The 144179-nt window shown below is 43.8% G+C and overlaps 1 protein-coding gene and 1 pseudogene across 1 annotated transcript; both read right to left on the bottom strand.

Annotated features, from left to right (window-relative positions):
- Positions 1 to 29528: 29528 nt before the first annotated feature.
- LOC137375958 (non-selective voltage-gated ion channel VDAC1-like) lies at positions 29529 to 92956 on the bottom strand. Its single transcript, XM_068043745.1, is given in 9 exon segments — positions 29529 to 33430; positions 36690 to 36747; positions 36922 to 37072; positions 42710 to 42937; positions 43493 to 43545; positions 43627 to 43779; positions 62286 to 62335; positions 62866 to 62937; positions 92853 to 92956. Coding segments are annotated over 8 exon segments (852 nt in total). The 5' UTR covers positions 62933 to 62937; positions 92853 to 92956; the 3' UTR covers positions 29529 to 33338.
- Positions 88871 to 88979, bottom strand: LOC137376095 (U2 spliceosomal RNA; annotated as a pseudogene).
- Positions 92957 to 144179: the final 51223 nt, after the last annotated feature.

Here is a 144179-nt window from a genome sequence, read left to right as displayed (position 1 = left end):
AAAGTGCTTCCATTATTTTTATTTTTTGAGAACTTGAGTTAAAACTGAAAAGATTTCTTGGATTTGCATTTTTTACCAAGTTCACCAACAGGACAAGATGTTGGCCAGAATTTTAACTGTCCCGGCGGGTCCGTGGTTCAGGAGGCGGAAGCAGGTGCCGAAGTCGCTCCTGCTCCACGCTCAGCTGCTATCTTGATCGAGTGCTAATGGCAGCGGATTTCTGGTTGCAAAAGGCGTGCACGGGTGGGGGGGGTAGGCTTCGGCAGGGGTGGGGCTAGAGCTGGAAGAAGGGCTGCTTTCATCACTAAGGATGGTGGGAGCAGCAAGAGCTTAACACTAGGCATATACCTGGCTGAGGGGGAAAGGAATTGTCATTTCAATTAAAGGGGCAACCCATCAATATCCATAAATCTACCAGAGACCTTGGAGGACCAGAACCCGTTTGCAGCAATGTCAGAGAGAGGTAACCGAATAGCCTCAAGGTTCACAGAAGACTCCCTGCATGTCCTCCTCCAGGTGGCTGAGGCAAAGGGGGAGGTCCTCTTCCCAGCAGACAGAAGGACGAGGCCTCCGCAGTTCACCATGAAGGCGTGGTTGGAGGTTGCGGAGAAGGTCAGCAGCTGCGGGGTTGTGAGGAGGACATGGCTCCAGTGCCGCAAGTGAGTCAACGACCTTCTCCCCTCTGCCTGGGTAAGGGCATGTATCAGTCATCGTTGCTTTGTACTTATACAGGAGGATTACCAGGTGTTGATGCTGCAAAGTCAAAGCCATCCATCTGGAGTCAATGCCTGCAGCCCTGTCATGGACTATATGCTGGGCACATCCGAGATGCACAATGGTCCAGAGGTGTGCCAATTATACGTTTGAATGGCAATGGTCCCAGAGGCAGCATGCAGGACAAGGGATGAGCAGGTGCTTCTTCAAGTCAAGTAACTGAACTGATTGCCATGTGTTTTCACCGGAGAAGAGGACCCAGAATGCCAGAGAGAGGGCAAGGATCGGTGGCGGTGTTGCCAATATTGCAATTCTCACAAGTGTGGAGGAGGAGGCATTGATGCTTGCTGGGGAGGACAGAGGACACTCAGTTGCCAATGGTGAGGCCGGAGAACCTGGTCAGGAGGGAGTGTTCCCCAACGAGTGGGAGGGGAGGGTGGGGGGGTTGCTGCTGGCTCAAGCAATGAAGGTTGCTCGCGAGTTCAAAGTCACACACATGTGGCCACACTGCAGTCTATGACATGTCCTTCAGTCCAGAGTGTTTCTCACACCTGCTCATTCTGTTTTCCCCCACAGGTGAAACACAGCAGTGGCCAGGCAACGTCTCCGGGGTACATCCGTCCACCTCTGAGGAGGCTGAGTGGACCTCAGATGGTGTAGAGTCACATCTTTTCCACACACCCAAGTACCAGCTCAGATACAGTCACCTCGGTTGGGCTGGTTGCGTCTCCGGATTCATGGTCACAATCTGGTATCAGCACCACACAAGTGCCGGACCAGCTGCCAGAGGCAGTATCGGCCGATACCTCTGACACTCGCAGGACTGTGGGAGGCCAGGCCAGTGCTGAGCCCTATGCTGATGATAAGCCTCTGAGGACATCTATTCAACAGGAGTTGCTGCAGGTGCAGCGTGAGGTGCGTGGAAATCTGGCGGAGTTACCAGAGATGATGCGTGCTATGACTTGGACTTTGGAGGTTTCAATCCAGGTTATGAGTTCCACACAGTCCCTGTCGTCTGCGCAACCGGCTTCCTCCATTGGCAGATTGGCGCTGCAGAGGAGGGCCCGATCCAGCAGATGCACAGCACTCATTATTCCCTCTGGCAGTGACATTAGCACCTCGGAATCCCAGGGTGACAGAGGGTGGTCCTGAAACTGCTCAGGGTCAGCTCAACATGTCGGGGCCCTCACAGCCTCAGGCAGTCAGAGGACACCCACCAAGGTCATCCCAAGCCATGGGGCATCCTAAACAGCCACCTGCCTCTGCCATGGCTGGCGATGAGGGGTCATCAACAAGCGTGAGCACTCGCAAATGTTTTAAGAAATCACATTAACTGCACTTAAGGTCACTTGTGCAATTTTGAATTATTTATTTGTTATTCGACTGCACACAAAACCTATTAAATTTCTCACTTGGCTTTTTTATCTCTTAAGTCAATGATGATGTGCCAAGCGAGCCTATTGTTCTGCATGAGATGGAGACTTGGGGGAGGTGCCACATTGGGCCATGTTGTGTTTGAGGGAAAGGTGGACCATTGCAGCTGAGATTAGAGGCTGCAGGTGAGTGCTTTTGCACTTCCAGCAGATGTGAAAGCCTGAACTCAGATTGGCATGTCCATCGCTGGCATACTACATGGGTAACGAGCCTTCGATTAGGAGAAACGCCCGAGTATTGGAGCCTCCGTTGCACTCAACTCCTTCAAACCTCCAACACTGTCCCCTCCTCCTCCTCAACCCTTTCACCCTTCTCGTCAGAGGATGCCTCATGCTGAATAATGTCCTCATCATCCAGGGCCTCCCCCCTCTGCAGTGCCAGGTTATGTAAGGCGCAGCAGCCGACAACAATGTGAGATACCCTTGCTGGCGAATACTGAAGGGCGCCACCTGAGCGATCCAGGCACGTAAATCCCATCTTCAGAAGACCCATCGTCTACTCAGTGGTGTCTCTGGTGGTCGCATGGCTCACATTGTACTGTTCCCCTGCTTCATTCCTTGGGTTCCTCACCACGTCTTCAGCAGGTAACCCCTGTCGCTAAGTATCCATCCTCCCAGGCTCTCGGGGGCGGCTGAGTTATGCTGGCACCTGGAAGTTCCGGAGAATGAATGCGTCGTGACTGCTTCCTGGTTAGCTGGAAAAAATCCTGCAATTCAAGTGCGTGCTGGCGAAAAGACCTTGATGCCACATTTCTCCTAGAAAGCCGACTATCATAATTCTCAATATCTCCTGAAGGGACTGCTTCTGAAACAAATCCAGTGACCCGTCTCTGTATACGCAGATACCAGACCAAAAAAAGGGGCAACTGATTTCCTTCCATATCTCTTTCTTTTTCATCAAGAATTAGCAAGTATTTGGCCAAAGTAGTTTTTTTTTGGTCTTTTTCTTTTTAAACAGGCCTCTGCAGATTGAATTTCTGTATTTTTTCCAGTGTGAAAGTCTAGTTGGGGAATTTTTCTAAAGGGAACTTTCATATTTTAATCAGTGTGTTAATGCTTTGCTTTGCTACTGGTCAAATCTTGTTTTATAATAAACTGATAATTTTGTAGTTTATTAAACAAGCCTGGTTGGTGTGTTTTTTACCCAGAATAAAATAAAAGTATATGATTGGCTGCATCAGTAACTGAGTAAATATTTAAATAGATGTGACCTGTGAAAAAGACAGTGCACTCCTCCCTCCTCAGGCGTAACACATTATTATGGAAAAGGAGAAAGATAAAACAGGAATAAAAGTTCTAAATTGGGGGAAGGCAAATTTAACGAAGCTGAGAGGTGATCTGGCAGAAGTGGACTGACTACAGCTACTTGAAAGAAAATCATTGGCAAACCAGTGGGAGGTATTGAAAAGCGAGATTCTACAGGCACAGTGTAGGCATGTCCTCACAAAGAAAAAGGGTGGTATGGCCAAATCTAGAGCCCCCTGGTTGTCTAGAAGCATACAAGGTAAGATAAAGCAGAAAAAGAAAGCATATGACAGTCACAAAAACGTAATACTTTAGAAAGCCTTGAGGAGTATAGAAAGTGCAGGGGTAAAGTAAAAAAGAAAATTAGTAAAGCAAAGAAAGGACATGAAAAAATATTGGCATAAAATCAAGGAAAACCCGAAGATGTTTTATCAGTTCATTAAGAGCAAGAGGATAACTAAGGAAAGGGTAGAGCCCGTCAGAGATGTACAAGGGAACATATGTGTGGATGCAGAAGATGTGGGCAGGGTTCTTAATTAGTACTTCACAAAGGAGAGGGATGATGCAGACATTGTAATTAAAGAGGAGGAGTGTGAAATATTAAATACGATAAGCATAATGAGAGAGGAAGTACTAGAGGGTCTGACATCCATGAAAGTGGATAAATCACCAGGGCTGAATGTATTGTAACCCAGGCTGTTAATGGAAGCCAGGGAGGAAATAGTGGATGCTCTGAGGATCATTTTCAAATCCTCACTAGATACAGGCGAGGTACTAGAGGATTAGAAGTCTATGAACATTGTACCATTGTTTAAAAAGGATGCGAGGGATAGGCCAAATAATTACAGGCTGGTCAGTCTGACCTCGGTAGTGGGCAAATTAGTAGAATCAATTCTGAGAGAAAAGCTTAAACTGTCACTTGGAAAGGCATGGATTAATCAGGGTTAGTCAGGATGGATTTGATAAGGAAAAGTCATGTCTTACTACCTTGATTTTTGAGGAAGTAACAAGGAGGATTGATGAGGGTAGTGCAGTGGATGTTGTCTACATGGATTTCAGTAAGGCATTTGACAAGGTCCCACAGGGAAGACTGGTCAGAAAAGTAAAAGCCCATGGGATTCAGGGGAATGTAGAGAGTTGGATCGAAAATTGGCTCAGTGACAAGAAGCAAAGGGTAATGGTCGATGGATGTTTTTGCGAATGGAAAGTGGTTTCCAGTCACGTTCCACAGGGCTCAGTGTTGGGTCCTTGCTGTTTGTGGCATATATTAATGATTTGGACTTAAATGTGGGAAGCTTGATTGGGAAATTTGCAGGTGACACAAAAATTGGCCGTGTAGTTGACAGTGAAGAGGATAGTTGTAGACTCCAGAATGATATAAATGGTTTAGTTGAGTGGGCGGAAAAGTGGCAAATGGCGTTCAATCTGGAGAACAGTGAGGTAATGCATTTCAGGAGGGCAAACAAAGCAGGGGAATACACAATAAACAGGAGGATATTGAGAGGAGTAGAAGAAATGAGAGACCTTCAACTGTATGTCCACAGATCCCTGAAGGTGGCAGGACAGGCAGATAAAGTGGTGAAGAAGGCATATGGAATACTTTCCTTTATTGGCTGAGGTATAGAATGCAAGAGCAGGGATGTAATGCTGGAACGGTATAAAATGCTGGTTAGGCCACAGCTGGAATATTATGTACAGTTCTGGTCACCACATTAAAGGAAGGACATAATTGCTCTGGAGAGACGACAGAGGAGATTTACAAGAATGTTGCCTGGGCTTGAACATTGCAGCTATGAGGAAAGATTGGATAGGCTAGGGTTGTTTTCCTTAGAACAGAGAACGCTGAGGAGTGACTTAATTGAGGTGTACAAAATTATGAGGAGCCTAGTTAAAGGACCTGTTTCCCCTAGAGGAGAGATCAATTACCAGGGGGCACAGATTTAAGATGATTGGTAGAAGGATTAGAGAGGACATGAGGAAAAACTTTTTCTTGGTGTCTAGAATTCACTGTCCAGATTGGTGGTGGAGGCTCATTTAAAAGGTACCTGGACCTGCACCTGAAGTGCTGTAACCTGCAAGGCTGTGGACCAGGTGCTGGAAGGTAGGATTGGAATGGGCAGCTAGTTTTCCTAGCCAGTGCAGACGTGATGGGCTGAATGGCTTCTTTCTGTGCTGTAACTTTTCTATGGTACTGTGGTGACTAACACGACTCTAACTGAACTATTACATAAGAACAAGAACAAAGAACAATACAGCACAGGAACAGGCCATTCGGCCCTCCAAGCCTGCGCCGATCTTGATGCCTGCTGAAACTAACACCTTCTGCACTTCCGGGGCCCATATCCCTCTATTCCCTTCCTATTCATATATTTGTCAAGATGTCTCTTAAACGTCGCTATCGTATCTGTTTCCACCACCTCCCCTGGCAGCAAGTTCCAGGCACTCACCACCCTAAAAAACTTGCCTCGCACATCGCCTCTAAACTTTGCCCCTCGCACCTTAAACCTATGTCCCCTAGTAACTGACTCTTCCACCCTGGGAAAAAGCTTCTGATTATCCACTCTGTCCATGCCGCTCATAACTTTGTAAACCTCTATCATGTCGCCCCTCCAGCTCCGTCGTTCCAGTGAAAACAATCCGAGTTTTTCCAACCTCTCCTCATAGCTAATGCCCTCCAGACCAGGCAACATCCTGGTAAACCTGGAATCACTCAGCAGGTCTGGCAGCATCTGTGGAAAGAGAAGCAGAGTTAACGTTTCGGGTCAGTGACCCTTCTTCGGAACTGACAAATATTAGAAAAGTCACAGATTATAAACAAGTGAGGTGGGGGTGGGGCAAGAGATAACAAAGGAGAAGGTGCAGATTGGACCAGGCCACATAGCTGACCAAAAGGTCACGGAGCAAAGGCAAACAATATGTTAATGGTGTGTTGAAAGACAAAGCATTAGTACAGATTAGGTGTGAATACACTGAATATTGAACAGCAGCAAGTGCAAGCCTGAAGAAAAACAACCTGAAAAAAACAGTGGGTAAGCAAACTGAACAAACTAAGATGAAATGAAATAAATGCAAAAAAAGATTGTAAAAAATGTAAAAAGGAATGTAAAAAAAAAAGGAAGAAAAAATAACTAAAAATGAAAGTAAAATGGGGGGCTGTCATGCTCTGAAATTATTGAACTCAATGTTCAGTCCGGCAGGCTGTAGTGTGCCTAATCGGTAGATGAGATGCTGTTCCTCGAGCTTGCGTTGATGTTCACTGGAACACTGCAGCAATCCCAGGACAGAGATGTGAGCATGAGAGCAGGGGGGAGTGTTGAAATGGCAAGCAACCGGAAGCTCAGGGTCCTGCTTGCGGACTGAGCGGAGATGTTCCGCAAAGCGGTCACCCAGTCTGTGTTTGGTCTCCCCAATGTAAAGGAGATCACATTGTGAGCAGTGAATACAGTATACTAAATTGAAAGAAGTACAAGTAAATCGCTGCTTCACCTGAAAGGAGTGTTTGGGGCCTGGGATAGTGAGGAGAGAGGAGGTAAATGGGCAGGTATTACACCTCCTGCAATTGCAGGGGAAGGTGCCCTGGGACGGGGACGAGGTGGTGGGAGTAATGGAGGAGTGGACCAGGGTGTCGCGGAGGGAACGATCCCTTCGGAATGCTGACAGGGGAAGGGAGGGGAAGATGCGACTGGTAGTGGCATCACGCTGGAGCTGGCGAAAATGGCGGAGGATGATCCTTTGGATATGGAGGCTGGTGGGATGAAAAGTGAGGACAAGGGGAACCCTGTCACGGTTCTGGGAAGGAGGGGAAGGGGTGAGGGTAGAGGTGCGGGGAATGGGTCGGACACGGTTGAGGGCCCTGTCAACCACAGTGGGGGGGAAATCCTCGGTTGAGGAAATAGGAGGTCATATCAGAAGCACCGTCATGGAAGGTAGCATCATCAGAGCAGATGCATCGGAGACGGAGAAACTGGGAGAATGGAATGGAGTCCTTACAGGAGGTAGGGTGTGAAGGAGTGTACTTGAGGTAGCTGTGGGAGTCAGTGGGCTTATAATGGATAATGGTAGACAACCTATCCCCAGAGATGGAGACAGAGAAGTCGAGGAAGGGAAGGGACACTCTGACATCTCTGACACTTCCCTTCCCTTCCTCGACTTCTCTGTCTCCATCTCTGGGGATAGGTTGTCTACCAATATCCATTATAAGCCCACCGACTCCCACAGCTACCTCAACTACACTTCTTCACACCCTACCTCCTGTAAGGACTCCATTCCATTCTCCCAGTTTCTCCGTCTCCGACGCATCTGCTCTGATGATGCTACCTTCCATGACGGTGCTTCTGATATGACCTCCTATTTCCTCAACCGAGGATTTCCCCCCACTGTGGTTGACAGGGCCCTCAACCGTGTCCGGCCCATTCCCCGCACCTCTACCCTCACCCCTTCCCCTCCCTCCCAGAACCGTGACAGGGTTCCCCTTGTCCTCACTTTTCATCCCACCAGCCTCCATATCCAAAGGATGATCCTCCGCCATTTTCGCCAGCTCCAGCGTGATGCCACTACCAGTCGCATCTTCCCCGCCCTTCCCCTGTCAGCATTCCGAAGGGATCGTTCCCTCCGCGACACCCTGGTCCACTCCTCCATTACCCCCACCACCTCGTCCCCGTCCCAGGGCACCTTCCCCTGCAATTGCAGGAGGTGTAATACCTGCCCATTTACCTCCTCTCTCCTCACTATCCCAGGCCCCAAACACTCCTTTCAGGTGAAGCAGCGATTTACTTGTACTTCTTTCAATTTAGTATACTGTATTCACTGCTCACAATGTGATCTCCTTTACATTGGGGAGACCAAACACAGACTGGGTGACCACTTTGCGGAACACCTCCACTCAGTCCGCAAGCAGGACCCTGAGCTTCCGGTTGCTTGCCATTTCAACACTCCCCCCTGCTCTCATGCTCACATCTCTGTCCTGGGATTGCTGCAGTGTTCCAGTGAACATCAACGCAAGCTCGAGGAACAGCATCTCATCTACCGATTAGGCACACTACAGCCTGCCGGACTGAACATTGAGTTCAATAATTTCAGAGCATGACAGCCCCCCATTTTACTTTCATTTTTAGTTATTTTTTCTTCCTTTTTTTTACATTCCTTTTTACATTTTTTACAATCTTTTTTTGCATTTATTTCATTTCATCTTAGTTTGTTCAGTTTGCTTACCCACTGTTTTTTTCAGGTTGTTTTTCTTCAGGCTTGCACTTGCTGCTGTTCAATATTCAGTGTATTCACACCTAATCTGTACTAATGCTTTGTCTTTCAACACACCATTAACATATTGTTTGCCTTTGCTCCGTGACCTTTTGGTCAGCTATGTGGCCTGGTCCAATCTGCACCTTCTCCTTTGTTATCTCTTGCCCCACCCCCACCTCACTTGTTTATAATCTGTGACTTTTCTAATATTTGTCAGTTCCGAAGAAGGGTCACTGACCCGAAACGTTAACTCTGCTTCTCTTTCCACAGATGCTGCCAAACCTGCTGAGTGATTCCAGCATTTCTTGTTTCTGTTTCAGATTTCCAGCATCCGCAGTATTTTGCTTTTATTATTATCCTGGTAAACCTCCTCTGTACCCTCTCCAAAGCCTCCACGTCCTTCTGGTAGTGTGGCGACCAGAATTGCACGCAATATTCTAAGTGTGGCCTAACTAAGGTTCTGTACAGCTGCAACATGACTTGCCAATTTTTATACTCTATGCCCCGACCGATGAAGGCAAGCATGCCGTATGCCTTCTTGACTACCTTATCCACCTGCGTTGCCACTTTCAGTGACCAGTGGACCTGTACGCCCAGATCTCTCTGCCTGTCAATACTCCCAAGGGTTCTGCCATTTACTGTATACCTCCCACCTGCAATAGACCTTCCAAAATGCATTACCTCACATTTGTCCGGATTAAACTCCACCTGCCATTTCTCCTCCCAAGTCTCCAACCGATCTATATCCTGCTGTATCCTCTGACAATCCTCATCATTATCCGCAACTCCACCAACCTTTATGACGTCCGCAAACTTACTAATCAGACCAGCTACATTTTCCTCCAAATCATTTATATACACTACAAACAGCAAAGGTCCCAGCACTGATCCCTGCGGAACACCACTACTCACATTCCTCCATTCAGAAAAACACCCATCCACTGTTACCCTCTGTCTTCTGTGACTGAGCCAGTTCTGTATCCATCTTGCCAGCTCACCTCTGATCTCGTGTGACTTCACCTTTTGCACCAGTCTGCCATGCAGGACCTTGTCAAAGGCTTTACTCAAGTCCATATCGACAACATCCACCGCCCTTCCCTCATCATTCATCTTCGTCACTTCCTCAAAAAATTCAATCAAATTAGTAAGACATGACCTCCCCTTCACAAAACCATGCTGTCTCTCGCTAATAAGTTCGTTTGTTTCCAAATGGGAGTAAACTCTGTCCCAAAGAATCCTCTCTAATAGTTTCCCTACCACTGACATGTTGGATGATGTCACTTCCTGTGATAATGTGTGAAGTACCCAAACTGTTAAAGTGATATCACAACATCTCCATTTCCTAAAATGTAAATACACAACAGATAAACTATGTACATAACGAAACACAAGAGTTTTCAACAATACGTCCACATGCACTGACTCTCATGTCCTTTAGTCAAGTGTCTCTAAAACATACAGGTGGTCTACTGACTTGACCTGATCTTGTCACTGTGTAGCTTGGTTAAGAACGAGACTTGTCAACATTTTTCTCTTAACCTGTATGTGTGTTCTGACAGTCATCCTGTGCTTGAGCATTACACTCGTCACTTTTCTTCATTACATTCTGTGGATTGGAATATGAACATGTTCTCATAGCCATAGGGTTGTCAGGCACAATGTTGTTAGCTAGTTCCCTCAGCTGATATCTGTTTCTTCTTAGTACTGCGCCATTAGTGGTGGCAACTTCATACGACCTTAGTTCGTTGCAGATTTTGGACACTTCCATGGGAAGCCTTGTTCTCTCCTGCAGATGGATTACTCTGGCCTTCTGTCCAATCTATAGCAATGGTAGTTCCATGCCTGAGTGTTTGTTGTGCACAGCATTCATCTTTTCTTGTTTCACCAACAATTGGTCCTATATTGACAAAGATTTCATGAAATTATGACTTGGAAGAGTTGTCTTGCTTTGCCTTCCAAATATAATTTCTGCAGGTGATCGTAATACTGTGCTGTCTTTATTGATTACAGCCATTATCTAGCTGCACTAATTCATATGCTGCTGCACACGCCAAATAATTCCTTGCCTCTCCAGAGAATCCAGCTCGGCTTTCAGTTTGTCCTTGATGTGGACGCTACATTTTCTTGGTGGATCTATAGAAGGAATAGCATCATCCCTCACGTGTAGAGTAGCATCTTCTTTTAAACTTCCCACGGTATCAAAATGATCTGGGTACATTCATTGCAAATCCTGAATGGACTCAATGGGATCACATCTGTTCTGGTTGTGTGTCCTTGACAATCCTTAAGATCAGCAGTGTGCCATGATTCTAAGCACACTGCATGCCAGTAGTCCTGCAACTGCTGGACCATTAGTATCGGTGAGGTAGAAGTTTGCTGTGACCATTAAGAGTTTCCATACTTGTACTTCGTCATTGCTCCCATGCAGTTGAGCGGTGAACCGTTGTACGCTGTAAGCCTTGCCTTTGTAGGTTGTATCATGACTTCCCATCTTGCCAGGAACATATTCTTTAATATTGTCAGTTGCAAAATATTTGCACTTGCCCCTGTATCGACCTTGAGTTGCAATTTGCGCTGGCCATTCTTCTCTGGGCATATGATGTCAATGGTGGCGAGTGCTTCCTGCTGTGTAACTGCATCCATCTGGTGTGCAACTGTTACGGTGTGAAAAGCTTCTTCACCATCAATGTCCTTCTCTATCTCAGGGACAATGTATGTGTTTCGATTGACCTCTTACAAATGCATTCCTGTTTCACCCACAAGGTGGTGTTTGATTTTTGTCAGGTCATGGCCTGCTGTGACATCTGGCCAATTTTCCATAACCAGACCTCCTGCCCAGCCTTTCCCAGCGCCCTTTCTTACCACACACCTTGCAGTTCTCCATGCAAGTTGGACAATTTCTTGGTTGGTGCATCAGACTGCACTTGCCACGTCTTGCCTCGCTGAGGTGACCTAGTTACCTTGCCTATGGTTGTTGTTCCAAGTGCCTGTGTGCACTGCCTGCTTGCAGCTATGGCCTCAATCTTCCTGCCTTCTTTCAGGAGACATCTGATGTCATATCCTTTTTCTTTGGCGAACAGCTTTCTGAAAAGCTTCTCATGGGGTGGACACAATGACTAATTCCATTATCTGTTCGGATAACTCCACTTCCGAGAAATCACAGACTTCTCCTTTCTCGTGGCATCTGCTGACAAATTAGTTGATGGTCTCTGTGGGCTGCAGTTTGCATGCCATCAGTTCCAGATGATAGATTCTAAAGTTAACTTTGACCTTCAGCTGGTCCTCTAATGTAGTCCAGAGTCTTGCTGGGCTCCTCGGGTCCACTTCAGATAGTCCTGAGATGTTAATCCGATGCAGCCCTTTGTTGCCGATCACAATTTTTATGTTGATGACTTGTTTTTCAAATTCTGTGACAGCAAGATCCAAAAATCACAACTTCATGCGCTGTTTTAAGAGTTAAAATTCTTGGAGATCTTGATCTTTTCAATTCATTTAAGGGTATTTGGTAGTCATGGTACAAAATTTCTTATCTGCAAGAATTCTTAGCTGGAAATTTCCTCTTTAAATGACTCCCTCTTTTTCTTTATTTGAGGTTTTCCCTGAAGGAGAAAGAAAATTGCAGGTCTGCTGTGTTCACAGTGCCTGCAGTACAGGCTTTCAGCCTGCAATTGGGGAGACTTTGCCCACAAAGCAATTCTGGCGGGAAAACACACAGCATGCAACAACACTGCTGTTCCACAGCCCCAACGTGAAGTGACTCTGCTCACTTTTCCCGAGCCTGAATCAGCTACAATCCTGCCTTTTCTTGCTGGCTACCTTCAAAATAACATTCCATTTTCATGTACTCACACACTCCTGAGCACCGAATTCAGCAGATGGTTGTCAAACCTAACAGTGTTGTGGTGTCATCACTACCTCCAACGATGTGTCACATTGTTCTGTCTTCAACGGACCCCGCTGGGAGAAATCGCTGATCCTGATGTCTTGCTCAAGATTGCCGACCCTTTTGAATACTTTGCTGAGCCTCTCCGCGGTACTGCTATTTCAATGCATTCTGCTGCCTCCATGATGTGGTTTTCAAATACACATTTCTGCCACTGCTGCCACTTTGTGTTATTTATTCTTTAGCAATAAGGTACCAAACAATCTTGAACTGAATGGAGGTTAAAGAGTGGGTTCTTTGTGAAGTAACAAGTTTACAAGAGAGCTCCATAATAAACGTGTGACTAGGTGGCTAATACGACTCCAACTGAACTATTGTGTTGGTTGACATCACTTCCTGTGATGATGTGTGAAGTACTCAAATTTTAAAGTGATATCACATCAAGTCCCATTCAGTGGTCACCCCTGTGCTGACTACATTGGCTCCGGTTAAGAAATACAGCGATTTTATAATTCTCAAAATTGTTTTCAAATGCCCTTTACTATCGCTAATCTTCTTCAGCCCCACAACACTGAGATATCTGCGCTCCTTTAATTCTGGCCTCTTGAGCATCCCCGATTTTAATTTCTGCACCATTGGTGGGCATGCCTTCGACTGCCAAGGCCCTAAGTTCTGGAATTCACCCCCCCCCCACCTAAACCTTTTTGTCTCCCTCACTCGCTTTCCTCTTTCCTTTAAGACACTCCTTAAAACTTACCTCTTCCACCAAGCTTCGGCCATCTGACCTCATATCTCATGTTGCTCTGTGTCAAATTTTAATTTATAATGTTCCTGTGACATTGCCACTTTTTTTATGTTAAAGGCCCTATATAAATACAAGCGTTTGTTGTTGTTAAGCACTTCTCCAAACACTTAAGCACATAATTAGAACATTACAGCGCAGTACAGGCCCTTCGGCCCTCGATGTTGCGCCGACCTGTGAAACCATCTGACCTACACTATTCCATTTTCATCCATATGTCTATCCAATGACCACTTAAATGCCCTTAAAGTTGGCGAGTCTACTACTGTTGCAGGCAGGGCGTTCCACGCCCCTACTACACTCTGAGTAAAGAAACTACCTCTAACATCTGTCCTATATCTATCACCCCTCAACTTAAAGCTATGTCCCCTCGTGTTTGCCATCCCATTCGAGGAAAAAGACTCTCACTATCCACCCTATCTAACCCTCTGATTATCTTATATGTCTCTATTAAGTCACCTCTCCTCCTCCTTCTGTCCAACGAAAACAACCTCAAGTCCCTCAGCCTTTCCTCGTAAGACCTTCCCTCCATATCAGGCAACATCCTAGTAAATCTCCTCTGCACCCTTTCCAAAGCTTCCACATCCTTCCTATAATGCAGTGACCAGAACTGCACGCAATACTCCAGGTGCGGTCTCACCAGAGTTTTGTACAGCTGCAGCATGACCTCGTGGCTCCGAAACTCGATCCCCCTACTAATAAAAGCTAACACGCCATATGCCTTCTTAACAGCCCTATTAACCTGGGTAGCAACTTTCAGGGATTTATGTACCTGGACACCAAGATCTCTCTGTTCATCTACACTACCAAGAATCTTCCCATTAGCCCAGTACTCTGCATTCCTGTTACTCCTTCCAAAGTGAATCACCTCACACTTTTCCGCATTAAACTCCATTTGCCATCTCTCAGCCCAGCTCTGCAGCCTATCTATGTCCCTCTGTACCCTACAACATCCTTCGGCACTATCCACAACTCCACCGACCTTCGTGTCATCCACAAATTTACTAACCCACCCTTCTACACCCTCTTCCAGGTCATTTATAAAAATGACAAACAGCAGTGGCCCCAAAACAGATCCTTGCGGTACACCACTAGTAACTAAACTCCAGGATGAACATTTACCATCAACCACCACCCTCTGTCTTCTTTCAGCTAGCCAATTTCTGATCCAAAGCTCTAAATCACCTTCAACCCCATACTTCCATATTTTCTGCAATAGCCTACCGTGGGGAACCTTATCAAACGCCTTACTGAAATCCATATACACCACATCCACTGCTTTACCCTCATCCACCTGTTTGGTCACCTTCTCGAAAAACTCAATAAGGTTTGTGAGGCACGACCTACCCTTCACAAAACCGTGCTGACTATCGCTAATGAACTTATTCTTTTCAAGATGATTATAAATCCTGTCTCTTATAACCTTTTCCAACATTTTACCCACAACCGAAGTAAGGCTCACAGGTCTATAATTACCAGGGCTGTCTCTACTCCCCTTCTTGAACAAGGGTACAACATTTGCTATCCTCCAGTCTTCCGGCACTATTCCTGTCGACAATGACGACATAAAGATCAAGGACAAAGGCTCTGCAATCTCCTCCCTGGCTTCCCAGAGAATCCTAGGATAAATCCCATCTGGCCCAGGGGACTTATCTATTTTCACACTTTCCAAAATTGCTAACACCTCCTCCTTGTGAACCTCAATCCCATCTAGCCTAGTAGTCTGAATCTCAGTATTCTGCTCGACAACATTTTCTTTCTCTACTGTAAATACTGACGAAAAATATTCATTTAACGCTTCCCCTATCTCCTCTGATTCCACACACAACTACCCACTACTATCCTTGATTGGCCCTAATCGAACTCTAGTCATTCTTTTATTCCTGATATACCTATAGAAAGCCTTAGGGTTTTCCTTGATCCTATCCGCCAATGACTTCTCGTGTCCTCTCCTTGCTCTTCTTAGCTCTCCTTTTAGATCCTTCCTGGCTAGCTTGTAACTCTCAAGCGCCCTAACTGAGCCTTCACGTCTCATCCTAACATAAGCCTTCTTCTTCCTTTTGACAAGCGCTTCAACTTCTTTTGTAAACCACGGTTCCCTCGCTCGACAACTTCCTCCCTGCCTGACAGCTGCATACTTATTAAGGACACGCAGTAGCTGCTCCTTGAATAAGCTCCACATTTCGATTGTGCCCATCCTACGCATCCTAAATCTTGCCTAATCGCATCATAATTTCCTTTCCCCCAGCTATAATTCTTGCCCTGCGGTATATACATGTCCCTGCCCATCGCTAAGGTAAACCTAACCGAATTGTGATCACTATCACCAAAGTGCTCACTTACATCCAAATCCAACACCTGGCCGGGTTCATTACCCAGTACCAAATCCAATGTGGCATCGCCCCTGGTTGGCCTGTCTACATACTGTGTCAGAAAACCCTCCTGCACACACTGGACAAAAACTGACCCATCTAAAGTACTCGAACTATAGTATTTCCAGTCAATATTTGGAAAGTTAAAGTCCCCCATAACAACTACCCTGTTACTCTCGCCCCTGTCGAGAATCATCTTCGCTATCCTTTCCTCTACATCTCTGGAACTATTCGGAGGTCTATAGAAGACTCCCAACAGGGTGACCTCTCCTCTCCTGTTTCTAACCTCGGCCCATACTACCTCAGCAGACGAGTCCTCAAACGTCCTTTCTGCCGCTGTAATACTCTCCTTGATTAACAATGCCACACCCCCTCCTCTTTTACCATCTTCTCTGTTCTTACTGAAACATCTAAATTCCGGAACCTGCAACATCCATTCCTGCCCCTGCTCTACCCATGTCTCCAAAATGGCTACTACATCGAGATCCCAGGTACCAACCTATGCTGCAAGCTCACCCACCTTATTCCGGATGCTCCTGGCGTTGAAGTAGACACACTTTAAACCAAGTTCTTGCTTGCCAGTGCCCTCTTGCGTCCTTGTAACCTTATCCCTGACCTCACTACTCTCAACATCACGGCTGACATTTCAATGCAATACGAGGGAGTGCTAACTTATCAGAGGTGCTGTCTTGCCAATTCCCTGCCTGCCTTCTCAGATGGATATACAGGATTACATGACACTATCTGAAGAGCAGGAGTTCCCCCGATGCTTTGACCAATATTTATCCTTTAATCTCACTAAATCATATTATCTGATCATTATTTCAGTACTGTTAGTGGGTCTTTGCTGTGAGCAAATTGGCTACTGTTCCTTACCTTCCAAAGTGACTTCTCTTCAAAAGTACTTTATTGGCTGTAAAGTGCTTTGGGACAGCCCAAGGTTGTGTAAGGCACTATATAAGTGCCTTTCTAGAATACCATGTAATGATCAGAACAAGATAACCACTGTTGTTCCATGAATTACAAAAAAAAAGGTTTCTCACTCTCAGCTCATATTTTATTGTTAGAGATCAGTTTTTGTGCTCAGCATACAAAAAGAAAATCAGAATTTTTTTTCCATTTTCAGCACCTAGTGGCAGCATTGCGCAAATCCAAATCGTCCATGTATAGTGTACCAAGCAAAACCTGCTATTTGAAATATTGCCATTCTTTGTTTATTTTGCAATGCATTCTGACTGGGTGAGGTGACTGCATTTTATATATCTAACTATGATAGCTAAGAAAGAACATAAAATAAGACAAAGAAATTAACTTAAAGGAAGAAAAACCTGGAACGACTAATTATTTCAAGCTGGGAGAGGAAGTTCTGAATATGATTCCTGCATTTAAATATTATGTACGCAGCATTATATAGTAAATTTGAAGGTGACAATGTTAAGAGATAATGATAAGTTTTGCAGATGGAAGCAGAAAGTTACAAAGGGACATAGTTTACAAGAGTATGCAAAACTATGGCAAGTGGAGTTGAATGTGGGGAAATGTGAGTTCATCGAATCTGGATCCATGAGACAAATCTGAATATTTTCTTAATGGTGAAATACTAGGAATTGTGGAGGAGCAAAGAGATTTGGGTGTCCACGTACATAAATCACTAAAAGCTAGAGGGCATCTACAAAAAGAGTAATGGAATGTTTGTCTTTATCTCATGGGGGCTGAAATACAGAGGGGAGGAAGTTATGCTTCAGTTATACAGAGCCTTGGTCAGATCCCATTTGGAATCATAGAATGGTTACAGCACAGGAGGCAGTTTGGCCCGTCGTGTCTGTGCTGGCTCTCCGCAAGAACAACTCACCTAGTCCGACTGCTCCCCCTTTCCCCTGCAAATTTTTTCACTTCAGATAATTATCCAATTCTCTTTGGAATGCCTCAATTGAATTGGCTTTCACTGCACTCAGCAGTGCATTCCCAATCCTAACCACACACTGCATAAAAAAAGGTTTTCCACCTGTCACCGTTGCTTCTTTTGCCAATCACCTTAAATCGGTGTCTTCTGATTCTAGACCTTTCCGCCGATGGGAAGAAGCTTCTCCCTCACTACTCTGTGCAGACCCTTCATGATTTTGAACACCTCTATTAAATATCCTCTTAATCGTCACTTCTCCAAGGAGAACAGCCCTAGCGTCTCCAACCTATCCATACAACTGAAATTCTTCATCCCTGGAACCATTCTCGTGAATCTTCTCTGCACCCTCTCTAATGCTTTCACATCCTTCCTAAATTGTGGTGCCCAGGACTCGGCACAATACTACAGTTGAGGCCGAACCAGTATTTCATACAGGCTTAACATAACTTCCTTGTTTTTGTACTCTGTGCCCCTATTTATAAAGCCCTGTTCCTGTATGGCTTAACTACCTTCTCAACCTGCCCTGCCACCTTCAATGATTTGTGCACATATACCCCCAGGTCCCTCTGCTCCTGCACCCCCTTTAGTATTGTACCCTTTAATTGATATTGCCTCCCCATTCTTCCTACCAAAATTAATCACTTCACAATTCTGTGAATTAAATTTCATCTGCCACATGTCTGCACATTCCACCAGTCTATGTCCTGTTATGAATACTGGACCTTATAACATGATTATGTTTTAAAAATTATAAATTTAAAAATTCAAGATGGAGTCTGAAATGTCAGGTGGCCTCACCTCCGCTCTGCAAAAGGTTACCAGGACAACCAAGAACAGATATTAAAGACTATCTTCTGAAAAATATAGGAATTTACCTAATTCTCCACATCATACCTCAATACTACTTTCGACCCCTTTCGAAGCTTTATAGTACTGTACTGATTAGTAAAACATTTAATATTTGAATATACATTAAGTTATTACAAAATCTTTATCTCACTAACTGTGGAGAAAAAATAAATACAGTTGAATCTTTCTTAGAAAGGCAATCCAGCTAACAAATTTAAAACTTCAGGTATACTACAGGAGTCACATTTTAAACAGAGGATTTCAAACTGCTATGTTTGGACCTCAGCATTTTGAGCATATCAAGGTAAAATATGCAGGTAGTATTTCTTAAATGTTCTTTGTAAAGAAATAAAACAATGCATTCAACTAATAAAACATCCACACAAATCTCAATGAAAAAGTATTTTTAAACAAAAAAGTGAGGCAACATATGAGACAACGGTACAAACTGCATATTCATATCACTCGAGCGTGAGTAAACTGATGGATGGCTTTCCTTCCCCCAGCCCCTTCAATTTTTGCCAAATATTTTCAGGTAGGCTCCCAGTACTTCTACCTTCAAAACAGGCTCCCAAACACACCCAACAGAATAATTAGACTCCCTGTTTTAAAGTGAGAGATCATCAACAATGCCAAATTGTAGTAATTTTGTGCTGCGTATCCATGCCCAGTAGAGCAAATAGTTAGCACAAACACAAAGGCAAAATACTGCGGCTGCTGGTAATCTCAAAATAAACAGAAAATGCTGGAAATACTTAGCAGATCTGGCAGCATCTGTGAAGAGAGAAAAGTGTTAATGTTTCCAGTCAATGAAGTTCCATCAGAACTGGAAAATGTTAGGGATGTAACAGATTTTAAGCAGATAATAGTGCAAGACAAAAGGGACTGGTAATGGTACAAGGGGAAAAAAATGTGTCTAGAGGTGTAAATGGGAAGAAAAAAATCATTGCCAACAGCTGCCATCCAAAAACAAGAAAAGTTCAAAAAATGGGAGCAACGATTTTGATGTAAAATTGTTGAACGCTGTGTTGAGGTCAGAGGCTAAGTGTGCAATCAAAAGATGAGGTGCTGTTCCTCAAGCTTACCTTGAGGCAGAGAACAGAGAGGTCAGTGTGGGAGTGGAGTGAAGAATTAAAATGATAGGCGACCGGAAGCTCGGGGTTATGCTCACAGATAGAACGGAGGTGTCCCAGAGCATGCTCACCCAAACTTCATTTTGTCTCCCTAAAGTAGAAAAGACCACATTGTGAGCAACAAATGCAGTATACTAAATTGAAAGTAAATCACTGTTTCACCTGGAAGGAATGTTTGGGGCCTTGGATAGTGAAAAGGGAGGAAGTAAAAGGGCAGGTGTTGCATCTCCTGCACTTGCAAGGGATGGTGCCATGGGAGGGAGGGATGCTTCAGGGTGATTGAAGAGTGGACTAGGGTGTTATGAAGGGAATGGTCCCTTCGAAATGCTGAAAGGGGAGGGAAGATGTGTTTGGTGGTAGCATCATGCTGTATGTGGCAAAAATGGTTTTGGGTGATAATTTAATGTGGAGGCTGATGGGGCTGAAGGCAAGAACAAGGGGAACCCTATCATGGTTCTGGGAGGGCAGTGAGGGAAGTTCAGAAATGCAGGAAATGGACCATTCATGCTCAAGTGCCCTGTCAATCATGCTGGGGGGAGACCTCAGATGAGGAAAAAGAAAGAAATATTGGAAGCACTCATATGGAAGGTTGCCTCATTCGAGCAGATGCGATGGAGACTGAGAAACTGGGAGAATGGAACAGAGTCCTTAGGAAGCAGGATGTGAGAAAGTGTAGCTGTGAGAATCAGTGGGCATCCAGTGGATATTGGGTGATAGCCTATCCCCAGAAATGAAGACAGAGAAGTTGAGGAGGGAAGGAAAAGTCTATAAGAACAAGTTCACCCAGGCACAGGAGGATGGTGGTGGATGGGAACTATTTGGGCCTCCTATCCAAGGAAGAAACGGACAACCCTCAGACCATCCTGGAGTGGTATGGAGGCATAGAAGGATTGAACGCCCATGGTGAAAAGATGGCGGTTAGGCCCAGGAAACTGGAAGCTGTTAAAGTGCCGCAGGATATCAGAAGAGCCGCAGTTGTAGGTTGGAAGAGACTGGACAAGGGGAGAAAAAATAGATTTGAGATAGGAAGAAGTCAGTTCTGTGGGACAAGAGCAGGCTGACAAAATGGATTGATTTTCAGGCCCCGCCAAGGGCAGGAACAGAGGTGGACAAGGCCCAAACGTACCAGCCAGTTTCCCAACACTGGCCATTTTGGCAGAGGTAGGTTCAGGGCTGGCACAGCTACCCGCCCCAAGAGGCAAGTAGCCAATTAGGCTCATTAAGAGTCTTGTCAAGCCCACTTAAAAGAAGCCAATTTCTGAAATGATGAGGGGCACTTTAACTGCCTGGAGGCAGGCACCCAGGGGCAGGCCGGGTTGGGGAGGGAGGGTGCGTCCTGCTTTCCAGGTAGCCCTAGAGGCCTTCCCTGCCTGCCTGGGTGTGGCTTTCCCCCACCTCGCCCCCAACAGTGGTGGCCTGTTTGCTGTATGTGTTTTTTTAAATTAAAGATTGAGGTTCCCTCAGTTATTTACCATCCAATGCAGGCTACTGCTGCACTGAAGCTGGAATGCCTCTGATTGGCCCTCCGTCTTCGAGAGCCTGCCTGCCACCCTTAATTAGACAGGGAACTTGTCTTCATACCAATTAATGGGGCACCTCCGTGAAAATTCCAAAGAGTGACTGTTTCCCCCCAGGGATGGGGTTCTGACTCTTGTTTCCTGCCACTGGAGGGAAAATCCAACCCGATGAGTCGACCAGGCTTGTACTCTGTGGATTTTGAGAAGGCGGTAGAAGTGGGTTGTTTGGGTTTGCGGTTGGGGTCTGAGTTTGGAGGCTGTGAAGGAGGAGTTAATGTAAATGACAGTCTTGGAAACAATGGTTTAATATTCAGGAATGGTGTCATCATCCAGTGGGAGGTATGAGGAGGCGTCAGAGAGTTGGTATTCACCTGCCGCAGGTAGAGGTCAGTTTGCCAAACAACCACCCGTGGCAGCAGGTTTGATGACCATGTTAGGGTTGGACCTGAGAGAATGGAGTGCTGCAAGTTCAGAGAGAAATAGGTTAGTGAGGGAAACGGAGGAATTGAGACAATAAAAGCAAAATACTGCTGGAAATCTGAAATAAAAACAAAAAGTGCTGGAAATAGTCAGCAGGTCTGGCAGCATCTGTGGAGAGAGAAGCAGAGTTAACGTTTCAGGTCAGTGACCTTTCATCAGAACTAATTAAGGAATTGAGACAGCTGATGTCAAGCTAGCAGTTCTCAATGAAAAGATTGAGAGCAGGTAAGAGGTCAGAGGGAAGGCCCACATGGAATGAGAATTCTTAAGACCAAAGGGCTCGCTGGGGGGGGGGGAAGAAAGAGACTCCTGGCCAAAGAAAATGGGTGCAGAGGCAAAGGAAGAACAGCTCAGCATCGTGACAGGTTTGAAATTCATTTTGGTGGGGGCATAGTAGTCAGGTAAAGACTACTCGGAACACATTTCATATAGCATTCTTACAACTAGAAGTGCCAAAACCTTTCATCCCACCAGTCTGGAACAGATCTGAACTTGGTCACAGAGATGCCAGAACATGCTAACACTGCACCAAGGTCCTTCAATGGCTAATACAAGAGCAAAATACTACCAGTTAATGCCAGTTATTTTTTCAAGGAAATGGCCAATGAACTGATGTTCAGTTTGAGTTCTTATGGTCAGAAAATGTTAACTGTTTCTCTCTCCACAGATGCTGCCTGACTTGCTGAGTATTTCTAGCACTTTCTGTTTTTATTCCTTCAAATGACCCTGTAAGGTAATCAAGTGAGCCACACCAACCAGGAAGACCCAAGGTATGAACCTGCTCTACACTAAATTAGCTTATCCAGCTGCAACAGTAGTAAGTGTGCAGCAGTTTGAAATAGAAATTTGAAATTTCCACTGCTGGCTGCTATCCAGTGTCTCCTGTACACTTGGACTGCTTCTTGCATTAAAATGGCTTGCTGACATTTACTATGTAGGCTCTCACATACATAACAGCACTAGTGCAACACAATTGAGAACAACCATCACAGAACTATAACTGAACAAGGAATTAATACATTTTAGAGGGGAGAGGAAAAATTGCATAACTTCTGTGCATTTCTTTTCAAATCCTTCACACAATGCTATGCCCCACCACCCAAATAGAAAATCTCTAACCCACAATTTTCTCAAAATAATTGAATTTCATTGTAGTTGCTAGTTTCAGATCCATATTTCTTGACTAGGCCTGTTCTCAGGTTTCTTTCATGATAAACAAAATATTCACAATCTCATTTGTCCATTACTGTATTGATGTTTTGGATTAATTTCTATTATGGTTTGAACCAGTGTTTCTGAAATTTTGAAGAGATGGCATAAGAAATTGTCCAGCAAACCTCTATTTGCATCAATATTAAGTAATGTATGACAATTGGCACCATGGTACATTACCTGAAGACCAGAGAGTCAGCAGACCTGGGAGGAACCGAGACTTGAGCAGGGGCTATAAATAAAGAACAGGGCTCGAGGCCCTTACTTACCTGAAGACCAGAGAGTCAGCAGACCTGGGAGGAACCGGGACCGGAATGGGATCTTTAAATAAAGAGTGGGCTCGAGGCTCTCACCTACCTGAAGACTGGAAAGGCAATTGGCAGCTCTGGTTGTGTCTGTGTCAGCGCTACTGGGATTGAAAAGTGGAAAAAGTGACATCACTGGAAATCCAGAAGCTGATTGGTTGATAAGTAACAGCTGTTAGTGCCTGTAAATAGCTTAAAAATCAGAGAATTTTTTTTTAAACCTTCAAATAACTACCTTGTAAGTGGTAAGGTTTGTACTACTAAGGTTTTAGTTAGTGTAATTTATTAATAATTACTAATTAGAAAGTGCTGTTTGGACAGAGTAAGGCTGTGAGTTGTGTGTGAGGGACCTCACTGACTAGGGGAAGGAGGTGCCCTTTGGTCTCTTTTCTTTTCTGCCTTTTCAGCCTCTACAGTACAGGGGAAGAAGCTGATAAGTAGAATAACTTACCAGTTACTTGCCAATTACATTAGCAATAATTAGTTTTTAAAGCTAAGTAATGGCAGGGCAGCTCGGCCAAGTGGAATGTGCCTCCTGTGGTATGTGGGAAGTCGTGGACGCACCGTGTGTCCTTGACAATCACATCTGCAGGAAGAGTCACCACCTGCAGAAGCTTGAGCTCTGGGTTTCGGAACTCAAGCAGCAGCTGGAGTCACTGTGGTGCATCTGCAAGGCACATGGAGAGCACGTTTCAGGAGGTAGTCACCCCAGAGCTTGAGAGCACATGCAGAGAGGGACTGGGTGGCTGCCAGACAAGGTGGTCAAGACAGGTAGTGCAGGAGTCCCCAGAGGGCATCCCACTTTCTAACCGGTATTCAGTTCGGAGTACCGATGGGAGAGGGGGTTCCTCTAGAGAGTGTAGGGAGAGTCATGATCAGAGCACCATGGGTGACTCAGCTGTGCAGGGAGGGAGGAGAAACGACAAGAGTAATAATGGTAGGAGATTCTATAGTTAGGGGAACAGATATGCGTTTCTGTGGTCACAGACATGATTCCAGGATGGTATGTTGCCTCCCTGGTGCAAGGGTCATGGATATCACCAAGAGGCTACAGGGCATTCTGGAGGGCGAGGGTGCACAGCTAGAGGTCATGGTCCACATTGGTATAGGAATGATATGATATAGGAAGAAAGAGAGGAGGTCCTGCAAGCTGAGTTTAGGGAGTTAGGAAACAGATTAGTAAGCAGGACTTCAAAGGAAGTAATCTCCTGATTACTCCCAAGGCCACATGCTACCGAGTACAGAAATAGGAGAATACACCAGATGAATGTGTGGCTGGAGAGATGGTGCAGGAGGGAGGGCTTCAGATTTCTGGGGCATTGGGACCAGTTCTGGAGAAGGTTGGACCTGTACAAGCCAGATGGTCTACACCTGAACAGGACTGGGATGAATATCCTTGCAAGAAGGTTTGCTAGTGCTGTTGGGGATGGTTTAAACTAGTTTCGCCGGGCGGTGGAAACCTGAGGGTAGTTTCAGATAGGAGAATTTCAGGGTAGAGAACAGGAGGCAGAAAATTAGCAAGCGACTCAAAGACAGAAGAAGCAAAAGGTTAAAAAGTATGCAGCACATTAATTTGGCAGTGTTAAAAGGTATTTATTGAAATGCAAGGAGTATAGCAAATAAAGCCGAGGGCACAGATCGACACTTGGCAACTTATTATTGCTATAATGGAAACTTGGCTTAAAGAGGGGCAAGAATGGCAGCTCAACATCCCTGATATTGAGTTTTCAGGCGAGATAGAGAGGGGGTAGAAAAGGAGGGGGTGTAGCATTATTGGTTAAGGAATCAATAACAGCTGTGAGGAGGAATGATATAGAACATAGAACAGTACAGCACAGTACAGGCCCTTCGGCCCACGATGTACCTATCCAAGAGTCGCTTAAATGTCCCTAATGTATCTGCTTCTACTACCACCGCTGGCAGTGCATTCCACGCACCCACCACTCTCTGTGTAAAGAACCTACCTCTGACATTTCCCCGAAACCTTCCTCCAATCACCTTAAAATTATGTCCCCTGGTGATAGCCCTTTCCACCCTGGGAAAAAGTCTCTGGCTATCCACTCTATCTATGCCTCTCATCATCTTGTACCCCTCTATGAAGTCACCTCTCATCCTTCTTCGCTCCAATGAGAAAAGCCCTAGCTCCCTCAACCTTTCTTCATAAGACATGCCCTCCAGTCCAGGCAGCATCCTGGTAAATCTCCTCTGCACCCTCTCTAAAGCTTCCACATCCTTCCTATAATGAGGCGACCAGAACTGAACACAATATTCCAAAGTGTGGTTGAACCAGGGCTTTATAGAGCTGCAGCATAACCTCGTGGCTCTTAAACTCAATCCCCCTGTTAATGAAAGCCAACACACCATACACTTTCTTAACAACCCTATCATCTTGGGTGGCAACTTTGAGCAATCTATGGACATGGACCCCAAGATCCCTCTGTTCCTCCACACTACCAAGAATCCTGTCTTTAAGCCTGTATTCTGCATCCAAATTCGACCTTCCAAAATGAATCACTTCACACTTTTCCAGGTTGAACCCCATCTGCCACTCCTCAGCCCAGCTCTGCAACCTACAACAGCCTTCCACACTATCCATAACTCCAGCAACCTTCGTGTCATCGGCAAACTTGCTAACCCAGCCTTCCACTTCCTCATCCAAGTCATTTATAAAAATCACAAAGAGCAGAGGTCCCAGAACAGATCCCTGCGGAACACCACTAGTCACTGAGCTCCAGGCTGAATACTTTCCATCTACTACCACCCTCTGTCTTCTATGGGCCAGCCAATTCTGTATCCAGACAGCCAACTTTCCCTGTATTCCATGCCTCCTTACTTTCTGAATGAGCCTACCATGGGGAACCTTATCAAACGCTTTGCTAAAAATCCATATACACCACATCCACTGCTCCTCCATCAACGTGTTTTGTCACATCTTCAAAGAATTCAGTAAGGCTTGTGAGGCATGACCTGCCCCTCACAAAGCTATGCTGACTGTTTCTAATCAAACTATGCTTTTCCAAATAATCATAAATCCTGTCTCTCAGAATCATCCTCTCCAATAATGCTAAATGAATCATCAAATAAGGCCATATGGGTTGAGCTCAGAAATAAGGGGGCAGCCACACTACTAGGAATGTGCTATAGACCCCCAAATAGTGAGAGGGAGATAGAAGAATATATAGGCAAATTTCTGAGTGCAAAAATTATAGGGCGATAATCGTTGGGGATTTCAACTATCCGAATATCAACTAGGATACAGAGAGTGTGAAGGGCTCAGAGGGGACAAAATTCTTGAACTGCATTCAAGAGAACATTTTTTAGCCAGCACATAACAAGTCCAACGAGAGGGGGCGCAATTCTAGATTTAGTCTTCGGTAATGAAGTTGGGCAAGTGGATGAAGTAGCAGTGGGTGACCATTTTGGAGATAGTGACCATAATAGTTAGTTTTAGAGTAATCGTGGAACAGGAAAAAGATAAAACAGGAATAAAAAGTCTAAATTGGGGGGAGAAGGCAAATTTTATGAAACCGAGAGGTGATCTGGTGAAAGTGGACTGGATATAGCTACTTGAAGGAAAATCAGTGGTAAATCAGCGAGAGGTGTTCAAAAGCTAGATTCTGCAGGCAGTGTAGGCATGTCCCGACAAAGATAAAGCGTGTTACGGCCAAATCTAGATCCCCCAGTTATCTAGAAGCATATAAGGCAAGTCAAAGTAGAAAAAGAAAGCTCATGACGATCACAAAAATCTTAATATTTTAGAAAGCCTAGAGGAGTATAGAAAGTGAAGGGGTGAAGTAAAAAAGGAAATTAGAAAAGCAAAGAGAGGACATGAAAAACTATTGGCAGGTAAAATCAAGGATAATTCAAAGATGTTTTATCAGTACATTAAGAGCAAGAGGATAACTAAGGAAAGGGTAGTGACCATCAGAGATGTACAGGGGAACTTATGCGTAGATGCAGAAGATATGGGCAGGGTTTTTAAATAAGTTTTTTGTCTCTGCCTTCACAAAGGAGGGGGATGATAGACATTGTAGTTAAAAGAGTGTGAAATATTAGATACGATAAGTATAATGAGAGAGGAAGTACTAGAGGGTCTGACATCCTTGAAAGTGGATAAATCGCCAGGGCTGGATTGATTGCATCCCACGTTGTTAAAGGAAGCCAAGGAGGAAATAGCTGATGCACTGAGGATCATCTTCAAATCCTCACTGGATAGTGATGGGGGGCCAGAGGATTGGAGGTCTGTGAACGTCATACCATTGTTTAAAAACAGTGTGAGGGATAGGCCAAAAATAATCATAGGCCGGTCAGCCTGACCTCAGTGGTGGGCAAATTAGAATCAATTCTGAGACACAGGATAAACTGCCACTTCGAAAGGCATGGATTAATCAGGGATAGTGAGCATGGATTTAACGGAAGGTCATGTCTTACTAACTTGATTGAGTTTTTTGAGGAAGTAACAAGGGGAATTGATGAGGGCAGTGTAGTGCATGTGGTCAACAAGGTCCCACATGGCAGACTGATCAGAAAAATGAAAGCCTATGGGATACAGGGGAATGTGGCAGGTGGGATCCAAAATTGACTCAGTGACAGGAAACAAAGGGTAGCAGTTGACAGATGTTTTTGAGAATGGAAAGCAGTTTCCAGTGGCATTCCACAGGACTCAGTGTTGGGTCCCTTGCTGTTTGTGGTAAATATTAATGATTTGGACTTAAATGTGGGAGGCATGATTGGGATATTTGCAGATGACACAAAAATTGGACCTGTAGTTGATAGTGAAGAGGATAGCTGTAGACTCCAGTAAGATATCAATGGTTTGGTTGAGTGGACGGAAAAGTGGCAAATGGAGTTCAATCCGGAGCAGAAGTGTGAGGTAATGCAATTGGGGAGGGCAAACAAAGCAAGGAAATACACAATAAATAGGAGGATATTGAGATGGGTAGAAGAAGTGAGACACCTTGGAGTGCATGTCCATAGGTCCTTGAAGCTGGCAGTACAAGGTAAAAAAGGCATATGGAATGCTTTCCTTTATTGGCTGAGGTATAGAACACAAAAGCAGGGATGTAATGCTGGAACTGTTTAAAACACTGGTTAGGCCACAGCTGGAGTATTGAGTACAGTTCTGGTCACCACATTACAGAAAGGACATAATTGCTCTGGAGAGAGAGTACAGAGGAGATTTACAAGAATGTTGCCAGGGCTTGAAAGTTGCAGCTATGAGGAAAGATTGGATCGGCTATGGTGTTTTCCTTAGGAGAGGAGGCTGAGGGGTGACTTAATTGAGGTGTACAAAATTATGAGGGGCCTAGATAGATAGGATGGACCTGTTTCCCCTAGCGAAGAAGCCAATTACCAAGGGGCACAGATTTAAGGTGATTGGTAGAAGGATTAAAGGGGACATGAGGAAAAACATTTTCACCCAGAGGGTGGTAGGTGTCTGGAATTCACTGCCAGGAACAGTGGTGGAGGCAGAAACCCTCAACTCTATTAAAAGGTAAATGGACATGCACCTGAGGTTCTGTAACCTGCAAGGCTATGAAGCAGCTCCTGGAAGGTGGGATTAGATTGGGTGGCTAGTTTTCTCGGCTGGCGCAGATACGATGGGCTGAATGGCCTCCTTCTGTACTATAACTTTTCTACGGTTCTATTTGCAAGTGAGGCAGCAATGTTTTTAAACACTAGTTACAAAATAACTCAAGTCTTATTTTTTCTGTCACAAGTTGTGTCCAAACCCAAAAGATAAAACAGCTTACTAGTCCAGCTGAAAGCAACAACTTGCATTTGTATAGTACCTTAAATGTAGTAAAACATCTGAAGGCACTTCACAGGGGCATTAACAAAATTTGGCACCACACCACATCTTGGGACAGGTTATAAAGAGGTAGCTTTTAAGGAGCAATTTAAAGGAGAAAGTGAGGGGATTAGAGAGGGAATTCCAGAGCTTAGGGCTTAGGCAATAGAAGGCCTGGTCGCCAATGGTACAGCAATGAAAATCAAGGATGTACAAGATGCCAGAATTGGAGAAGTACAGAGATCTCGGCAAGTTGTAGGAGGTTACAAAGACAGGGAGGAGTGAGTCCATCGAGTGATTTGCAAAAAATAGTGAAATAATCGATTATAAAAGAAGAAAGGACTTGTCATTTTACAAGAATTACTGACTTTGATAGCCTGACCAAATACAGTCTCTGGATGTGATACTGACCCAGACAGACCAGCTGATCTTACCCTGGCTGGCAGTAGGGGCAGAACTATTTGGGCAAGCAAGAACAAAGTCTGAATTCTTGCTCCCAATCATTACCAAGATTCCTTGTGGGATAATGCATCATATTATGGTCAAATAGCTTGCTGAAGCTCACTCTCTAGGTTAACAAACACACAAACAAATCAATGGGTTCATGAAGGGGAGAAGATAAAAAAAAGTTTTTTGGGGAGAAGGAAGCACACAAAAGAAGATTTATTGTATTTTCAATATGTTAGCAGTTGTGCATGCATCAGAAATTGTAACAAAGATAACATTCCCATTACAACTTTTAGTTGTATTTTTGCATTAGAATTGAAACCTTTCCTCAAATACTTCAATTGCCAGTGACACTGGGATGAAATACATACAATATAGAAGCTGACAATTCAGCTATATTTTGTGGTGTACGGCTCATGTTTTTATCAAATTGATTGTGAGCCAAGGTTTGAGTGGTCAGCAACCAATATTGACGGAGGAGCATTTGTGCAGCATCTTCCAGAGGTACCGCAAATACTGCAGAACTCCCATTGAAAGTACACATCTAGTAATGTTGGGTCTAATACTGTACTGTATTATACAATTTACCACACAATATTTTTCTTTGCAAAACTGACGTGAAATAAACCAAAGTAATCAGAACTAGATAAATGTGAATCGTGAATCGAGAACTTCACCCACTTGTGCATCAAGTCAGGTTTAGACCTGCTGCACTGAAGTGCAATTATACCCTGATTCATTAGACTTTAAAACAGGAATTAACAATACACAGGTAAAATATGGAAACGACAAAGGATGTACCAAACTACAATGTCACATAACTCCACTTAGAGACCTGTGAAGACAGGAACAGAAAACCAATAAAACAAATCATTCCTGGGGTACTTGTTTAGTTTAGTTTAGAGATACAGCACTGAAACAGGCCCTTCGGCCCACATTGTATGTTACATTGTAGATTGTCTATCTGACTTCTTTATAAAAAAAAATTCAGGTTTAAAAAAAAAGTGTGAAATGAACTACAAGCAACTTTGTGCTTTTTAGGAACAAAAATAAAAGAATATATTTTGAGGGAAAACTTCAGGTTTAATTGGCAAATTACAGAAGAAAATGCATCTATTCAAGAAACTGAAAATGTAATTTTGCAAATGGGAGGGGCATATGCCACGTGCCATGAAACTCATTTATGGCAAGAAAGAGGCAGGAAAGAGGCATAATTTAGGCTCAAGAATTAGTACTTTAGTTTGTGAGGGAAAGTTTAGCAATTCACCTTTCGGGGCAATTATTGGGTTTCATTCGGTCAAATCCTAAAATCGTATGGCCCAATTGTTGAAAGGAATAAATGTGCACTTTATAATTTCCTGAAATCCAGCCAAAAATGTTCAAAAGTTATCCTTCCAATTTATGAAATTCTGTATTTATACCCATGTTATTTTAAACAGGTTTAAGATAACTTTTTGTTATTTTGAATAAAAACAGAAAATGCTGGAAACACTCAACAGGTCAGGCAGCATATCAACTGGTTCTGATGAAAACTCAAACATTAACACCATCGTCCTCTTTTTACAGATGCTACTTAAACTGTTGAGTGTTTGTAGTTTTTCTATTGTATTTCAGATTTCCTGCATCTGCATTGTTTTGCCTTTTTTTTTAAACATTATTTGGAATTCTTAACTGTAGAGTGGGAAAGAGTTAAGAGATCGTACACCGAAGTATCTGAAATTAAAGTATGGCTATAATTCATTAATTTACTCATGGAAAAGGGAATTATTCAATAAGCTAAACATGCAGATTAAATATTTAATCTATCAGGTACTTTACGGAGAACTGTCTCTACTTACTGGGGAGAAAGGAGGTTCAACTTTGCATTATTTGCACTAAGGCACTTCAAAGTGCCTGAACAGTTTTAACTTAGTTGAATTCTACTACACTTTTTGGTTATACACCACCACAGAAATTCAAAGCTTGAAAAATTACCACAATTATACAAATAGAAAATGAAAAGGATAAAACTTTAGGCAAAGAAGCAGTTATTCGTGCTTTCTACATTGTGCATTACAATGGAAATGATGCAGTATTCAAATGGTTTCCATACAAAGACTGCACGCCTTTCTAAACTGTTTTACTGAGAATTCTGAAGTTTTGTTTTCACAAACGCGCTGCAAATTAAGTTAATATATATCAAAACAAACCTGGAATTTAACTTCCCATTCCAAAGAAAACTCTTTGGAGCCATTCATAAGTCTTAACTTGCAAAATAAGTGAAATGTTTTATATGGTTTAGGTCGGCCACTGGGTGAAAACTATTTTGGCATATGTAATACCTTCTTGCAGACCCAGAGTAATGAATTCAAAGATGATCAATACTTAAGCACATGAAGATGTCACAGAAGAAACTTTTGTAAACAATAAAATTTTATGCCTTGTTTTTGGGGGGGGGGGGGGGGGCGGGGAGGGAAGAAGAGGTGGGGAAATGTAGTCTATTGGAGTGATCAGCATATATGTTGCATCAATGACAATAGCAACAAAGTAAGACTTTGTTTTAAACAAACGTATTTGTAAAAGAATTACTTCTGTTAAAATGCAATGCAGATGCACATGAATGTGAATTCATTACTGCTTTTCACATTTTCATGTCTATTAAAAAATTTGTTGCATACAGATTACAAATATTGTAAATATTTCAACTACAAATAAAGGAAAAGATAACTTCAGATAAGGAAAATGCCAGATGACGGTGACTTGTGTTTTCTGGAGCAAGAAAGTAGATTTAACCAAAAGATATGCGGGGACCAAAATTCCTCTACTTTAACGAGACTCCTGTGATGCAAGTTGCATACAGCTGAGTCTTCATGCAGAACCTTTCTAGCATCAAATTTATAAAAGCTCGGAACTTCCATCATCCCAAGCATGGCCTCTAAAATCAGAGGGGGTGGGGCCACGAATTCCCACATTGTGTATTTCGTCAGTCTTGGCTCGAAATACCTTGACACAGGTCCTTTGATCAGTTGACAGCTCCCCCTCAACTCCAGACAGCCGACAGTGTAATCAATAAAGGCCCTTATAAAAGAAGCTGATTGGCACAGCACTGGGTTGATGTTCTAGTGTCTCTGGCTTGCCAGTGTTGCTATTCCTGCTCCACCCCAGCAAGTGCCTAAGATGGCACCTACATTGGCACAGTGACTTTGGTCTGGCACTGTCTACTTAGTGTAGATTGGGGAGTGGAGGTCACTGCTGTACATGCCACTTCTACTGAGGAATTTTGGGCCCACAGTGTTTCAAAGATCCAGGAAATTAAAAGGCATGTTCAAGTTAAATTAATATGGCTGATACCTGTAGATGGGTACTCCACCATTTTCTTGCATATTGAACGTCACCTATTGTAGTGTTTTTTGTAGACTTCAGTAAGAAGACCACACGCTAAGTAATGTTAAATACATCTCTATTCAGGGCCAATAAACTGGTCAAATTGGACTACATAATTTCCCTTGACTTCAGATCCAGAATATGGAAGACAATATTTATTTCAAGCTAAGAACTGCACAACAGGGAAATTTTCAAAAAGACTGTACACTAAATTTCTTTTGTGTGTGTGTGTGTTTTTTTTTACTTTCTATTAAGCCCAACCATCACAAATACCAGCTGGAAACATACAAGTCTCTCCATATGGCTGTGTCGCATCAATCTTTTCAGATGATGCAGGGGTTAGGGAACCACAATGTCAACCAACAGTAATAAAGTGTGTAATTTACTTTTACACCACATACAACCAGTCTTCACCAGGGGGGAAAAAAAAAAGACATTTCCAGTGCCTAAGGATACAATAAATAGTCATAATGACATGTTTTGATAATGCATTCTGTTCTTCAAAGGATATTATCCGGAGAACACAATTCAATTTTACAACATTGTTTGGACACATGGCTCAACAAAAAATTGAACAGCAGATTCTTCGGGCCTCCACACTGGAAAATATTTGGGATTACTGATTGTAGGTTTCCGCCATTTCCGGGATTATGCTTCAAATTCGAATCCAAGGCCGAGTTTATGACCACCAGCATTAATATTCTTGCCATCCAGCAGCGCTGACAGGGTTAACTTAATACCTAAGGAGGAAGATAAGCCACGTAACACCGATTGCATATACCGTTCAAAGAAACACACCATGTGGATAACAAGCTTTTATCCAAATAGGCATATTCACAAAATGATCAATACAAATCCTACAGATAAGAATTGGGTTGATATCAGTTAATTTTGCTACTGTAATTGAGAATTCCTTTAATCCCAGGTAAACTCCAGTATTACTGCACCCTTACAACCTTTTGTAAATAATATCTCAATCCTACATTCAAGTATGTAATGTATACTACCCACCCCCAGAGTGAAACATTTTTGTTGTTTGCACAGCACAAACATGGATTGAAAAAAGGACATACTACCTAATGGGTAAAAGCATCTATTTGCAATGTTATATTTGGTCTCTCCAGAACTCTTTATTCTTAAAAAGATCAGGTTTTTGGGGGGGGGGGGGGGGGGGGGAATTTTATTTGCCCTTTCTCCTTGTTGTGTCCTTAAATCTTAGCTCCTACCCAATATTAAACTGAAATTGTCCTTTAAAGAAAATGATCACAACAAAGATCTGTTAAAATTTCAAGGAGAATTCAGGCGAAATCAGTCTCAACTAATAGGCAATCACACTCAGGTTTTAAGAGGTTTTATTCGTCATCTAAAGTAAAAATTAATCAGTATCCCTTCTCATACCATTCAAATGTATTTATCAGCAGGCTGAGAAGGATGAGCACTGATCAGTGGAAATTGTCCACAGATGTACGATTCTAATCAAAATTGAGGAAGAGGAGCCAAAAGTAGGAGTTAGAAGTAGAGCTGCAGGGAACACTAGAATAAACAATGAGAAAAGGCTACCTAGCTTATTGATCCCACTCCTTTGAAGAAGCCATGTACAATCTGCACCACCAAGAATGTTCTCAGACTTATTCACATCACTTGCGGGATTAAATGAGCAAAAAGCACAAATTTTGGAATTTCTCTCTGAACAATGAAGGTGATCCAAACAAAATAGCTTCAGGATTCAAATCAACATTCCAACTTACATTATTAAAATTCTCATTAGTTATATTTCATGGTTCAATGGCCTAAGAAGGACTGAAATTATAGTATTCCAGAGCATTTGATCATCTTGATGTATACACATGTTCAATTACTTTCAATCCTATCCTGAACTACATATTCACCCAACTTCTTTTACAAATCATCAAGATAATATTCTCACCTCAGTCCTCCCATTTACCCTCTCTTCTAGAGGCACTGATTTTAGCTTGCGTACAATTCAGATTTACGAGCAGCCCACCGCTACTTTGTCAAGACAGTCAGATTTTGCATATGATCGGAAGTATCAGCAGATTATCTGGCAGTCCACCACATAACAGAGCTCACTGGAATCAATTAAAAGTGGGAGTGATAATTGATATTTTCCCTTTCCTGGATCGGGGCACTGAAGCCTATTATAGAATCCCAGCTGTTGACGTACTTAACTCAACTGACAATCTTGGGATCTTCTAATTTCGGTTACTTAGTTCTAACCCAAGTGGTGTCTTTACATATTAGACCATGATGACTACGACTTTTTAAAAAGGCAAAAGTACAATCGGCCTCCCCAATGGTTAAATGAATGCAAATGCACTGCTTTGTGTGGTACTGAGCTAAATGAAACCTCCAATCCATCCCTAGTTTACATCGTTGTCTCAGCCGGGTGGCAATGAGGACACAAAGTGGCATCAGTGTCACTTGCCAACAACATAATATTTATATAGCACCTTTAACGTAATAAGACAATAAAGCACTTCACAGGAGCATAGTAAAACAAAACTGAGACACACAGATATTAAGTCAAATGACTAAATGTTTGGCCAAAGAGGTAGGTTTTAAGGAGTGTCTTAGAGGAGGAAAGCAAGCGAGACAGAGAGGTATATGGAGGGAATTCCAGATCTTACAGCCTAGGTAACTGAAGGTGTAAGGAGCCAAAATTAGAGGACCGCAGATATCTTGGGAGGGTTGTGGGCTGGACATTAGAGAGATATGGAGGGATTTGAAAACAAGGATGAAAATTTTAAAATCAAGACATTGCTTGACTAGGAGCCAATGTAGGTCAGTGAGCACAGGGGTGACATGGGAGCAGGACTTGGTGTGAGTTAAGACACAGGCAGCAGTGTTTTGGATGACTTCAACTTTAGAGAGAGTAGAATGTGGGAGGTCAGCTAGGAGTGCATTGGAATAATCAAGTCTTGACGTAACAAAGGCAAGAATGAGAGTTTCAGCAGCTGATGAGCTGAGACAGGGGTGAAGTTGGGATATTTTACAGAGGTGAAAATAGGTGTTCTTAGTGATAGTGCGAATATGAGATCGGAAGCTCATTTTGGGGTCAGATGTGACACCAAGGTTGTGAACAGACTGGTTCAGTCTCAGACTGTTGTCAGGGAATGGGAAGGAGTCGGTAGCTAGGAAATGGAATTTTGAGTGGGGACCGAAAATAATGGCTTCAGTCTTCCCAATATTTAATTGCAGGAAATTTCTGCTTATCCAGTACTGGATGTCAGATAAGCAGTCTGATAAATAAGCAACAGTGGAGGAATTAAGAGAGGTGGTGGTGAGATAGAGCTGGGTGTCGTCAGCGCACATGTGAAAACTAACACTGTGCTTTTGGATGCTATCACCGAGGGACAGCATGTAGATGAGAAATAGGAGGGGACCAAGGATAGATCCTTGGGGGACACAGAGACAGCAGTGCAGGAACAGGAAGAGAAGCCAATGCAAGTGATATTCTGGCTACATTTAGATAGATAAAAATGGAACCAGGTGAGAGCATTCCCACCCAGGGAGACAACAGTGGAGAGACTATGGAGAAGGATAGTGTGGTCAACTGTGTATAAAGGCTGTAGACAGGTCGAGAAGGACAGAGGAGAAGGAAAGATTACCTTTATTATAGTCACATAGGATGGCCATCAAAATTTCATGGGAGTGGCTATTAATATAAAGTGTTGATGAATACCAACTAAGCACAGGTTTGGGTAAGGCCTCCAAAATAACACTAAGTGCAGATTCACACATGACGAAAGAAGGGCACCAAAGGGATGCCTGGACCTGTTGAATGCCCTGCAAGTCCAATAACCCCCATGAAAAGAAGGGAGATGGAGGGGAAAAACATTAAAAAGCCCAGAATGGAAAGCACTTTCTGGTGAGAGAAAAAAATACTGTAGAGTCCCATTTCCAATTATCTATATTGCTTTAGAATACTTAGTGATCATCGTACATGACTACGTTATTTTAAGATCAAATGTGGCTTACCTGGTTTCAGCATTTGAGAGTATCCAAGTCCAATCAGACTCGAATTGTTCACTTTAATCTGTTAAAGAATAAATAGAACAAACTCCTTGTAACAGCTCTCCAAAAATTATAGTAGGTGTCAACTTTGTATTATTTTATCACTGAAATGTAAATACATTAAAATTGTGCTCCCCCTCCACCCCACTTACATAACTACGTACATACCAAAAAAAATTATTCCATACATACTCACCGAGCATGTTGCATCATCATCAATCATGTATTTTGCTGCAATACCAAATCAGGTATTGCTATTCCCAGCTGTCCAAGCTAGATTGATGCCAGTTTCAAGATTTTCACTGACTTTTTGATAAATGGAGCCTCCAAATTCTGTCCCATCATTCCTGTAGTGAGGAACATGTACATCATTCAGGAGAAAGTCATTAATTTCACTATTTCCACAAAAATACAAAAACATGAAAGGATCAATAACCTAAGCAAACTTAAATTTTCTTCTCCAATTATTTATATATCCCACTTTAGGTCACCCAGAACCAGATGCCATTACAACCACAGCAATTATTTACTGGTCTCTACTGACATTACTCTGTAACCCAGTTCCTAGAAAATATCAAAGAGCCTGGGACCCTACACGTCCTCTTTCTCTCCAAGTACAGTCCTCAGTCTAGTGAAAAACATAAGAGGCTTATAAGACTAGAATAAGTGAAGTAAGAAAAAATTGCATCGTCAGATACCCAGTTTCAGAGCAACTTATTTGGGATGCCTTACAGAAGTCCAAAATACTTAATAATCTACTCTGATTAGTTCACTAGTATACACATACTATACTTCAAGGGATGAAAACTTCCTAGAGCAAACACCACTGCCCAAATTCACATTTTGGGAAGAATTCAGCTGTTCTAATTAGCTAATGATCATATTTGTGCACCATGGCTCATTTCACTACCACCCATTCGCTCCCCGCCCCCCAAACATCATAGTTCACACTGGATTATTCATTATATTAAACAGTTTAATTAATCAAGCTGAGTCCATATCTCTAACTTAGTAGAAATACTTTCTAGTCTAAAGGGTACGGCATTGCTCAGACAAAGCATAACAAAATCAGTTTAAGTCATGTAATACAATAGCACTTCAGTTAAACTTAGAGGGCTTGCCAGATATAACAAAAGAATATTAAAATGAACTGTGAATTTTGAAGGTTTCAATACAAAATGTTATGGGTACCCATATGCTTAGAAAACTAGCAGGAGAATGGTAGAGAATTAGTGATGGGCTGAACTAAGAATTAGATGGGGCAAAATACCCAAGAGGGAAGAAATGTAAGGTAGCATGACTAGATGATAGAAAGGGGAGAGGGAAGGGAATGGCCCCCAGGAGGGGAAAACATGTAGAAATAATGGCCTCATGTCGGGAGTGGCAGTCACATTGTGCGTGCAATGGACAAGTTTTGTTGTCATTACAATGATATGATTTTTGCCTACGGTCATGCAGACCCGCCACCTGCCAAGAATGAGGCACATGAACATTGATTTGAAAACTGAATTGAAGAAAGGACTTGTTTAAAAAAGAAATCATCAGGCCCTTTGCATAATAACGGATGGTGTTTGTGGAGACAAAGGGGTTACTTCCCTTATCCAATTTAACCCACAATGGACTTTGAGCACCAGACATTGAAGGTGAGGGAGCTCAAATTTCAGGATGACTATTGGGATGGCCGAATCCACAAACAGACTTGGGCAGACGCTGGTCACGTAACTAGCTTGCTTGGCAACCTGTGCGAACAGTTTGAACTCAGAAACTGCTGCATGCTCCTGGACTGAAGGCGGCCTCTCGGGTCTGGCTCTCCCTCTCTTTCTCATGGAACTCCAAATCCACTGAAGACACATGAACCCCAAGAAAGAAAGGTTTCCTTCAGCGAACAAGGTTTAAGAATAATACTGGGCCCCAACAAAGAGAAAGATCTACCTACAATCAAGGATTCTACAGTGGGCTCGAAGAACCATAACAAAAACCCTCTTCAGAGATTGTCTCAAGCTTTTCCACTTTATTTTCTTCTGCTCTTTTCTGTCTCTATCTGAATGTGTGTATCGCGAATGCATGCTAACGTGGGGGCGTCATGTATCCGTAGGCGTTAACCGAATTAGAGTTTGTTTAATAAATTTCAACCTTCTTTAAACCCAAGAAAACCTATTTGTGCTGGTTTCTTTGCTTTATAATTAGAAAGCAGTGAACAAGGATTCACCAAGGGGGAACTAAAAACATGGTGTGTTTAAAATTAAATCCTGTTACGGTAAGACCAGGTGAAGGCTTAGAGGCAACCCTAAACATCTTTCTCACCTGGTCGTAACACCTACAAACATAAAAGGGGTATACCTGATCAATATTTGTGAAGGGGATGCCCCTTTCAATAGCACACACTGATGCAATAAAGCAGAAACTGATTTTGGAGGTGCATATTGCATTGAAGTGTGCAGGAGCTGAATTTACATTCTCTGCTAAAAAATTTAAAAACATGGCAGTGACCAAAGATTCCATATGGCACTTTCTTGGTCGGTATGAAGACGACTTCACACGACTCGGACAACTTACTAACCTGGCCATCAGATGAGCATGTGTTTGTTTCAACAGGAGTGGCAGCAGCTTTATTGTTGGTAACTGATTGAGAGAATGACTAGAGCCAAGCACACATCCACAGTGAAGAAAAAGAACTTACATTTATATCGCGTCTTTCTCAACCTCAGAATGTCAAAGAGCTTTACAGCCAATGAGGTACTTTATGAAATGTAATTACTGTTGTAAAATGGCACAATCGTCAGGAACACTTCTTTGTGACTGAACAAGTCATATCCTATGTTTATTATAATGAATGCTGGAGTTTTAAAATCAATATTTCAGGGATCGTGTTCTGTGATGTTGTCCATTTTTCCATGAAAATCACAAAAGCGGTCTTAGTCATTATCCTTCATTAACAGTTTTTAAGCAATGAAATGTAATTTCAGTTCCTGCACAAAGTTCAATGCAGTATGCACATCCAAAATTAGTTTCCTCTTTACGGCATCAACATGCACTAACGAATAGGGCATGCTCTTCACAAATAAAAACAAGAAATGCTGGAAAGAGTCAGCAGGTCTGGCAGCATCTGTGGAGAGAGAAGCAGAGTTAACGTTTCAGGTCAGTGATCCTTCTTCAGAACTCGCAGATATAAGAAATGTAAAAGATTTTAAGCAAGTAAAGTGGGGGTGGGGCAAGAGATAACAAAAGAGAAGGTGTTGATAGGACAAGGTCACAGAATAGCTGACCAGAAGGTCATGGAGCAAAAGCAAACACTGTTAATGGTGTGCTGAAAGACAAAGCATTAGTACAGATAGGGTTAATGGACTGAAAACTGAACAGCCACAAGCACAAACATGAAAAAAAACAGTGGGTAGGCACAGTAGAAATAACTGAACGAACTAAAATAAAATAAACACAAAAAAGAAAAAAAGAAAAGACTAAAAATCAAAGTAAAAAGGGGGTGCCGTCATGCTCTGAAATTATTAAACTCAATGTTCAGTCCAGCAGGCTGTAGAGTGCCTAATCGGTAAATGAGATGCTGTTCCTCGAGCTTGCGTTGATGTTCACTGGAACACTGCAGCAATCCCAGGACAGAGATGTGAGCATGAGAGCAGGGGGGTGTATTGAAATGGCCAGCAACCGGAAGCTCAGGGTCATGCTTTTGGGCTGAGCGGAGGTGTATTTTGTCTTTCAGCACACCATTAACATATTGTTTGCCTTTGCTCCATGAACTTCTGGTCAGCTATTCTGTGACCTTGTCCTATTAACATCTCTTTTGTTATCTCTTGCCCCACCCCCGCTTTACTTGCTTAAAATCTTTTACATTTCTTATATCTGCGAGTTCTGAAGAAGGGTCACTAACCTGAAACGTTAACTCTGCTTCTCTCTCCACAGATGCTGCCAGACTTGCTGAGTATTTCCAGCGTTTTCTGTTTTTATTTCCGATTTCCAGCATTCGCAGAATTTTGCTTTTATCCTCTTCACAAATGTTGGTCAAATATTTCTCTTATATTTAAAGACAAAAATTGCATCATTCTAATGAAAACAAAACAAGTCTCTTTTTCCTAATCAAACAAAAAAAAAGAATTCCAATAAGGACACACTCTGTTTAACAAAATATTTTCAAAATTCTACAGAAAGCATGACAAAAATAAAGGTTTACAAAATCTATTGTATTTTGTTTTGGAAAAAATATTGAAGGTATAATTCCCACTTTGAGGATTACACTTCACTTTTTTATGCCAACTCACTGCTTTTCCTTATTAAAAATTCACACTTCTATTGAGCCTATCTTTTATGCTAAAGACAAACAAGAGAACACCAAGGTGTCAGCTATGGCTCAGTGGTAGCTCACTCACTCCCATGCCAGTGACCTGAGCACAAGATCTGTGCTAACAATCAAGTGCAGTACTGTGGGAGCTGCCAACTTTCAGATGAGACGAAATCGAGGCGTTCTCAGGTGGATGTAAATGATCCCATGGCGTTAATTGAAGAGAAGGGGTGTTCTCTCTGATGTTCTGGCCCAAATTTATCCTTCAACCAGCATGAGTAATTAGATTAGAACAGAAAATGCTGGAAATACTCAAGTCTGGCAACATCTGTGGAGAGAGAAAAACAAAGTTCACGTTTCAGGTCACTGACCTGAATTGTTAAATCTGTTCCTCTCTCCCCAGATACTGCTAGACTGTGAGCATACCCAGCATTTTCTGATTTTAATTCAGATTTCCAGCATCCGCAGTATTTTGCATTGTATCATTAATCAGATTATCTGGTCATTATCTCTCTTATTTGTAGGACCTTGCTGTGTGCAAATTGGCTACTGAGTTTCCTACATCAGTGATTACACTTCAAAAGTACTTCACTGGTTGTAAAGCACTTTGGGATGTCCCGAGATTGTAAAAGACAAGGTATAAATGCAAGTTCGCGTCACACAAATGCCAGGCAATGACTAGCTCAAACAAGAGAGAATCTAACCACCTCCCCTTGACATTCAATGGCATGACCATCGCTGATCCCCCACTATCAAAATACTGGGGGTTACCATTGACCAGAAACTGGAGTAGCCATATAAATACCATGGCTACAAGAGCAGGTCAGAGGCTAGGAATCCTGCGGCAAGTAATTCACCTACTGACTCACCAAAGCCTGTCCACCATTTACAAGGCACAAGTCAGGAGTGTGATGGAATACTCTCCACTTGCCTGGATGGGTGCAGCTCCAACAACACTCAAGAAGCTCAACACTGTCCAGGACAAAGCAGCCCGCTTGATTGGCACCCCATCCACAAACATTCACTCCCTTCACCACCGATGCACAGTGGCAGCAGTGTACCAGATGCACTGTAGCAAAGCACCAAGGCTCCTTAGACAGCACCTTCCAAACATGCGACCTCTACCACCTAGAAGGACAAGGGCAGCAGATGCACAGGAACACCACCAGCTGCAAGTTCCCCTCTAAGCCCCATACCATCCTGACTTGGTACTATATCGCTGTTCCTTCACTGCTGCTAGGTCAAACTCAAACTCCCTTCCTAACAGCACTGTGGGTGTACCTACCCTACATGGACTGCAATGGCTCAAAAGCAGCTCACCACCACCTTCTCAAGAGCAATAAGGATGGGCAATAAATGCTGTCCTAGCCAGCGACGTCCACATCCCAGGAATGAATAAAAAAGATTCTTTCTGTACCCAGAAAGGAACATTTGTAGCCTCCTCCCCTTTTCATGAGAACTAACATAGGCCTAGAGGTGGGCGATGTTTTAGGTGGACACCAAAACTTCCCTACTTACCAAATCAAGATTGTATTAAAGCATTTTAATGCATCAAGAGATGTATGAATCAGTAGAAATATATGACATGATTTTGGAAACTTATATAAGATGCATTTTCTTCCGAGACAGTTCGTTATAGCAAGGCTTCAACATATATCTCCTATCTTTAGAAATGTACGAGGTGTGTACCTACACATTTGTATGGAGCTGGAACTCCTCTGTCTTGTAGCCAACAGCAAAATTACTCTGGGAGATCCTAGATTTTGCAGTTTCATAGGTCATTTGATATCCTGCTAACCATCCATCAAAACCAAACACAAAAGCTCCACGTATAGCAGGCCCAGCAATGTCAAAGTCGACATCAAGTCCCACATTGACGTGTTCCCTCTTGTAACCAGTCTTGATTTTTCCACTTTTCTTTCTATATTAGAAAAATAAAATAGCAAAAACAATCAATCCATTCTTATTACATTCGAAAATACTGCTTACTCAATTCTTTTGGTTTCAGAAGTACATAAGTAAAAAAAGTTCCTGCAGATATTTTCCTAGTCAGCTTTATTTAACAGTTAATTATGCTTTTTGTTTCTATTAAGCCAATAATTTTAAATAAATAAAATACTAAGCAGAGCATTCAAAACACTCAACACTGTACTACAAAATGAAGGAATATGGGACTCATTCTGGCCATGCGGTTGTGCAAAGGTGCTTCCTCTCAAGAGAGGAAAATTGAAGGGTTGCTTATGTACCTCTGATTTGCTGGTTATACAGCATCATTGGCATAGCCTGGGAGGATACTATCTACCCATCTTCTCAACCAGGGACTGTGATGGTTACAAAAAGCAGGAAGAAAATACTTTTTTTTTTTAAAGGTACTAAATGCAGTAGATTCATGAAAATTATATTATCCTGAAAGAAGTAAAGCTATTCCAAAAAGTTCAGAAGAAGTATTGTCAATTTGTTCGGCTTTTTTACTCACCCGGTATTAGGTGAAAACGAAGAGTCAAACCCAATCTTCAAACCTTTCAGGAGCTAAACAGAAAAGAACTACAGTTTGCATTTTGGCTTGAAAAGGCAAAATAAGCTTAATATTTGCTATTTTTGCTCAGTTACCTGATCTTCAATGGTAATTTCCGTTCCCAAAGTATTATCGGTATTCCATTTTTCTGTGAATGTCAATCCGTAGTCCACCCACTTGTACTTTGTTTCCAGACTGCCAGTGACTTTTCCAGTATCCATGTTGGTAGAACCAGCACTTGTGAATTCCTACAATAGGAAACAAATTACTTAGAAGGCAACAAAGAGGTCTATTTACAGAATTGGCATCAGTATTTCAATACCTTAAAACAGGGTTTCCCAATTGTGGTATTCGAGACATCTCAGGGGAGTATGAAGGAGAAATTATCTAATAGCAGATCCTCTCACATGTCACCTCTGCTCAGGCACTCTCTTGGAGCCTCCCTCATCTCCCTTGGCTCACACTCAAACTCCCTCTGTTCTTTCATGCACGGTCTGCTTAATCTCACTCACATGCTGCTCTTTCTTTATTTACAGTGGTACACAATATGGAAACCACTCTGAAGTTACTCTGATATTAGGTGTCCATAGAAACCACTGGGCAACTGCACTATCAAGAGATGAGTAGAGCAAGTTTCCAAAAACTTCACTTTCAATCTCAGTGAAGCTGACTGAAGAAACGGGAGAACGTAGTTCTGATGAAAAGTCACAGACCTGTAACTAACTTTGTTTCGCTCTCTACAGATGCTGCCACACCTGAATATTCCCAACGTTTTGATTTTACTTATGGCTGGAGAAACTTGTCTGCTTTTCACTCATAGGAAAGGCAGAAATTGTCTATTTTCTCCCATTCACTACAACTTGTGATTTGCTTTAAGTTAGAAACTGTAGCCTCTCAGTCACCAGAACTGATGGCACTATGGGCAACTAAATAAAAATATCTTCAGGATTTGCTGGCAGCATTTGATCGTGTTTAAACTTTTTAGTAAGTAGAACTGCCATTGCTTTAAGATAGTTTAAAATTAAAAGACTTGCAACTAAGGATATTACCAATGTCATTACTGACCAGACATTACAGAAGGTGATAGAAGAAGGTCGCAAGAATGCTGGAATATTCCTCGGATTAATATATTCAGCTTTAAAATCAAGACCTTTGCTGTTGCTGTCCAAGATTTTTCTCCTCCTTTGTAGTGCCCTTTCCCATATCTTTCAAGGTGCTAGGTTTGACCTTCATACTAGTTTTTTTGAGGGGAATTCAAATTATTTTATGTTTTGAAAACAGTCATTCTATTGAGAAAATTTTGACTTTTTCACCAACTTAACATGTGGACTGATCTGGTCTCTGTGAAATTGATTTTTGTTAAGTATGGACTGATCTCAATTTAAATATGAAACGCATAACTTGACTAAGAAACGGTGTCATTAAAATGTGCAATTTTTAAAAATCTATAATACTTACAGAAAGTAAAATATTCAAAGAGATGTGATTGATGCATCTGGAGGAAGAGAAAAGTCCACTTAAAAAGTGGATGTTTTGTAGGTACGGTGGTTATAAACCAAATGACACGAAGTGCTGAGAATTGCATTTACTAAAACTGGCATGGAGTTATATATATTCTTGAACTTTGCAGTGTCTGAAAATGTTTCTGGGAAATATCAAATAGGAAGGAATGATCAAAATTAGAGAGGTACCTTAATTATTAATGGTAGATTCAGATCAAACTAATGAGTCTAGGACCCTAGATTTAGGTGAAACTGGCAGGAGAGGTCTATCCTATAATCAGTGAAAAGCTAACAGCTGGGTCTTTCATAATTTTTTTTCTACAACACCCATGCTGCAAGAACAGAGAACCTCCTGGACATCTCAACTGCTGCCAGACTCAAATGTGAGCAGTTCCCCAAATGTCAAGGTTTAGATACCGTTTCCTATAACTTACCTGTGCGAAAGTGGATTTTCATCACCCACTGAAGTGATTCACTGTCTTCTTAAACCCTTTCCGGTCTCCTCCACCCTCACCTCCAACATGAGAGAGGTGCTCATGGACCTCGTTTGCTAAGACTGAGACGATCCAATCAGCTGCCTCTGCCCCTTCCACCAACCTACTGGGGAAATTTCCTCGAAGGCTCCTCGATGCCCTGGCTCTGAAGTTACAACTTTCTCTAGTTTCTCTTCTATATCCCTTGATACACGCTCTAAGTTCATTTTGTCCCTGATTCACACCTCCTATCCTGACTCTAATCCCACTAAATTGCGATCACTCAACTTCCCTTCCTGGCTTCCATGTTAGTGATATGGTTAATGGTTCACTCTCCTCAGGTACTGTCCCGCTCTCCTTCAAATCTGCCGTCATCCCTCTGCGCCTCGGAAAAAACCCTTGACCTCTCCCTTGCAAACCACCACCCTACCTCTAACCTCACTTCCCTCTCCAAAGTCCTTGCACGTGTTGTCGCCTCCAAATCCACGCCCATCTTACCCGAAACTCCATTTTGAATCCCTCCAATCAGGTTTTCGATCCTGCCATAGTACTGAAACAGCTCCTATCAAAGCCACAAATGACATCCCATGTGTTTGTGACAAAGGTAAACTATCCCTCTTCATCCTTCTCAAATTGTCTGCAATCTCTGACAGGGGTTGACCACACCATCCTCCTGCTGCACCTCTACACTGTTCAGCAGCATGGGGCTTATCTATCTAATCATAGCCAGAGAATCACCTAAAAATGCTTCTTTTCCCACTCAAGCATTGTTATCTCTGGTGTCCCGCAAGGATCTATCCTTGGCCCCCTACTATTTCCTGGTCCAACATCTAGTACTGGACAAGCAGAAATTTTTTCCAAGCAAATATTGGGAAGACTGAAGGCATTGTCTTCGATCCCCGCCACACCTCATTCTCTAGCCTTCAACTCAATCGCTCTACCAGGCAAATGTCTCAGGCTGAACCAGACTGTTCACAATCTTGGTGTTGCATGGGTCACTTAGATGAGCTTCCCAACCACATATCTAAGCCATCATGAAGACGACCTATTTCCATCTCCGTAATATCGTCTAAATCCAACCCACCTCAGCTCATCTACCGCTGAAACTATCATCCAGGCCTCTGTTACCTCTAGACTTGACTATGCCAACGCACTCCTGGCTGTCCTCCCATCTTCTACCCTCCATAAACTTGATATCATCCAAATTCTGCTGTCCATGTCTCAACTGGCACCAAGTCTCTTTTACCCATCACCCTGATCTTGCTGATCTACATTGACTCCCAGTTAAGCAACACCTCAATCTTAAACTTCTCATTTCTTTTTCAAATCCCTCCATGGCCTCACCCTCCCTATCTATGTAGTCTCCTTCCATCCCCACCCCTCCAAGATGTCAGTGCTCTGCAATTCTGGCCTCTTGAGCACCCAGATTTTAATTATTCTGCCATTCATCAGTGCCTTCAGCTGCTTCGGCCCCCAAGATATGGAATTTCCTCCCTAATCTGCCCAACTGCACTTTCCTCTATTAGACGCTCCTTCAGCATACTTCTTTGACCGAGCATTTGGTCATCTGCCTGAATTTTTTTTGATTTGATCGGGAGACGTGGGCGTCGTTGGCTAGTCCAACATTTATTGCCCATCCCCAATAGCCCTCGAGAAGGGGATAGTGAGCCGCCTACTTGAACCACTGCATTCCTTGGGGTGCAGATACACCAACAGTGCTGGTAGGAAGGGAGTTACAGGATTTTGGCCCAGCGATAGCGAAGGAACGCCGATATAATTCCAAGTGTTATGACCGACCGCTCCTGTCAAAGCCCCCAATCAAAATATACGATTCTGACTGCGGTGGGACCAACGCACTGTTAATTCAATCCCGTCGTTCCCCAGATCGGCTAACGTATCATTTAAACTTTCCAAATTAAAGATCCAACCAAATTGTACCATCTATTAACCCCCGAATGAGGCCAATCAAACCAGGTGTCTTTAAATCTATAAATTAACTCTTTAATTCGAAGAATTTAATTCTTAAACACTATGAAGATAAAAGCAACATTTAAAATAGAAAAAATTAGAGTCTTTGCAAATTTATAGTCCAATGTTGCTCCAAGTCCTCACAGAATATTGCTCGAAGTCCTCACAGAATGTTGCTTTCTTTCTCCAGCGAATTTCAACAATTAACGACTTACAAACACTTTCAACAAACTCAATCTGACTTTAGAGTTTTTGTGGGATAAAGGATTGTCACAGTTTAACTTCCCTTTCTTCAATTTAAATTACCAGAGATCTGTGTTTCGGCTTGGTGTTTTAAAATTTTGACAAATAATAATTAAACATAGTAAAAATCCTCTTCCTTCAGTTTAAATGGCTGAGAGCTCTTTTTCCAAGTGCTGTCATCACAGCTGCCAGTGTCCGCTGTCTGTGTTCTGTTAGACCAAACTGTCTTCAACTAAAAGCCAGATCAAAACTGAATTCTAACAAATGTATCGCATGAGACTCACTCCCAGTGGCTGTTTCCATGGTATCGAGAATGCACCCTTTGAATCGCACTCTCCAAATGGCTGTTTCTAAGGCAACGAAAATGCACCTTCCCATAGCTCCTGAGGCTTGCTGGTTCTTAAAGCAATACTGATCCTTTGCAAGCCTTAAAGGCAAACTGCATATTGCAGGAACAAAAAAACTACAGGACCATGACACCTCCACTCCTAGCGAAATGAAATGCCATTCCTGAAATGCGTTTCATTACAATGGGTATAAAAAAGTACAAATTGAAAAAATGCTAACTTTTTTTCCACATATTTACAGAGATACACATTTCTAAAAAAATGTTTAGACGACAGCAACAAGTTTCACCAGAACATTTCAGCTTTAAATTTTCAAAAGGTCGTTCCAATTAACCGATTTCAAATTTACAAGCATAGTCTTCCAATTGTTTCGTGTTTTCCTTCCAAGTGTCCCTATTGTCCATCACCTCAGCCAGGTGAACTGCACAGCTAGCACCACTGACCACTACTGGGTTCACTATTCTGAGAGGTTTCTCGAGTACCCCTTAACCTATGTGGCTCGACACTGGAAAACCCTGTCCAGTGTAACAGAAGCTGATTTTTTCTGACCCTGGGGTGTCAAAGGAATTTGACAGTATCCTTCCAACACATTTGTCTCTTTAAGCCACATTGTGTTGCCCACTCTGTCCATACAGTCCTTTAAATGAGAATTTGGATAGGAGTCTGCCTTCCTTACCACAGTGACCTTTCTAGAGTCTATGCAAGTTTGAGCCGTCCCACCAGGTTTAGACATAAAGACCATCTGCGAATTCCAGCTGTCCTGACTAGGTTCAACTAAGCTGCCCTTCAGCATGCATTGTACCTCTGCTTCCACTTGGGCCCGTCTGTCTGTACCTAAGCAACAAGGATGTAGTTTGAAAGGAATGGCTCCCCCTATACCCACATCACGTGTGGCTAAGGTTGTACATCCTGGCTTATCCCGACAAACCTTTTGAAACGTTGTGAAAACCCTGTTTAGGACTTCAGGCTGTTTTGCCTCTAAATGTAAAAGCCCATTGTTTAATTTTCCTAGTCATTCTGCATTCGCTGATTGAATAGTTGGAGGTTCAATCTGAGAATTTCCTAGGCCTCCTTCTACCTCACCCTCACTATCCTTTTCCTCATCCCGATTACCTGACATACTTGTACTGGCTTATCCTCCTCCCTGCGGTAATATTGTTTGAGTATATTAATGTGAGACAACCGGTTCTTCATCCGACGATCAGGGTTGTCAATCAAGTAATCTACCTTACCCACTCTTTTGATCACTCTATATGGGCCACTGAACCATGCTTTTAATGGTTCTCCCTGTGACGGTAAGAACACTAATACCTCATCCCCTGGTTTTATGGTAGGGTGTGGTTTTCCCACCATTTGACAGGTGTGGCATGCCCTACAAAATTGTCTCACATCCTTTTTAAGACCTGGCCAGTAATAATGTTTGCTTGTGTGATTTGGTCTTCCAAATACCCCAATGTCCTGAAAAAGGAATGTCGTGTATAATCCTTGCCAATATTTAGGTGGCACCACTATCTGTTCAACAACTGTCCAGTCTTCGTCGGCAGGTCTATGAGGCGTCTCCATTTCCTCCTCAAAACCCAGTTTGCCATATAATAGCCTTCCAGAACTCCTTTCACCTCAGCTTCTGACAGAGCCATCTGTGCTATTTGATAGATCTCTGGATCAGCTTGCTGTGCTACAATGATAGACAATCTGTTAAACATCTCATTTGAATTATCTAAATCCCCAAACAAGGTTTCAGATGCCTGATTATCTATTTGTGGTGTCCCCTTCACCTCCAACAATGGATCCTGTTTAGCCATTGCTCAGGTAACTACACACACAGGAAATATTCCCGGAACTTGCTCTGTTTCCTTAATTTCACATGGTCCCTCTGTAACCATAGGAGAAATTGATATTTTTGATTCAGACAAATTGTTTCCTAGGAGTAGATCAATTCGCTTTACTGGTAAACTGTGGACAACATCTACAGTTACTACCCCAGATATTAAGTCACTCTCGAGGTGTACTTTATACAAAGGTACAGGTATATACTCGCTGCCAATTCCATTTACTAATACTTTAGCGTTCAAGGCGCTTTCTGGTGGAAACCTCATATCTTTCCCCAGCAAGAGCGTTTGGGTCGCTCCTGTATCCCTGAGTATGGTGATAGGTTTTCCTGCCTCACTTACAGGATACGGAGTTACTCTCCCCTTTGACATAAAATCATTATACCTCTCAGGTATTTTATTCTTAACCTCTAAACAACTCTTAGTTTTAGTATCTGGTTTCACATTCACAGCTGTCAATAAAGCTATAGCCTGGTCTGCTATACTCAGTCAGAGTCTTTTCCTCTTCACTAACTTTGCATACCCCAACAAGTCCTATGGGTTTACCCTCGCAATTTCCAGCACTCTGAAGATGATGACCCGTTCTGTTGCAATGATAACACTTTGGTTGCGAACCTCACTTCTACCCTCAGCACCTTCCTTTCTGATCTGAGGTGGTGATCCTGGGGCATTCCCAGCTGTTCCTTCTTGTCCCCGGCTACTTGCCTTCCTTTCACTCTCCCACTTTCTATCCTTCTCGGGTTTATGGGGGTGACGGATAATAGGTTGGCTTATTCACAAGCTCAAAATCATCAGCAATCTCTGCTGCTTGCCTAGCTTTCAGAATATCTATCGGATTTCTCACTACTGAAGGAATGGATTTTTTAAACTCTTCTAAGAATTAATTCTCGAAGGTTCTCATACGTGGTTTCTATCTTTAATGCCCGTATCCAATGATCAAAATTCATTTGCTTCACCCTCTCAAATCCTAAATTTGTCTGCCCAGTCAATCTCCATAAGTTCGGTAAGCTTCAGGGACTAACTTACATGTAGAGAGAACATCCTTTTTTGCCATCTCAATCTGCAGAAACCTCTTCAGAAAGCATAGCATAAGCTTCATGAGCAACGTCCAGCTTTCTTTCGGCCATTTCATCTGTTTGGCTGTTTTTTCAAAAGATATGGAAAATGCCTCTACGTCCTTTTCCTCCAACTTCGGAAGAGCCTGCATAAATTTAAAACAACTTCTCGCTGGGTCCTGATCTAAATTCAGATTCTTCCTGACCCGAATTTTCCCTGGATTTAAGACTACACTTTTGTCTTAGTTCCATCTTTTTTAACCTAAATTCCCCTCTCTTCTCTTTCACTCTCTCTCTGAAGTTCAAGTTTTCTTATTGCTATTACTTTTTCTTTTTCCAATTCAAGTTTTCTTAATTCTTTTTCCTGCTGAAGCTCCAGTCTTTTGATTTCTAACTAAATCCTAGCCAATTCCACTGCATCACTCTTGGACCATTACCTTCATGTCTCTCATATTCCCTTTCTTGTTCCTCGTATTGCCCCTCATCTGTATTATCATCATCTTCTATTAATTCCAGATGTTTGGCTATTATTTCAATTATCTCTGCTTTTTTGGCACCTGATTTCAATTTCTACCCCAATTTCGCTGCCAATTCTTTTAACTAGTTCTTAGTTAAAATTATCAAGTCACTCAGGGAAACATTCTGCTTTCCCAAAAGCTCTGCTACAACCACTAATGTCATAACAATGGTATAGACTGTACCTTATTATACAAGAGACCTGGTTCTTTTGATTTCTTTGTAATTGATGTCAGATTTAGATCCCAACAATCAAGTTTCCAACTGATAAGATCCCAGCCTCAAAAGCAATTAGTTGATGCCAAATGCAAGACCCCAATGTAAATATGTTAACTCCAAATGTGAGCCCTCCAGTTTAGTCTGATTCTGATCCCAGACTCGAGCCACCAAATTAAATATAATTCATATGCGAGCGAGCCCCCAATTAAGATATGATCCAAATCCAGAAACCCAAATCATGTGTGATTCAAATCTTGAGTGAGCCCCCAATTAATGTGTTATTCAAATCCCAGGAAGAGCCCCCAATAAATAGGTTTCTACCGATTGCTCCTCTCAAAGCCCCCAATCAAAATGTATGATTCTGATTGTGTTGGGACCAACGCACTGTTAATTCAATCCCGTCGCTCCCCAAATCGGCTAACATATCATTTTAATCTTTCCAAATTAAACAAAGACCCAACCAAGTTGTACCATCTATTAACCCCCGAATGAGGCTAACCAAACCAGGTGCTTTAAATCAATAAATTAACTATTTTAATTAGAAGAACTAACTTCTTAAACACTATGAAGATATAAACAACATTTAAAATAAAAAAAATTAAGAGTCTTTGCAAATTTACAGTCCAATGTTGCTCTAAGTCCTCACAGAACGTTGCTTTCCTTCTCCAGCGAATTTCAACAATTAACTTGCAAACACTTTCAACAGAATCAATCTGACTTTAGAGTTTTTGAGGGATAAAAGATGGTCACAATCTAACTTCCCTTTCTTCAATTTAAATTACCAGAGATCTCTGTTTTGGCTTGATGTTTTAGAATTTTGAGAGATAATAATTAAACAGACTAAAAATCCTCTTCCTTCAGTTTAAATGGCTGAGAGTTCTTTTTCCAAGTGCTGTTATCACAGCTGTCTGTGTCCTCTGTCTGTTCGAACAAACTGTCTTCAACTAAAAGCCAGTTCAAAACTGAATTCTAACAAAGGAATCGCATGAGACTCACGCCCAGTGGCTGTTTCCATGGTATTGAGAATGCACCCCATGAATCGCAGTCTCCAAATGGCTGTTTCTAAGGCAACGAAAATGCACCTTCCTATAACTCCGGTGGATTGCTTGTTCCTAATGCAGTACTGATCCTTTGCAAGCCTTAAAGGCAAACCGCATATTCCTGGAAAAAAAAACTACAGGTCCATGACACAAGTCAGGATGGCGTGTGGCTTGGAGGGGGACTTGCAAGCGATGGTGTTCTTATGCATCCGCTGCCCTTGTCCTGCTAGGTGGCAGAGGTCGCAGGTTTGGAAAGTACTGTCGAAGGAGCCTTGGTGAGTTGCTGCAATGCATCTTGTATATGGTACACTGCTGCCACTGTGCATCGTTGGTGGAGGGAGTGAGTTTTTAAGGTGGTGGATAGGATGGCAATCTAGGGGACTGCTTTGTCGTAAATGGTCATAGTCATAGAAAGACAGCAGCGAAACAGGCTCTTCAGCCCACTGAGTCCACGCCGACCATCAACCACCCATTTATACTAATCCTACATTAATCCCATTTTTCCCTCTCACATTCCCACCTTCCCTCAATTCTCCTACCACCCTACCTACACTAGGGGCAATTTTTTTTACAATGGCCAATTTACCTATCAACCCGCAAGTCTTTGGCATGAGACACGAAACCGGAGCACCCGCAGGAAACCCACACAGTCACAGGAAGAACTTGCAAACTCCGCACAGGAAGTACCCAGAACCGGACCCAGGTCGCTGGAGCTGTGAGGCTGTGGTGATAGCCACTGCGCTGCCCTGGTGTCGAGCTTCTTGAGTGTTGTTGGAGCTGCACCCATCCAGGCAAGTGGAAAGTATTCCATCACACTCCTGACTTGTACATGGTGGACAGGCTTTGGGGAGTCAGGTGAGTTACTCGCCGCAGGATTCCTAGCCTCTGAACTGCTCTTGTAGCCACAGCATTTATATGGCTGGTACAGTTCAGTTTCTGGTCAATGGTGACCCCCAGGATGTTAATAGTGGGGGATTCAGCGATGGTAATGTCATTGACTGCCAAGGGGAGATGGTTAGATTCTCTCTTGTTTGAGACCGTCATTGTCTGGCACTTGTGTGGCATGAATGTTACTTGCCACTTAACAGCTCAAACCTGGATGTTGTCCAGGTCTTGCTGCAAATGGACACGGGCTGCTTCAGTATCTGAGGAGTCGCAAATGGTGAACATTGTGCAATCAGTGGTGAACATCCCCACTTCTGACCTTATGATGGAGGGAAGGTCATTGATGAAGCAACTGAAGATGGTTGGGCCTAGAACACTACCCTGCAGAACTCCTGCAGTGATGTCCTGGAGCTCAGATGATTGACCTCCAACAACCACAACCATCTTCCTTTGTACTAGGTATAACCCCAACCAGCGGAGAGTATTCCCCCGATTCCCATTGTCATTTTTGCTAGGGTTTCCTGATGCCATACGCGGACAAATGTTGCCTTGATGTCACTTCACCTTTTGAGTTCAGCTCTTTTGTCCATGTTTGAACCAAGGCTGTAATGAAGTCAGGAGCTCAGTGGCCCTGGCGGAACCGAAATGGAGTGTCACTGAGCAGGTTATAGCTTAAGTAAGTGCCGCTTGATAGTACTGTTGACGACACATTCCATCGCTTTACTGATGATTGAGAGTAGGCTGATGGGGCGGTAATTGGCCAGGTTGGACTTGTCCTGCTTTTTGTGTACAGGACATACCTGGGCAATTTTCCACATTGCTGGGTAGATGCCAATGTTGTAGCTGTACTGGAACAGCTTGGCTAGGGGCGCAGCAAGTTCTGGAGCATAGGTCTTCAGTACTGTTGCTGAAATGTTGTCAAGGCCCATAGCCTTTGCAGTAACCAGTACCTTCAGTCATTTCTTGATACCATGCGGAGTGAATCGTATTGGCTGAACACTGGTATCTGTGATGCTGGGGACTTCAGGAGAAAGTTGAGGTGGTTCATCCACTCGCCATTTCTGGCTGAAGATTGTTGCAAATGCTTCAGCCTTATCTTTTGCACTGATGTGCTGGGCTCTCCCATTATCGAGGATGGGGATATTTGTGGAGCCACCTCCTCCAGTTAGTTGTTTAATTGTCCACCACTATTCACGACTGGATGTGGCAGGACTGCAGAGCTTAGATCTGATCCACTGGTTATGGGATCACTTAGTTCTGTCCAGCGCATGCTGCTTATGCTGTTTAGTACACAAGTAGTCCTATGTTGTAGCTTCACCTGGTTAATAGCTCATTTTGAGGTATGCCTGGTACTGCACATGGCATGCCCTCCTGCACTCTTCTTTGAACAAGGGTTGATTCCCCAGCTTGATAGTAATGGTACAGTGGGGGATATGCTGGGCCATGAGGTTACAGATTGCATTGGAGTACAATTCTGCTGCTGCTGATGGGCCACAGTGCCTCATGATGGCCAGTTTTACATTACTAGATCCATTCGAAATCTATCCCATTTAACGTGGTGGTAGCACATCAACACTAGCAGAATTTCTCATCCACAGCTGTTACATAAGTTTCTAAATTCACTTGAAAAAGCCCTCCAAAACACTCCCACAGGGGATGCAGGGACCAAGTGGGCCCACATCAGAGATGCCATCTATGACTCAGCAATGACCACCTATGGCAATCGTGTGAAGCGGAATGCAGACTAGTTTCAATCTCACTTTGAAGAGCTGGAACCTGTCATAGCCGCTAAGCGCATCGCACTGCTAAACTACAAGAAAGCCCCCAGCGAGTTAACATCCGTAGCACTTAAAGCTGCCAGAAGCGTGGCACAAAGAACAACCAGGCGCTGCGCAAATGACTACTGGCAACACCTATGCAGTCATATTCAGCTGGCCTCTGACACAGGAAATATCAGAGGAATGTATGATGGCATTCAGAGAGCTTTTGGCCAACCATCATGAAGATTGCCCCCCTCAAATCTAAATCAGGGGACACAATCACTGACCAACGCAAGCAAATGGACCGCTGGGTGGAACACTACCTAGAACTGTACTCCAGGGAGAATGTTGTCACTGAGACCGCCCTCAATGCGGCCCTGTCTCTGCCAGTCATGGATGAGCTGGACGTACAGCCAACAAAATCGGAACTCAGTGATGCCATTGATTCTCTAGCCAGTGGAAAAGCCCCTGGGAGGGACGGAATTACCCCTGAAATCATCAAGAGTGCCCAGCCTGCTATACTTTCAGCACTGCACGAACTGCTTTGCCTGTGCTGGGACGAGGGTGCAGTACCACAGGACATGAGCAATGCCAATATCATCACCCTCTATAAGAACGAGGGTGACTGCGGTGACTGCAACAACTACCGTGGAATCTCCCTGCTCAGCATAGTGGGGAAAGTCTTCGCTCATGTCATCTTAAACAGGCTCCAGAAGCTGGCTGAGCGTGCCTATCCTGAGGCACAGTGTGGCTTTCGAGCAAAGAGATCCACCATTGACATGCTGTTCTCCCTTCGCCAGCTACAGGAGAAATGCCGTGAACAACAGATGCCCCTCTACGTTGCTTTCATTGATCTCACCAAAGCCTTTGACCTCGCCAGCAGATGTGGTCTCTTCAGACTACTAGAAAAGATTGGATGCCCACCAAAGCTACTAAGTATCATCACCTCATTTCATGACAATATGAAAGGCACAATTCAGCATAGCGGCGCCTCATCAGACCCCTTTCCAATCCTGAGTGGCGTGAAACAGGGCTGTGTTCTTGCACCTACACTGTTTAGGATCTTCTTCTCCCAGCTGCTCTCACATGCGTTCAAGTCTTCTGAAGAAGGAATTTTCCTCCACACAAGATCAGGTGGCAGGTTGTTCAACCTTGCCCGTCTTAGAGCGAAGACCAAAGTACGGAAAGTCCTCATCGGGGAATTCCTCTTTGCTGATGATGCTGCATTAACATCTCACACTGAAGAGTGTCTGCAGAGACTCATCGACAGGTTTGCCGCTGCCTGCAATGAATTTGGCCTAACCATCAGCCTCAAGAAAATGAACATCATGGGACAGGACGTCAGAAATGCCCCATCCATCAATATCGGCGACCACAGTCTGGAAATGGTTCAAGTGTTCACCTACCTCGGCTCAACTACCACCAGTAACCTGTCTCTTGATGCAGAATTAAACAAGCCCATGGGAAAGGCTTCCTCTGCTATGTCCAAACTGGCCAAGAGAGTGTGGGAAAATGGCACACTGACACAGAACACAAAGGTCCAAGTGTATGAAGCCTGTGTCCTCAGTACCTTTCTCTACGGCAGCGAGGCCTGGACAATGTACGTCAGCCAAGAGTAACGTCTCAATTCATTCCATCTTCGCTGCCTCCGGAGAATCCTTGGCATCAGGTGGCAGGACCGTATCTCCAACACAGAAATCCTCGAGGCAGCCAACATCCCCAGCATATACACCCTACTGAGCCAGCGGCGCCCGAGATGGCTTGGCCATGTGAGCTGCATGGAAGATGGCAGGATCCCCAAGGACACATTGTACAGCGAGCTCGTCACTGGTACCAGACCCACCAGCCGTCCATGTCTCCGCTTTAAAGACGTCTGCAAATGCAACATGACGTCCTGTGACATTGATCACAAGTTGTGGGAGTCAGTTGCCAGCAATCGCCAGAGCTAGCGGGCAACCATAAAGGCGGGGCTAAAGTGTGGCGAGTCGAAGAGACTTAGCAGTTGGCAGGAAAAAAGACAGAAGCGCAAGGAGAGAGCCAACTGTGTAACAGCCCCGACAACCAATTTTATCTGCAGCACCTGTGCAGTCTGTCACTCTAGAATTGGCCTTTATAGCCACTCCAGGCGCTGCTTCACAAACCACTGACCACCTCCAGGCGCATACCCATTGTCTCTCGAGACAAGGAGGCCAAAGAAGAAGTGCCACACAACACAATGGAGGATATGGCGAATGGGAAGACGGGGGTGTCTCCACAAGGACTGTGCGGTGGTCACTCCCATCGACACCATCGTGGACAGATGCATTTGCGCAGGCAGATTGGTGAGGACAAGGTCAAGTATATTTTTCCCTCTTGCTGGTTCCCTCACCACCTGCCACAGACCCAGTCTAACAGCTATGTCCTTTAGGGCTCGGTCAGTAGTGGTGCTATCAAGCCACTCTTGGTGATGGACATTGAAGTCTCCCACCCAGAGTACATTTTGAGCCCTTGCCACCCTCAGTGCTTCTTTTAAGTGCTGTTCAACATGGAGGAATATTGATTCATCAGCCCGGGGTGGGGGGTAGGTGGTAATCAGCAGGAGGCTTCCTTGCCCATGTTTGACCTGATACTATGGGACATTTTGGGGTCTGGAGTCAATGTTGAAGACTCCCAGGGCAACTCCCTCCAGACTATGTAACACTGTGCCACCACCTCTTATGGGTCTGTCCTACTGGTGGGACAGGACATACCCAGGGATGGTGATGGCGGTGTCTGGGACATTATAAGGATGATTCAGCGAGTATGACTATGTCAGGCTGTTGCTTGTCTGTGGGACAGCTCTCCCAACTTTGGCAGAAGGCCCCAGATATTAGTAAGGAGGACTCTGCAGGGTTGACAAGGCTGTGTTTGCCATTGTCGTTTCCGGTGCCTAGGTCGATGCCAGGTCGTCCATCCGGTTTAATTCCTTATTGACTTCATAATGGTTAGATACAACTGAGTGACTTGCTAGGACATTTCAGAAGCATTTAAGAGTCAAACACATTGCTGTGGGTCTAGAATCACATGGAGGCCAGACCAGGTTAGGACGGCAGATTTCCTTCCCTAAAGTGAACCAGATGGGTTTTTACAACAATTGACAATGGTTTCATGGCCACCATTAGACAAGCTTTGCATTCCAGATTTAGAATCAAAGGAAGTTCAAGACACAGAAAGAGGCTACTTGGCCTATCATATCTGTACCGGCCAAAAAACGATCCACCTATTCTAATCCCACCTTCCAGCATTTGGTCCGTAGCCCTGCAGATTACGGCACTTGAGGTGCATATCCAGACTCCTTTTGAACGAGTTGAGGGTCTCTGCCTCAACTACCCGTTCAAGCAGTGAACTCCCAACCCTCACTACCCTCTGGGTGAAAATGCTTTTCCTCATCTTCCCTCTAGTTTTTCTACCAATGTCTTTAAATCTATGCCCCCTCGTCACTGACCTCTCTGCCCAGGCGAATAGACTCTTCACCTCCACTCTATCCAGGCCCCTCAAAATGTTGTACATTTCAATCAGATCTCTGCTCAGCCTTCTCTGTTCCAATGAGAACAACTCCAGCCTATCCAATCTTTCCTCATAGCTGCAATTTTCCAGTCCTGGCAACATCCTCCTAAATCTCCTCTCTAGTGTAATTACATCCTTTCTGTAATGAGGTGACCAGAACTCCACACAATACTCAAATTGTGGCCTAATCAATGAGTTGTACAGTTCCAACATAACCTCCCTGCTCTTGTATTCTATACCTCAGCTCATAAAGAAAAGGATTCCATTAGCCTTCTTAACCACCTTATCGACCTACTACCTTCGGGGATCAGTGGACATTCACTCCAAGGTTCCTCACTTCCTCTACACTTCTCAGTATTTTCCCATTAATCGTGTATTTCTTTGCCTTATTTGACCTCCCCAAATGCATCACCTCACACTTCAAGTTGATTTCCATTTGCCACTTTTCTGCCCATCTGACCAGACTATCAATATCTTCCTGCAGCCTACAGCTATCCTCCTCGCTATCTACCACATGGCCAATTTTGTGTCAAGCGCAAACTTTTTGATCATGCCCCCTTGTTATGACCAGGTGAGAAAGAGGTCTAGGGTTCCCTTTCAGGCTTCACCTGTCTTACTGTAAACAGGGTTTAATTTTTAAACACACCATGTTTTCAGCTCCCCCTTGCTGAATCCTTTTTTAGCGCTTTCCAATTATAAGGCAAAGAAACCAGCACAACAGATTTTCTCAGGTTTAAAGAAGAAAAGTGAAATTTTATTAAACTTGAACTTAAACTCTAATTCGGTTAACACCTACGGATACACAACGCGCCCACGCTAGGATACACAACCCGATACACACAAGCAGATAGAGATAGAAAGAAAATAGAATAAAGTGGAAAAGTTTGAGGCAATATCTGAGGAGGTTTTTTGTGTTACAGTTCTTCAAGCTCACTATAGTGTGCTTTATTGTTGGTAGTCCTTGCTTTTCATTGGGGCCCAGTATTCTTCTTAAACCTTATTCGCTGTAGGTGGGGACTTTCTTCTCTAGGGATTCATGTCTTCAGTGGATCTGGAGTTCCGTGAGAAAGAGATGGGAACAGACAGGAGACTTCTCAGTCCAGCAGCAAACAGACACTGAGTTCAAACTGTTTGTACAATTCAGAAAAACCCAGGTTGCCAAGCAGGTGAGTCATGTTCCGAAGAAGGGTCACTGACCCGAAACGTTAACTCTACTTCTCTTTCCACAGATGCTGCCAGACCTGCTGAGTGATTCCAGCATTTCTTGTTTTTGTCAACAATTACCCTTTGTTTCCTGCCACTGAGCCAATTTTGTATCCACCTTGCTGCATTTCCCTGGACCCCATCGGATTTTATTTTTTTAACCAGTCTGCTATATGGTACGTTGTCAAAAGCCTTGTTAAAATCCATGTAGACCACATCAATTGCACTACCCTCATCTATCTTCCTTGTTACTTCTTCAAAAAATTCGATCAAGTTAGTCAAACAAGATCTTCCCTTAACAAATCCATGCTGACTATCCTTGATTAACCTGTGCCTTTTTAAGTGACAGTTCATCCTGTCTCTCAGAATAGATTCCAATAATTTGCCCACTACTGAGGCTAGACTGACTGGCCTGTAATTCCTTGGTCTATCCTTCACTCCCTTTTTAAACAGAGGTACAACGTTAGCAGTTCTCCCACCCTCTGGCACCACACCTGTATCCAGTGAGGACTGGAAAATGGTGGTCAGACCCTCTGTCTGCTATTTCCTCTCTTGCTTCCTTTAACAGCCTAGGATACATTTCATCTGGCCCTGGTGATTTATCAACGTTCAAGGATGCTAATCCCATGAAGACTTCCTTTCTCCCTATGTTTATCACATCCAATACTTCACACTCTTCCTCCTTAACTACAGTATCTGCATCATCCCCCTCTTTTGTGAAGGCAGACGCAAAGTATTCATTAAGAACCATAACAATATCTTCCACCCCTACACATAGGTTATCTTTTTGGTCTTTTATGGGCCCTACTCTCTCCTTAGTTATCCTCTTACTTTTAATGTATTGATAAAACATCTTTGGGTTCACCTTGATTTTGCTTGCCAATATTCTTTCATGCCCTCTCTTTGCTTTCCTAAGTTCCTTTTTGATTTCACCCCTCCACTTTCTATACTCCTCTTGGCTTTCTGTAGTATTGATTTATTAATTGAATACAAATTTCACCATCTGCGTTGGTGGGATTCAAACCCATATCCCCAGAGCATTAGCCTGGAGCTCTGGGTTACTAGTCCAGTGACACTGCCACTACGCCACCACATCTGCTTATGTGGTTCAGTGTCATATTTAGTTTTATAATATTTATACAAAGGGTCTTGAGAAGGTATGTAGCCTTAAAAAGTTGTTGTTGTTGAAATCAAGTATTTTCAGTGGTTTTGTGTAGAAAAGAACTTACCACCCAAATTATCACCCTATCACTCCAAGCATTATGAACCTATGCTCAAACAACCTGATCCATCACATTAATGGCATTAAGTTGCCCATATGCATTATAATTTGTATATTTTGTACATTGCTTGGGCATTAAAGGGATTAAAATATTAAACTTGTATTCTAGTGGGGATGTGTGGACAGCTGGTAGATCTGGAAGAGGGTACGGACTAAATAAAGTTTGGGAACCTCTGCTCAAGGGCATACAAGTCTATGCATCCTGTCCTCATAATTTAACCCTTTGAGCCCCAGTATTATTCTGGTGAATCTCTGCTGCACCTTCTCCAAGGGCAATGCACCCTTCCTGAGCTGTGGTGCCAAGTACTGCCCAGATGCAGTCTAACCAGAGCTTCATACAAGTCTAGCATAACTTCCAACCCTTTGCAATGGCTTTTAGTCACAACAGAATAAATATTACAGCAGATAGGTGACTCAGCCACTGTGGAAAATATTCCTCTTACTCTCCTCAATAAACCAATATGTCTATCAGCCAGCAGGTCTGGCAGCATCTGTGGAACGAGAAGCAGAGTTAACGTTTCGGGTCAGTGACCCTTCTTCGGAACTGGTTCCGAACCCAGCTCCGAAGAAGGGTCACTGACCGGAAACTTTAACTCTGCTTCTCTTTCCACAGATGCTGCCAGACCTGCTGAGTGGTTCCAGCATTTCTTGTTTTTATTTCAGATTTCCAGCATCCACAGTATTTTGCTTTTATTTTATGTCTAACAATCAGATGCTTTGTATTATGTAAATTAAAACTGCACTACACAACTCTTAAAATGGATACAATATGCTACTGACAGACTATGTTCAGACCTGAAAGGTTAATGGCTCAGCATGATGTTATGAAACAAGCTGATTCAACAGAACGGAATGAAATGGAAAAAAGTTTACTGGTTACATTTTTTTTTTAAACTATGGTACTTACCAGTCCATTTTCTGACTTAGTTTTCAAGTCAAGCTTTATTAAACCAAACCCTATCAAGAAATCAAAGACTGTTTTAAATGCTCAGTTTTCACTAATGAAACATTATTTGTACAGCTGTATTAAATGAAGTACATTTACCAATTAAACAAAATCAAAACTTCAACAAATTGTGCTAGATACGTAATTAAGCATAATATAAGCACATGACCTTTAAACAATAACTCATTACAGAAAGGCTTTGCTATCAGTTTGCAATACAGCCATATCAAAACTTGTATGGATGCATTTTAGCTGTTGACTCAACCAAGGAAACTGGATTTAAGTGCACTAACTTGTTTTACACAATGAAAGTGATCCTGACCATTCCCCTCTCTCAAAATAAATCTCGGGATGATGGCAAAAATCAATTACACTGCTTCTCATTCTGCCACCAAATTTAGCAATGGCGTAACAAAGTGCACTGGGCAACACCCCATTTTTCATGGTGTAATGATACATACACAAACTTTAGAAACAAGCAGCTGCTGCAGACACTGTCTGCCAAAAACGGCAACATATTTTTAAATATTGAATTCCTTACCATAACCTTTAGTGAAAACATCTCTGGCCGCTTTTCCAAGATCTGCATAAGTTGGTGGAATTGCCATTTTATCTGGAAAAGGAACACACAAGTGATGCTCACCTCTGACTACTGCATCTAACAACTGATGTCTTTATGTCAGTTATAAGCACATTCCCAACTTGCTAATTGTAATTTATTGATAACTGTCATTTGAAATTTGCCATTGATTATGACTAAGGCACCAACCATAACATTAACCACTAAAAGCAGGCGGTAATTCCAGGATCCTAGTCAGCATTCCCAAAAGCATAAATACATTTTGACGTTTTTTATTCTTTCGTGGGATGTGGGCGTCGCTGGCTAGGCCAGCATTTATTGCCCATCCCTAATTGCCCTTGAGAAGATGGTGATGAGCTGCCTTCTTGAACCGCTGCAGCCCATGTGATGTAAAAACAGCCACAGTGCTGTTAGCAAGGGATTTTGACCCAGCGACAGTAAAGGCATGGCGATATAGTTCCAGGTCAGGATGGTGTGTGGCTTGGATGGGAACTTGCAGCTGGTGGCGTTCCCATGCATCTGCTGCCCTTGTCCTTCTAGGTGGTAGAGATCACAGGTTTGGAAGGTGCTGTCGAAGGAACCTTGGTGAGTTACTGCAGTGAATCCTGTAGACGATGCACACTGCTGCCACTATATGCTGGTGGTGGTGGAAGTGAATGTTGAAGGTGGTGGATGGCATGCCAATCAAGCAGACTGCTTTATCTGGATGGTGCCGAGCTACTTGAGTGTTGTTGGAACTGCACTCATCCAGGCAAGTGGAGAATTCCCAGCCTCTAAACTGCTCTTGTAGCCACAGTACTTAAATGGCTGGTCCAGTTCAGTTTCAGAACAATGGTAACCACCCCCCCAGGATGTTGATAATGGGGATTCAGTGAAGGTAATGCCATTGAATGTCAAGGGAAGATGACTGGATTCTCTCTTGTTGGAGATGGTCATTGCCTGGCACTTGTGTGGCGAAAATGTAACTTGCCACTTATCAGCCCAAACCCGAATGTTGTCCAGGTCTTGCTGCATATGGACACTGACTGCTGCAGTATCTGAGGAGTCGCGAATTGTGAACAGTGTACAATCATTGGCGAATATCCCCATTTCTGACCTCATGATTGAAGGAAGGTCATTGATGAAACAGATGAAGATGGTTAGGCCAAGGACACTACCATGAGGAACTCCTGCAGTGATGTCCTGGAACGGTGATGACTAATCTCCAACAACCACAATCATCTTCCTTTGTACTAGTTATGACCCCAACCAGTGGAGTTTTCCACAATTCCCACCCGACTCCAGTTTTGCTGGGGCTCCGTGATGCCACACTCTGTCAAATGCTGCCTTGATGTCAAGGGCTCTCATGTCACCTAGAGTTCAGCTCTTTTGTCCATGCTTGGACCAAGGCTGTAATGAGGTCAGGAGCTGAGTGTCAGTGAGCATGTATTGCTGTGTAAGTGCCACTTCACAGCACTGTCAATGACACCTTCCATCACTCTGCTGATGATCAAGAGGAGACTGATGGGGCAGTAATTGGCTGGGTTGGATTTGTCCTGCTTTTTGAGTATGGGACATACCTGCGACATTTTTCACATTGTCGGGTAGATGCCAGTGTTGGAGCTGTCCTGGAACTGCTTGACATGGGGTGCAGCCAGTTCTGGAGCACAAGTCTGCGGTACTATTGCTGGAATGTTGTCATAGACCATAGCCTATGCAGTATCAAGTGCCGTCAGCCAATTCTTGATATCACGTGCAGCAAATCAAATAGGCTGAAGACTGGCATCTCTGATGCTGGGGACTTCAGGAGGCCGTGATGGATCACCCACTCGGCACTTCTAGCTGAAGATGGTTGCAAATGCTTCAGCCTTGTCCTTTGCACTGATGTGCTGGGCTCCCCCATCATTGAGGATGGGGATATTTGTGAAGCCTCCTCCTTCTGTCCATCACCATTCAAGGCTGGATGTGGCAGGACTGCAGAATTTAGACCTGATCCGTTGATTTGCAACTGACAAAATGCAGTTTTAGCATGTCTCTATGGTCAATCAGCCAGTACACTGTATATTTTTTATTATATACTGTTACTTCTCTATAAACTGTCATGCAGGCCTCCACCTGCCAAGAATGAGGCACACATTATTTCACCACATGAACATTAAAACTTAAAATTGCTGCTGGGAAGAAAAGAGGAACTGCCAGGCACCTCACCGGAAAGATCTTTTTTGCATATTAGCAGGCAGTCCCTGCTTCCTCACTACACTGAAGATCTGGTCAGACCAGTTTAGTCACATGACTAACTGGCCATTGGGAGTTTTTTTGAATTTGAACTTGCCACAGAGTTTTAAAAACGCAGAAAGCTCTATGTGCCTGGACTGAGAACATCTCTCTCCTGACTGCTCCCATCTCCTTCTCACGGAACTGATGACCCATTGAAGACATATGAACCCCAAGAGAGAAAAGTCTCCTACAGTAAACAAGGTTTAAGAACAAAACTGGGCACCAACGCAAAGCAAGACTACCTACAAAAGGACTACAGTGAGCTCGAAGCACAGTCACAAGAAACTCTTCTGATATTGCCTCAAACCTCTCTATTTTCTCTTCTAGCTCTTTTCAGTCTCAATATGCATGTGCATATTGCGTATGCTTGCTTGCGTGGGGAGCGGCATGTATCCGTAGGCATTCACCAAATTAGAATTTAAGTTTTAATAAATTTCACTTGTTCTTCTTCAAACCTAAGGCGGCCTGTTTGTGCTCATTTCTTTGCCTTATAATTGGAAAGTGGTGAACAAGGATTCACCAAGGGGGAGCTCAAAACACAGTTTAAAAATTAAATCCTGTTACAATGAGACCAGGTGATGGCTGAAAGAGACCCCTAGACATCTTTCTCACTGGGTCGTAACAACTGCTAGGTTTTTCATAAATAATTGTTACAGGATCATTTCATACTACCTTCTTCCATGTGAGTTACAAATATCGGGCTGGATTTTATGAGCTTGCCGCCTCCAAAAATGGCGGGCCGCACGCCAAAGAGCCACTGCAATCTCAAGCGTGGTGGCTCATTTAAATAGCCAGGGCAGGCTGCACCTCCCCCCACCATGTGGAGGGTGCGGGCTGTCCATCCCCAGCAATGGCATCAGCTGCCTGTGCGCAGGCGCTGACGCCATTTTTAAAAGGTCGTCAGCCCTACCGGCTTATTTAAATATTTAAAGACATATTGAATAAAATTATATAAATACATTTCTTTTGCCCCTCCCCCCCAAAACACTTACCTTTACCATCGCCCCCCAAACTGCACAAAGTTTAAAGTACAACCCTCCTCACCAACCCTGACACCCATGACCTTTACTTGACTGCGTCCCCCCCCCCACGCCTGCACTGATAAACATACCTCCTCACCAGTGTGGCACCTCGTTTCCATGGACAGGGATCCAAAGGCAAGGGAGTGCAGTCTGCCGCGCCGAAGATCGCAGCATACCATCAAGATTAGATGCAAATATATGTAAATATATTTATTTCATTTGCATATGTTAATTCAGGTCGTGTTGCTCAGCAGCGGGGAGGCTGCCATGGCACCTCGCCACCGCCAGGAGGATCGGGCTGGGCTCTACTGGCGTCTAGGTCCATGGCGGGCCTCATCCAGAGCCGTCTTCAGGTCCACCAACCGCCCTCCCCCGCCACAGATCCCGACGTCGAGGGCTCCTTAAAATCCAGCCCATCATCATCAATACCGTCACTCTGGTAAATCAACACTTGCATTTACCATCCCTGGATTTGGGCACAAAACTAAATAAAACAAAACTCATTGCATTTTTTTTTTTTAAAAAGAGACGCTCTTGTTACGGCCAGGTGAGAAGCTATCTAGGGGCTCCCTCTTAGCCTTCGCCTGGTTTTACTCTAACGGAGTTTTATTTTAAACACACCGTGTTTTTAACTCCCCCTTGGTGAATCCTTGCTCACTACTTTCCAATAAGGCAAAAAAAACAGCCAAACAGGTTTTCTTAAGTTTACAGAAGGTTGAAATTTATTAAACTTAAACTCTAATTCGATTAACGCCTACGGATTTGCGAAGCACCCACGCTAGCATGCATACACGATACGCACATGCAGATCGAGACAGAAAAGAGAAGAAATAAAGTGGAAAGGTTTGAGGTAATATCTGAAGATGGTTTTGGTTACTGTTCTTTGAGCTCACGAGAGAGTCCTTGATTGTAGGTAGGTCTTGCTCGTCATCGGGGCCCAGGATTCTTCTTAAACCTTGTGCGATGTAGGAGATTTTTCTCCCTTGTGGTTCACATGTCTTCAGTGGGTCCAGAGGCTTGTGAGAAAAAGATGGGAGCAGACAGACGAGGTCTTCTCAGACCAGGAGCCAACAGTTTCTCTGCATTCAAAACTGTCTGTGCACAATTCAAAAACTCCCAAGTTGGCCAGCAGGTTAGTCATGTGATCAACTGGTATAACCACTTCTGTGTTTGTGAATTCTCTTGTCCCAGCAGACCCTGGAATGTCTTCTTCCACACAATACCTAGTGATCAAAGTCCATTTTAGGTTAAGTGGATAAGGGAAGTAACCAAGTAACCTCTCTTGTCTCCATTGATATGCAAATGTCCTCCATCCAAGTGTCTGGCAGCCCTTGTCTTCTTCCCAGCGACAATTTGAAATTAAATGTCCATATAGCAAAATTAATATGCCTCATTCTTGGCAGGTGGGGGCCCAGCATGACACTCACCATATTGATTTTACATCTATATCAAGACTTAGATAAGTTATAAGCTACCAGTGTAACATCTGAACCCCACTGATTAGACCAGTACAACAGACTTCTTTTCGTCTGAGAAGTAGGCAACAATTCAACTAACGTACGAGCAGCATATCCAGTTTCAGTTTCCCACAAATGAAGGATATCAAGGCTCTACAGAGGGTGCAGAGAACGACAACCAAGATGATACAAAATACTGAAGAGGATAGATCGAGAGTTTATTAAGTTGGAAAAGCAAAAGGCTAAGCGGTAGGATTGTAACCATGTAGATATCCTGGGAGTTACCAAGAATAGGTAACAAATCTCCCAGGCACTGCTGCTAACAGCCCAGGAGAATGTTGCAATTTAAATTTTCCACTGCAGCAACAGTCCTTCCCACTTTACAGCACTGGCTGCTACTACAGAGAAGCACCTGGCTCAGTAACATCATAACCTCAATGCTAGAGAGAGCCCCTTCCTTTGCCTTGGGAAATGGAACTGGCTAGTCACCATAAGTCTGAGTGGGCAATAGAGGCAGAAGGGGCGAGGTAGAGCAGCAGCCAGTAAAGGGATAAGCAAAACCTGGGAACTTGACTGTGGGTAAATAGTGAATAATATAACTGGTTGGTGAATGAGGTACAAGGATACAGAGACTGAGGATTCTCATTGGATGAGAGAAGATAGATTTTATAACTGAGCACGATAAGATGCTTCATCACAAGTATCTGCTGAGACAGAGCCTAAATAATTTAACAGGTTTGAAGTTCTAATGATTGGTCACAAATCTGAAATATTAACTCTTTCTCTCTTCACAGATGTTGCCAGACATGCTGAGTATTTCCAGCATTTTCTGCTTTTATTTTAATTTTTAAAAAGGCTATGGGATAAGTATTTGAAAAGGAAGAATATAAAGGGATTGTGAGGTCAGAATGGGGCTCCAGGAACCAGAAGGATGAATAGCCTTTTTCAATCATTCTATGAAAACTTTGCTTTATTCAGCCTGAGTCCAGGGAATAGTTTACAAATGTTGATGCTGAGTTCAGTATAAGATGATGTGCCATGTGAGAAGTGCCCCAAACACCGAACCCATTGTCCTTTGTGCAATTGCTAGCTTTGGTTCCAGTTGGTCTGTGCCGGACAATTTTGACATGTGAAATCCAAGTACAGATTGGCTCCAACTGAGGTGTCCAGTTCAGAGTTGTCACCTTCACAAAGGAGTTGAGTCCAAACCAGCATCCAAAGAGCTAGAGGACAATAAAAACAAGAAATGCTGGAAATACTCAGCAGGTCTGGCAGCATCTGTGGAGAGAGAAGCAGAGTTAACGTTTCAGGTCAGTGACCTTTCATGAGTTCTGATGAAAGGCCACTGACCTGAAATGTTAACTCTGCTTTTCTCTCCACAGATGCTGCCAGACCTGCTGAGTATTTCCAGCATTTCTTGTTTGTATTTCAGATTTCCAGCATCTGCAGTATGTTGCTTTTATTTCAGCTAGAGGACAAGATGGAGTCTGTTAAAAGGGCAAAAACTGGGAAGCCTGACTGCACCCTGAGCAGTTCAGGGGAATTCTGGCTATAATTACAGAGCAAATATCAGGTTACAAGATTACTACTAGTTACAAGTGGTCTAGCTATAATTACAGGGTGAATATCTACTGGTGACAGGACATTACGGCATTACACCCATTACTACCAGAGTTTCTGTATTACTGTTGGCTGTCAAGGGAATCGCACTGTTACCAGTATTACTATTAGTGATCGGTGCAATTTCAGTGAATTACTATTAGCTACTAATGGAATCAAAATTCCTACCACCTCTGGTTTCTCCTCTGCGAATCTCACCCACATCGACTTCCCCTCTTCCCCACACTACGCTTCCTTTATTTGGCTGCCCAAGGGTGGCTTCCTACTCTCCGAATTCTTCAATCAACATCTGTTGGTGTGAAACTAGGAGCAAAGGTACTTAACTACAAGGCACCCAACCTTTATATGGTAAGTGCTATAACATTTATAGATAGTATGTAGTCGATATTGTCAGACCAACAAGAACTGGGAGTGTAGATTCTAAAATGATGATGCATTAAAGTTGTTTGAAAATGGATAGCAACGGTAGGACTAGAGGTAACACCGATAAAATGATACAGAAAATTTAGGTTAGATAGCAGCCAAAGGTTAATGACTCTATAAACTGCTCAACGATTATGAGTATAGCGCCACTAAAGCCCCTTAAATGAGGGCAACTTTCTGAAAGAAGACAGTTCCACTTAGTAAGGAAAGCTGCTGCCCAGTTGTAATTGACAGAGTTATACAGCACAGAAACAGGCCCTTTGGCCCTTCAAGCACCTAGCTATTCTAATCCTATTTTCCAACACTTGGCCTGCAGTCTTGTGTGCTATGGGATTTCAAGTGCTCATCTAAATACTTATTAAATGATGCGAGGGTTCCTGACTCCACCACCCCTTCAGGCAGTATGTTCTAGATTCCAACCACCCTCTGGGTGAAATGTTTTTTCCTCAAATCCCCTGCCCCTTACCTTAAATCTATGCCCCCTGGTAACTGACACCTCCACGAAGGGAAAATGTTTCTTCCTATCTACCCTATCTATGCCCCTCATAAATTTGTATGCCTCAATCAGGTCCCCCATCAGCCTTCCCTGCTCGAAGGAAAATAACCCTAGCCTATCCAATCTCACTTCATAGCTGAAATGCTCCAGCCCAGGCAACATCCTGATGAATCTCCTCTGCACCCTCTCCAGTGCAATCACATCCTTCCTATAGTGTGGTGCGCAGAACTGTACACAGTACTCCAGCTGTGGCCAAACTAGTGTTTTATACAGTTCCATCATAACCTCCCTACTCTTATATCCTATGCCTCAGCTAATAAAGGCACGTATCCCATATGCCTTCCTAACCACCTTATCTACCTGTGCTGCTGCAGTGATCTATGGACAAGCACCCCAAGGGCCCTCTGATGCTCTGTAGTGCCTAAGGTCCTCTGACACTTAGTGTCTAGGGTCCTACCATCCATTGTATATTCCCTTGCCTTGTTAGTCCTCCCAAAATGCATCACCTCACACTTCGCAGGATTAAATTCCATTTGCCACTGCTCTGCCCATCTTACCAGCCCATCTATACCGTCCTGCAATCTAAGGCTTTCCTCCTCACTATTTACGACACCACCAATTTCCGTGTCATCTGCGAACTTACTGATCCTACCTCCTATATTCACGTCTAAATCATTAATGTACACTACAAACAGCAAGGAACCCAGCACCGATCCCTGTGGTACACCACTGGTCACAGGCTTCTAATCGCAAAAACAGCCATCGACCATCAACCCCTGCCTCCTGCCACTAAGCCAACTTTGGATCCAATTTTCCAAATTTCCCTGGATCCCATGGGCTCTTAGCTTCTTGACCAATCTCCCATGCGGGACCTTATCAAAAGCCTTTCTGAAGTCCATGTAGACTACATCAACTGCTTTACCCTCATCTACACAACCTAGTCACTTCCTCAAAAAATTCAATCAAATTTGTTAGACATGATTGCCCCCTGACAAAGCCATGCTGACTATGCCTGATTAATCCCTGCCTCTCCAAGTGGAGATTAATCCTGTCCCTCAGAATTTTTTCCAATAGTTTCCCTACCACTGAAGTTAGACTCATTGGCCTGTAATGACGTGGTTTATCCCTTCTACCCTTCTTGAATAACGGTACCACATTCATTGTCCTCCAGTCCTCTGGCACCTCTCCTGTGGCCAGATAGGATTTAAAAATTTGTGTGAGAGCCCCTGCAATCTCCTCGTTTGCCTTACTTAACAGCCTGGGATACATCTCATCTGGGCCTGGGGATTTATCCACTTTTAAGCCCGCTAAAACTGCTAATACCTCCTCCCATTCAATGCTAATTTGTTCAAATATATAACAATCCCCCTCCCTGATCTCGACAACTCTATTGTCCTTCTCCATAGTGAACACAGATGAAAAGTAACCTCACCAAGTCCTCCGGCGCCATACACAGATTGCCACTTTGGCCCCAAATGGGTCCTACTCTTTCCCTGGTTATCCACTTTCCCCTAATATACTTATAAAACACCTCGGGATTTTCTTTTATCTTGCCCGCCAGTGTTTTTTCATGCCCCCTCTTCGCTCTCCTAATTACTTTTTTTAAATACATCCCCCCACCCCCCAAGCTTTCTATACTTCTCTAGGGCCTCCACTGTTTTCAGCCTTCTGAATCTGCCATAAGCTTTTTTTCCCCCTTATCCAATCCTCTATATCCCTGGATATGCAGGGTTCCTCGTACTTGTTGGTCCTACCCTTCACCTTTATGGGAACATGTTGAACCTGAACTCTCACTACTTCCTTTTTGAGTGACTCCCACTGGTCTGATGTAGCCTTTCCTGCAAGTAGCTGCTCCCAGTCCACTTTGGCCATATCCTGTTTCATCATATTGAAATCAGCCTTCCCCCAATTCAACACCTTTATATCCAGTCCATCTTTGTCCTTTTCCATAACTACCTTAAATCTTAGAGTTACGGTCACTATCCCCAAAATGCTTCCCCACTGACACTTCTGCCATTTGTCCGGCTTCACTCCCTAAGATTAGGTCCAGTATCACCCCTTTTCTTGTAGGACTTTCTACGTGCTGGCTCAAAAAGCTCTCCTGTATGCACTTTAAGAATTCTGCACCATTTAAGCCTTTTGCACTAATATTATCCCAGTTAATATTGAGGAAGTTGAAATCCCCTACTATTATTACCCTATTATTTTTATACCTCTGAGATTTGCCTACATATTTGCTCCTCTATCTCTCCCTGACTGTTGGAAGTCCTGTAGTACACTCCCAGCAAAGTGATTGCCCCCTTTTTGTTTTTATGTTCTACCCATATGGCCTCATTTGAGGAACCTTCCAAAATATCATTCCTCCTTACTGCAGTAATTGACTCCTTGATCAATAGTGCAATGCCACCTCTTTTACAACCCACCTCCCCCGACACACCTGAAGTTTCTATACCCTGGAATATTGAGTTGCCAGTCCTGCCCTTCCTTCAACCATATCTCTGTGATAGCAATAATATCATAGTCCCATGTGTTAATCAATGCCCTCAATTCATCTGCCTTACCTGTAAGACTCCTTGCGCTAAAATAGATGCAATCCACCATTGCATTATTCGCTTGTGCCTTAACAGATCTATATTTGCTTTACCTTTCAGACTGACTTAGTTTCTCTTCTATATTTGGCTGTGCATCATCCCCTTATGATCCTGTAGTTTTTATTTCGGGAAATACGTGGTGTGTGTTTAAGACAGCAAAGGATCAGTACTGCTTTAAGAATAAGCAGGCCTCTGGATTTACCAAGAAGGGGCATTCTCGTTGCCTTGGATATAGTCACTGGGACTGAGCATCGAGATATACTTCTGTTACAGTTCAATTTTGAACTGGCTTGTGGTGCAAACAGACTGTTCTAAGAGAGAACACAGACAGACAGCTAGTGTTAGCACCTGAAAGAAGAGCTCTCAGCCATTTAAACTGAAGGAAGAGAATATAGTCTGTTTATTTATTATTAGAGTTATAGAGCACAGAAACCGGCCCATCGTGTCTGTGCTGGCCATCAAGCCCTATCTATTCTAATCCCATTTTCCAGCACTTGGCCCGTAGCCTTGAATGCTACGGCGTTTCAAGTGCACATCTAAATACTTCTTAAATGTTGTGAGAGTTCCTGCCTCTACCACCCCTTCAAGCAGTGTGTTCCAGATTCCAACCACCCTCTGGGTGAAATAATTTTTTCCTCAAATCCCCTCTAAACCTCCTGCCCCTTACCTTAAATCTATGCCCCTGGTTATTCATCCCTCCGCTAAGGGAAAACATTTCTACTTATCGATCCTATCAATGCCCCTCATAATTTTGTATACTTATCTCTCAAAATTCTAAAAAAGACAAGCCAAAACAGAGATCTCTGATAATTTAAACTGAAGGAAGGGAAATTAGACTGTGACAATCTTTTATCCCTCAAAAACTCTAAAGTCAGATTGATTCTATTGAAAGTGTTTTCAAGTTGTTAATTGTTGAAATCCATCACTGGAGAAGGAAAGCATCACTTACTGCTGGAATTAAGACTATGGACTGTTCTACTGTGGAAAAACCTATTTTCCCCATAGGATGGCTGCGAGGACTTCAAGCAACATTGTACTGTAAATTTGCAAGGACTCTAACTTTTTTCAATTTAAATGTTGTTCATACGTTCATTGAGTTTTTCTAATTAAACAGTTAATTTGTTGATTTAAAGGCACCTGGTTTGGTTCGCCTCATTCAGGGGTTAATAGATGGTACAATTTGGCTGGGTCTTTCTTTAATTTGGAAAGTTTAAAATATGTTAGACGATCTGTGGAGGGACGGGATTGAATTAACAGTGCTTTTCTCCCACCACAATCAGTATCATATATTTTGATTGGGGGCTATGACTGGAGCAGTCGGTCCTAACACCCTACTGTACCTCCCCTCTGTATCCCACCCCCCTGCCAAATTAGTTTTAACCCCGCACCACCAACAGCACTAGCAAATCTCCCTGCATAGATGTTGGTCCCATTCCGGTTCAGGTGCAACCGATCAGACTTGTACAGGTCCCACCTTTGCCAGAAACAGACCCAGTGATCCAGGAAACTAAAGCCCTCCCTCCTGCACCATCTCTTCAGCCACGCAGTCATCTGCTCTAAGCTCCTATTCATTAGCATGTGGCACTGGAAATAATTGTGACGAATTATAGACAGCCATAGTCTCCTAGAGCTTGCTTGATCAGCTCACGATGTTGGAAAAGAAATATCGGAAGTTTTTCCTGAATTGGTTGCAAGTTTTTAATTTTAAAAAATGTTGCCTTTCAGGAGATAGCATTGCTCAAGGTGCAGGTGTGTGAACAGTGTGCATGGTTGCACTGTTAACTGGATTGAGGGCAGATGGCTTGATGGGAAGATAGTAATTTCTCACCCTTTTTGTATGTTTGTGATAAACATTTGACACCCTTACTTTTGCAGTTGGGTCAGGTTTTGGTGAACTTAACTAAACAGGGTAATTATTTCCTAGGTACCAGTCCTAAAACAGATACATCGAATTAACAAAATTAAGTCACCACAATTTCAAAAAGATCTGGATTATTTTCTACTTTTACTCTTTTCTTGAAAGCAATGGGAACTTGCATTGGAGTATGGGCCCCACAGGCAGTAGCAGGCCTCTAGTACCTCACCCAGGTTGCTATTCTTGAGTGGGCCAGACAAGTACTAAAACGCTGTTCAACGATCGAGGCAGTACACCCAAATCTGGCCTTGCTTCCAACTGACATCCACACGCATACTAATTGATCATGTTGCTAACTGATACAAGTGTACAGATGACAACAACAGCATTTTCAAACCATAGGTTTCCTTTTAAAAAAAAAACTAAACTTTTCCTTCTGCTCCTTAAACCATTTCTTATATTAACATAGAAACATAGAAACTAGGAGCAGGAGTAGGCCATTCGGCCCTTCAAGCCTGCTCCGCCATTCATTATGATCATGGCTGATCATCCAACTCAATAATCTGTTCCCGCTTTCCCCCTCAAGAGCTATATCTAACTCCTTCTTGAAAACGTACAATGTTTTGACCTCAACTGCTTTCTGTGGTAGCGAATTCCACAGGCTCACCACTCTCTGGGTGAAGAAATTTCTCCTCATCTCAGTCCTGAAAGGTTTACCCCATATCCTTGGTCTATGACCCCTGGTTCTGGACTCCCCCATCGGGAACATCCTTCCTGCATCTACCCTGTCAAGTCCTGTTTGAATTTTATAGGTTTCTATGAGATCCCCCCTCATTCTTCTGAACTCCAGCGAATATAATCCTAACCGACTCAATCTCTCTTCATACGTCAGTCCCGCCATCCCAGGAATCAGTCTGGTAAACCTTTGCTACACTCCCTCGAAAGCAAGAGCATCCTTCCTCAGATAAGGAGACCAAAACTGCACACAATATTCCAGGTGTGGCCTCAGCAAGGCCCTGTATAATTGCAGCAAGACATCCCTGCTCCTGTACTCGAATCCTCTCGCTATGAAGGCCAACATACCATTTGCTCTTTTTAACCGCCTGTTGCACCTGCATGCCTACCTTCAGTGACTGGAGTACGAGAACACCCAGGTCTCATTGCATATTCCCCTCTCTCAGTTTATAGCCAGATAATAATCTGCCTTCCTATTTTTGCTACCCAAGTGGATAACCTCACATTTATCCACATTATACTGCATTTGCCTACTCACTCAACTTGTCCAAATCACCCTGAAGCCTCTCTGCATCCTCCTCACAACTCACCCTCCCACCCAGTTTTGTGTCATCTGCAAAGTTGGAGATATTACATTTAGTTCCCTCATCCAAATCATTAATATATATTGTGAATAGCTGGAGTCCTAGCACCGATCCGTGCTACCCCACTAGTCACTGCCTGCCATTCGGAAAAAGACCCGTTTATTCCTACTCTTTGTTTCCTGTCTGCCAACCAATTTTCTATCCATCGCAATACACCACCCCCAATCCCATGCGCTTTAATTTTACACGCTAATCTCTTATGTGGGACCTTATTGAAAGCAAAATATTGGACTACAGTTACCAGAAGTTCTTTGGCACTTTAGTTCAGGAAGGAATAATAATTACAAAAAGTTAAAGGGCAGCAAAGTTGAGCCCAATCTTGTCGTTACCGAACACAGAAGCATTTTCAGCAGGGAGTCACTAAATAATGATTACAAAGGGGCAGCCTAGCTGATTGTTCACCGACCTAACTTGAAGGTTCCAAGGTGAACTACAGCTTCCCTGCTGCCACTTTTGTTTAAAATTAGCCAATTAAGCAGACAAGAAGGTTCCTAAGTCCTGGTTTACAGAGTGCAGTACCACACTGAGCGCTGCATTTACCCAAAGCCAAAGAAACTCCAAACCTCTCATTTCTATCACAGCAACAGACAAAGGGCTCTTGTCAAATATACACTCTGGTTTCTGGAGTATAACCCTTACTATGCTGCATGCTTTTGTTTAAAAGTAAAGTAAAACTCCTACACAACTAATGCAATGCACAGGCATCAACAATTTCACTGCTTTGAAAAGCAGATTACAACACCAGGAGCACATTGCAAAAGTGTGAATCACCATGTAATTAAATCATCCAAATCACCAAATCTACCCTAGCTTATTAATGTCACATTGTTCGAGTTTTCTTTCATAGTATTCTACTGTTCTGTTCCTGCACATATTTCCACAGATTTGTGAATGCTATTTCTTAGTTGAGGTGCCAGATTGCCTGCTTCAGCAAAGTAGTAAGACAGCCCCGCCCTGCAAAAATGGTCAATTTTCCTTGAAGTTGAAGATCTGTGCATTGATATCAGTTCAGCCTGGAATGCAGACTAACACTCAGTTCTCTGCAAACACTGCAGAAATCAGACAATCTGTAGTACTTTTAATAATTACAAGATTTAGAGGGAGAATATTCTTCAGCTCATTAGAATGAAATTCCAATTAAGTCAGTATATACTGTCTATATCCAAGCAGGAAATGAAACGTAAAAGGATTTTTAATCCACAAAAATCGGCTCTTTAAAGCACAGCTCCAGATGCAAAATGCATTTCTAATGTTTAGAGATGAGCCAAAGGCCATAAAGCAACAGTAATGAACTTCAGGACTGTATGCTGCAGATTACAATAAAGAAGTGTCAATACTGTAATGTCACATTTTTGTTTACATTCATATATACTTTTATACTATTCTTCTAATTTGTATTCCCAGAGTTAACTTGTTGCACTGGTGCTGATAACTGGATCTACATGTCTGCCACTGGAAAGGCTAGTTTTTTTTCGCATACATTCACAGGATGTGGGTGTTGCACATCCCTAATTGCCCTCATGAAGGCAGTGATGAGTGAGCCATCTTGTTGAACTGTTGCCGCCCATGTGGTTACAGTACTCCTACAGTTGTTAGGGAAGGCGTTCCAGGATTTTGACCCGGTGACGATAAAGAAACAGCAACATATTTCTAAGTCAGGATGGTGAGAGACTTGGAGGGGAGCCTGAAGATGGCAATAATCCCACAGACCTGCTGCGCTTTTCCTTCTTGGTGGTTAAGGGTACAGGTTTGAGCGGTACCTTGGTGAGTTGCTGCAGTGCAGCTTGCAGATGGTACACACTGCAAACAGTACAGCCAGGATGGGCGAACTGAATGTTGAAGGTGGTGGGTAGAGTGCCAATTTTGATTCAGCCCTTGGGCTACGGCCAATGCTGAGAGCTAACTTCAAGAGTTCAAACTTAAACAGTATTAAAAGCAGCTGCGGTTGGGTGTAGTGAGATTCTCACAATTTGAAATCCACCTGAACCATGGAGGGGCTTGCCATTGACCTCCAATCATCTCTAGGAGGAGGTGCCAGAGCATTGGAATGTGGCAATTTTTTTTAATTCATTCATGGGATGTGGGCGTCACTGGCTATGCCAGCATTTATTGCCCATCCCTAATTGCCCTCAAGAAGGTGGTGGTGAGCTGCCTTCTTGAACCGCTGCAGTCCATGTGAGGTAGGTATACCCACTGTGCTGTTAGGAAGGGAGTTCCAGGATTTTGACCCAGCGACAGTGAAGGAACAACGATATAGTTCCAAGTCAGGATGCTGTGTGACTTGGACTGGAACTTGCAGGTGGTGATGTTCCCATGCATTTGCTGCCCTTGTCCGTTGAGGTGGTAGAGGTCGCGAATTTGGAAGGTACTGTCTAAGGAGCCTTGGTGCGTTGCTGCAGTGCATCTTGTGGATGGTACACACTGCTGCTACTGTGCGTTGGTGGTGGAGGGAGTGAATGTTAGTGGATGGTGTGCCAATCAAGCGGACTGCTTTGTCCTGGATGGTGTCGAGCTTCTTGCGTGTTGTTGGAGCCGCACCCATCCAGGCAAGTGGAGAGCATTCCATCACACGCCTGACTTGTGCCTCGTAGATAGTGGACAGGCATTGGGGAGACAGGAGGGGAGTTACTGGCCACAGATTTCCCAGCCTCTGACCTCTTGTAGCCACAGCATTTATGTGGATGGTCCAGTTCAGTTTCTGGTCAATGGCGAAAACCCCCCAGGATGTTGATAGTGGGAGATTCAACAATAGTAATGCCATTGACTGTCAAGGGGAGATGGTTAGACTCTCTTGTTTGAAATGGCCATTGCCTGGCACTTGTGTGGTGCAAATGTTACTTGCCACTTATCAGTCCAAGCCTGGATGTTGCCCAAGTCTTGCTGCATATGGACTTGAGCAGCTTCAGTATCTGAGGAGTTGCGAATGGTGCTGAACATTGTGCAATCATCAGCGAACATCCCCACATATGACCTTATGATGGAGGGAAGGTCATTGATGGAGGAGCTGAAGATGGTTGGGCCTAGGACACTACCCTGCAGAACTCCTGCAGTGTTGTCCTGGGACTGAGATGATCGACCTCCAACAACCACAACCATCTTCCTTTGTGCTAGGTATGACTCCAACCAACAGAGAGTTTTCCCCCGATTCCCATTGACTCCAGTTGTGCTAGGGCTCCTGGATGCCATACTCGGTCAAATGCTGCCTTGATGTCAAGGGCAGTCACTCTCACCTCACCTCTGGAGTTCAGCTCTTTTGTCCATGTTTAGACCAAGGCTGTATTGAGGTCAGGAGCAGAGTAGCCCTGGCAGATCCCAAACTGAGCATCAGTTTGCAGGTTATTGCTGAGCAAGTGCCACTTGACAGCGCTGTCGACGACCTCTTCCATCACTCTGCTGATGATTGGGAGTAGACTGACAGGACGGTAATTGGACAGGTTGGATTCATCCTGCTTTTTGTGCACAGGACATACCTGGACAATTTTCCACATTGCCGGGTAGATGCCAGTGTTGTAGCTGTACTGCAACAGCTTGGCTAGGGACACAGCTAGCTCTGAAGCATTGGTCTTCAGTACTGTTGCCAGGGCCCATAGCCTTTGCAGTATCCAGTGCCTTCAGCTGTTCCTTGATATCACGTAGAGTGAATCAGATTGGCTGAAGACTGGCATCTGTGATGCTGGGGACCTCAGGAGGAGGCCAAAATGGATCATCCACTCGGCACTACTGGCTGAAGATGGATGCAAATAATTCAGCCTTATCTTTTGCACTAATAAGCTAGGCTCTCCCATCGTTGAGGATGGGAATATTTGTGGAGCCTCCTCCTCCTGTCAGTTGTTAAATTGTGCACCACCATTCACGAATGGAAGTGGCAGGACTGCAGAGCTCAGATCTGATCCGTTGGTTGTGGAATCTGTCTATTGCATGCTGCTTCCACTTCCGAAAAACAGTGCAAGGACATTTCTCATAACTACAAGTCAGTCAGTTTAACACCATTGGTGGGTAAAGTTTTAGAAACAATCAGGAAAAAAAAAGGCAGTTGGAGGTTTGAGTTAATTAAGGAGAGCCAACATGGATTTGTAAACGGCAGTTTGTCTTTGACAAATCTAATTGAATTTTTTAATGAACTAACAGAGAAGACTGATGAAAGGAATGCAGTGATTGTTTTCTATATGGATTTTAAGAAAGCATTCGACAAAGCACCACATAAAAGGTTGGTGAACAAAATTGAGGCTCACGGAATAGGTGTCAGTGTCAGCCTGAATAAAAGACTGGCTTAAGAACAGAAAACAGCGAGTCGTGGTAAATGGTTGTTTTTCAGACTGGAGAATGGTAGACAGGGGTGTTCCCCAACGGTCAGTGCTGGGACCACTGCTTAATAAATGACTTGAATTTTGGAATAGAGAGTAAAATTTCAAAATCTGTTGAAGATACTAAACTTGGAGGTGTGGCAAACAGTGAGGATGAAACCAAATGACTAACAGGACATAAAGGTTGGTAGAATACACAGAGAGGTGGCAGATGGAATTTAATACAGAAAAGTGTGGGGTGGTACATTTTGGCAGAAGGATAGGGAGGGGCAATATAGACTGAATGGCATAGTTCTAGAGAGTGTGCTGGGACAAAAGGACCTGGGGATTCCTGTGCATATAGATCTTTGAAGGTGACAGGACATATTGAAAATATGGAACCTTGATCTTCATAAACAGAAGTATTAAAAGAGTAGTGAAGTTATGCTGAACCTTTATAAAGCTCTGGTTAGGCCACAACTTGCGTACTGCATCCAGTTTTGGTCACCGCATTTCAGAAAGGACGTGAAGGTCTTCGAGAGGGTGCAGAGGAAATTTACCAGAATGGTTCCAGTGTTAAGGCAATTTAGCTACAAGGTTAGATTGGAGAAGTTGGGATTGAGGGTAGACTTGTCAAAGGTGTACAAGATTATGACAGCTTTAGATAAAGTAGACAAAAACCTGTGCCCATTAGCTGATGATACAAGGACGAGGGAACACATTTAAAGTTTTGGGCAAGAGATACAGGGGGATGTGAGGAAGAATTTTTTTTTTTTTTTTTTACACAGCGAGTAGTAATAATCTGGAACTCGCTGCCTGTGAGGGTAGTAGAAACAGAGATGATCAATGATTTCAAAAGGAAACTGCATAGAAACATGAGGAAAATAAACTTGTTGGGCTACAGGGATAGAGTGGAGAAATGGGACTGACTGGATGCTCTACAGCGAGACAGCATGGACTCCATGGACTCCTTCTGTGCCATAATGATTATGAACTTCTCGATGACAACATTTCAAGCACCCTCTGCTTTGCATTAATCTATGAATGAAGATTATATAGCACTTTTCACAATCTCAGGACGTGCCAAAGTGTTTCAGTCAATGAAGTGCTATTGGACTCAAGTCCAGAAATGCAGAACCTCAATGTGCTCCTTGTCCCTGAATTTCTCTTCCTTCCCCACATTTGATCCATCAAAGCCACTTTCTTTTCCCTCTGTATCACGTGCATCTGTCCCTACCTCTCCTCCTTCTGTAGAAACCATTACTACTTCTTTTAGCTTATGGCTCAATTTCGCTGACATTCTTTTCCCCGTCTCACTTGTCTCCACAAATTACAACTCAACCAAATCCAAAATGACAGCTCATTCTCATCCACATCAAAGTCCAAAACCCCATCACCCATTTCTTTACCAAGTTCCATTGAATCTTGTGCCCCATCCAATTGACCAAGGTTTTCATTCTTGCCTTCAAATCCATCCATGGCTTTGCTCCATCCAACATCAGTTATCTCCTCCACTGGTACATTCCTGCAGAGACTCACCACTCATCTGACACCAAATGACTCCTCCGTTTCTCATCAGTGACAGGTTCGTTTGCCACTGAGCGCCATTCATGTGGACCAGTCGTTGGGAAGATGCTGGAAACTATTAAGAAAGAAGTCTTCACAATGCACTTCGAAAAGCCCAAGTCAGTATGGTTTTACTAAAGGGAAATCCCGTATGACAAATTTCTTAGAATTTTTTGAGGATGTAACTAGTAGGGTAGATAAAGGGGAACAAGTAGATGCGGTATACCTGGATTTTCAAAAAGCACTCAATAAGGAGTCACATAAAAGATTAATAGGCAAGATAAGGGCTCATGGTGTTGGGGTAATATATTAGCATGGATAGAGGATTGGTTAACAGACAGGAAGCAGAGAGTGGGGATAAATAGAGCATTTTCAAGTTGGCAGGCAGTGAATAGTGGGGTGCCAACAGGATCAGTGCTGGGGCCTCAGCTATTTACACTCTGTATTAATGACTTGGATGAAGAGACAGGTAATAATGGATCTAGGTTTTCTGATGATACAAAGCTTGATGGAAAGGTAAGCTGCGGGCAGGACATAGAGAGGCCGCAAAGAGATAAAGACAGGTTAAGTGAGTGGGCAATAAGATGGCAAATGGAGTATAAAGTAAGTAAGTGTCAAGTTATGCACTTTGGTCGTAAAAATAGAAAAGCAGAACCTTTTTTTTTTAAAAAAGTGTGAAACTGATAAGTGTTGATGTTCAAGAGAGCCTGGGGGTACTCGTACAAGGAACGTACAAATTTAACATGCAGGTGCAGCAGGCTATTAGGAAGGTAAATGGCATGTTGGCCTTTACTGCAAAGGGATTAGAGTACAGGAATAAAGAAGTCTTACGAAATTTGTACAGGGCTTTGGTGAGATCACACCTGGAATACTGTGTGCAGTTTTGGTCTCCACATTGAAGAAAGGATATACTTTCACCGGAGGCAGTGCAACCAAGATTTACTAAACTGGTCCCTGGGATGAGGAGGTTGTGCTATGATGAGGGGCTGAGTAAATTGGGCCTATATTCTCTGGAGTTTAGAAGAATGAGAGGCGATCTAATTGAAATATACAAGATTCTGAAAGGGGTTGATAGGGTAGAAGCTGAGAGATTGTTTCCTCTGGTCGGGGAATCTAGAACGCGGGGTCACAGTCTCAGGGCCAATCATTCAGGACTGAGATGAGGAGAAATTACTACACTGAAAAGGTTGTGAATCTTTGGAATTCTCTACGCCAGAGAGTTGTGGATGCTCCATCATTGAATAAATGCAAGGCTGGGATAGATAGATTTTTGGTCTCACAGGGAATCAAGGGATATGGGGAGAGATATGCGGGCGAGAAAGTGGAAATGAAGCCCAAGATCAGCCATGATTGCACTGAATGGCGGAGCAGGCTTGATGGGCCATAGGGTCTACTTCTGCTCCTATTTCTTGTGATTTTGTGTGCCTTCTTTCCTCCAGCATTTCCACATTGTCATCTTTGTCCTTGCCATCAGACGTCTTCCACAAACCACACTGTTCAGCAATTTTATTCATGTGCCCTAACCTTGCTTCCCCTCCAGCTTGCTATCTACTCTGTAAGGCGTCTGGAGACAGCTCTGGAAGCAGGCTATAGAAATACAAACTGCTTTTGTTAACAGCCTGTAGAATTAGCTTAACAGAGCTGGAGGAAAGCACCATTAACAAAAGCTGTGAGTTTTCCATGCTGCTCTTGAGTGGAAACAAACTCATGCAAGAAGTTTTTTTAAATGTTGAAATATTTGACTAAAGCACTACAAGCCCAATGTAAAATAAACTGTCCTAGTAACCAGTATTTGAAACTTACTTTTTTTTTTCCAAAATATACTTTATTCATAAAAATCTAAAAATTACATTGCCAAACAGTTTCAAAACAGCACCAAAAAATACAAACATTGCAAGGGAGATCAGTTTCCTTCAATACTGTCATGAGTTTCTTCACAACCCTTCCGTTTCACAATTGTCATGCCAATTACAGTTTTACATTTACAGCAATTGAAAATATTAACGATACAGTTCGAGGGGTTTCCCATGGATCCAGCCCCTCAATTCAGCTTGGTGGGGGGACTTTACACTGTGGTCTTTCCACATTGAGCCTTTGCTGCGGCTGCCCCAAGCTTTAGTGCGTCCCTCAGCACGTAGTCCTGGACCTTGGAATGTGCCAGTCTGCAACATTCGGTGGTGGACAACTCTTTGCGCTGGAAGACCAGCAAGTTCCGGTCAGACCAAAGGGCGTCTTTCACCGAATTGATAGTCCTCCAGCAGCAGTTGATGTTTGTCTCGGTGTGCGTCCCTGGGAACAGCCCGTAGAGCACAGACTCCTGTATTACAGAGCTGCTTGGGATGAACCTCGACAAAAACCACTGCATCTCTTTCCACACCTGCTTTGCAAAGACACATTCCAGGAGGAGGTGGGCGACCGTCTCTTCCCCACCACAGCCACCGCGGGGGCATTGTGTGGAGGGGGCGAGACTTCGGGTGTGCAGGAAGGATCTGACGGGGAGGGCCCTTCTCACCACCCGCCAAGCTACGTCTTGGTGCTTGTTTGAAAGTTCTGGTGATGAGGCATTCCGCCAAATGACTTCGACGGTCTGCTCAGGGAACCATCCGACAGGATCCACCGTCTCCTTTTCCCGTAGGGCCTTGAGGACATTCCGTGCAGACCACTGCCTGATGGACCGGTGGTCAAAGGTGTTTTCCCGCAGAAACTGCTCCACGAAGGATAGGTGGTACGGCACGGCCCAACTGCATGGAGCGTTCCGCGGCCATGTGCCCAGGCCCATCCTTCGCAACACCGGGGACAGATAGAACCTCAGCACGTAGTGACACTTGGAGTTTGCGTACTGGAGATCTACACACAGCTTGATGCAGCCGCACACGAAGGTGGTCATCAGGATGAGGGCCATGTTGGGTACATTTTTCCCGCCCTTGTCCAGAGATTTGAACATCGTGTCCCTCCCGACCTGGTCCATTTTAGATCCCCAGATGAAGCAGAAAATGGCTCGGGTGACTGCCACGGCGCAGGAGTGGGGTATGGGCCAGACCTGCGCCATGTCGAGCAACAACGTGAGCGCCTCGCACCTGATGACCAGGTTCTTACCCACAATGGAGAGAGATCGCTGCTCCCACATGCCCAACGTTTGTCGTACCTTGGCTACTCGCTCCTCCCATGTTTTGGTGCATGCCCCGGCCCTTCCAAACCATATCCCCAGCACCTTCAGGTAATCTGACCTGACGGTGAAGGGGACAAAGGATCGGTCAGCCCAGTTCCCAAAGAACATGGCCTCGCTCTTGCCGTGGTTAACTTTGGCTCCCGAGGTCAGTTCGAACTGGTCGCAGATGCTCATCAGTCTGCGCACGGACAGCGGATCCGAGCAGAAGACGGCGACGTCATCCATGTACAAGGGAGGTTTTAACCTGAGTGCCTCCGCTGCCTGGGATTGTCACCCCTCTTATGCTCGCATCCCTCCTAATAGACTCAGCAAAGGGTTCAATACAGCAAACAAACAAGACTGGGGAGAGAGGACAGCCCTGTCTGACTCCAGATTTGATCGGGAAACTTTCCGATTCCCACCCGTTGATTGAGACTGCGCTACTGATGTTTGTGTAGAGCAGTTGGATCCAATTGCAGATTACCTCCCCAAACCCCATTTTGGAAAGCACGTCCATCATGTAGGTGTGCGATATCCTGTCAAAAGCCTTCTCCTGGTCCAGGCTGATGAGGCAGGTGTCCACCCTCCTGTCCCGTACGTAGGCGATCGTATCCCTGAGTAGCGCGAGACTATCGGAGATCTTCCTGCCGGGTACAGTGCAGGTCTGATCGGGGTGAATCACCAACTCCAGAGCAGATTTGACTCGACTGGCTATGACTTTGGACAGAATCTTATAGTCAACATTAAGCAGTGAGATGGGCCGCCAATTTCTGATTTCTGCCCTCTCCCCCTTCTGCTTGTAAATGAGGGTGATGATGCCTTTCCTCATGGATTCTGCCATGCTGCCGGCCAGGAGCATACTCTCGTATACTTCCTGCAGGTCCGGGCCGACCTAGTCCCACAGGGCAGAGTACAACTCGACCGGTAAGCCATCGCTCCCGGGAGTTTTACTCGTCTCGAAGGACTCGACGGCCTTTGTCAGCTCGTCCAGAGTTAGCGGCTTGTCCAATCTCTCCCTCCTGCTGTCATCTAAGACCTCTGTGATAGATGACAGGAAGGACTGGGAGGCTCTGCTGTCTGTGGGCTTCGCGTCATACAGCCCAGCATAAAAGGATTTGCTGATCCTTAGTATGTCGGACTGCGAAGATGTTACCGAGCCATCTTCTTCCTTCAGGCTGCTGATAACAGAGCTCTCTCTGTGTACTTTTTGGAAGAAGTAACGCGAGCACGTCTCATCCTGCTCGATGGAGCGGACTCTGGACCGGATGATGATCTTGGAGGCCTCCTTGGCAAAGAGCGAGGCCTGCTGGCTCTTCACCTCTTGGAGGTCCTCTTTGACCTCGACCCCCATTGACTGCAACCGGAGTAGATTTTGCATAATTTTCTGGAGTCGGGACATTTCCCTCTGTCTCTCTCTCGCCCTCTGAACACCTTTGTGGACGAAGAACCTCTTGATGCTCTCCTTGATCGCTTCCCACCAGTGAACTGGAGACTCAAAGAGGGGTTTCACGGTCCTCCAACCTTTGTAATCCCTTTTGAGTTCCTCAACGTTCTCTGGGGTCAGCAGTGTAGCATTGAGCTTCCACATCCCTCTGCCAACCCGCTGGTCGTCCTGTAAGTGACAGTCAGCCAGTAAGAGGCAGTGGTCGGAGAAGAACACCAGCTTGACGTCGGTGGATCCAACCGTGACAGCACGGGACACAAACAGGAAGTCAATCCTGGAACGGGCAGACCCACCCGATCTTGACCATGTGTATCTGCGCTGCGCTCCGTCTGCAGGTTTGCTGAAGACATCGTGCAGTTTGGCATCTTTAACGGTTTCCATTAGGAATCTGGACGTAGCGTCCAGTTTGCTGTCGTCACTGCCGGATTGTCCAGCCGCATCGATGATGCAGTTGAAGTCACCGCCTAGGATGACCGGCCTGGACGTCGCCAGCAGCAGTGGGAGCTGCTGGAAGACGGTCAGCCGCTCGCTGCGTTGTGCACGTTGATCAACCGGAGCGGAGCGTTGTTGTACATCACGTCTGCTACGAGGAGGCGACCGCCCACCACCTCCTTAACTTCGGAGATGGTGAAGTTACCTCCCCGCAGCAGAATACCCAGGCCGGAGGAACGGCAATCATTACCCCCCAACCAGATCGATGGCCCGTGGGACCACCATTGCAACCACTGCCTGTAGGTGCTGAGGTGTGATATTCCACACTCCTGCAGAAACAGTAGGTCAGCTTTGACCTTGGCAAGGTAATCCAAGGTTGAAACACATCGCGTAGTAGATTTAATGCTACGCACATTAATGGAAGCAATTCTTACACCCATTTTTTAAAGTTATCTGTTGCTTCCCATACCATTTGTCCTTGCTAGTCCCAGTCCTTCGGGATGTTCCTGCATACCCATCGTGTGCGCAAGCAGTTTCACGTTGGTTGGGCTCAGAAACCCCTCCTGCTTTTTCATGCAGTGTTTGTTCCGCTCGGGCGACATCGGGGGGGGGTCTTGTAGGCAGAGGGGATTGGGTTGTCCTCAGCTGCTTCCATCTGTTCCTCCTCGAAAACATCACTGCTCCCGGCTTCCCGGAGCTCAGGTGTGCCAGACGTGTCTTTGCTCCCGGTGTCCCGGAGCTGAGATGCGTTGGCCACGTCATTACGTGTGGCGCATTGGGGTTGGGGCACGCCGGGCCCATCACAGTTTCCAGTGCCCGGGGGCTGGGATGCTTTATCATCCATCTCGGAGTTCTGCCGCCTCTTTTGAAGGGGCTGTCATTCCAGCATTCCCCCGTCCAGTGAAGAGTTGTTGTTGCAGTCTGATTCAGAAGATAGCCTCCTCTTGCCACTGGTTTGGGTGTTGGCCTGTTCTGCTTTGGGGTGTTTTTTCCTTGTGGTTTTCCTCTGGACCACTTGCCACTGACCTGTTTGTCCATCTGCTGCCTCCTCCTCCATTGATTCTGTCTGTGGAGGAGGGGTTTCCAGGCGCTGGGTAGGTGCTGGGTCGCTGGTTTCCACTGCCTCCCCTTCCTTCTCCTTCTCAGGTTGAAGTTCCTCACTGCGGAGAAGGTTGCTGGTCTCCTTTCGAACACCGGACGCCTTCGTCAAACCTTCTCCCAGCCTTTCCTTGGGCCTTGCCGCCTGAGCATAACTGAGGCAGCGTTTGGGGCAGGTTTTGTAGAGATGGCCTGCCGCACCGCACAAGTTGCAACACTTAATCTGCTTACAGTCCTTGGTCTGATGGCCTTCCTCCTTGCAGTTCTTGCAAACAACCGTGCTGCAGTTGGCTGCCATGTGACCAGATTTGCCACAAGTGCGGCAAACTCTGGGCTGCCCAGCGTAGACCAAGAAGCCTCGACTTCCCCCGATAGCAAAGCTGGAGGGAGGGTGGATGATGGCTCCACTGGGATCGACCTTCAAGGTCACCTTGACCTGCCGCTTGCTGGTCCAAATCCCAAAGGGGTCCTTGACATCAGTGCTGCTGCCGGCCACCTCGACGTACCTGGCGAGAAAGGTGAGTACATCCACCACCGGAACATGGGGGTTGTAGAGGTGAATCGTCACCACCCGGTCCCGTTGTGACGGAAGCGTGAAGAGCGGCTCCGCTGTGAGGATCGACAGTGGCGCCCGGTCCCCTTTCTCCTTGAACACCTTCAGGAACTTGATGCATCCCGCCATGTTCCGGAATGTCACGTCAAAGTATCCACTGCTGGGGAAATCCTGCAGGCAGAAGACGTCCGTCGCTTGAAATCCGCAGCAATCGAAGAGAATTTTCTTGATGAAGAAGGTGCGATCGACCGGTGCACCTCCTTCCTTGTCCTTCACGACCACCCGAACGGTGTTGCGCACTCCCTGGCCCGAAGCTCGAAAATTGGTTATAGCCATTTTACTCAAAGCTTCCCCAGGATCAAAAGGCAATGATCATGGTCTCTTCTCAATCAAATAAGCACTGATAAGAACAGATACTACACTTGATCTTAGCCAAAAGGCCGAGAAACTTACTGCTCCAGGCGCAGATTAGCAAACTAGCAACATCAACTAGATTTATCCAGTTATGACAGTGTACACTCATTATACAGCATAATAGAGTCATCCTTCCCAGTAGAAAATAGACATTGATAGAATATCAAGAGCTCTCACATAGCTGTTCAATCAACATCTTCGGAGCATAATGACGACAAATGTAATACAAATAGCAAACTGGCTTTAATCTTTTTTTGGGATGTGAAATTGATTTCTGTCAGTCACGAGATTTGCATTGGTGGGTTGTGCAACAAGCCATTTACCATTTGCTTCAATCTCTGAATTCTCATTTTTATTTCTGGCCAGGATGACAGATTAGTGATCTTTAACTCTGTAACTCTGCCACTCTAAGTGGCCATTAGGTTCATCAAGTGTTCTCCCTTTATACAATCCTTTATACCCTTATACAATCTCATGTCTCATACCTGCTGCATTGGTCTGAAACACTGAGACCTGTCCTAATCAATGTGATAGTTTTTCTCACCTGATCTAGCACTAGATTCTCCCTTTCCTAATGCCACTAGAGTTTTTACTATTGGCAAGACAACACTTTCTATGAAGGTGCACCAGGACTGAAGAGACTGGTAAACTTTCAGTCACATTAAAAATTGAGTGGATTTTTCTGATTATTTTTCTTTCTTGCATTAGTTTGATCAGCTCCTTTCATCTTGTGTTCATCATTACACTGTACTTGATAACTTGCAGCAGTTATTTTTTGACAATGCCTGCTGAGAATTCTGAAATGCTTGTTCCTTTCACCTGATTAGTTGGAGCTTTTGGGTGGAGTATGATTTTCTCATTTAATTTATTAGCTCGTCATCCTATCTATATTCAAACTTGCACAGCAATTAAAACAAACAAGTACTGTATATCCTAGCAACACCAGATTTCATACATACAATCACATGACTTGAAACAAATTAATATGATAGCTAATATGATGGTCTGAAGTTCCACCAGTATCCATCAGCTCTTAATTATTTTAGAACTACAGAATAACTCCATTATATCTGTATTATTCTACAGCTAATATTGTCAGCTTTGGCATAGTGGTAGCTCTTTTGCCAGAGTGGAGTCCAGAGATTTGAACACATCATCAAAACTGACACTTCAGTGCAGTACTGAGGTGAGCTGCACTGTTCAACGTGCCACCTTTCATTAAAATCGAGGCTCTGTCTGCCCTCTCAAGTAGCCAGAAAAGATCTCATGACACTTTTTTGCACCATCTTGCAGCACAGCTATACTGACATAGGCCTCAGAGCAAGTCACCTACCTGAACTCATGGTTGGCATGCAGTAGAAAGAAAATAAACCTAAACAGAGAAAATCCAGATGCAAGAAATACTTTTTTTTTAAGAAAAGCTGCCAAGATGCATGTGCATTAAGTTTTTTTTAAATCATGAAATTACTAGTACAGTAACATATTTGGGTATGGTAGCATAGTGATTATGTTACTGAACTAGCAGTCTAAGGTCCTGGACTAATCCTGAGTTGAAATACCACCACAGCGGTTTGAGAATACGCTTTCAGTTTTTTATTAAAAACATGGAACTAAAAAGCTGGTATTAGTAAAAGTGATCATGTCACTATTGATTTGTAGTAAAAGCCTACAGGAAGGATGTTTCCCCTGGCTTGGGGGCGGGGGGTGCGGTCTAGAACCAAGGGGCACAGTCTCACAATATGAGGTAGGCCATTTAGGACAGAGATGATAAGGAATTTCTTCGCTCAGAGGGTGGTGAATCTTTGGAATTCTGTACCCTAGAGGTCTGTGGAGGCTCAGACATTGAGTATATTCAAGTCAGAGATAAATAGATTTCTAGATATTAAAGGTATCAAAGGATATGGAGGATACTGTGGGAAAATGGCATTGAGGTAAAGGATCAGCCATGATCTAGCTGAATGGCGGAGCAGGCTCAAGGGGCCGAATTGCCTACTCCTGCTCCTATCTTCCCATGTTCCTAACTGGTTCAGTAAGGTCCTATTGGGAAGGAAACCTGTTCTTACCTGGTCTGGCTGTTCTATGTGGCTCCAATCCCACACCAATGTGATTGACTCTTAGCTGCCCTCAAAGTGGTTAAGCAAGTCACTCAGTTGAATGAAACCACATCAGTGATTCAAAAAGGTCCATCAAAACCTTCTCAAGACAGCTAGGGATGGGCAATGCAAGCCAGCCTACCCAATGACACCCACCAGAGAATGAAAAATAAACTAATGTTGCAACTTGGTTAGTTGCAACATGAAATAATCTGATCACTCATATCATCTACTGATTTAGATGTGGCTCATAATGCCAGCTCACAATGACATTAACTTCCTCTGTGGAGCACCTCCATACAAAATTCTAAAAATTTTAAGTAACGTTGCAATGTCTTAATGCAGTTTTACTTCAAGGAAGCAGATGCAATGGAGGACACAAGTACAGAAAACTCACTAATATTTGAATGCTTTCATGAATAAAGATTTTATCATAGTTTACTGATTTACAGCCCAACTGAACCATCAACGCTTATCTCAGCGTTTAGAAAAAACACAACATAGAATACCTCTGGAACACATTGCCTGAAGAGATGGTAGAGGCAGGAACCCTCACAACATTTAAGAAGTATTTAGATGAGCACTTGAAACGCCATAGCATACAAGGCTACGGGACAAGTGCTGGAAAATGGGATTAGAATAGTTAGGTGCTTGATGGCCGGCACGGACACGATGGGCTGAAAGGCCTGTTTCTGTGCTGTATAAATCTATGACCTCAACACTGCACTTTCCAAATTAAAAAAATCTGATTTGTTAAACAAGCCTAAAACATAAAAAAGACATGTGCTTCGATATAGATGCTTGATATTTTCCACTCTTTAACAGCCTGTATTTCAAAATTGCAGGTTAAAGGCACCTACAAAACCGCCCCCCCATGACACAAAACCACAAAGGTCATGTCCAATGATATTATGAATGCTGCACTTAGCAGCATTCCTCATATTTATAATACAGGAATAAATTCAAATTGAAATGTTTAGGTGATGGCAACTGGAGACCTTTATCACAAATTGTTGACATAAAAATACCAAATAATAGCTTACTATTTGTACTGAGCAGTCTTAGGACTCATCATCCATATTAGAATATACGTAGATGTGAAAATCTTTGGCTTTCAAGGTGAGTGTTATTCATGAACAACATTTTTACAGCTTTTGTACAATATCTTAATCTCAAAGTTTCAATCTGAGATTCCGACATGGAGATTTGCAAATATCACCCTATGCCTATCACACTGAGGAGCTACTTGCCCATTCCAAGCTGGCATGACTTTTCTTTTACATGTTGCAAAATAAGCTGAATGGCTCAATACACCAACAGGTATAAACCAACAGGTTCGAGGATATTTACAAGTAGAACTCATGATAAAAGAAATTGCAAATCGTTAAACTCAAGGGTAGATTTTATGAAAACAGCAGGAAGGAGGTGTACGCGCAAATGCGACACTACTTAAAAACACTTACAATGTTACAAAGCCTTTGGCCAAGAGACATGTAACTGAGGTCAGCGTCCCAACCTTCCATGCTCTTAAAGGTCACACAATATCTCTACCGAGCCGAACATTGATCCTACTCCAGAAATTAATACCTTTAACCAGCTCTCCTCTTCCATGGATTGAATCTCAAGATAGATGGAAAGGTTATAGCAACAGCGAATAAGAACAGGCAGACACGATGCCATCTACTTACTCATGGCCCCGGCCTTTAAAATAAAAATCCGCTTAGCAACCTCCAGAGTAAGGCAAGCTCCTCCCACCATCCCTGAATATATTATATATGTTGTTTCGGCCTTTCGCAAATATTATAAGCCCATACATACCGCTAAAGAGCACACACCACCTGGATGTCTCAGCAAACGGCAATCTCCAAGCGAACAACACTGAGCAGCAGAGACGGGCCAAGAAAACTACTGCACATGCGCAGGATAACAGGCGGTCAGTGAGGAGCGCCTGCGCATACGGGGAGAGAGGCGGCGCCTGCGCACACAGGGGGAGAGAGGTGGAGCCTATCCTGAGTTTTAAACCGATGAAGTGCCAGGTAACTGTACAGGATGAATAGGATCCATGACATGTAAACAGGCAATTCGGCTCAAGCACTACTTGCTAACGTTTATATTCCACTGGAGTCTCCTCCGATCTTTCCGCGTCGAAATTAGCGTAACCCTCTAATCCCTTCTCCCTCATATGCTTATCCAGCTACTAGTTAAATGTATCTACTATTCGCTTCAATCACTCCCTTTGGAGCGGGTTTCACGTTCTCACCACTCTTTGGGTAAAGATGTTTCTCCTGAATTCCCTGTTGGATTTCTTGGTGACGGCCATGTATTATGCTATTCCCCACAAGTGGAAACGTTCTGCATCCATTCCACCAAAATTTTCATAATTGTGAAGACTAGGTCACCCCTCAGCCTTTTTTCAAGAGATCCAGCCTGTTCATTTTTTCCAAAAATATACTTTATAATTTGTAAAGTGCATTACATAACAGTTCAAATTTGTCATTACATAAAGTGCAATACAGATCAGTTTCTTTCAATACAGTGCATGAAGTGCTACACTACATTTGCAATTACAGGTCATATTTACAATGTATATTTACATCCTGATACATATTATCCTTATAAATCGTAGTATTGATGAAGGGTCACTGACCTGAAACGTTAACTGTGCTTCTCTCTCCACAGATGCTGCCAGACCTGCTGAGTATTTCCAGCATTTCTTGCTTTTATTCCTTATAAATCTTCTCTGCTCCTTCTCCAATGCCTCTATTGGCATCCTTCCATCTATGAAAGATGATGGACATGCAGCAATCCATTTAGATGGGATGTCTTCTCTTGGTGCACCTTTGCTGATGGCTGTGAAGGCTAATCCTTGAGATGCACATTCTGCCTCAAGTGCGACATGTGAAGCTGCCAAGTGAAGCTGTGAGTTGTTGTTTTTGACATTAGCGCCTGTTGCCAAGCTGCTGCAGCAACTGATTGTCGTGGTAGTTCACACTAGTCCACAGGATGTGTAGCCATTTCCCTCTTTCACCAGCTAGTGATTCCCAGGTGCGATAGTTGACATTTAGGGCCTTCATGTCAAGCTTGCAAGCATCCTTGAAGCAGAGCTTTGGGCACCCCACTGGTCTTCTGACCCCGGCTACCTCACCATACAGAAGATCCTTTGGTATGCGACTGTCTTCCATCCTGCAGACATGTCTGATCCACCGAAGCCACCTCTGTTTGGTTAGCGCCAACACACTTGGGAGCTCTGACTTTGACAGGACTGCTGCATTCATGATTTTGTCCTGCCAGGATATACCCCATAATGTGCTTCAGACAGTGAAGATGGAAATTATTGAGCTTCTTTTTCTGGTAGCTGTAAGTTGCCCATGTTTCACAGCCATACAGTAAGGTGCTGAGAGCACAGGCCTTATAAACCTTTTTATAATACGGAGACCAGAACTGCAAGCAGTATTCTTAAGTGTGGTCTAACCAAGGTCCGATACAAGTTTAGCATAACTTTCCCACATTTCAATTCTGTTCCTCTAGAAATAAACCTTACTGCTTGGTTTTCTTTACTTATGGCCTTGTTAACTTGTGGTGCAACATTTAGTGATTGGTGTGTTTGTACTCTGAGATCCCTTCATTCCTCTACCCTGCCGAGACACGCACCTTCCAAGAAATATGTTGAACTTATATAAGACACTTATGCAGATATACACCTCGGTCCCTCTGCTCTTGCACCCCCTTTAGAATAGTACCCTTTATTTTATATTGTTTCTCCATGTTCTTCCTATCAAAATGAATCATTTCACATTTCTTTGCATTGAACTTCATCTGCCACCTATCTGCCCATGCCACCAACTTGTCTATATCGTTTTGCAGTTCTACACTATCCTCCTCATAGTTCATAATCCTTCCAAATTTCGTGCTTCTGGATTTTTTCTGTTTAGGTTTGTTTTCTGTTCCAAGAGTTCAGGCAGGTGACTTGCTCTGCTGCAAGATGGCACAAAAAAGTGTCATGGGATCTTTTCCATCTACCTGAGAGGGCAGACAGAGCTTTGAAATTGTGCCCTTTACACCAAGGTCTAGGTCAGCTGGAGTATCGCGTCCAGCTCTGGGTGCTGTACTTTAGGAAAGACGTGAGGACATTGGAGAGAGTACTGAAAAGATTGATGAGAATGGTTCCAGGGTTGAGAAATTTGAGTAATGAAGATAGATTGGAGAAGTTGAGACTGTTTTCCTTGGAGAAGAGAAGGCTGAAAGGTGATTTGATAGAGGTATTCAAAATCATGAGGGGTCTAGATAGAGTAGATAGGGAGAAACTGTTCCCACTCATGAAAGGATCGAGAACAAGAGGGCTCAGATTTAAAGTAATGGGTAAGAGAAGCAAAAGCGACATGAGGAAAAACTTTTGCACACAGCGAGTGGTTAATGTCTGGAATGCACTGCCTGAGATTGTGGTGGAGGCAAGTTCAATTGAAACATTCAATAGGGAATTAGACTTATCTGAAAAGGAAGAATGTGCAGCTTTTTTTAATTAGGGTAATTTATTAATAATTACTAATTAGAATATTGCTGTTTGGACAGAGTGAGGCTGTGAGTTGTGTGTGAGGGATTTCACTGACTAGGGGAAAGAGGTGCTCTTGGTCTCTTTTCTGCCTTTTTAGCACAGTACAAGGCAAGAAGCTGATTGGCAAGTAACTGGTAAGTTATTCCACTTATAACATTAGCAATAGTTAGTTTGCAAAGCTAAGTAATGGCAGGGCAGGTTGGCCAAACGGAATGTGCCTTCTGTGGTATGTGGGAACTCATGGAAGCACCATGCGTCCTTGATAAACACATTTGCAGCAAGTGGCACCGGCTGCAGAAGCTTGAGCTCTAGATTTCGGAACTCGATTGGCAGCTGGAGTCACTGTGGCGCAACCACGAGGCAGAGAACTAAGTGGATAGCACGTTTCAGGAGGTAGTCACCCTGTAGCTTAAGAGAACACAGGCAGAGAGGGACTGGGTGGCTGTCAGACTGACAAGAATGTCAAGGTGGGTAGTGCAGGAGTCCCCAGAGAGCATACCACTTTCTAACCGGTATTCAGTTCTGAGTACCGATGGGAGAGAGGATTCCTCTGGAGAGTGCAGCGAGAGTCATGATCAGAGCACCATGGGTGGCTCAGTTGTGCAGGGAAGAAGGAGAAAGAACAAGAGAGCAATAGTGATAGGGATTCTATAGTTAGGGGAACAGATAGGCTTTTCTGTGGTCGCAGACGTGATTCAGGATGGTATGTTGCCTCCCTGGTGCAAGGGTCATAGATATCACCGAGTGGCTACAGGACATTCTGGAGGGGGAGGGTGCAAAGCCAGAGGTCATGGTCCACATTGGTACCACCGATATAGGAAAAAAGATGGATGAGGTCCTGCAGGCTGAGTTTGGGGAGTTAGGAGCGAGATTAGCAAGCAGGACCTCAAAGGTAGTAATCTACGGATTACTCCCAAGGTCATGTGCTAGTGAATATAGGACTAGGAAAATACACCAGATGAATGAATGGCTGGAGAGATGGTGCAGGAGGGAGGACTTCAGATTTCTGGGGCATTGGGACCGGTTCTGGGGAAGATGGGACCTGTACAAACCGGACGGTCTACACCTGAACAAGACTGGGTTAGATAGGACAATTTCAGGGCAGGGAACAGGAGACTGAAAATAAGCGAGTGACTCTGAAAGACATAAAAAGCAAAGGTTAAAAAGTGTGCAGCACAGGAATTTGGCAGTGTTAAAAGGTATTTATTTAAATGCAAGGTGTATAGTAAATAAAGTCAATGAACTGAGGGCACAGATAGACACATGGCATCGCGATATCATTGTTATAATGGAAACTTGGCTCAGAGAGGGGCAAGAATGGCAGCTCAACATTCCTGTCTATCGAGTTTTCAGGCAGGATAGAGAGGGAGATAAAAAAGGAGGGGGGTATAGCATTATTAGTTAAGAAATCAATAACAGCCTTGAGGAGGAATGATATGCTAAATGAATCATCAAATGAGGCCATGTGGTGGAGCTCAGAAATAAAGGGGCACACACTACTGGGAGTGTATTATAGACCCCCAAATAGTAAGAGGGAGGTAGAAGAACAAATATGTAGGCAAATTTCTGAGTGCAAAAACTATAGGGGCGGTAATAGTTGGGGATTTGAACGACCCCAATATCAACTGGGATGCAAATAGAGTGAAGTGCACACAGGGGACAAAATTCTTGAACTGCATTCAAGAGAACATTTTTAGCCAGCACATAACAATTTTTTTTATTTCCAAAATATACTTTATTCGTAAAAATCTGTTAAAAATACATTACAAAACAGTTCACAACAGCACCAAGTCGACAATACAAAGAGTGCAAAGGAGATCAGTTCCCTTCAATACAGGAGTGAGTTGCCTCACAACCCTTCCATTTCATTTTAACTGCCATGTATTTTTGCAGCAAACAAATATTTTCTGGATACAGTTCGAGGGGTTTTCCATGGATGCAGCCCCTCAGTTCACCTTGGTGGAGGTACCTTACACAGTGGTCTTTCCCCATTGAGTCTTTGCTGCGGCTGCCCCAACCTTTAGTGTGTCCCTCAGCACGTAGTCCTGGACCTTGGAATGTGCCAGTCTGCAACATTTGGTCGTGGACAACTCTTTGCGCTGGAAGACCAGCAAGTTTTGAGCAGACCAAAGGGCATCTTTCACCGAATTGATAGTCCTCCAGCAGCAGTTGATGTTTATCTCGGTGTGCGTCCCTGGGAACAGCCCGTAGAGCACAGACTCCTGTGTTACAGAGCTGCTTGCGATGAACCTCGACAAAAACCACTACATCTCTTTCCACACCTGCTTTGCAAAGACACACTCCAGAAGGAGGTGGGCAACTGTCTCTTCCCCACCACAGCCACCTCGAGGGCATTGTGCGGAGGGGGTGAGACTCCGGGCGTGCAGGAAGGGTCTGACGGGGAGGGCTCTTCTCACCACCAGCCAAGCTACATCTTGGTGCTTGTTTGAAAGTTCTGGTGATGAGGTATTCTGCCAAATGACTTTGGCAGTCTGCTCGGGGAACCATCCGACAGGATCCACCATCTCCTTTTCCCGTAGGGCCTTGAGGACATTTTGTGCAGACCACTGCCTGATGGATTGGTGGTCAAAGGTGTTTTTCCGCAAAAACTTTTCCACGAAGGATAGGTGGTACAGCACGGTCCAACTGGATGGAGCATTCCGCAGCAATGTGACCAGGCCCATCCTTCGCAATACAGGGGACATATAGAACCTCAGTACGTAGTGACACTTGGAGTTTGCGTACTGGGGATCTACGCATGCAGCCGCACACGAAGGTGGTCATCAGGAATAGGGCGACATTGGGTACATTTTTCCTGCTTTTATCCAGAGGTTTGAGCATCGTGTTCCTCCGGACCAGGTCCATTTTGGATCCCCAGATGAAGCGGAAAATGGCTCGGGTGACCGCCATAGCGCAGGAGTGGGGTATGGGCCAGACCTGCACCACGTACAGCAACAACATGAGCGCCTCACACCTGATGACCAGGTCCTTACCCACAATGGGGAGAGATCACTGCTCCCACATGCTCAGCTGATGGTGTACCCTCGCTATTCGCTCCTTCCAGGTTTTGGTGCATGCCCTGGCCCTTCCAAACCATATCCCTAGCACCTTCAGGTAATCTGACCTAACGGTGAAGGGGACAAAGGATCGGTCAGCCCAGTTCCCAAAGAACATGGCCTCACTCTTGCCGTGGTTAACTTTGGCTCCCAAGGCCAGTTCAAACTGGTCCAGATGCTCATCAGTCTGCGAACGGACAGCGGGCGTTAACAAGCTCAACAAGAGGGGGTGCAATTCTAGATTTAGTCTTCGGTAATGAAGCTGGGCAAGTGGAGGATGTAACAGTGGGTGACCATTTTGGAGATAGTGACCATAATAAGTTTTAGCATAATCATGGAAAAGGACAAAGATAAAACAGGAGTATAAGTTCTAAATTGGAGGAAGGTGAATTTTAAGAAACTGAGAGGTGACCCGACGAAAATAGACTGGATACAGCTACTTGAGGGAAAATCAGTGACAAACCAATGGGAGGCATTCAAAAGCAAGATACTACAGGCACAGTGTAGGCATGTCCCCACTAAGCTAAAGGGTGGTACAGCCAAATTTGGAGCCCCTTGGTTATCTAGAAGCTTACAGGATAAGTTAAAGCGGAAAAAGAAAGCTTATGACGATCAAAAAAATCTTAATCTAGAAAGCCTAGAGGAGTATAGAAAATGTAGGGGTGAAGTAAAAAAGGAAATTAGAAAAGCAAAGAGAGGGCATGAAAAATGATTGACAAGTAAAATCAAGGAAAACCCGAAGATGTTTTATCAGCGCATTAAGAGCAAGAGGATAACTAAGGAAAGGGTAGGACCTATCAGAGACGTACAACGGAACTTATGTGTAGATGCAGAAGATGTGGGAAGGGTTCTTAATGAGTTTTTTGTCTCTGTCTTCACAAAGGAGAGGGTTGATGTAGACATTGTAGTTAAAGAGGAAGAGTATGAGATATTAGATATGATAAGCATAATCAGAGAGGAAGTACTAGAGGGTCTGACGTCCTTGAAAGTGGATAAATCGCCAGGGCCAGATGGATTGTACCCCAGATTGTTAAAGGAAGCCAGGGAGGAAATAGTGGATGTTCTTAGGATCATCTTCAAATCCTCACTAGATACAGGAAAGTTACCAGACGATTGGAGGTCTGCGAATGTTGTACCATTGTTTAAAAAGGGAGCGAGGGATATGCCAAATAATTATGTGCCGATCAGTCTGACCTCGGTGGTGGGTAAATTGTTAGAATCTATTCTGAGGGACAGGATAAACTGCCCCTTAGAAAGGCACGGATTAATTAGGGATAGCCAGCATGGATTTGGTAAGGGAAGGTCATGGTCTTACTAACTTAATTAAGTTTTTTGAGGAAGTAACAAGAAGGATTGTTGAGGGTAGCGATGTGGATGTGGCCTACATGGACCTTAGTAAGGCATTTGACAAGGTCCCAGGTGGCAGACTGGTCAGTAAAATGAAAGCCCATGGGATACAGGGCGATGTGGCAAGTTGGATCCAGAATTGGCTCAGGGTCAGGAAACAAAGGGTAGTAGTTGATGGATGTTTTTGTGAATGGAAAGCTGTTTCCAGTGGCATTCCACAGGGCTCAGTGTTGGGTCCCTTGTTGTTGGTGGCATATATTAATGATTTGGACTTAAATGTGGGAGGCATGATTGGGAAATGTGCTGATGACACAAAAAATGGTTGTGTAGTTGATACTGAGGTGTGGACTCCAGAATGATGTCAATGGTTTGGTTGAGTGGGTGAAAAAGTGGCAAATGGAATTCAATCCAGATAAGTGTGAAGTAATGCATTTGGGGAGGGCAAATAAAGCGAGGGAATACACACTAAACGGGAGGATATTGAGAGGGGTAGAAGAAGTGAGAGATCTTGGAGTGTATGCCCACAGGTCCCTGAAGGTGGCAGGATAGACAGATAGAGTGGTGAAGAAGGCATATGGAATGCTTTCCGTTATTGGCCGAGGTGTAGAATTCAAAAGCAGGGATGTAATGCTGGATCTGTATAAAACGCTGGTTAGGCCACAGTTGCAGTATTGCGTACAGTTCTGGTCACCACATTACAGAAAGGACATAATTGCACTGGAGAGAGTACAGAGGAGGTTTGCAATAAATAATATTGCCAGGGCTCGAAAGTTGCAGCTGTGAAGAAAGATTGGATAGGCTAGGGTTGTTTTCCTTCGAACAGAGGAGGCTAAGGGGTGACTTAATTGAAGTGTACAAAATTATGAGGGGCCTAGAGTAGACAGGAAGGACCAGTGTTTCCTAGCAAAGAGGTCAATTACCAGGGGGCACAGATTTAAGGTGATTGGTAGAAGGATTAGAGGGCACATGAGGAAAAACATTTTCATCCAGAGGGTGGTGGGTGTCTGGAATTCACTGCAAGGAATCGTGGTGGAGGCAGAAACCCTCACTTCTTTTAAAAAGTACCTGGACATGCACCTGAAGTGCTGCAAGCTGCAAGGCTGTGAACCAGGTGCTGAAAGGTAGGATTAGATTGAGCAGCTAGTTTCTATTTTTTTTATTTCTTCTTCGCTGGCACGGACACGACGGGATGAATGGCCTGCTTCTGTGTCGTACTTTTTCTGTGGTTCTGTGGTTGCAGAGAAGGCGGGGGAATGGCACGGTGAATTGCTCGTTCAGAGAACTGGTGCAGACAGGATGGGCCGAATGGCCTCCTTCTGCGCTGTAACAATTCTGTGATTTTGTAGAATTGCAGCCAACACCAAATTGGCAGGTGTAGTTAACACAAAGGAAGAATGTGACAAAATACAAGAGGACATGAATAAACTTGCAAACAAGTAACCTGTTTCTGTGCTGTCGCTGCAATGTAATTGATTAGACTTCCAAAAAGCAATTGACAAAAGTCTGCATGAAAGGCCACTAATTACGTTGACAACTGTGGGGATACAGGGTAAATTTTAGGAACAGATAAGAAATTGGCTCAGTACAGAAAATTGTAGGTGCTATTTTGCAGACAGCGGCAAATTGGGAGGTGTAGTTCACGCTAATGGAATTTGGCAAAATACAAGAAGACATTAATAAACTTGCAGAGTGAGTGTGTAATTGGCAAATGAATTTCAATATAGATACAGTTACAGTTACTTGGTCCAACTGGTTAATGCTGGTAGTTATGCTCCACACTAGCCTCTTCCCACCACTCTTCAACTAACCCTATCTGTATATCTTTCTATTCCTTTCTTCCTGATGTGCTTACCTAACTTCCCCTTAAATGCAATTCTGCTATTTGCCTCAATTATTGCACTTTCTTAACACTTTTTGGGTAAAGACATTTCTCCTGAATTTCCTACTGCATTTATTGGTGGCTATCTTATATTTATGACCTCTCATTTTGAACACCTGTGCAAGTGAAAACAAATTCTCCATGTATACATTTTCAAACACCTTGATTATCTTAAAGACCACTATCAAGTCACCCCTCATAATTTTCTTTTCTAGAAAAAAGTATGTCAACATTGGCTCAGTTGGTAGCACTCTTGCCTTTGATTCAGATGGTTGCGGGTTCAAGTGCCACTGCACAACTTGAGTGCAAAAATCAAGCTGACGCTCCAGTGCAATACTGCAGGAGTGCTGCACTGTTGCAGGTGCCGTCTTTCGGATGAGATGTTAAACTAAGGCCCTGTCTGCCCTCACAGGTGGATGTAAAAGATCCCATGGCACTATTTTGAAGAAGAACAGAGGAGTTATCCCTGGTGCCCTCACCAATTTTTATCTCTCTATCAACATCACAAAAAGAAAATTATCTGGTTATTATCACACTATTGTTTGTGAACGGGATATTTCAATGATCCGTATTGGGAACGCTACTATTTCTAATTTACATCACTGACTTGAATTCAAAAATTTTGTACAAATTGGACAAAAGATGCAAAATTAGGAGAGGCAATTGATTCTGATAAGGTAGCTCCAGAACTACAAAATAAGAGATACAAAATATGTAAATAGGCCGAACAGTGGAACAGTGACAGGTGAAATTCTGTATAAATATGAAGTACTGCCCATAGGAAGAAAAAATGGACAACATATCTACCCCATCAATGGCATTGAAAATACTAAGAATTGTATTGAAAGAGATGTAGGGGTCTTAGTAGACTTACTGAACAAATGTCCAACAACTGTAAGATAACCTGTTCATATATACATATATAGGTTTCAGATTTGGATTAATTTCATATTAAGGTTTTTGTTTTCTTTTGACTTATAAATTGCTTGAGGATTTGTACTGTAGGTAGAAATAATGGGTAAAATAAAGTTAGAATACTAAGTCACCAGGGCAGAGGATGCTAAGGGAAGTAAGGGTGGAAATTGCAGAGGCACAATCCTCCTTAGATAAAGGGGGAGGTGCCAGAGGACTGGAGAATTGCAAATGTTACACCCTTGTTCAAAAAGTTATGTAAGGATAAACTAAGCAACTACAGGCCAGTCAGTTTAACATCAATGGTGGCAAGGCTTTCAGAAACAATAATCCAAGACAAGATTAACAGTCACTTGGACAAGTGTGGATTATTAAGGAAAACCAGCATGGATTTATTAAAGGCAAATCCTGTTTACCTAACTTGATTGAGTTTTTTGATGAGATAACAGAGAGGGTTGATGAGGATAAATGTGGTTGCTGTAATGTCTAGGGACTTCCAAAAGGCATTTGATAAAATGTCACATAATGGGCTTGCCAGCGAAGTTGAAGCCCTTGGATTAAAAGGGACAGTAGCAGCATAGATAATCAAATCAGCTGAGTGACAGGAAACAGAGAAGTGCTGAACTGCTGTATTTTGGACTGGAGGAAAGCATACAGTGGAGCTCCCCAGGGATCAGTACTAGGGCCACTGCTTTTCTCAATATATATTAATTACTTGGATGTGGCTATACAGGGCACAATTTCAAAATTTGCAGACGACACAAAACTTAGAAGTATTGTGAACTGTGAGGAGGATAGTGACAGACTTCAAAAGGACATAGACAGACTGGTGGAATGGGCATACACAGGGCAGATGAAGTTTAATGCAGAGAAGTGCAAAGTGATACATTTTGGTAGGAAGAACGAGGAGTGGCAATATAAATTAAAGGGCAATGTAAATTCTAAAGGGTGTGCAGGAACAGAGAGACCTTGGTGTATATGTGCACAAATCATTGAAGGTGGCAGGGCAGGTTGAGAATGCAATTAAAAAGGCTTTGTAAATAGAAGCATAGAATACAAAAGGAAAGACGTTATTATGAACCTTTATGAAACACTGGGTCTGCCTCAACTGGAGTATCGTCTCCATTTCTGGGCACTGCACTTCAGAAAAGATGTGAAAGCATTAGAGAGGGTGCAGAACAGATTTATGGGAATGGTTCCAAAGATGAGGGACTTCAGCAACATGGATAGATAGGAGAAGCTGGGGTTGTTCCCCTTTGGGAAGAGAAAGTTGAAAGGAGATTTGATAGAGGTGTTCAAAATCATGAGGGGTTTAGACAGGGAAGATAGGGAGAAACTGTTCTCTTTGATGGAAGGGTTTCGAACCAGAGGGCAAGGAGTTCCGAAGAAGGGTCACTGACCCGAAACGTTAACTCTGCTTCTCTTTCCACAGATGCTGCCAGACCTGCTGAGTGATTCCAGCATTTCTTGTTTTTGTTAAGGATTTAAAGTAATTGGCAAGAGAACTGAAGGCGACATGAGGAAAGGCGTTTTTACGCAGGACGTGGTTAGGGTCTGGAATGCATTGCCTGAAAGGGTAGTGGCGACAGATTCAATCATGGCCTTCAATAGGAAATTGGGACTAGTTAAATTGCTCTTACAGAGAGCCAGCATAGACTCGATTGGCCTAATGGCCTCCTTCTGTGCTGTAACCATTCTAGGATTCTATGGTTAAATTATTAATTTCCAGGCTGCCTTAAGGTTTTGTGTATCAGTGTACAATTTAGCTGACTGACCCACTGCCTGTGGTTGTCAAAGTCACAACTGCCCTCATCATCTTTGCTGCCAGATACTTCCAGGGCTCTGCCTGAGACATTTGCAGGATCTCACAATCTGCAGCCCACTAATACATAAGACAGGTTTTACGATCAGGTGAGGAGGGGTCAAAAGGCTGCCCTCTTTTCCCTCTCCTTGTTTGATAACAACAGTTTTTTTTCTGAAGTGGATATACTTGCCAATTCAGTGAGTGTTTAATTGTTTATGCACCATGATCATACAAAGAACCCATCAGACAGGTTAGCTTTATTATACTTAAACCAATCTAAGTAAAGTAATAAAATGCGCTCCAACTTTCACAAACACAGAGTGGGGAAGGATAGATTGGTCGAATTAGAGTCCAGAGAAATAAAAGGGGTGTATAGTCCATGGAGGTTTGTGACTCGGCTGGCTTCAGGCTGAATTCAGTGGTCGCGAGGCTTCTGGTTTAACGATGTGGACGGCTGATTCAGTGGTTCTCCAGGAGAGAGCAATGTGGCTGATTTCCTTCAAAGGGCGGTGGGTGGGGGTGTTGGGGGGCGGTCTCTGTCATAGAATGTGTCTGTTCTTTCTGGAACCTTCTCTAATCTCTGTAGCTCCACTCTCAGGCTTATGTAATTAAACACAGTGAACATCGATCAGTGAACAGACTAATACAATCAAATGCAGATCAATTAAACCACTGAACACTACATTTTGCTGCAGGGATATGCTTCTGTGCTTACGGTCAGCAGGCAGAGTTTGAAGCTTACAAGGTTTGAGTGACTTGGTCTCCACCAGTTTAATATTCAGGTTTCCAGCCGGTGGATTAAAAAAGTCATTCAACATAGCACATTTGCATGACACCTGCACACCATGCGGAATGAGATGCGGTGACAAGAGCATTTCATTATCAGGTTGTAAATTAAAAAATGAAATGGTACACACATATTCATCCTCAAATGCTCACTTCTCAATCTCACACTGCTATGTCTATGCTCTGGTTTAGTTTTCAACCAGGATGATTCTGTGCTGAGTTACAGTCTGGATAAAGCATCAGCTATCACGTTTTTCCTTGCAATGTGGGTAATCTTTGGGTGGTAAGGTTGCAAAAACAGGCTCCATTGAAATAGCCTTGCATTGTGGTTTTGAATTTCTCCACAAATGTCAAAACATTGTGGCCCAGTATAAGCTATGGTCTCTATATCCATTTTGGACATATATTTCAAAGTGTTTGAGAGCCAGTAACAGTCCCAGAGTTTCCTTCTCCACAGTAGAGTTTCTCTTTTGATGTCTGTTTAATTTCTTGGAGAAATACCCAACTGGTCTCTCAATGCCTGACTCATCATTCGGAGCAGGACGGCACCTGCCCCTAGGTCACTAACATCGACTGTCACCTTAAATGGTTTGTTAAAGTTTGGAGCTGCTAACACCAGCTCATTGGTTAAGATGACTTTCAGCCTCTCAAAAGCTGTTTGGCACCTCCCTGACCACACTACCTTCGCTCTTTTCTGTAACAGGTCTGTCAGTGGGGCAGCTATAGTGCTGACGTTTGGGACGATCTTGTGCTAAAAACCCCACATCCCCAAAAATCGCATTATTTCCCATTTCGTTGTTGAGACGGGAAAATCCATGAACACCTGTATCTTCGTTGTTCTGGGCAGCATAGGATCACAGAAAATAACAGCAGGAGTAGGCCATTTGGCCCATCGAGTCTGCTCTGCCATTCATCAGATCATGGCTGATCATCTACCTCTATGCCATTTTTTTCCATTATCTTCATATCCCTTGATGTCATTCGTATCCAGAAACCTATCGATTTCTGTCTTGAACATGTTCAATGATTGAGCTTCCACAGCCCTCTGGGATAGCAAATTCCACAGATTCACCACCCTCTGAGTAAAGAAATTCTTACTCATCTCAGTCTTAAATGGCCTGTGCCTTATTCTGAGACTGTGTCCCCGGGTTCTAGACTCACCAGCCAGAGGAAACATCCTATCCACATCTACCCTGTTACGCCCTGTTAGAATTTTGTAAGTTTCAATGAGATGAAACGCACTTGACCCAAAACATGCCCTTGATAAGTTACCTGAACTATAGCGAACTCGCTCTTTCCAAGATTTACCACTAGGCCAGCCGACTGTAACCTTTGGAAGAGGGCTTCTAACTGGTCTAGGCGGTCCCCCCAGGTGTCACTGTATACAAACAGATCATCCAGGTACACTACACAGTTGTAGGCAAGCCGTTAGCTGGTTCATCAGCTTTTGGAAGGTGGCTGGGGCATTTCTTAATTCAAGTGACATCACCCAGCACGAAACAAGCTGTCTGGGGTGACGAAAGCCAAAATCTCTTTTTAATATTTTTGTTATGTAAATGGCATTTCTACTCTATTGATACAGTCTTCCAGGTGGGGTATTGGGTAGGAGTCAGCTCTGGTCACTGCATTAACCTTCCTGTAATCAAACCAGAGCCTTGTTGAGCCATTGGGCTTGGGCACAATACAACTGGGGAACTCCAGCTGCTCTGACTGGGCTCATTCAGCTTGTGCTCCAGCATGTACTGAATTTCCTCTCCAACCTGGGTCAGTTTCCTGGGACCTAGGCAATAGGGAGTTTGCTTTATGGGGGGGTCTCTTGTACATCCACCTAGTGTAGGGCTAGGGTTGTGCATCCTGGTTTGTCCTTGCAGATCTCTTTAAATGCTGTGAACAGCCTTGTTAGATTTCCTCTCTGTTCTGCGTTTAAACAGGACAGTATGGTGTCTCATCTCCCTAAGGTTTTGGTGTCAGCTAAATGGACAGTAGGGGGTTTGATTTGGAAATTCCCCCTGCCTCTCTCTAACTTGTCCTCACTGTGCCTTTTGCCCTCCTCTTTCCTGATTGCCTGACAGACCTGTGCTTGTTTTTCCCCTTCCCAGCTGTAAGACTGCATTAACATATTGATGTGACACGGCCTTCACTTTTTCCTATGGTCTGGAGTGTCAATTAAATAATTCACCTCGCTGATCCTCTTTACTACTGTGTATGGGCCACTGAACCAGGCTTTTAATGGTTCACCCTATATTGGTAGTGGCACTATCACATGGCCTCTGGGCTGAAATGTTCTGGCCTTGGCAAGTTTATCTGCCTGCGTTTTCATAGCTGTCTGGGAGGTTTTTAGGTCTTCCTGAGCCATCACACAGGCTCTCGTGAGCCGCTCACAGAACATGGAGATGTAATCTAACAGGGAAGTTTCGTCCCTGTGTCATAAAAACCTCTCCTTGATTAGTTTAAGAGCACCTCTCACCTCGTGTCCATACTAATTGAAAGGGATTAAAGCCAGTGGGATCATTGGGTGAGTCCCTCATAGCAGACAGAAGAAATACCAGCCCTTTGTCCCAGTCATGGGGGTACTCATAACAGTATGCCCTGATCATTGTCTTTAGAACCTGGTTGCACCATTCCAAAGTCCCTTGTGACTGTGGGTGGTAGGTTGAGAACTTTAGCTGAGTTATACCCAGATTACTCATGACCTTTTGAAAGATACTGGACATAAAATGTGTGCCCTGATCCAACTGGATCTCAACAGGCAGCCCATATCAGATGAAGAATTGGGTTAGCCCCTCCACCACTACCTTGACAGAGATAGTTCTTAAGGGGATGGCCTCTGGAAATAGGGTGGCCACATTCATAATGATGAGAAGATACTGGTAGCCCCCTTTTTTCAGCAGGGGCCCCACATAATCCACCAGCACTCTGCCTGTTGGTTCCCCAAAAACTGGTAGGGAATTAGGGGTGCAGGTTTTATTACAGGTTTCCCCACAACCTGGCATGTGTGGCAAGTTTTAAAGAACTCCATCACATCCTTGTGGAGTTGTGGCCAGTAAAAATGCTGTCTTACGTGGGCTTGGGTTATTCGGATGCCGAAATATCCATCCATTGGGAAAGCTATCCTCAATATTTCCCTACGTTACCTTGGCAGCACCACTACCTGGTGGACTACTGTGAGGAGGTCTCCACTTCCTCATCAGCACCTCATTATTTAAATATTAGCATTCTGGAACTCCCTCTGCTTCCGCTTCAGTTTAGGCAGTCTGTGCTAACATTTTAAACACTGGGTCGGCTTGTTGAGCCTCGACCAAGAAAGAACTGCTTAACATTTCCTTTGGTTCCTCTAAATTCCCGAAGAAGGTTTCATCCGTCTGCAGTGCCAGTTCAGCCTCCTTTGACAGAGCTTGTTTGGCCATGGATCAGGTCACTACACAGTGAGGGAAAATGGCAGGGACCTTCTCCTCTAACTGCTCTGTCTCCCTGACCTCGTTCGGACTCTCTAGGAACACTGGGGAAGCTACCACCTTTACCCCTGCCTGGTCATTACCAAGGAGCAGATTGACCCTGTCCACAGGTAAACTAGGGGCAAACTCTCTAGTTAAGGGTCCTGAAATAAGGTCGCACTCCAGGTGCACTGGATATAAAGGTATGGGCATATACCTTACCCTAATACCGTTCACTAGTACTTTGGCATTCAGTGCACTCTCTGGGGGAAAGGTCATGCTTATTCCCAATAGAAGGGATTGGGTGGCCCCTGTATCCCTAAGTATGACTATAAGCTTACTTGCCTCACTTGAGGGGTATGGAGTCATTTTTCCCTTTAGACACAAAATTCTGGTAACTCTCAGGGATTTTGTGAATTACTTCCACACTCATAATGATGCATTTACAGGAACATACTGCCGCAGTTAGAGCCACAGCCTGGTCTGCTAAGCTTTCCATCAGGGCCCCTTTTCCTGCACTAGTCTTGTGTACCCTGACTAATCCTATAGGTTTTCCGTGTAACTGCCAGCAATCAGCTCGAAGGTGACCTTCCTTGTTGCAATGGAAACACACAGGCTTTCGAGCATCACTCCTGTTCTCAGCACCTTTTTTGGCCTGAGAAGAGCCCCCTGTGTTTCCAGCTTTCCCTTCTCACTGATGGCTGTTCAACTTCCTATGACTCTCCCACCTTCGATCCTTTTCAGGTTTTTGGAGGCGACTAGGGAAGGGTTTCCGTTGGGGCAAGGACTTATGGACAAGCTCATAATCATCAGCCAGGATTGCTGCCTGCCTGGCTGTTGGAACCTTTTGTTCCTCCATGTGGGTTTTTATGGTAAGAGGAAGCAAGTTTTTGAACTCCTCAAGGAGAATCAACTCTCTGAGGTTTTCGTAGGTGGGCTCTATCTTAAACACCCACATCCATTGGTCGAAAGCGAGTTGCTTAACCCTTTCAAACTCAATGTAAGTTTGTTCTGGCCATTTTCAGAGACTTCTGTTTTATTGGCGGTGTGCCTCCGGTACCAGCTCATATGTGCTCAGGATAGAATTTTTGGTCATCTCATAGTTTGATGAACTCTTGTCGAACAATAGGGAATAAACTTCATGGGCTTTTCCTGTTAATTTGCTTTGCAGTAGCAGGGTCCAGCCCTCCACTGACCACTTCAACTGTTTTGCAAGCTTTTCAAATGAGATGAAACATGCTTCCACAAACCCCTCATCGAACTTTGGTATCAATTGGGAGAACTCAACGAGCTCAGCATTCGGTCCTGAGCTAGGAGTAGTTCTCTCACTAGTGGTGCCTTCACTGGATACATTGGATCTTCCCCTATTCAGTTCGAGCTGCCTTACTTCTCTTTCCTGTTTCTCCTTCTGGAAAGCTGTTTCTTTCTCCCTGTCCTGGAATTCTCTCTCCTCTTTCTGTTCCTGGAATTCTAGCTCTCGTCTCTGCTGCTCCAGCTGTATCTTGCTAATGCAAGCCTATCTGTTACAGATTCGATGCCTGTCTCCGGTTCTTCAGTTTCAATTTCAAAATAATTGACCACAAGTTTTAGGATTTTGGGTTTCCTAGTTTTTGGATGGATATTCGTCTCTAAATGCCTAGCTCTACTCCTTGACTCTTCAATGGATAGGACTTTTAAACTGTCCCAAGTTACTTCACTCTGTTCTAGGAAGGTACTGGTTTTGGATGTGGACATTTTAGTACTCCAGCACTGAAAACCACAAGAAACCCTCGATTGAAGTTTTAAAAATTATTGCTAGGAATCAATGTGGTTTCCCGCTTCCAATTTCTCATTTGTCTTTGGGTTTGATCTCAGATGTAGAGCCCCCAAATTTCTGTTATGATCAGGTGAGGAGGAGCTGGAGGGCTTCCCTCTTTTCCCTCTCATTGTTTGACCACAACAGGTTTATTTCATTTTTACATGGATATGCCAATTCAGTGAGTGTTTAACTGTTTACATCCCGTGATCATTAAAAGAGCCAATCAGACAGATTTTCTCGAGTTTAACCAAAAAAAAGAGGTTAGCTTTATTGTACTTAAACTGATCTAAGTAAAATAATAAAACATGCTCCAACTTTCACACACACGCGCACGCGCACGCGCACACACACACACACATAAATAGATGATAAAGTGGGGAAGGATAGATTGGTCGAATTAGAGGCCCAAGAAATAAAAGGGGTATACAGTCTGTGGAGGTTGGTGACTCGGCTGGCTTCAGGCTGAATTCAGTGTTTGTGACACTTCCGGTTTGAAGATGTGAACGGCTGATACGATGGTTCTTCGAGAGACAGCAATGCAGCTGATTTCCTTCAAGGGGGATCTCTGTTCTTTTTGGAACCTTCTCTACTCTGTCTAGCTCCACCCTCAGGCTTAAGTAATTAAGCACAGTGAAAATTGATCAGTGAACAGATTAACGCAGTCAAACACAGATCAGTTAAACCATTGAACACTACAGTCTACAGCAGGGAATATGCCTCTGTGCTCACGGTCAGCGGGCAGAGTTCAGAGCTTGCATGTTTTGAGTGGTTTATCTCCACCAGTTTAATATTAAGGTTTCCAGCTGGTGGATTAAAAAATCATCATTTGACATAACACTTTTTCGTGACACAGGTGACTGATGGCATGTTTGTCAGGAACAGCAATAATGTAAGTTTCCTGCAATGTCGCCAGTCAGAATAAATAAGCAGGCACTCAGGTTTACAGAATGTGTTAGTTTCTCACAATTGCACAGAATCATAGAATCACAGAATTATTACAGCGCAGAAGGAGGCCATTCAGCCCATCGTGTCGGCACTGGCTCTCTGAAAGAGCAGTTCCCTCAGTCCCATTCCCCCGCCTTCTCCTCATAATCCTGCACATTCTTCCTTTTCATATAACTGTCAAATTCCCTTTTGAATGCTTCAATTGAACCTGCTTCCATCACTTTCTCAGGCAGTGCATTCCAGACCTTAACCACTCGCTGTGTGAAAAAGTTGTTCCTCATTTCACTTTTGCTTCTCTAACCAAATACTTTAAATCTGTGCCCTCTCATTCTCAATCCTTTCAAGAGTGGGAACAATTTCTCTCTGTCTACTATGTGCAGACACCTCATGATTTTGAATACCTCTATCAAATCACCTCTCTTCTCCAAGAAAAACAGTCCTAACTTCTCCAATCTACCTTCATAACTGAAATTCCTCATCCCTGGAATCTTTTCTGTACTCTCTCCAATGCCCTCATGTCTTTCCTTAGGTGCGGCACCCAGAATTGGACGTAATACTCCAGCTGAGGCCGAACTAGTGTCTTATAGAAAGCATCATTGACTATACACATATGACAATTATGTCACTCCCAGATCACACAGGAGTATTCATTAACCACAAGGACTTTCAGTACATCAATGTGCTGTTGTTGTGTAACCACAAAAAGTTATTTATACAGGTTTGAGCAAGATCTCCGAGAAGCTGTTATGATGCTTTTATCCTGCGGCAGTCCACTCTGTCTGATTTCTTTGCACCTCGACCTACCGGCTGGCTGCTTGGCATCGAGGAATACTCATTTAAAACATGGCTAATGAAACCTGTGAGGAACCCAACCAATGAGGTCCAGAAGCGTTACAATGAAAGCCATATGACAACCAGATTTGTCATTGAGCAAGCCAGCGGCATGCAGAAGGGGAGTTGCATGTGCCTGGACAGATCTAGCATTACCTTTTGGTACGCAACAGTCAGGCTCTCCAGCATTGTCGTGGTGTGCTGTGCTTGACACAACATTGCACAGTAATGAGGTTTGGACCTGCAGGAGAAACAGAGCACAGAGACTTTTCTGATGATTCCAAGGAGAAGGAGGCATAACTTGATACGGCAAATGCTCCAGCAGCGGCACTCATTGCTGCCTGGGATCCCCGGCATGCCCGAAGTATTATGAGGTTGACTTGGATTCCATCAGTCATCCCATCTGCCAACCACAAGAAAAGCCAGGTTAAGGGTAGGCGGTGGCGTAGTGGTATTATCACTGGACAAGTAACCCAGAGACCCAGGGTATTTCTCTGGAGACATGGGTTCCAATCCCACCACAGCAGAAGGTGGAATTTGAATTTAATTAATAAATCTGGAATTAAAAACCTAGTCTAACGATGGCCATGAAACCATTGTCGATTGTTGTAAAAACCCATCTGGTTCACTAATGTTCTTGAGGGAAGAAAATCTGCTGTCCTTACCTGGTCTGGCCCCCATATGACTCCAGACCCACAGCAATGTGGTTCACTCCAACATGCCCTCTGGAATGGCCGAGCAAGCCATTCAGTTGTACCTAACCGCTACGAAGTCAATAAAAGGAATGAAACCGGACGGACCACCCGGCATCGACCTAGGCACCGGAAACGACAATGGCAAACCCAGCCCTGTCGACCCTTCAAAGTCCTCCTTACTAACATCTGGGGGCTTGTGCCAAAGTTGGGAGAGCTGTCCCACAGACTAGTTAAGCAACAGCCTGACATAGTCATACTCATGGAATCATACCTTACAGACAATGTCCCAAACACTGCAATCACTATCCCCGGGTATGTCCTGTCCCACCGGCAGGACAGACCCAGCAGAGGTGGTGGCACAGTGGTCTCCAGTAGGGAGGGTGTTGCCCTGGGAGTCCTCAACATCGAATCCATACCCCATGAAGTCTCATGGCATCAGGTCAAACATGGGCAAGGTAACCTCCTACCGATTACCACCTACCGCCCTCCCTCAGCTGATGACTCAGTACTCCACCATGTTGAACACCACTTGGAGGAAGCACTGAGGGTGGCAAGGACACAAAATGTACTCTGGGTGGGGGACTTCAATGTCCATCACCAAGAGTGGCTCGGTAGCACCACTACTGACCAAGCTGGCCGAGTCCTAAAGGACATAGCTGTTAGACTGGGTCTGCGGCAGGTGGTGGGGAAACCAACACGAGGGAAAAACATACTTGAACTCGTCCTCACCAATCTGCCTGCTGCAGATGCTTCTGTCCATGACTGTATTGGTAGGAGTGACCACTGCACAGTCCTTGTGGGGACAAAGTCCCGCCTTCACATTGAGGATACCCTCCATTGTGTTGTGTGGCACTATCACCATGCTAAATAGGATAGATTTCGAACAGATCTAGCAATGCAAAACTGGGCATCCATTTGGCGCTGTGGGCCATGAGCAGCAGCAGAATTGTACTCAACCACAATCTGTAACCTCATGGCCCGGCATATCCCCCACTCTACCATTACCATCAAGACAGGAGACCAACCCTGGTTCAATGAAGAGTGCAGGAGGGCATGCCAGGAGCAGCACCAGGCACCTCAAAATGAGGTGTCAACCTGGTGAAGCTACAACCCAGGACTATCTGCATGCCAAACTGCGTAAGCAGCATGCGATAGACAGAGCTAAGCGATCCCATAACCAACAGATCAGATCTAAGCTCTGTAGTCCTGCCGCATCCAGCCGTGAATGGTGGTGGACAATTAAACAACTAACTGGAGGAGGTGGCTCCACAAATATCCCCATCCTCAATTATGAGGGAGCCCAGCACATCAATGTGAAAGATAAGGCAGAAGCACTTGCAACAATCTTCAGCCAGAAGTGCCGAGTTGATGATCCATCTCGGCCTCCTCCTGAAGTCCCCAGCATCACAGATGCCAGACTTCAGCCAATTCGATTCACTCCGTGTGATATCAAGAAACGACTGAAGGCACTGGATACTGCAAAAGCTATGGGCCCTGACAATATTCCAGCAATAGTACTGAAGACCTGTGCTCCAGAACTTGCCGCGCCCCTAGCCAAGCTATTCCAGTACAGCTACAACACTGGCATCTACCCTGCAATGTGGAAAATTGCCCAGGTATGTCCTGTACACAAAAAGCAGGACAAATCCAACCTGGCCAATTACCACCCCATCAGCCCTCTATCATCAGTAAAATGATGGAAGGTGTCATCAACAGTGACATCAAGCTGCACTTGCTTAGCAATAACCTGCTCAGTGATGCTCAGTTTGGGTTCCATCAGGGCCACTCAGCTCCTGACCTCATTACAGCCTTGGTTCAAACATGGACAAAAGAGCTGAACTCAAGAGGTGAGGTGAGAGCGACTGTCCTTGACATCAAGGCAGCATTTGACCGAGTATGGCATCAAGGAGCCCTAGCAAAACTGAGGTCAATGGGAATCAGGGGGAAAACCCTCCGCTGGCTGGAGTCATACCTAGCGCAAAGGAAGATGGTTGTGGTTGTTGGAGGTCAATCATCTGAGCTCCAGGACACCACTGCAGGAGTTCCTCAGGGTAGTGTCCTAGGCCCAACCATCTTCAGCTGCTTCATCAATGACCTTCTTTCAATCATAAAGTCATATGTGGGGATGTTCGCGGATGATTGCACAATGTTCAGCACCATTCGTGACTCCTCAGATACTGAAGCAGTCCGTGTAGAAATGCAGCAAGACCTGGACAATATCCAGGCTTGGGCTGATAAGTGAAAAGTAACATTCGCGCCACACAAGTGCCAGGCAATGACCATCTCCAACAAGAGAGAATCTAACCATCTCCCCGTGACATTCAACAGCATTACCATCGCTGAATCCCCCACTATCAACATCCTAGGGGCTACCATTGACCAGAAACTGAACTGGAGTAGCCATATAAATACCATGGCTGCAAGAGCAGGTCAGCAGCTAGGAATCCTGAGGCAAGTAACTCACCTCCTGACTCCCCAAAGCCTGTCCACAAGGCACAAGTCAGCAGTGTGATGGAAAACTCTCCACTTGCCTGGATGCGTGCAGCTCCAACAACACTCAAGAAGCTCGATCCATCCAGGACAAAGCAGCCCGCTTGATTGGCACCCCATCTCCAAACATTCACTCCCTCCATCACTGACGCACAGTGGCAGCAGTGTGTACCATCTACAAGATGCGCTGCAGCAATGCACCAAGGCTCCTTAGACAGCATCTTCCAAACCCACCTTCCTTCTACCACCTAGAAGGACAAGGGCAGTAAATACATGGGAACACGACCACCTGCAAGTTCCTCTCCAAGTCACACACCATCCTGACTTGGAACTATATCGCCGTTCCTTCACTGTCGCTGGATCAAAATCCTGGAACTCCCTGTCTAACAGCACTGTGGGTATACCTACCCCACATGGACTGCAGCGGTTCAAGAAGGCAGCTCACCACCACCTTCTCAAGGGCAATTAGGGATGGGCAATAAATGCTGGCCTGGCCAGCGTCACCCACATCCCATGAATGAGTAAAAAAAAACCTCCTTTCCCCAATACAATAACACAAAACAGTCCTGCAAACAACCAAGCATCCCTTTCACAGCTCCGCCATTGCTCGGTGTCAATTCATGTCTTCATCACAAGTCAAAAGGCCACTTGCCAGGCGGCAACCAAAAATGAGCAAGATGGGAAAATGATGGAAAGATGTACCAGGAGATGGTACACACTCGTGGGCGGCACAGTGGCGCAGTGGTTAGCACCGCAGCCTCACAGCTCCAGGAACCCGGGTTCGATTCCGGGTACTGCCTGTGTGGAGTTTGCAAGTTCTCTCTGTGTCTGCGTGGGTTTTCTCCGGGTACTCCGGTTTCCTCCCACAAGCCAAAAGACTTGCAGGTTGATAGGTAAATTGGCCATTATAAATTGTCACTAGTATAGGTAGGTGGTAAGGAAATATAGGGACAGGTGGGGATGTTTGGTAGGAATATGGGATTAGTGTAGGATTAGTATAAATGGGTGGTTGATGTTCGGCACAGACTCGGTGGGCCGAAGGGCCTGTTTCAGTGCTGTATCTCTAATCTAATCTAATCTAATCTAATAAGATTTGTGTGGCTCAACATTAATGCAGAAGCTTACCAATTGACATTGTGTAACACACCCATGTGCAGAAACTCGTCCAAGTCCAAATCTTCCTCTCCCTAGCATGGTGCAACTACTTCAGCTTGTGCAGAGGTAGAGGCAGGTTGCTCAGGTTCCTGTTCTGACTGCTTAGCTGCTCTTAGCCAACATCCTCTGAATTTTGGAACCGTGAGGGCCCCAGCAAAGAATGCTCCACGTGCACCTGTGCATGAGCAGACTCGAAGACATGAGGCAGCATCTAGGGCTACGACTGAGGTAGCAGTGGCGGGGCAATTGCTGAGAGGTGGAAGTGTTTTGAGCTGAGTCCCCAATTCCTTGACCCCTTTCACCATCATTCTTCTCATGGACCTGCTAGCAATGAGCTGGAGAACACTTTGCTGCCAGTCAGTGGAGTGATGAATGGCCAAGGCTAGTGTATCATTCATCCTATTAATGGTGGCATTCGTAGCATGCAATCCATTGGTGAAGGCATGCAAGCATTTGTTTGATTGCTGCATTTGCTACTTATTGCAGGTGGCCACTCTTTTTCAAAGGAAGAGGACATCATCACGAAGGCCTGCAACATCATGCCACGCATATTTGAGGCAGACTCCTCCAGGCTCTCTGCTCGGTATTCACAGTGCAGTGGGAATGTCTGCCAGCACATCACACATTCTTTGCTGCTACTCTGGAGTTATCCTGTGCATCGATGTCCCCCAGAGTACAGCATCTGTGTCCAGCTGAGCAGAACTTGGAGCATCATGCAGCCTCTAATGCAGTCTTGCCACTGTTGTCCCTATCTGTCTGCACCATTTGCTCTTGCTACTTACGATGAGTGAGCCACCAGGTGAAAATCCAGTTATCTGCCTTACCCATCCCACTGACATGTGAGTATCTGAGCTGGTGCATAGTCCACATGAGTCCTGTGATAGTGCATTCTCAGAGGGAGTGACCTCCTCTGAGGAGTCATTGTTGTCCTCCTGAATCACTGCCTGTGGTACACTTGAAGGCCCTGTGAGAGATTAAAGATATGAATTAGAACTGTCATGGTAAGAATGTTTTAATTGATCATTATGCACATGATAATTTTTCACTTGTTGCTAACATCAAGTAACTATCAGTGAATGTTGTAGACATGTGTCTGATATTTAATTCTATCACCAAGTAGCCAGGAGCCCCCATCTCTGATGGCCAGGCATGCTGAGACTCCACTAATGTTCAGCATCTCCTGCTCTGCAGCTGTCAGTTACAAGATGGCTGGAGGGCCACCTCCAGTTCTCTGCCTCTCCCTGGTAATTTCTGCTTCCTTCTACTGCAAGGAGGGTAGGATGAGATCTTAAGAATGAGAGTAATGGTATGTGGTGAACAGATGGATGGAGAGCATTTGTTGAGAGTGACTATGAGGGAGAGGCATGATATTGCATAAGGATGAGGTGTCAGTGATGGATGGACAGATGGAGATGTGAGAAGTGCATAGAGAGGGATGTGTGCACCTGTAAAGTACGTTGATGTAAGGACTGTTGTGCTGGATGAGAAGCTAGAGTGAGGGGTTTGGCATGATGCACACCTCAGGATGTAGCTGAATGTGCCACTGTACTCACTTTTCCTGCTCTTCTTGGATCATTAAACCACTTTTGGCATTGAATTCACGAGCATGGCACCACGCTCCTGCTGCTGGTCTCATGGGAAACCTCTAACCATGCCTTCTTTGTTTCATCTGTAGGTTTCTTTCTCCCATCAGTAGGGAAGAGCATCTCCCTGCAGGTCCTTACATCCTCCAGCAGAAAGCACATCCCAGGGAGGCATCACTAAAATGAGGGCAGCCTTTGAACATGTGGCTCCATTATGCCAAATCCTTTAATAAAAGCAAAATACTGCGGATGCTGGAAATCTGAAACAAAAACAAGAAATGCTGGATTCACTCAGCAGGTCTGGCAGCATCTGTGGAAAGAGAAGCAGAGGTAACGTTTCGGGTCAGTGACCCTTCTTCGGAACTTCAGTTCCGAAGTTCCGAAGTTCCGAAGAAGGGTCACTGACCCGAAACGTTAACTCTGCTTCTCTTTCCACAGATGCTGCCAGACCTGCTGAGTGAATCCAGCATTTCTTGTTTTTGTGCCAAATCCTTTAGTTGTGCTCCCAAATCGAAACTCCATCAAATTGCATATTTGGAGTGTCCCTTTAACTACTGGAGTTGAAATTGCCTCATGTGGGTTGTCATTATGCCCACTCACACTAATAAATGTGGAATAAAAAGCTAGTCAGTAATAATGATCATGAAACTACTGGATTTTCATAAAAACCCCATCTGGTTTCACTGGTGTCCATTCGGGAATTAAATCTGCCATCCTTACCCAGTCTGGCCTACATGTGGCTTCAGACCGACAGCAATGTCTTAACTGTCCTCTGAAATGGCCTAGCAAGCCACTCAGTTGTATCAAACCACTACAGAAAAGTAAGATAAGAATAAAACTGGCGGGGCCACCCAGCATCGACCTAGGCATCAGAAACAACAAAAACACACCCTGCCCAGTTGACCCTGCAAAGTTTTCCTTACTAACATCTACACCTTCTCAACGGTAATTAGGGATGGGCAAAAATGGGGGCCTAACCAGCGATACCCACATATCACGAACGAATAAAACAATCTGGACACGTGCATAAACTGGGAGAACTGTCCCACAGACTAGTTAAGCAAGAGTCTGACTTAGCCAAACTCATTGAATCGTACCTTATAGCCAATGTCCCAGTTTCCTCCATGAGCATCACTGGGTATATTGTGTCACACCAGCAGGACAGACCCACCAGAAGTGGTGGCACAATGGTATACAATGGGGAGGGAGTGGTCCTGGGAGTTCTCAACATTGACTCTGGACCTGAAGAAGTCTCATGGCACCAGGTCAAACATTGGCAGGGAAATCTCCTACTGATTATCACCCACCGCTCTCCCTCAGCTGATGAATCAGTACTTCTCCATGTTGAACACCACTTGGAAAATGCACTGAGGGTAGCAAGGGCACAGAATGTACTCCAGTTGGGGAACTTCAATGTCCATCACCAAGACTGACCGAGCTGGCCGAGTCCTGAAGGACACATCTGCCAGATTGGGCATATAGCAGGTTGCGACAGAACCAAAAAGAGGGGAAAACCTACTTGATCTCACCCTCACCAATCTACCTGTCACAGATGCATCTGTCCATGACAGTATTGATAGGAGTGACAACTACATAGTCCTTATGGAGATGAAATCTGATCTTCACACTGAGGATAGCCTCCATAGTGTTGTATGGCACTACCTCTGTGCTAAATTGGGATAAATTCAGAACAAAACTGGGCATCCATGAGGCTATATGGGCTATCAGCAGCAGCAGAATTGTATTCAACCACAGTCTATAAGCTCGTGGTCCAGCATATCTCCCACTCTACCATTATCGTCAAGCCGGGAGATCAACCCTGTTTCAATGAAGAGTGCAGGAGGCATGACAGGAGCAGCACCAGGCATACCTAAAAATGAGGTACTAACCTGGTGAAGCTACAACACAGGATTACATGCATGCTCGACTGCGGAAGCAGCATGCTATAGACGGAGATAAGCAATCACATAAACAACAGATCAGATCGAGTTCCGCAGTCTTACCACATCCATTGGGGAGGTGGTGACATAGTGGTATTGTCACTGGACTATTGATCCAGGGTATTGCTCTGGGAATATGGGTTCGAATCCCACCACAGCAGAAGGTAGAATTTGAATTCAATGAATAAATCTGGAATTAAAAAAGCTAGTCTAATGATAACCATGAAACCAGTGTTTATTGTTATTAAAAACCCATCTGGTTCACTAATGTCCTTTAGGGAAGGAAATTGATAATGGGATGATGTTACTCTGTGCTCTGTTATCAATCCTCCCCTTCTGATTTATCATTGTGGGCTTATTTCTCACCCTCTTCCTGATCTGAATGGTTGTATGCATTTCTTTTCTCTTATCAGGCCATCTGTGGATCACTTGCTGAGAGAGTATCTGCAGCTCTTCATCTTTGCTGGTTTCATCTCTAATTTGATTCAATTACAGTGGTGTTACTTTCACCAGGTGATAACTCTTTATACATAGATTTTCTTTGCATCTGATCAGAGGGCACTTATCAATGGGTGTATGATCTTCAGCCCTCCATGTTGCCTCCTTCACCTCATGGTTTACTGAGATAATCTGCAGCTCTTCACAACTGCTCAACCCAAAAGATGGTGTTCTGCTGGCCAGATATAGAACAGTGATACCCAAAACGATGCAGGAAGAACTTCTTCTGAAGGTCACATGGGAAGGGAGATGTGTAAGCTCAGAGCCAGATCAGTTATGTACCGGATAAGCAGATACAAAGACATCGAAAATATGGTGTCTACATGCAATGTATGCCAGAAGTACAGAAACACACAGCAGAAAGTGATGATAGCTACTGAAGTACCACCCAGACCATGACATACTGTAGAGGCCAATTTATTCACACACAATTAAGAATACTATATCTCGTACTACTCAATGTTCCCTTTTATTTAGAAGATGAAAGAATTGATAGCCACAACTACCCTTTCAGCAGTATGCATTCTGTTTGCTGAGGAAGGGATTATTGAAAGATTAATATGTGACAATGGCACCCAATTCACATCCAGAGAATTTAAGGAGTTCGCTAAACTGTATGGGTTCAACACCATCATTTCAACACCACACTACCCACGGGGATACAGATTTATAGAAAGACATGTCCAGATGGTCAAAAGAACCCTTGTGAAATGCCAAGAGATGAAGGAAGACCCAAACCTTGCCTTACTGTCATTTTGATCTACACCTCTCAAAGCTGACATGAAATCACCTGCAGAGCTGTTGAATGGAAAAAGTATAAGACAACTCTGCCAAGCAAAATACATCCTCCAAGTGACCAGGAGGAAATGAGACAACAACTCATCAGTAATAGGAGAGCAACACTTCAACAAGCATGCTAAATCCCTACCTGAGCTGGTGAAAGCACAAACTGTACATGCACAGGATCCAATCATGAAAACCTGGAGCCTAACAAAAGTTGTTGATGAAGCTGAGACTCCAATGTCGCACATCTTTGAGACCAAAATCGCTAAGCAAATGAGAAGGACCAGAGTCCATATTCAACCTAAACCTTAGCTAGAAAAACAGAAAGGATCATGAACAACATCGGAAACATCACTAACCAGTGAGACAACTGTTACGGCCAGGTGAGGAGGGGATCTCAGGCTCCCTTCTCTTGCCTTTCCTCTTAATTGACTGCAACAGGGTTTATTCCTTTTGTAAACAGTGGTTGTGCTTACAACCTCCATCAGTGTTTTACCTTTTTCCTTTACTGTGATTGTGAAAGAGCCAATCAGCCTGGTTTTCTTGAGTTTAAATAAGAAAGAGGTAAGTTTATTTTACTTCACACTCTAACCCAATTTAAAAATATTAAGAAATGCGCTACACATTCACGCACCCATTCACATGAGAATCACACACACACACAAAAAGATTACAGAGGGAAAAATAGATTTGGTGGTTGGATTAAAGTTCAGAATAAATAAAAGTTAAATACACGGTTTAAGGTTGGATGATTCAGTGATTGTCCAGCTGGAGTTGTACTCTTGAAGCCCTTGGTTGGTCAAAGTGCACTTTGGCTGGCTTGCTTTGGGGATTTCCTGAAAGCAGAATTGTAGTTGGCTCTGTTCCCCTGGTTGCTGGCTGTAGCAGTCGGTAGGCTTGGAGCGTCCCCCAATCAAAAACGGTTTTCAAACCGATGTTTACTGAGCAGAGAGAAAGAAAGAGAGAGAAAGGGAAGTTGCAGCTTTTTTCTTCTGCTGCAGTCTCAGGTTCTGCTTGTCTCTTATCTGTGTAACAACTCCCAGTTTCTTCAGAGATGGACAGATGGTCACATGGTTCTCTCAATCCCCTTTGTTTTTAATGAGGTTTTCTGGAACCTTCTAATAAATTCAAGGTTCCACATGCCCCAGGATGCCAATTCATACTTGGAGGAGGTTGGCCTTGATTGCCATGCTAATGAAGCCATTTTAGGTAATTCAATCACTAAGAGCAAGCCATTGTCCTGGCTGGGTTTCTTGTTAGACTTTTGTCTCCAGTTCAATCTCCTGGTATTTCAGATGTAAATTGCAATGGCCATCTTGGCTGCTAGTTTTTTAAAAGTTACTGTAGGATTTTTTTTTTCCATTAAAAGTCCAATGTAAGTTTCCAACCGATGAAATTAATATTTCTCATTTGGCATATGGAGTTTTCTTGACAGAACATTAACACCATCACCACAACATTAGCAACAGCAAGTACGACTCCTACGACACCAGGAGCAATACGCACGACATCGTCTGTGCAAGCATGTCAACTCACCACTGACAGCAACAAATGCCAAGTCTATAAGATGGAGGCACAACATCTTTCCACCTAAGCAATACCGTGATTAATATTTTTAGAAAAAAATGGCTTGCTATAAAAGACTCTAAAAGGGGCTCAGTTTATTTCTAAAAGTCAATTGTCACTCTTCTTTAGTTTCAGAAAAATGTTAATGATTGGAACAGTTATATTGATAGAGTGGTATTGTGTTTTTTTAAAGAAAGAGGAAAGTTATATATTGTTACATTATCTGTAAAGAGCTAGGGACTACTTGTTATGTGTAAGTGGTCCAAGGGGTCACATTCATGGCTGCACTGGAGAGTTATGTGACACATAACACTACACTGGACTGCGCAATGATGGGCTGAATAAAATTTGAAAAAAAGAGCTCTAACCTTTCCAAGCCTAAAGTGTGATTATTTCCAATTTATGGGAATGAGAAGACATAACACTGTTCACTTGCAGCTCCAACAACACTCAAGCAGTTCAACACCATCCAGAACAAAGTAGCCTGCTTGATCGGCACCCTCATCCACCACCCTAAATATTCACTTCCTCCACTACTGGAGCACAATGATAGCAGCGTGTACCATCTACAAGATGCAGTGCAGCAACTCACCAAGGCTTCTTCGACAGCACCTTCCAAACCCACAACCTGTACCACCTAGAAGGACAAGAGCAGCAGATGTGTGGGAATACCACCACCTGCAAGTTCCCCTCCAAGCTACACACCATCCTGACTTGGAACTATATCACTGTTCCTTCACTGTTGCAGAGTCCAAGTTCTGGAATTCACTCCCTCACAGTACTCTGGGTGTACCTACACCACTTGGACTGCAGTAGTTCAAGAACGCAGCTCACCATCAGCTTCTCAAGGACAGTTAGGCTGGGCAACAAATGCTGGCCTTTCGTGCATTTAAAAAAGGGTCAGGAACCCAGAAATTAGATGGTTAGGCAGTAAGTAGCTGGATTAAAAAGCCACTGACAGACTAACTTCCAGGTTTCCCACCTGTTACTGGAACTCTCAGCACATTGCAAAGTTAAAATCCAGCCTATTGAGTGTGTCAAGACTTGGTTGAACAGAATAAAGGGTTTAAGTTGCAAATCATAATTGGTATCAGGTTCAAATTCTCTTACACCACAACAGAATAGTAATTGATTAAACAAATAGAATCTGACCTATGCAGCTAAAACAATAACGTACAAGTCAGAGTAAGTTAGACTGTATAATGGTCAAACAACACTTTGAATGCCCTGTCTAACTCTGGTCAGTGAGACACAATTGGACCTTTCAGTTCAGGGTAGAGATACAAAGGCTAATTCCTAGCATCGGAAGACTGAGCTATGAAGGAAGATTGGAGAAATATGTTAGTTTTGAAGGGAGGCAACTGTAAGTAGTCTAGAAAGTTTCATTCAGAAAATTACTTCAAACTAAATGAGTCAGACAAGGGGGTACAGGGTCAAACTAATAAAAAGTTCATTTAGGACAAATATCAGTTCTTCACACAAACCATATAGAATATACTTCCATTTAGAGCAGTGATGGCGAGAACTCTGTGGCCATTTTAAGAACAGTTGGAAGGTGTGATGGCCACCACGGGGCCATGTATTTTCTTGCCAAAATTGTCATAAAAACACTTAACTCAATGGGCAGTGTTGGAAATTGAGCTGGGACCAGGTATCCTGGTTCCCTACCCTTTTTAACAGCTGTCAAGATATTTCAATTCTAAAAGAAAATATTTTCTGCTTAGCACATCCAGCCTACGCATGCTGTGGCAAAATGCTACAGTGAGTTTCGATCTTCTCTGCATCTGAGGTTAGCACATCAGCAGTGCCACAAATGATGGGGCTAGCTGTTGTAAATGCCACAAAAGTGGGATGGACTGGCATGGAGCTAGGGGTGCAAGATACTTACAGTAGTAAACAAGGACAAGAGGAATTTAAAAATATAAAGTAACCTATCTTGACATATATTGATTTGAAAAACGGTAAATCTCCATATGCTTAAATGAGTTCCATTTTAGAACATTACCTTTATTATAAATGTCATCAATAACAAATTCCAGATGTTAACAGTTCCATCTGTTTGCAGGACACCATCATTGCTATTCCAAACTCAGATACTAAGGGATCCACAGGAGCATGATTAAAATTAATAATTGTATCTGTACTGCAACACATCACACCAGTGTTGTTGCCTATATCCATTTTTTTTTAAAATTAGGCTTTATCTGTATTTGGTGGCTGATTCCTGTAGAATTCTGATTTTGGTGAATCCTATGCTAAAGGCTGTGGGATTTTCTAAAAAAAAAGGAATTTTCAGTTATTTCTGAAACCTATATTGCTGTCTGCCCCCATTGTGTTTTTTTTTAGCAGAACAGAAGGCTGTCAAATGAAATGTTTAATGACTAGATATTGGACTATTTACCTGAAACAGTTAAGGAAACTGCTTATAGTTGATCCACTTAGTTTAGTATACCCAGATGTGTACCTTCAGGCTTAACAGGAAATATAATCCAAGAAGAAAGGAAATTAAAATAAACTACTGTAATTAAATTCTGTTATCAATAAAGAGACTTTGAATTATATTTTTATGAGTGAATCTTCTGTCAAGTAGAAACATAGCAACATAGGAAATAGGAGCAGAAGTAGGCCATTCGGCCCCTCGAGCCTGCTCCACCATTCAACTGGATCATGGCTGATCTTCTACCTTAATGGCATTTTCCTGCACTATCCCTATATCCCTTGATATCTTTAATATCTAGAAATCTATTGATCTCTGTCTTGAATATGCTCAATGACTGAGCGTCTGGGGTAGAGAATTCCAAAGATTCACCACCCTCTGAGTGTAGAAATTCCTCCTCATCTCAGTCCTAAATGGCCTGTATCTTATTCTGAGACTGTGTTCCCTGGTTCTAGACCCCCAGCCAGGGGAAACATTCTTCTTGCATCGACCCTGTCGAACCCTGTCAGAATTTAGTATGCCTCAATGAGATCACCTCTCATTCTTCTAAACTCTATAGAATATAGGCCCAGTCTCCTCAATCTATCCTCATAGGACAATCCTGCCATCCCAGGGAACAATCTGGTGAACATTTGTTGCTCTCCATCTATGGCAATTATATCCTTCCTTAGGTAAGGAGACCAAAACTGTACACAATACTCCAGGTGCAGTCTCACTAAGGCTCGATACAATTTCAGCAAGACTTGTTTACTCCTGTACTCAATTCCTCTTGCAATAAAGGCTCCTTTACTTTCTCCTCAGCTCTACTGAATGTGGTAACTAATGCTGTGATGTGGTTCCATGGACAATGCAACTTTCTGGTACACTGTCAAATTGTCATCCTTCAAGTGTGAACCCAGACAGTGAGTATCAATTAGGCTGTTGTAAGAGCAATACATCTAAAACTAGTCCTGTTCTTTGCTGTCATCTGCACATGTTCACATTCCAGTGAGGTTGAGGTGGGGGAGTGGGAGGGAAATCATTAGATTCAGGAATGGGAATGCTCACAGATTTTTCCTCCCAGGTAAGTTGAGTCCATTTGTACCAGTCACACTGCTAATCTGGTTAATTCTATATAGGTGAATGATTGGGACGTCATGTTACAGTTGTACATAACGTTGGTTAGGCCGCATATGGAGTAATGTGTGCAGTTCTGGTCGCCGCACTACACTACAGGAAAGATGTGATTAAGCTAGAGAGGGTGCAGAAAAGATTCACAAGGATGTTGCCTGGTTTGGAGGGCTTGAGTTATAAAGAGAGATTGGATAGGCTGGGTCTGTTTCCCTTGGAGCGAAGGAGGCTGAGAGGGGACATGATAGAGGTATATAAAATTATGAGAGGCATAGATAGGTAGATAGCCAAAGTCTGTTTCCCATGGTAGGGGTGACTAAAAATAGAGGGCATAGATTTAAGGTGAGAGGGAGGAGGTTTAAAGGGGATCAAAGGGGTAAATTTTTCACACAAAGAATACTGGGTATCTGGAATGAGCTGCCTGAGGAGGCAGGAACAGTAGCAACATTTAAGAGGCATCTGGACAGGTACTTGAATGAGCAAGGCATAGAGGGATATAGAATTAATGCAGTCAGGTGGGATTAGCATAGATAGGCATTATGGTCGGCATGGACGCAGTGGGCCAAAGGGCCTGTTTCTGTGCTGTACGACTCTATGATTGAAACAGGTGCAGATAGATCAGTACCATACTGATGCATTTACCCTTTTCACCACTAGGGAGACTTGTACTCATTGGTTTAAAAATTGGCCTCCCAGTTGGAGTGTGCATTCCATGTGAGGCAACTATTTTAGACCAGAAAATGGGGCTAAAGAAATTTCAATCCTACTATATTCACAAGATGTAAAACATTGACTGAAATGGTATCATGTAAACAACAGTTGTCAACATGAATAAAGATAGCAATTGGAAGGACAATTTGTTCAGAAATTAAATATAGGTTTGTGTTGTTCAGTGAAAAGGTGAATGAATTTGTACAATGAAGTTAAATACATTATTTCCCAGTACAGTAGACAAAATATTTAATCTTTGAAATGACACTGCAATTCTGTAAGCTATTAAATCCTTTGAGCAGAAACCATGCCTGCAAGCCTTATGTAAACAATGTCATTAAGAGAGCAAGCACTCCCTAGAAGTCTGAACTGGATCTCAGTGCAATGACCTTGAACAGTTGGTGATGTGCAGTCAGCATATTTTACTCATGCAAATTTGGGATGACACTGCACAAGGACAAAAGCCTTATGTCAACCATTCTGTTGGTTCTTAAGCTGTTTTCTTTTTAGAAGCTTTAACAATACATTTTCATTTCATGTTTGTAGCACAGCCTGTGTTCAGATAATTTTTTTGGTCAATCATCTCGGGACGTTTTATTCCATTAAAGGCGCTATATTGTTGTTGTTGCTGTCTTCCCTTCTGAGGCATAGGGGGTAATTTTGACTTCATACAATGGTGTAAAGCAGGTGAAAAATCAGCAGCCTGTTTTACATCTCTCACAATTGTTATTTTCATTGAAGTCAATAGATGTCATGAATTTGGTGTAATTTCTAGGTCACAATGTCATTGTTTAAATTAAATGATACCTTTATTTATTTAGCGTAGACTGAAGGGATAATTTGAAAGCATCTGTGTTACCCCTGTGCTATACAGTGGCATTCTTCTCACACAATGTTTGTCAGTGCACTTCTTTCAAGCCATACAGTCATTTAGTAGAGTCATAGAGTGATACAGCACAGAAACAGGCCCTTTGGCCCTTCATGTCTGTGCCGGCCATCAAGCACCTAACTATTCTAATCCCATTTTCCAGCACTTGGCCCGTACCCTTGTATGCTATGGCGTTTCAAGTGCTCATCTAAATACTTCTTAAATGTTGTGAGGGTTCCTGACTCTACCACCTCTTCAGGCAGTGCGTTCCAGATTCCAACCACCCTCTGGGTGAAAACATTTTTCTTCAACTCCCCTCTAAACCTCCTGCCCCTTACCTTAAATCTATGCCCCTGGGTTATTGATCCCTCTGCTAAGGGAAAAAGTTCCTTCCCATCTAACCTATCAACGCCCCTCATAATTTTGTATACCTCAATCAGGTCCCCCCCTCAGCCTTCTCTGCTTGAAGGAAAATAACCCCAGCCTTTTCAGTCTCTCTTCATAGCTGAAATGCTCCAGCCCAGGCAACATCCTGGTGAATCTCCTCTGCATTCTCTCCAGTGCAATCACATCCTTCCTATAGTGTGGTGCCCAGAACTGTACACAGTACTCCAGCTGTGGCCTAACTGGCTTTTTATACAGCTCCATCATAACCCCCCTACTCTTATACTCTATGCCTCGGCGAATAAAAGCAAGTATCCCATATGCCTTCCTAACCACCTTATCGCCATGTGCTGTTGCCTTCAGTGATATATGGACAAGCACACCAAGGTCCCTCTGACCTTCTGTACGTCCTAGGGTCCTACCATCCATTGTATATTCCCTTGCCTTGTTAGTCCTCCCAAAATGCATCACATCACACCTCACACTTCTCAGGATTAAATTCCATTTGCCACTGCTCTGCCCATCTTACCAGCCCATCTATATCATCCTATAATCTAAGGCTTTCAAAGAACAAAGAACAAAGAACAAAGAAAATTACAGCACAGGAACAGACCCTTCGGCCCTCCAAGCCTGCGCCGATCCAGATCCTCTATCTAAACCTGTCGTCTATTTTCTAAGGGTCTGTATCTCTTTGCATCCTGCCCATTCATGTATCTGTCTAGATACATCTTAAAAGACGCTATCGTGCCCGCGTCTACCACCTCCGCTGGCAACGCGTTCCAGGCACCCACCACCCTCTGCATAAAGAACTTTCCACGCATATCCCCCCTAAACTTTTCCCCTCTCACTTTGAACTCGTGACCCCTAGTAATTGAATCCCCCACTCTGGGAAAAAGCTTCTTGCTATCCACCCTGTCTATACCTCTCATGATTTTGTACACCTCAATCAGGTCCCCCCTCAACCTCCGTCTTTCTAATGAAAATAATCCTAATCTACTCAACCTCTCTTCATAGCTAGCGCCCTCCATACCAGGCAACATCCTGGTGAACCTCCTCTGCACCCTCTCCAAAGCATCTACATCCTTTTGGTAATGTGGCGACCAGAACTGCACGCAGTATTCCAAATGTGGCCGAACCAAAGTCTTATACAACTGTAACATGACCTGCCAACTCTTGTACTCAATACCCCGTCCGATGAAGGAAAGCATGCCTTATGCCTTCTTGACCACTCTATTGACCTGCGTTGCCACCTTCAGGGAACAATGGACCTGAACACCCAAATCTCTCTGTACATCAATTTTCCCCAGGACTTTTCCATTTATTGTACAGTTCACTCTTGAATTGGATCTTCCAAAATGCATCGCCTCGCATTTGCCCGGATTGAACTCCGTCTGCCATTTCTCTGCCCAACTCTCCAATCTATCTATATTCTGCTGTATTCTCTGACAGTCCTCTTCACAATCTGCTACTCCACCAATCTTAGTGTCGTCTGCAAACTTGCTAATCAAACCACCTATACTTTCCTCCAAATCATTTATGTATATCACAAACAACAGTGGTCCCAGCATGGATCCCTGTGGAACACCACTGGTTACACGTCTCCATTTTGAGAAACTCCCTTCCACTGCTACTCTCTGTCTCCTGTTGCCCAGCCAGTTCGTCATCCATCTAGCTAGTACACCCTGGACCCCATGCGACTTCACTTTCTCCATCAACCTACCATGGGGAACCTTATCAAACGCCTTACTGAAGTCCATGTATATGACATCTACAGCCCTTCCCTCATCAATCAACTTTGTCACTTCCTCAAAGAATTCTATTAAGTTGGTAAGACATGACCTTCCCTGCACAAAACCATGTTGCCTATCACTGATAAGCCCATTTTCTTCCAAATGGGAATAGATCCTATCCCTCAGTATCTTCTCCAGCAGCTTCCTTCCCACTGACGCCAGGCTCACCGGTCTATAATTACCTGGATTATCCCTGCTACCCTTCTTAATCAAGGGGACAACATTAGCAATTCTCCAGTCCTCCGGGACCTCACCCGTGTTTAAGGATGCTGCAAAGATATCTGTTAAGGCCCCAGCTATTTCCTCTCTCGCTTCCCTCAGTAACCTGGGATAGATCCCATCCGGACCTGGGGACTTGTCCACCTTAATGCCTTTTAGAATACCCAACACTTCCTCCCTCCTTATGCCGCCTTGACCGAGAGTAATCAAACATCTGTCCCTAACCTCAACATCCGTCATGTCCCTCTCCTCGGTGAATACCGATGCAAAGTACTCGTTTAGAATCTCACCCATTTTCTCCTTTGTCCTTGAGTGGGCCAATCCTTTCTCTAGTTACCCTCTTGCTCCTTATATATGAATGGGATTTTCCTTAACCCTGTTTGCTAAAGATATTTCATGACCCCTTTTAGCCCTCTTAATTCCTTGTTTCAGATTGGTCCTACATTTCCGATATTCTTCCAAAGCTTCGTCTTTCTTCAGCTAGTCTCACAATTTCACCTGTCATCCATGGTTCCCTAATCTTGCCATTTCTATCCCTCATTTTCACAGGAACATGTCTCTCCTGCACGCTAATCAACCTCTCTTTAAAAGCCTCCCACATATCAAATGTGGATTTATCTTCAAACAGCTGCTCCCAATCTACATTCCCCAGCTCCTGCCAAATTTTGGTATAGTTGGCCTTCCCCCAATTTAGCACTCTTCCTTTAGGACCACTTTCGTCTTTGTCCATGAGCATTCTAAAACTTACGGAATTGTAATCACTATTCCCAAAGTAGTCCCCTACTGAAACTTCAACCACCTGGCCGGGCTCATTCCCCAACACCAGGTCCAGTATGGCCCCTTCCTGAGTTGGACTATTTACATACTGCTCTAGAAAACCCTCCTGGATGCTCCTTACAAATTCTGCTCCATCTAGACCTCTAACGCTAAGTGAATCCCAGTCAATGTTGGGAAAATTAAAATCTCCTATCACCACCACCCTGTTGCTCCTACATCTTTCCATAATCTGTTTACATATTTGTACCTCTATCTCACGCTCGCTGTTGGGAGGCCTGTAGTACAGCCCCAACATTGTTACCGCACCCTTCCTATTTCTGAGTTCTGCCCATATTGCCTCACTGCTCGAGTCCTCCATAGTGCCCTCCTTCAGCACAGCTGTGATATCCTCTTTGACCAGTAATGCAGCTCCTCCACCCCTTTTACCTCCCTCTCTATCCCGCCTGAAGCATCGATATCCTGGGATATTTAGTTGCCAATCGTGCCCTTCCCTCAACCAAGTCTCACTAATAGCAATAACATCATACTCCCAGGTACTAATCCAAGCCCTAAGTTCATCTGCCTTACCTACTACACTTCTTGCATTAAAACAAATGCACCTCAGACCACCAGTCCCTTTGCGTTCATCATCTGCTCCCTGCCTACTCTTCCCCTTAGTCACACTGACTTCATTATCTAGTTCCTTACAGGCTTTAGTTATTACCTCCTTACTGTCCACTGACCTCCTCATTTGGTTCCCATCCCCCTGCCACATTAGTTTAAACCCTCCCCAACAGCTTTAGCAAAAGCACCCCCAAGGACATTGGTTCCAGTCCAGCCCAGGTGTAGTCCATCCAATTTGTAATAGTCCCACCTCCCTGAGAACCGGTCCCAATGTCCCAAAAATCTGAACCCCTCCCTCCTGCACCATCTCTCAAGCCACGCATTCATCCTGACTATTCTTTCATTTCTACTCTGACTAGCACGTGGCACTGGTAGCAATCCTGAGATTACTAGTCATCTGACTCACTGTTTAAACAAACTCCTGCATTTGTGGATTTCAAAGCTCTCAGTGGGAGGGTGTAGTGCTGTCTCTTACACCAACAAGATGTGGATCACCATTGCCCAGACTAATCTCTGTTAATTGAATCAGTGAGCAGTTCCCATTGTCTTTTCCTAGGCGACTGTCTCTTAGAATGCAATTTTTTTTTTTGCCAGTCACTGCTGATCTCTTTAAACAAGTCATCTCTTCACTCCAGCAACAGTTTAAAATTAATGTTCATGTGACAAAATTAATATGCCTCATTCTTGGCAGGTGGGGGTCTTCATGACAATAGTTTCATGTGCTGTATATCACAGTGTATCAATGTACAGACTCCAATGTTGTGTGTTACTGTGTGCCACATACTACTATATAGAATGTGTCACAGTACAGACAGTGCACACAGTGTTGTGTGTCACCAAACCAAGATGTCATTTTAAATTGAAATCCCTGAACCCTTTGTGGTTATTAATTGTATTTGGAGAACTCTGCAGGCCTTATTGTTTTTCTTCAGTTCTGCAGGCTCTTAAACTTTCACAAATAAAATCTCTGCTTCAAGCACACCATGCTTTTATTCACTACTGTTACACATACTACAAAAGAAACGCTCATTCTCAACTTCCAGACCCAGAGGCAGGGAAAAGTTTTTTGTATGTCACAGGTGAAAGGTGTATTGATGACAGCTTAACTGATACTCATAGTGACAGCTATCATGGCCAAAGGATTTACATTTAGATCATGTTTATATTTTCTCCTCCTTGTGGCACACAAAGGGTAAGATGGGTTGTAACTCAAGTAGCTTTTCAAGCTGTAGAACAAACAACCATTTAATCATTCTTTCACCTGTAACAGCTCATCAATTAGATCTGATATAAGGTTAGTGTGTTTCTAAGAGCAACAGTCAATACATTAGGTCTTGTCTGAATTTTCTCAAGGTACAAATATTCAATTCTTGAAATGTCGGATAACATATCTTTCTCTTTTTATGGGATTTACCAAGGACCTAGAGTTTTCAGTACCTCAAGAATTTTGCCTTGTCAATGTGAAGGTCAATAATAGCAGATCTGTGACCTTGAAGGCAATAGAGAGGTTATGGTGGCAATTTCAACCTAACCTGCCTGTCTGGAAATCGACAAGATCGGGTGCAAAGCTGGTTTTCCATCATGCCTGATTTTACTTTACCTTGGTATCACTGGAGAGTAATATTGGGCAAGATGTAAAACCAGCACTCCTATTTCTCACCTACTGCTGTTCCAAAATCCCTGATGATATTTTCCTCCAAGATCGCCTTTCTTCTCTCCTCTTAGCTTCTACACCAAACAACTTCTCATTCCCAACGATTGCAACCTACACCTTAATTTCCATTCTCCCTTTCTCCAAATTGTCAGCTCTCCTGTTCCCACTCAACCTCACATCAACCCCCCTAGCCACACCCTTCACCTTGCCATTACGATAGACATTATGAAATCAAGACTATCTCAGATCATTTCCTCATCTCCACATCATTCCGCCCACCTGCAAGTTCTCTGCCTCTTATCCTGGAAAAAAAACAACTCCCTCTCCAACATTTTATTTAACTCCTATTTCTCTTTCCTTTGACTATTCCTACATGACATGACATGTTGACCTGTTCAGCAACTCCCTTGGTTCTGCCTTCAATACTGTAGTCCTCGCTAAATCATACCCAATCTCCCACCCCTGCCATTACCCCTGTATAATTCCTACCTTCACACTTAATGTCTGAGATCCACAGGCTGAATGAAATGTACCTAGCCCATGACTGACATTTTTGTCCACTCCCAGAAGTAGCTTGAGCATTAGAGCAATATTGTACCCCCCTCTCTACAGCTTAATTATTCTTTTACCACAGGATCATCCCAAATTTCTCCAGTTTTTCCTCACAACTCAGTCCTCTGCCATTACTAATCACTCTTGTGGCTCTTTTCTGCACTGTTTCCAGTGCTTGAATGTATTTCTTGTTTATTGGTTACCAGAATTGCACACAACGTTCAAGTGCGCTTTAACCAGATCACAATGAACTTAGGCCTCATTCAGTTTCATCCTGAGCTCTTTCAACACCATTCATGAAGTATTGTATGAATGTTATCTATTTTTCGTTCTTATGTGTAACAATTCATTTGGCTTAATAAAAGCAAAATACTGCAGATGCTGGAAATCTGAAATAAAAACAGAAAGTGCTGGAAATAATCAACAGGTCTGGCAGCATCTATAGAGAGAGAAACAGAGTTAACATTTCAGGTCAATGACGTTTCATCAGAACTAGACTTGACAGTTAAGCATATCCAACCAATGCAAAGCAGCAGTCAACAAAGTGAATAGAATGCTGAATTACATAGCCAAAACAATAGAAAATAAGTTTTTTTCAATTCTTTTGGAAGGTGCTGCCGAAGGAAACTTAGCGAGTTGCTGCAGTGCATCTTGCATATGATACACACTGCTGCTACTGTACACCGCTGGTGGAGGGAGTGAAGGTGGTGGATGGAGTGCCAATCAAGCGGGCTGCTTTGTCCTGGATGGTATCGAGCTTCTTAAGTATTGTTGGAGCTGCACCCATCCAGGCAAGTGGAGAGTATTTCATCACACTCCTGACTTGTGCCTTCTAGATGGTGTACAGGCTTTGGGGAGTCAGGAGATGAGTTACTCACTGCAGAATTCCCAGACTCTGACCTGCTCTTGTAACCACAGTATTTATATGTTTGGTCCAGTTAAGTTTCTGGTCAATGATAACCCCCAGGATGTTGATAGTGGGAACATTGAATGTCAAGGGGAAATGGTTAGTTTCTCTCTTGTTGAGTCATTGCCTGGTACTTGTGTGGCGTGAACGTGACTTATCAGCCCAAGCCTGAATGTTGTCTGGCTCTTGCTTTATATGGACATGGACTACTTCAGAATCTGAGGAGTCACAAATGGTACTGAACACTGTGCAATCATCAGCGAACATCCCCACTTCTGACCTTATGATTCAGGGAAGGTCATTGATGAAGCAGCTGAAGATGATTGGATACTACCCTGAGTGGATTCTGCAGTGATGTCCTGGGACAGAGGGGATTGGCGTCCAACAACCACAACCACTGTCCTTTGTGTTAGGAATGACTCCAGTCGATGGAGAACTTGCCCCCTGATTCCCATTGACTTCAATTTTGCTTGGGCTCCTTGATGCCACACTCAGTCAATTGCTGTATTGATGTCAAGGGCAGTCACTCCTATCTCACCTCTTGAATTCAGCTCTTTTGTCCATGTTTGGACCAAGGCTGTAATGAGGTCTGGAGCCAAGTGGCCCTGGCGGAGCCCAATCTGAGCATTGGCAAATAGGTTATTGTTGTATAAGTGCCACTTGATTGCACTGTTGATGATACCTTCCATCACTTTGCTGATGATCAAGAGTAGACTGATGGGGTAGTAATTGGCCAGGTTGGATTTGTCCTTTTTTGTGGGCAGGGCATACATGGGCAATTTTCCACATTGTCGGATAGGTGCCAGTGTTGTAGCTGTATGGGAACAGGTTGACTAGGGGCACGGCTAGTTGTGGAGCACAAGTCTTCGGTACTACTGATGTTGTCAGGGCCCATAGCCTTTGCTGTATCCACTGCCTTCAGCCATTTCTTGATATCACATGGAATAAATCAAATTGGCTGAAGACTGACATCTTTGATGTTGGGGGCTTCAGGAGGAGACCAAGATGTATTATCCACTTGGCACTTCTGGCTGAAGATGGTTGCAAATGCTTCAACCTTGTCTTTTGCACTGACGTGCTGGCTCCCGCATTATTGAGGATGGAAATGTTTGTGGAGCCTCCTCCTCAGGTTAATTGTTTAATTGTCTACCATCATTTATGACTGGATGTGGCAGGACTGCAGTGTTTTGATCTGATCTGTTGGTTATGGGATTGTTTAGCTCTGTCTATCGCATGCTGCTTCTGTTTTTTAGTAGGCATGTAGTGCTGTGTTGTAACTTCACTGGGTTGGCATCTCATTCTTAGGTATGCCTGGTGCTGTTCCTGGCAAGCTCTCCAGCATTCCTCATTGAACCAGCTTTTTAAAAAATTCATTCATGGGATGTGGGAGTCACTGGCTATGCCAGCATTTATTGCCCATCTCTAATTGCCCTTGAGAAGGTGGTGGTGAGCTGCTTTCTTGAGCCGCTGCAGTCCATGTCAGGTAGGTACACCCACAGTGCTGTTAGGAAGGGAGTTCCAGGATTTTGACCCAGCGACAGTGAAGGAACGGCGATATAGTTCCAAGTCAGGATGGTGTGTGACTTGGACGGGAACTTGCAGGTGGTGATGTTCCCATGCATCTGCTGCTCTTGTCCTTTGAGGTGGTAGAGGTCGCGGGTTTGGAAGGTGCTGTCTAAGGAGACTTGGTGCGTTGCTGCAGTGCATCTTGTAGATGGTACACACTGCTGCCACTGTGTGTCGGTGGTGGAGGGAGTGAATGTTTGTGCATGGTGTGCCAATCAAGCGGGCTGCTTTATTCTGGATGGTGTCGAGCTTCTTGAGTGTTGTTGGAGCTGCACCCATCCAGGCAAGTGGAGAGTATTCCATCACACTCCTGACTTGTGCCTTGTAGATGGTGGACAGGTTTTGGGGAGTCAGGAGGTGAGTTACTCACCGCAGGATTCCTAGTCTCTGACCTGCTCTTGTAGCCACGGTATTTATATGGCTACTGCAGTTCAGTTTCTGGTCAATGGTAGCCCCTAAAATGTTGATCGTAGGGGATTCAGCGATGGTAATGCCATTGAATGTCAAGGGGAGATGGTTAGATTCTCTCTTGTTGGAGATGGTCATTGCCTGGCACTTGTTTGGCACAAATGTTACTTGCCACTTATCAGCCCAAGCCTGGATATTGTCCAGGTCTTGCTGCATTTTTACACGGACTGCTTCAGTATGAGGAGTCACGAATGGTGCTGAACATTGTGCAATCATCCGCGAACATCCCCACTTCTGACCTTATGATTGAAGGAAGGTCACTGATGAAGCAGCTGAAGATGGTTGGGCCTAGCTGGCATAAGAAAATCATAAATCATGTAAGGATCTGAACATATAATAATTCTGATTTTTAGTCATTGTAAAAAATGTTTCATAATGTAATATGAAGTGAAAATGTGCAGTGTGAAAACCGAAAATAGTTTTTCGGACCAAAAAGGTTAAACAAATTCTGGGCAAGATTTTATTTATGCTATCCATTGGCTCTAAGTTCAATTTCTATTGTAAAAATGGTAATTTTTGCTGTTGTATGAATTTTAATGTCCCAGTTACAATAGATGACACTGGCATTGTTACTTGATTATTGGTACAGCATGGTTAAAGAATGGGGAAAGAAAGGCTGCAAACTGATCTGATTCTAAAGGGATCATTCTCTTTCGAGTTAATTGCTACATCCATGAGTACAGAAGGATTTAAGAAAAAGAAATGCCTGTTTAGCCTATCCAACTCATTCTGTCATCCAGTTCTGTTTCTGAAGCTGACCTAATTGTTTTCTTTTGTTTATCTTAATTGCAATTGCTAAATATTCCTCCAGCATCACAGCATTCCTGTTATTTGTCATTTTTTAAACACACAAACAATAATTAATTTCTAAATTTACATTAAAACAATGGTCATTGCTTGTTCAATTAATTGTTTGCTTATGAAATAGATCAAAGGAGGATACGGTCTCAGCCTCACTCATTCAATACAAATCCTGTTTCCTGCTGGCTATCAAAAGGAATTGAAAAATGAGAAGTATGTCTGAACAAGACAGAAGAGAACTGACAAGTCTATTGGCAGCCCAGAAAATTGAGATAGCTTGAGTAAAATAAGGCAAAGCAAAGCCCAAAGGGATGACGCCCTTTAGATGCTGAAGGAGCTTTGATGTTTAAAAGGGAGGAAGACAGGCTGCTTGTGTTAATAAATGTTCCCTTAAGATACAGTGAAATTATTGCAGATCAAAAGTCTTCCTTTCATTGTCATATATTTGTTTACATTCTTGAGAAGAATGAAAAATGAAAAGAAAGTACAACACATGATCTCTTTTCAAATTACCTTTGAACAAGTTGTTTCAGATCAGCGGTCTCAGTCAGAAAGGTTTAGCCTTCCAGAACTAGTTGGATGCCCGCAATGAAACTCAGGACCAATGGGCTATGTATGGTCTGGAAGAATAATATTTATGCAGTGAACTAGTTCTGAAACAGCCAATATTTATTATCAAAATTGAGCTAGAAATGTATGTATAATTTTTAGTGTTGCTAATATTTGATGGTACATGGAAAGGTATTTAAATCCAAACAGGATTGTTGTGTCAAAAGCTCAATCGGAGTCCAGAGTAGTCCTGTGTTGCAAATTTCAATCTGCACTAGGTGTTCTTTCAGATTCAGTGTCATCAATGTCTCTGAAGAGCATATCCCACATCCTTTACAATCAGGCTTTTACACTCCTCCATTAATATCTCCTCTTCCCCTTGTATCTTCCACTCCCTCAGTTTTTACACCTTCATTTTCTCTTCCTTTCCCTCGACCTCTCTGTGTTTCTCCTCCATCCCACCTAACCTGGCTAATTGCTCCGCATCTGCTTCCACATCCCTGGTAACTTATTGAGGTGCTTATTGTCAATGTGTGAGCCTAACCAAACTATTTACCTTGTAAGGCAGGGAACCTAACTTTTATAAGGAAAATGCAACAACATCTGCAAACTGTGGTCAAGCGTCACGTGATCAAACCACCAGGGATATTTCCAATCACAGTTGGCAACTTTAGGCACTATTGATCAGCTTTTGAAAAATGAAAAATTCAATCAGCTTCTACTTTTGAAAAATGAAAAATTCAATCAGCTTCTATTCATAATTAAGTTCAAATAGTTTGGATATCACCAATGTTTTTCATTTGTTGCCAATAACGCAGTGGGATGTTGACCTAAATAGGACAACGTACAACTGCCAAAAAAGTTACCAACATCCCATTGCAAGTGTTCGGCCCTTCATCAGTAATGTCTATTATTTAATCAGTCAAGCGTAAAGGTTGATGAAGGACTGGGAATTCATGAAAAATCTGCTCTTTTAAACATGCAGCTCAAGCCCTACCGAGCACATGGCTCCAGCCCTGTGAGAAAAATTAAATGAATCAAGATCCCACTCGAAATGTTAACCTATTCTAAACCCTGGAAGACACTAACAAAGTCAAAAAGAGGGTCTATACTGACCTGACCAGTGGAGAATTTTATCTGGTCATGCATTAGTCAGTGTATGGTATTCAGCAGGTCAAAAATAAATTATAGGAGATGCTTTCCCTGGCATGAATAATAATCAGCCAGAACATTGTAATGCTTTTGTTAGGGCCATCACTGAAAGTAGCATCACATGATCAGGGAATTGAAAAACACATAATACAACACATAACAAAAAGTATTTATTCAGCGAAAAAGTCCCCTGCAGCATACATACAGCTACCCAAAACCGCACATCTTGATATTTACTTGGGATTTGAAAACAGTAATTCAGCTACTTGCTATTTGTCTGTTAGTACGGTTATGTTGATTGCCCACAATCTAAATCATGCAACGCAGCAGAGTCTTGAGAAGGAACAGTATAATCAACAGAGACTATTCTTTCTGACAGATACTGAGTCGTGTTTGCTTGGTTGGCCCTGGGTGTCTCAGATTCCGACAAATAAGCCCCTTTTCACAGTCGCATCGCTCGTAAATCACTGCACCAGGAGCGCCCTTTCTCTTCTGTTTCGTGCAGACTTCGTCCTTTTGGAGCAGCGGTTTACACATTTTGGTCCAGAGGTGTCGGCTGCAGCAGAATCCCTCAGTGCAGTCTGAGGACCGGAGACAGAAATCTCCTTCCAGTCCTGCTTCAAAAAGAGTAAAAAAAAGTGAAGCTTTAAGCGTCAGATTTTCCTGCCTCACGGCAACAGCAACCTTGTTTAAACCCAATCTTAGAAAACGACCATGACTCCATCAATGTCGCAGCGTCACCTCTTGCATCATATATCCGCGTGGGCTGACTATGTAATATTAATACACATTATTTGGGAGAGAAATTACAGTTTTTGTCATTTATTTGGATATTTTTAGCCCACACAACTCGTCAGCTTTACCGGACCAAGAGCCCAGGCATGAGACCTACCACAAAATACTAATCTACAGCTGACTCCAGACAGTGCACAGAACCGTCCAGGAGGGTGACTTTCCCTTTGTTCCCCCCACCCCCCAACTGTAGGAAAGCATCTGGCGCATGTCACACTGAGATAGGAGACTCATCTTGTGGGAAATTGTGGACACAAATCCATTTCCTGCCATTTTGCAGTCATCTCAAGATGAAAGAATATTATTATGTTTGTGTGGGATAATCAGGGACAGTATTCAAACAAACCCATTGTATTAAGTGGCTACTGAAATATCCTTTTCCATTTACTTTACCTGTTTCCTTCACCTGGTTTCTTTCCTCCACCAATCATTGTCTGTACCATCTTCACCCAGCTTTGGGTGATACAAGAGCTATATTTTCTAACACTGTGATCTCATCAAATAAAGAATAATGGATACCCAAGTATAACATGGACTTTGAAATGTGGTAGTGAATAGTAATACAAGTATGTTTACGTGAGTTCATGTGATGTTCCTTTGTCCACTATTTCAATGGAGATGTTAATCCTAACACTCCCATTAAAATAGTGTGCAAAATATATGCAAATGAATGTGTTAAGCACTTGAATACTGTTATGAATGCCGGACTTTGTAGTTTGGTTATGTTTTAAAAACTGTGATCTTTAATCCAATGTAAAATGGACATTCGGAGGAAATGTGACTTGACACAAATTCTGCCCAGAGACAAGTCAGAGATCTTGGTTATCATGAGAACAAGGAACCCAGATCAAAGACCCTTTTGAAAGGAGCGTGCAAGTTTGCAACACCTAAAGGACAATGGGTTTCGCTCTCCCAGACTCACAGATTGTAAACTGGGAGCCAGAGACTCTCAAATGCAGATCTGAGTTGCAATTTTTTAACACCTGGAAACAAAGGAAGGCACAGGTGGTTTTGCTATGGTCAGACATATGGTCTATGAGAATTGTAAAAGGAAAACTATTATTGACTTTTGATCTGGATAAATTTGAGAGGCTTTCCTAGGTCCAGAGGCTGAAAGGAAGACACGAAGACTACCAGTTAGTTAGTGCAGCCTAGAGAGAGAGAGAGAGAGAGAGGCCAGTGAGCTGTTTCTGGGGAGACAGCTGCTCTCAGATCACAGGTACAGCAAAAGGCGACTAAGATTTGAACCCAGTTCAAAGGTTCAAGGTTTGCAGAGGAGAAAAGACCAACAGGGTCACCAGAGATTGCCTTAGTAACAGAAGTCTAGTCAAATGTGCTTGGAAGAAGTGAGCGAAGGGGATGTTGGCTTTGAGAAGAACACTGAAAGATCCAACCCATTGCAGCTGAGAGGAGTTTGGGTCTTTTAACTGCAAGGTGACCTTTTCAATGAGAACACTGTAATGTATAAATGTGGTATGGGGTTTTCGAGTCTGTTCATAAGTTATTGGAAAATACCTTTCTTTGTAATTTAGTGTATTAGCTACCTGAGTACTGTTTAGTTAATGTTGATTTTTAGTTTAGTTGTTATAGTAAAAGTCTTAAAACATCATGTGATTCTTTAATCGGTTATTGGGAAGTTCATAGCTCTTGTTTTAAAGTTAGCGGTCTCTACTGAGGTCGTAACAATACTAATACCTACATGAGGCCATAGAGAATAATTGATATGTGGCAGTGAATATAGAGGACACAAACATTTCAGGACTGTACTAGTGAAAAGTGACTGCTAAGAGAATAACATCTACACAGCAGTATTTATGTATCTATTAGAATGGATAGTGGAGTGTGATGACAATGTAATGGATTCTCAAGCAATAACAAAGAGTTGTAGATCAGGGCTCATTGTGTTGGGGGCAATATATTAGCCTGGTTAGAGGATTGGTTAACAGACAGGAAGCAGAGAGTGGGCATAAAGGGAACATTTTCAAGTTGGCAGGCAGTGAATAGTGGGGTGCCACAAGTGCTGTGACCTCAGCTATTTACACTCTATATTAATGACTTGGATGAAGAGACAGAGAGTAATGCATCTAAGTTTTCTGATGATACAAAGCTCAGTGGAAAGGTGAGCTGTGGGGAGGACGTAGAGAATCTGCAAAGAGATATAGATGGGTTAAGTGAGTGGGCAACAAGATGGAAAATGGAGTATAATGTAGGGAAGTGTGAAGTTGTTCACTTTGGTCGTAAAAATAGAAAAGTAAAATATTTTTTAAAAGGTGTGAAACTGGTAAGTGTTGATGTTCAGAGAAACATGGCTACTCATACAAGGAACTCAATGTTAACATGCAGGTGCAGCAGGCTATTAGGAAGGCAAATGGCATGTTGGCCTTTATTGCAAGGGGATTGGAGTACAGGAATAAAGAAGTCTTACTAAAATTGTACAGGGCTTGGTGAGACCGCACCTGGAATACTGGGTGCAGTTTTGGTCTCCACATTTAAGAAAAGATATACTTGCACTGAAGGCAGTGCAGCAAAGATTTACTAAATTGATCCCTGGGATGAGGGGGTTGTGCTATGATGAGAGGGTTGTGCTATGATGAGAGGCTGAATAATTTGGGCCTATATTCTCTGGAGTTTAGAAAAATGAGAGGCGATCTGTTTGAGACCTACAAGATTCTGAAAGGGCTTGATAGGGTAAAAGCTGGTCATGGAATCTAGAACACAGGGACACAGTCTCAGGATAAGGGGCCAATCATTCAGGACTGAGATGAGGAGAAATTACCACACTCAAAGGGTTGTGAATCTTTGGAATTCTCTACCCCAGAGGGTTGTAGATGCTCCATCATTTAATACATTTAAGGCTGGGATAGATAGATTTTTGGGCTCGCAGGGAATCAAGGGATATGGGGAGCGGGCAGGAAAGTGGAATTGAAGCCTAAGATCAGCCATGATCATATTGCATGGAGGAGCAGGCTTGATGGGCCATATGGTCTACTTCTGCTCCTATTTCTTGTGTTCTTGTATTCCCAAGAATGTTACAAGACCAATAATCTTAGAGGACATGTTGAGATGATATCAGCAACCCATGAAAACAAATTTCGAATAACTTATAAATGTCAGTCGAACTCCAGGATAACATATAAGGGTAGATTTTCTAATATGGGTCTAATTTATTCCCAAATGATACAAAATAGATCCAAAGCTTACCTGAAGTAAATTCTGCTGTTTGTATTTTGTTTTGTTGTTGTTTTTGCTTTATCATAATTGTGTATAGCTCCAGGTGTGGAATTGGTGATGTGTAGGGATCACACTAGTGGTGGGGAACAGATGTCAGGTTGTATTCCAAACCCATCCCAGGTATTTCAAACCATTGGCTGCCTTTGCTAAAGGTTGAAGTGAAGGAGGGCTATCAAATGACAGGCACAAAGCAAGTGAAAGGAAACCCATTGTGCACAAATGAATCTGCAGGTAAATGATTTATTTGTCCAGCATGCAATCCCTTTCAGATAGCTGCTGAAGTGAAGGTGCATAAATGAGGTAGTTGTGAGAAGGATGGTGCTTTTTGCCACTCCAGTATATCATCACCATTAGTGACCATTGCATAGTAACTGGAACTGGAGGCAGTTTTATGGCCATAGTTGTCTGGTATGGCCATTGGTTATGTTGATTCTATAATATATATTAGTTACCCTTATAGCAGATGGTACAGCTCTGCATTCTAGACTCTGAACAAAGTCCCTTGCTGTCTTTTCCACAT

The sequence above is a fragment of the Heterodontus francisci genome, chromosome 12 (genome assembly GCF_036365525.1).
Source record: "Heterodontus francisci isolate sHetFra1 chromosome 12, sHetFra1.hap1, whole genome shotgun sequence".
In the NCBI taxonomy this organism is placed as follows: Eukaryota; Metazoa; Chordata; class Chondrichthyes; order Heterodontiformes; family Heterodontidae; genus Heterodontus; species Heterodontus francisci.
This window is presented reverse-complemented; position numbering and strand designations above follow the sequence as displayed.